Genomic DNA, 105,884 nt, shown 5'->3' on the forward strand with positions numbered 1-105,884 from the left:
TGAAAAAAACAAAAGGCTCCGGATGCAACTGTAAGCATGCCAGTTGCTGCCTTGGCGGAGGTCTTACCCGCGTCGTACAGCGCCCAGCTGGACATCTCGTTATCAGGGCCGCCCGGCGGGCCGACCGCCGCCGCGCATTCGGTCCCGATGGCGGCGATGAGGGAGAGCTCTGGCGGGTACATGGCGCACCAGGACTGAGGAGGCGTCACCTGGCAGCTGTCGGCCACGTGGTCGTCGCCATCGCTACAAAAGCACACGAGGAGTCACTCACGGACAGTGACAGGCATAATCAATACTTATCTGATAACATGACAAACATGTCATTGAACACAGCATCCTCACCAGAGATGTCAATTATTTCAATGTACTCGTGTTTGCAGATAGCACAGACGTTTTACTGTTCAAAAAGTTTTGCTATCGCCAACCAATCAGAGGATGATAAAACGCTGCTGTCATCGCCGTGACGACTAATTTCAAATGCGACTAGTTCAAGAAACATTCCCATAGCTAACCTAGTTGAAGTTACCTGCGCATGTGAAGGCCGTGCACAGATTAAGTTGACGTGACAACACAAAGAGGCTGAATTCCGACACGGACGACGTTCAAGATGGCGTCAGGCGAGGATTACCTGCAGTTGACGTTAAGGCGCAGCGGCCGCGTCGGCGCGGAAGCGCACGAGCAGTTGATGAGGACGTTGTAGTCGGTGGAGCAGGTGACGCCGCAGGTGGAGGAGCTGACTGCAGCCAGATAGGAACGTTACGTTTCAGGACATAAACCAGGGCTGGGCAAAGTATAGTTTGTGGGACATCAACTTTTACATTCTGACGGTAGAAAACCACCAGCAAAAATATCACCGTATTAAAATGTCTTTTTTTTGAATATTTTTTAATATACAGTGCTTCTCAGTTATTTTTTGTCACGGCCGTGTCTCGATCTTCCTGGCATCCGTTAAATAATTCAACTTAGAATTTACAATCTAGCAGTTGCCGTTTGTATAATATTGCCAGCATTAAACATTTAAGGACCGGAGAAAATGCGCTCAGAACTTTTCACTAATAATAATTGGCAGGTTGACTTTGCCTCGACCACCTCTACCAACAACACATTTTTTTTTTCAATTGTAGTAGAAGTCAAAATGTTGTGTATTTTTAATTTGAAAACGTTGTTTCAGAACCAACTAGCTTGTCTCACCTAATAGTTACTGGACTTTATTAGGTTAGTCGGAACAAAAACACCAGATTCAGTCCGTTTTTAATTCACAACGATGAAGCAATGTTCAGCATTATGCATTTCTGACGGTGGGAAATTGATGGCTTGACTTGGCGAGACACGGTGAGAAAAAAAAAGAGACACATACAGTAAATGATAAATGACGTACCGCCTTGGATAAGCATTGCGAGGTTCCACAGCATCAGCGATAGGACGGCAGCCATGACGGTGCTCGGAAAAGCAGGAAACACAACCACTGGAAGTAAATATAGCAAAAAAAAAAAGGTTAGCGTGCCACGCAAAAAAACACTGTTAAAAAAAAACACTATTTAAAATGACGAATATCTATTAAGAAGAGGAAGAAATCCATTTACGAGTACATTACTTTCAGTTTTCAAAAGCAGTCCTTAAAAGTCTTGAAAGCCATTTGTTCAACCTCAACACAAAAGGAAAAGCTTACCTTTTTAATTTTGGACGCTGCAGACATGAAAAAGCTGATGATGTGCGAGAACGCCCAAAATGGTCACCACGGTGGCGTCGGCCGCTGTGATGTCAAATGTGGTCACATCGCCTGTTGCAACGCGGCTTCCTCACCTCACCGCTGCAGACAAGAGTTAGCGAGCGCATCCTTTTCTTTTACTTGCTTTAGTTGTTCCTCCTTTTGAACGCCTGCAGAAGTCAACAGGTGCCACCAATATTTCACAAAAGAACCTTGCAGCACACAGACAGACTTGTGACAACGCTTTTCACACGACATGTAAATTTTACCCTATGACTCAATACAAAACCACTGCAGTTTCGGTACTGAGATGATCCAAACAATAATAATTGAAAAAAGACCCTTATGTCATGCGTGCCTGCAACAAGCACTTAATGAGGGGGTTTCAGTGTGTTTATGTGCGTAAAACCCCTCATTTCACTATTGACTTCAACCTTATAGCTTCAACACAGTTCAAAGACATCCATCCATCCATTTAACTTAGTTCAAAAATACTGGCCCACAAATGAAACATACGTGAGGGTGTCCTCAGTTATGAAGGTCGGCAATCTGCTCAAAATCTGGGGGGGTCGTGTGAAACGAATAGCAAATATCCGCACACATTTGACAACCATTATAAATGCATTGTAAAAAAGAAAAATGATTTCCCATGATTTTTTTTTCTTCAAAAAGTGAATCTGCGGGTAACAGCGAGTACACACAAACGGGTCCACTGTACATTTTTAAAAACCTTATGCATAATATCAAAGAAAATGTTGCATTTGATTTGCAGGTATTATTTTTTGTTTACTTGAGGTCACCATCCTGACGTTCTGCACTTCGGCATCTGTGACTTACAGACAGCGAATGAGTGTGGCTTTACAAGGCAGGGCTTGGCCGAGTGAGTGACGTGGGAGTCAAGGAACGAGTCGGCTTTGTAACATTGAGTTTGTGTGTTGAGGGTGTCAGTTGTGGCCGTGCAGCTAGTTGATTAATGCGTTTATTACGTACTGCTGGTTTACTTCAATATGTGTAAACACACCAAATTAAAAATGTCAAGTGATACAGGCCTTGTATTCCATTTCCCCCAAATTGAGGATCACAGTTCCTCTTGAGCAAAGAGCTGCCTCTGTAGGGTACATTTCTAAAAAGCAATAAAAACACGTTTGTTTATATACAGTAAGACTATTAAAAAATAAAAAAATCTTAATTGATGTATTTAGATTTTTGTTTTTTATTATCTGCAAAATGTTGTTTGCATTCTATATAAGTCACTGTGTAAGTTATCACTCTGAAAAGTGCTAAATAAGGAAAACTGTTTTTTACTTGATTGTTTGATATGTAGCCATCTCAATTGGAGGAACAGCCCAGTCCAGTATTGTTGTAGTTACACTCTTGCGCCACTAGGTGTCACTGCCTCAGCGTCGTTGGCTCCTCCACGCTTATCTGAGGCTGGTAAGTCTCCATTTAGTTTTGGCCAGAATTTGACCATTAAGTCATTTGGTACTCTGACTTCGTTTCTTCTCAGACTTACACTGAGACAGGAAAAACGTACAAAAGCCGCGACCGCCATTTTGCCGACTATTGCCTGGGTGCGTCAGGGACCAACGTAGTTTATCTATGTATTTTACATTAAATGAAATACATTACATGACATTGTACGCAATTAACAAGCACACGAAAGCAAATAAACATACCTGCTAGTTGTGACAGTCTGACAGGCAATGAGTCCTTTTATGGGGAAAGAAAATACATTTTACAAACTAGGACAAAAATATTATGTTGCATGACGACGTCCCGTAAAGTGACCGTAAGTGTTGTAAAAAAAAACAAAAAAAAAACGGACTAAAGTAACAAAAAGGTGAAAACAAAACCCTTCGGTATTTGAGGAAGAAGAAAATAAGTCACGTTGTTTAAATTGTAATTATTTTTACACGTCAAGACCCAACATTTTTTTTACATTGTTTATATTTATTCAAATTCGTATTTCTATATTAATTTTCATTTTGTATCCCTTGTCTAATGTATTATCAGACATCCGTATTGCACATGTGCAAAAATTGTTGTACAAACATTATTCAAATATTAATATTTATGATTATTATTCTGAAGATGAGAATGATGACGATACAGTATACCCAATAACCATGGCCAATCATTATTAATTCGTAATTATAAAAAAGCAAATGTTTACACGTTAACCATGGTCAATGCATGTTTACATATTGTGCATTTGTACAGATGATTACATTTGCATTTTTTATATTTTCAGTTTCCATTTATTTAATTTCATTTATTGTAGTAATTATAATCCCTCAAAGGGAAATTGAACCACTACTATCATTATGATTATTATTTTTTATACAGGAAGCTAAATTCAGTGGTTGATTATTTGAGGTGATGCCAGGAATCTACACCTTGTGGTGCACAGAACATGACAGGAAGAATTGCTATTGTGTGTGTGTGTGTGTGTGTGTGTGTGTGTGTGTGTGCGTGCGCGCGTACGCATGTGTGCATAAACATGTTTTGTCTGTGACCTTTTTGTCATTTCTCAGGAGGTGCCTCCACGGGTATGAGCATTGGCGAGCGTTGGGGGATGGGGGGGTTGTGTGAAGTGACCCGCACACGACCAAGCAAAGTGCTAGAGGTGTCTGTGCTGTGAGGCGGGTGAGCCCGGTACCGTTTACACACTCTAAGGTGGTGTTGAAGGTGTGTGTATGTGTGTATGTGTGTTGATGGCGAGTAACCACGTACAAACACTTATGTACTGTACTTAAGTAGATTTTCAGGTTTCTGTTATACCCACTAATGAAACTTTCATAAACAAATACAGTTTGTGTCCAAAAGCAATATATAAGCAAACGTTTACTTGCTCATGAAATGCTCTCACACATACGGCTGAAAATGTTTTCACAAATGCACATAACTGAAACCTTTTTAATGAAACGCGTGTGTGGTCAAAAGTGCTCTTTCAGAAAAAACATCTACTTCCGAAATGCTCTCAGGCCCACTACTGTTTAAATGTTTAAATTTTTTTGATCACACATACACGCACACAACTGAAACTCTCACACACTACTGAAAAGATGGTATCCACACGAGATAAAAAGTGCTGTATATGTAAAAGTTTACTTGCAGTACTGTAAGTACTTTTGTCATGCTCTTACATGTAGTACTGAAATATTTAGTTTCACTCACATACAACTGAAATGCTTACACACCCACGACTGAAACATGCAGTACTGATTATTTTGAGTGTTTTTGTGTGTGAGAGGAGGCCCAGAGTTTTTGTACATGAATGCGTTTCATAACATTATCTTTACCGAACTACTGTAATCAGTACTTACCAGCATTTTTTTTCCAGATACAAGTACCTGTACTATTACTTAAGTACAGAGTGAGTACTTTTGCTACCTGAGGATGATGGTGTGTGTATAGTACGTGTGTGTGTGTGTGTGTGTGTGTGTGTGTGTGTGTGTGTGTGTGTGTGTGTGTGTGTGTTGCAGCTGTGCGCGTGCTTGTGGATGTGTGGGTGTGCAAATAAGGGGTGCAAGGTCCAGGGTGCTAGTAGGGAGGCGGTAAATACAGGTTGGGAAGTGTTGAAGCGTAACATTTCTCTGCCTGTCCGTCCATCCGAGCACTTGGCCGCCCGTCTGTTGCCGGGCCAGACGCAGAAGCGACGGCAATTTGTGCGATTTCACAGCTCAGCGCATCCCGAAAACTCTTGACAGCCGTGCGGCCTCTGACGGGCGATGTCGCCATGCGGCGGGGCCAGTGGGCTTGTAGCGAGCTGGTGGTGAGCAAAGAGTGACTAGACGGGCATGTTGGAAACTGAAGAGGGAGCAACTTGTTGAGCCGCTTCCTTTTCTGAGCAAAAAAGCTTTTTCAAACACTTGTTATTCTCCAAGCATGAGTGATAGAGGCAATTCAACTCCAACAAAACTTTGTTAATTGTACAACAAGTGCTTCTCAATCATTTCTTTTATGCTCCGCCTTGGAAGAAGAAAACATATCGTTAATACAGTAATGGTAGAGATACAACAAATAATAACTTCAGTCTCTTAACTGCAACTGAGAGCTAATAGTCCCTACTCAGACTCTGACAATGAGAGCACCACTTCCACCTACTGTAGTAGATATGTAATTACACTTTATTCTAGCATGGCAAACAAAAAACATGTACCTTGGGGTCGCACAAGCCACCGATCAATTATCAAATTAATAGACAGCTATTTTGATAATGTTGTATAGAGATTTCGTTCAACTTTAAATGTTCCAAATTTCAGCCCCAATGAACGCAGACCGTTTGTCTTGTGTTTTTTTTTTTCTAAATAAGACATTTACAACCATCCGCGTAGGGTTTGGAAAGCCATGTTGAAAATCTTTGCCACTTTTCTGACGGATGTTACGGCACAAACCAGGGAGTCAGAATCCATTTGTCCGTTTGTGCATTTTCTGCACTGTCCATTTGAAACGGTGTCCTGTTTTTGTACTAAAGGATGGAAATGATCAGATTCATATACAAAACAATTGACAGATAAGTGGATTATCTACATTTTCATAAACCCTCAAATGCAAAGCATTCAAATGCGCAAAACGTAGAACCAATGAAATCAGACTTGCATAACTTGGAAAACGTGATGAGGTGTACAGGTGATGTCACATGACTTCCTGTGTATTTTCTTCTTCTTGACCCTTAGTTCAGGCTGTCCTTATTCCGGAAAAGTGTCAAAAGAAGAAGAAAAAATAAATCACATGCACAACTATTGTACTGGCAACTTGCTGGTAATGGGTGCTAAGAGCTTGTGTGTGGGTACCTAATAATGTGACCAGTGAGCGTACACATGCCACGGACAATCTTGACTCCTGCTCGCCTAATCTTACATTTTGGATTACTCTGTTGGCGGCGCTTTTGAAGCTTGGAGAATTTTTTTTTTTCCCGGGGGCTGTGCCCTTTAAATGGCTTAAATCCGTTCATTGTCCACTCAAACGCTGCCGATTGGGTGGCCATCATTATTTGGCGCGACGACACCACCGCTGACCTGCCGGGACTTCCTTGGAGGGCAGTTTTGTCCTATTTTAAGAAAGGACCAGCGACCAAGCGCTGGCGTGCGCAGGGTGCCCCCGAAGCAAAGATGCGCAACAAAGTGGCGGTGATAGCATTTATCGATACGCTGTGACTCAAGAGACACGATACAGACTCGACACGATTGCTGAAAATGGAGAAAAACTCAATGTAAACATTTTAGACCTTCCCGAGGCTTTAAAGAACAATGAAAACTTCTTAAGAATGACTTTGTTTCGGGCTCTATTTTCGTGACCGGTGCACCGCGCTTCGTAAATGTGCGCAGACATGTGTTGGATCAGGTGTTGATAATTCTGCACATGTGCAAGGTGGTCGGAGGGGCAGTAGGTCCACACCGGCAGCCACACTGTGGCGACGCTCATAGTTCACCGCCACCAGAGTGTGAACGTGTGAGCGCATGAATAATGTCTTCATTGTGAAGTGTCTTTGAGTGTCCTGAAAAGCGCTTTGCATACATAAAATACTCAGCATTATCTTTCGTCTACTTTGTGGGAACAACAACTGTTACTGTAGATTAGTTGGGGATCTACTCTGCCTCTTCTTGCTGTTAACTTATGCAAATTCAAAAACGTATAAATAATTATTTTTAATACCTTTGTCCTGCACTCCAAAAAATTTATTTATACGTAAAAAATAAATAAAAATAATATATATATATATGCTAGAGCATCCAGAAGGCTTTGATGCAGCTTCTGACACGAAGAGGTCACTTAAAGCAAGGGAAGCTGTTATAAAAAAAACGGCAAGCAGGTGGCAGCAGAGTATAAGAAATCTGCCAGGGCCATGTTGCAAAAAAGCTCTTTTCCTCAGCTGTTTGAAACAGTTTTGTTAATAATGTTAAAACTTAGCTATATTCTAACGCTCATTGCTGCAAAACGGAAACAGATACAAATATACTTTTTTTTGCTGATGAAAGAAGAGACTCTAATATTTCTTTTGGTGGGTTCCATGTTTTAATAGCAATAGAAAACAATATTCTGTGGATCTTGGAACTACAGTCAAAATCCAGTAAAACAGCCGGGAGAGAAGGGGGTTGCTTTAGTCAAAATGGCTGCCAGTGAATGAGTTATTACACTGCATGTATTCTAGTCGAGTTCAGTGCTGTCTTGCATGTTTTGGCACAATGTGGTAGTACACTGAAGCCATGCAAATCTAAAATCTGACCCGCCTGTATAGAAAACAACACTTACAAATCTGTGGGTGTGCAAACGTTGAGCAAGGAGGACTGACGGGAGGGTTGTGGGGCGTATTTGGTGATGCGCTACAAAGCGGCTGAGATAGTCCCCATTCAAGGGTTCCTGTGATAAGGAATGTCACCTGAGTGCTCTGTTTTGAGTGGAGGGTCAAGAGAGGGTTCGAGAGGAGTGGAGGCTTGTAAGTGTTGGCGGGATGAAGTGGGGGGGGGGGGGGGGGGGTTGGCGGAATCAGGACATCTGTTGGGGCTTTGGAGAGGTCAGCCACGGGACAGGAACCAGTCTTAATCCTCCCAGCTGGGCCCGCGGGAGAGGATTTGGACCCGTGCTCGCTCGCTGGCTCTCAAGCAGCCAAAGCCACAACACAAGCTAATTGAGCTGCGCCGCCCACGCTGCTCTCACGGCGCTTCCTTGTAAAGCCCTGCGCCGTGTCACCGCCGCAGCGGGGAACCTCTTTAATGTCTCAAAAAGAACGTCACGGATAACCTGGATTGGACGGGAGTCTTCGGACTGCGTCACTTCCTCAGGGAAGTCCAAACTTTTTGCATCGCAAACTGCCACAAATGCAAAATACACGCCGCAACGTTCACTTTTTTTTTTGCAAAGGTTGCAGGGTTAGGCTTATTTGAATTAGGATTTGTTGAGTTAAGGTCAATTGGAAATTGCAGTCATGTCTTGACTTAAGGCTGCAACTAACAATTATTTTGATAATCAATTTAAACGTTTTCCCCCCCCCAATTGATTGATGACTGATTCAAATAACATTTTCTTAATTTCCATCCATCCCAAATAATGCAGCAATCAAAGTTAGAATATATAAACTAAAATAAGTAAATACAAAACATTCTTTAATATATATATTAAAAAAATAAAATAACTTCTCAGATAATAGGGTTTGATTCTTTTTTTTAATTAAACAATAAAACACGCTTAATTTTCTCTCTAAAAAATACATTTTTAAATGTAAAATAAATAAATAAATGTATGTAGCCATGAGACTATGCCTTTTTTCTCAAGTAAATAAGACTTTGAAAATACACTTTTTCTAAAACGTATTTTTACTTTAAAAAGATGTCCTTTTACGAATAAATATTTTTGTCAATGCTGTCACTATTGCGGTAAATAAAAATGATTTCTTGGCAACATTTATTTTTCTTTAATATATAATTATGATATTTTTTTCCTTTGCCAGTATCGTGCATACATGTTGATGCCATTCTTATAAGCAGGAGGCACTTATTTTTGAAAGGTTATGCTTGTTCCATCTTGGCGAAGGTCCATTCTCATATTGATATGGGACCGCTCAGCTACCCGCTGTGCGTACGCGCGCGCGCGCACACACCCACGCACGCACACGCACACACCCACGCACGCACACGCCTAACGTTAGCATGCAGGTCTAAAGGGGGGGGGGGGTCAAGTGAAAGTTCTCTTTGCTGATCGGCCAACTGGAAAACTCCCAGGTTCGAAGGTCACAGATAAGCCGCCCTATTGGCCGACCGATCGGACGAGTCAAATTAGCCAGCAGCTCCCCCCCCCCCCCCCCCCCCACCCAGCAGCTGATTCGCTCTCAGTCGGCCACCCATGAAGCATCAGATGAGGCGCATGTCGTCGTTAGCGCGCGACATGAAGTCGGCTTGGCCGAGAGAGAGAAAAACCTTCCGTTTCGTTTCAGTCCGTCCGCCGCGACCTTGCGCTTCCATCAGCCTTTCGTAAGCGCTGATTTATGCGCCAAATAAATTTCTCTAGCGCCATCGGAATGCGCTCAAGGTGCGGGGTTGTCCGCTAGGTCAAAATGGCAGCTCATAAATTGAAAGCGCAAAAAAGGGAAAAAGAAAAAAGGAGTGGAGGGAGGATGACGACAACATTTAAGAAGTACAACCTATGTAAACGGTAATACTACTTTGACTTACAAGTTGAATCCATCCATGAGCAAGCTCCTATATCAAATGAATTTTCTCCATTAAAATGAGTTAAGGCAAAATGATGTAAACTTAACTCCATAGCTTCCGTTATGGCGAAATTGTAATTGTTGCGTTACAAAGTGACATTGCCCTCCACTGACTTGGCACATTGCGAGGTTTTCAATGTCCTTCCTATGCAAACGGTTTCAAAATGACCAAATCGAAAAAGTGGGTTGTTGCAATGCAAACGCAACCTCAGTTTCATCTTAAACTGTAAGTCCATAAACGACTTTTGTCGTAAAGTTGGTTTATGGCGTTAATGCGAGAACCTTACCAACCAGGCGACAGACTTTATTGTTTTGGAGTAATAACGAGCCCCGTTTGGCAGTGAAACGTGATTGAAATCATGTGAGTAATCCTCCAAGGAGGGCAAAGCAAGAGTAAAAACAGCCCGCCACCACATGCTACATCCGTTCAGAAAATTTTTCTTTCAGTCTAATCCTGCAAACAGACCAAACAACTCTTTGGTAGAATTATGGAATTAACAAATAGCGCTCCGAGTTATCGGCTTCGGACTTTGTGCTTTTATGATACTGAGATGGTGAGTGTGTGTGTGTGTGTGTGTGCGTGTGTGTGGGGGTGTGTGTGCGTGTGTGTGCAGCTCACAGTTCATGTTTCTCTCCATAAATTGCACCAGTGTGGCTCATTTATCTCCTTTTTAAAAAGGTTTTTGTAGCATGATGGGAGGCTCAGACTATTTTAAAGCAGGGCTTGGGTTACAAAAACACTTTTTCATGGGACAGTAAAAAAGATGAACGCTTACACGTTTTTATTTTAAACTCATTGGGTCGTGTTTTCCTAATGGGCAGCGAACCCGTTTTTTTTAATGCAATGGGTGAAAATGCAAAATATAGAGAGATCTTGAAATAAAATAAAAATATATATTATGCTACCCCCTCTACATGCTTGAAGTTGAAACTCAGACTTGCTAAAACACATTTAAGTTGTTCAACTTTAAAGTGCTCCTTGGCATCTGTCCGGACTCTTTTGCTCTTAAGAAATGAGTCTATCATATAACATCACTTTGAGGAGCCAAAAAGATTCTCACTCACAGAGTGGTCCAAATAAGAATTTGTCAATCCCGGTTAAAGCTTACTTATAAAAGGAATAAACGTTATTATTTAAACACTAAAATGTTTCATCAAACCATTCAATTTTGTCCAAGGAAAGTCTGCTAGCTTAATGCTGTGGAATCCAATAGACAGGCTAATGTTAAGAGATGTTACGGTAATTCTAAACTTTTAAACAACTGCTTCTTTAACACACAGCTATGGGACGGCAACACATGCAAACACCGCACAAACTGTGAACACCCATCAAAAAGGATCACAATATCGCGGGGCGCAAACAGTGAACCGCGATACAGCCGTGATTCCGTTGAACGGGATCAATACTTGATCTGATGAACGTCCACGCTTGCTTTGCTTTCATTTTTTAATGCTGCCTGCCTTGCAAATAACAATAACTTGCTAAGCTAAGCACACGGCCAGCATTTGATGCAGCGTGGCATCTTATATGTGGATGGAAATCAATAGTAACCCGTTTGTCTTAACGTTTTGGAAACACCCGAATTTCAGCATGCTAACATTTTCCCCTATTGGAAATCATTCACTCCAGAGTCAAACGATGGCCATAACCAAGCTGTGATTGACTGTACAGGCAACTAACGCAACGGTCTTCACTGTTGTACAAGTGTCAAAATAAACTCTTAAAATGTATAAACAAGCATTTCAAAATTCCATTGAAATAGTTTGCGTAGTAAGTAGCTAAACACAAATAGCTAACAAAGTATCTAGCTAAGTAGCTAACAGCCATTTGCATGCAAGAAAACTAACTAACTAACTGTTTATTTGGTCACATTTTGCTTATTTACTGACTAGTTAAATGACCACGTATTTGTCAATTTCATTTTGGGAATGATGTAACTAACGATTAAAATTATTTATTTTTTTTGACTTGTAACTAACTAAGCAACTACGGTTAATAGCAGCACTTTTCCCACCAGGATTGCGGACGGAGGAGCCTAATAAATGCGAGCGTCTGTAAGCCGACTGTTGCTCGTAACACGCTCAGTCACCAAAGAACTAAGTAAAAGCTTACTAGTGACATTTGGACAAACGCTTACGCAACGGCCGTTCAAAGCTTGGACGCCACATAAAAGGCTGACATGAGGCTTTTTTGGCCTCAGTCGGGCAAACCAATTAGCCTTTGTTTGCGCTAATTTGCCACCTGCAGTTTGGCACCGGCGGTGCGCCGGTACCAGGGGTCCCCGTCACGAAGCCGACCCTTGACCGGGACCCTCCAGATCAGTGAGAGCAGATGGGAGCCGGGAAGCTCACATTAAAGATGCCTAATCATGACAAGTGTGCGGAGTGAGATTGACTATATTTGTCCAGCAGCTCGAATCGCATTCAAATCATGATAATCGCACCCAAAAAGAAATGGACATCAACTTAAAGAAGGAATTTCAAAGCAACTAACACTACCCCATTGATTTCTTTACAAACTAAATATCCATCCATTTTCAGGACCGCTTATTCCTCACAAGGGTCGCGGGGATGCCGGAGCCTATCCCAGCTGTTTTTTTACGAAGTAGGTGGGGCAACACCCTCAACTGCTTGCCAGCCATTTCAGGCGTTACAAACTAAGTGCCGGTAGCTAAATAACTTCCTCACTCACCAACTAGCTAACTGACTAGTTAATAATTATCCTCTCATTCTAAATCCCGCTAATGTACATCCAACTAACTAACTAACTAGCCATCATTTTCATTTTGTGTAATCCTGCAAATCGCCAACCAACAAGCAAACCTCAGTAAATTTGAAAACCGCCATTTTCATTTTGCTGACTGACGATGAAGTAACTAACCATTTTGTTTTTAAGCGGTCCTGCTGACTAACTGACGGACAATAATTTTGCTTTTGCTTCATGGAAGGAAGCCCAACGGAGATGAATCAAAGCAAGGCTCCTCCATTGTTGTCTCTGGGTTGAGTCATGGGGGCTGTGGAGGAGGTTGAGTGGGGCGTGTGGGTGTTGTGGGGGGGTTTGGTCGGTCATACATGAACTGTACATGACCCGGAGGGGGTCAATCTGAGTGTTTGTTTGGGTTGGAGCGAGTTTGCCGGGGCTGATGCATTCAAGGAAATCAAGAGCGCGGAGAAAAAGAAGGAGGCGAACAGATGGGGGGGTTGGGGGGGGGGGGTGCAAGACGGATTGTGCCGGCTAACGGGCAGATGTTTATGAGCCATTATTTACAAGCTCTTTAATCTGGGCTATTTCCTTGCCCTTGGCAATGGCCGTCTCGCTGGCTTGCACTGCTTGAACCTCAACCCACCAACAACGCTGTCAACTCATTCATCTCCCCCCCAAGACGGGCGCGGATGAGGACGGAGGGAGGGACGCTTGTTATTAAAATGAAAGGATTGCCACTTTTTTCTCCATGTTTGAATGATGAAACGTCAACCTGCTGTCGGACGGGAGCAACAAACTTATTTTCTTCAACACAAGCACTCGTCTACATTTACTACCTAAATTGTAATATTTGTGCCATGGAATTATTTTCCCAAATCCCATCAGTCTGTGTTTGTCTTGGCTGTCCTGCTTCCAGTGCGTGGATGTGGATGCTACAGTTTTTTCTCTCTCTCCAATCAGTTTTCAGCCTCAATGTGTTGCCACGTCAACTAATCTGAAACTTTTCATTCGCTGGCCCTCAACGACATCAGCATTTTTGCGTCCACGGATTGTTTGACCAGAGCAAGCCAGCTACTAACTGGCAGTAAATCAGTCAGTTTAGTTATTTACGGTAGTTAGTTAGCGAGTAGGTGATAAGATGAATGCAGGATTACACACAATGAAAATGACAGTTGCCCTTAGTTAGACTAAACAAGTTGTTTAGCTACTTTGTTCATCTTAATCCTACTGATTAAACCAAGTAGCTAGCTAACCTGCTAATCATCAATTAATTCATTTTGATTTTGTCCAATCCTAACCACCAACAGTTTTGTTTGATTTTGTCAAATCGTAATCGTTTTCCTTTTTCTGTGATCCTGCTTCCTGCTTACTCGCTAACTGACTGATGATGGCAAACTTGTCGTTCTTTCCCTCAACGTATGAAGCGGCATGAGCACTTAACCCTGCTGAGAGGTCAGCCCAGAGGATGAGAAGTAATGCACACATGTGGAGATGAAGGCGTGATGAAGAGGCCACTACAGAGTTTGTCACATCTATTCTCCGTCTGCCTTTACCTCACAATTCCACTTTTTCTTTTTAATCCATCGCGCGCGCGCGCGCGGCGGCGGCGGCGGCACCTTCATGTCACTTGTAGGCGCACTTGAGCTTAATTCTCCCATCTGCTTGGTGAATATTAGCCCACTTGACGTGGGGATCGATCGGAGGTTAAAAGCTTGCGAGACCTTGGCTTGAGGGAGGGTTGCCAGGCAACTGCCGTATCCCCCCTCGCCACAGGCAAGTATAAAGATGTGTTCGCATGGAACAATCAGATAATTGCCTGTCAGCACAAAGTGCATTTTAAAAAAACGGCCAATATCAAAGTTATAAAATGTGCGTTCTCTAGTGAGTGAACTATTTTTTGATTCACTAAAATTCTGACAGAATCCTACGATTAACTCCCACAAATTGTATATTTCGGAGAGCCCCTCCCCCCTTTTTTTTTACTCAATAGAAAAATGTTATTTCATGACAAAAAAAAATCCACCGAACTACTGACTAACTGTAATTTTCATTTAACGTCATCCTGCTAATTACAACTTCTTAATTGGTCAATGATGCAACTGCCATTTTCATTTTCTGTAATCCCGCTACTTGCCTACTAGCTAATTTGCTAACCAACTAGTTAACTGCTACTTCCATTTTGCTTCATCCTGCTAATCACCATCTAGCTAACTTGCTAACTAATGAGATCATTTCCATTTTCATTTCTTCTATTCCTTCTAATCACCAACTGACTAACTAACTAGCTAACTGCTGTTTTTATTTCTTGTAATCCCACGTCCGTTCTCTCGTCTATTGCTGGTAAATTGCAGTGAGGTTGGAAGTGGTTGTGGGGCACACGGCCACCATCCCCAGCCTTGATTTCCATCCATCAGTGATTAAAACTCCCCCCACTGCCTTCACTCTTTCTCACTGACATGGTGACCTCAACCCCCGGACCTCCGCACGGCGGGGTCACTTAACCTTGAACCCAATTACAAGATAAGGTTACTTAAGTGTGACCCACCATTTAATGGCAAAGGCGGCGAGAGACGCGGGGGGGGGGGCGGAAGGGGGCCAAAGAAAAAAGCTGATACGCCTCTCAGTTAATTCACCTCGGTCATAAAGAACGCGGCAGCGGGCGCCGCCGCCACTTCGATTTCTCATGCAAAGTGCGACTCAGCAATACGTTGTCCTGATAAGATGGTCGCCAGACTGCCAGGTGCTTGAACCCGCATGAATTTGTTTTTATTAAATACCTGACTCATTATCAATACCGGCATGAAAACGTTGTGTTAAATTGAACTGATGTCATTCGTTGCTTACCGCCTGGATTTTCTTCTTCTACATGATCAGATCTGAAGCCAGCAACAAAAACTGGCAGGACTATGAAATAAGTCTCAAGGACTGACGTGAGAAATTGGTTTGTTTTTGGCCTAAGCTGTCTAATGTGGGCAGACCATGTTGATCAGAGTTTGGTGATCGTTTCGAGGATTCTTTGAAAATGAGATAAATAGCGAGATTCAACATGAAAATGAGCGGATCTGTGTAGCTTGACAGCACACATAAAAAGTCTCAAGGATCTTAGACCAAAATTGAGCAGGCAGCAGCCATTAGGAAGAATACAAAAAGCTAAATTGTGATTGATTGATTTTTTGCGTATGCCGCCTAATGTGGATGGCGCATGGCATCGGCATTCTCAAAAAGTATAAAACATACACGCCACATAGAAAACATGAAATTACAAAAATGTTACATATTTTTGACAATTTCTTGATTTTGTGTACAAACGATTTTTTTCCCATCCATCCATAGAAACATTTTCTCCACTCCCTTTTCACACACGGGCAATTTAAAGTCTTAAATCAAATGTTTTTTTCCCATTTATTTCCACGTCATCCTTCTCCTCTAGGTTCTTGTAAGAAGATTAGCCTAAGAGCTTTTGTTGTCAATATGTAATAAAATAAAGAAGAAGAATTTCAAAAAGTAATTTGAGGGGAAACAATGACATCCTTCATGTTAGCAGCCGGCTTCAAATAAAGCGCCGATTCTTGCCAAAAAACACAAGCGGAGAGTTTATTCTCTCCTCATTTTGGACCGCTGGCGTATCAAGCAGCTGCGTCCTGTCAGCTCGCTCCCAAGACACACACACAAAATCAAAAGTAAATATTTACTTGCATCTTAATCACTGATTTTCCATAGGCATTGCTTAACTCCATAGGAATGCAAATCCTTGGGGGGGGATTTTTATTGTATTTGTATTTATTTTTTTAAAGACATTTTGACAGACACTTACAAACTGAGCATACTACCATACTGACAGTCATACATTCTGTATATTCTCTCTATGGAACACCTGAATTGTAATGTAGGTGCTTAGTTGGGGACCTTCTCTGCATCTCATCTAGTAGACTGCAGTGCTAAAAAGAACGAACGATGGAGAGTTGAGGGCTTTATCGTACAGTTAATTTCACACGATCCATTTTGCGGTGATTGACTACTCTTCCCTGCTCCCCACTTTTTTGCCCTGCACCACAGACTTGGTTGGCTCACGCGGCGCCTCTTTGGTGGTTGCGCACAAACGGGACAGGTTACGCCGAACGACGGTGTCAGAATTCTGGACGGGGCAAGTTGCAACTTGTAGTTGAAAGTTGGGGCATGCGCAAGGGGACTGCAAACTGCTGCTTCAAAACAAAATGGCAGACTTCCTGTTCAGTTTTGGATTCAGTTGTGTCAAGTCCACCCGATTTCATGTTAACTTGTGAGAATCCTCAATACAATATTATCATCAGTTTGAATTTCCTCGTAAGTTACTGTGGAAGTACGAGTCCTGGAATTCAGCTGGATTGTTTCCTTCAAGTCAAAACCACTGACTTACTTTGAGACTTTTTTGTGCCTCTTGTCCACACAACTTCATGTTGATCAGTAAAACTGTTGCTGGGGGCTCATTTGCTCAAACTAACGGTTTATCAAGCCTTGATCTTATGATATAATGGAACCAGAAATGACTTGAACTGACCCCCAAATAAATCTATCAATGACTTGATTTCCACATCATTAATCTGCACATTTTCTGCTTCTGTCTACTCTTGACATTAAAAATGGAAGAGCAAGATGAAAGATTTAAGCAAACATACAGCGCTCCAACCACTGCGTTTCTATGCCATTGTCTTGACAACAGAACAAAACACCTACGAAAAAAAGAAAAACACTTGGGCTCAGAAAAGGCTAAAAATAAATGCTGGGTTTTAATACAGTCACCAGATTCCGCCGCAACCCGGGTCAAACCGGAGACAAAAAATCAGCTGAGTTCTAAAAAGGGGTGGGAGGCATGAGGGTGCAGTGAGTGTTTTGTTACATAGTGGGGCCAACGTTCTGGCATTTCACAGAGTTGTGGGGCCCACCTGTCCATGTGGGGCCATTTTGCTGGGCCCCACAAGTTTAGAGCTCTTTTTGAGGGTCAAGACTTGGTTTTAGAGTTTAGGTTTGAATTTGGGTTATGGTTGAGGTTAGGGTAAGGAATGGGGGGAGGCAATCATTTTTGATGGTTGGGGCTAGGAAATGCATTATGGCAATGAGATGGCCCCACAAAGATAGTAAAACAAACGTGTGTGTGTGTGTGTGTGTTGCGAGCAAGAGAATGAATCCGCTCCGGCCGTGGCCCGCTGACCGCCCGTTGAACCTCCCTCTGAACTCAAGATGAACCCTAAACTTCACCATCTCCCTGCGAGCCCTGAAACACTGTAGAAAACCTACAGAGTGACAAACGCACGCACGCACGCACGCACGCACGCACGCACGCACACACACACACACACACACACACACACACACACACACACACACACACACGTATTTAAGTGTCAATCTTAATATCAGACTTCATACGTGTCTGATTTTTGGAAGTCGATTTCAAAGAATCCGCCTTTTTCTAAGCGTGTCCCAAGACTTTTGCTCAGTACAGTGAATCCCCGTTTATCACATTGCAGACTGGCAATATGGGAAAATTTGCAATATTGACAGAGACTATAAAACTTTTGGAAATAATTTGACCACTCTCGTGCACTTTTAACATTTAAGCCATTTTAATGATTGATTAGTGCTCGTTGTCACTCTCATTTATTCTCCTGTTTATTTTTAACTCCGAGTTTGAGTTTAAACTGTAAAACTGCTGCATAAAACAAATCAAACATTGTATATGTTAATGACAACATTCTCAATTAAACCTTTTATCATTTCCTGTAACGCAAGTCTGCTAGCTTAATGCTAAAGATATCACAGCAAACTCCATAGTGGTACTAATGAAAATTAGCTTAGATGACGACATAGAGAAAATATAGCAATGTTGTCATGTTGCTCAATTGAATATTAAAATCTAATTCAGTCCTGTGGCCCATTTTTCCATTTAGAATTTCTGATCTGAGCTAAAAATATAACAATCAAACATTTGTCAGTTTTTTGTGTCACCTATTGTTTTTTTTCCTTCAAATAATCACCACTTAAAAAAATGGAAAGAATGACAGATGCACGTTGTGCCGAAGGATTTCCCTGCAGTGGCATCGAGTAACAGCAGAAACATGCGAGTCAAACTGCTGCAATTTGTAACCTCCCTCGTCAACCCCCCCCCCCCCCCACCCCGGTTTAATCCATCTATCTGTCAGCTCAACACCAGACAGAACCCGACCCATTGCACTCGGCGCTGACCTGTCCGTGACCCATCCCTGCACTCTGCCTTCCCTCTTCGCTCGCTGGGGGGGGGAGGGAGAGTTGATAAAACGCTAACGCAACTACTGTTGCTGCGGCAGAGGCGTGTGATTGTGGTGTGTGTGTGTGTGTGTGTGTATGCAGTGACTTTTTGACACGATTGTGGAAGCGAGAGAAGGCCGACCAAAGGGCGGCGCCGTATGTAGCCTGACTTGGACCACTTTAGAGTAAAGGCCAGTCCATTAGGGACGGCATGTCGACTCGTGGGGGGGACGGGACGCAGGTCGTGCAGCAAGCGGCAAAAAGCGCATTATTTGTGGATGGTTGCTTTGCACAGCGTTGGTTTTGTCCACAGAAGTCATTTTAGGGTTGATTTGGTCCTTCTCAGGGGCATATTGAAAGATATCATTGATTTTCTTCAGCCCCTGAAGCCACTTTCATCTCAATTTGCTCTGCATATCTATTATGAGTCGACCCCAAAAAGGTCTTAAGATGACACATGAAGTCAACTCTTTCCGCTTGAAGCCACCATTTTACAGTCGATGTGGCCGTTTCCAGGAGTCTTTCGAAGAATTAAGTTGTTGTACAGTATTTGGAAAATCCACCCCTGAAGCCAGTTCGATTTAGAACCATGACATTTGGTCAAAAAGCCTCAAGGACGAGCCTGAAAAGACACAGGAAGTCCGCTATCTTAAAATGGCCATTTTTGGGGGGGGGGGTCATTTTAGCCATTTTCAGGGTGCTTGAAAATATAGGAATGAAGTCTTGTCATTGAAAAAAAATTCAGCCCTTGAAGCTGGTTCGATGTAGCAACTTGAAACTCGGTAGGCCTGAGCAGATCCACAAAACCAGTCTCATGCTTGAAAAGACTCACTTGGAAATAGTGAATACGTCACGACTGTTGCCATCAAGTGCATTTGTGAGACGTGGCAAACCTAACCAAACAAACAGTAGAGAGAACCAATCAGCGAAGAGCGGAACTTACATATTTTGGGAACTTTTTACATATTTTGACCGAGTGGGAGTTGCCGTACTTGGCGAACAACTTGAGCGCACGCACATTCTTACAGATTAAATGTGCATGTAGCACTTTCTGCTCCGAGTCCTATCGGTGGCATTTCTGACGTCGAGACAGAAAGTAACATGACAACATCATGGAGAAATTCATGGATTCAAGTGAGAGAATGGCAACGTAAGATGGCCGCCGGTGGCTTTGTTTGTCCATTCAAGTCTGTAGTTGGGTTTCCATCCATCCATTTTTACTTGAATTTTCAAGAAATACGAAAATAAAACTGAATGGAAATGCTAGAAATTCGCAATAAAGTTTTTACTTCGAGGTGGCGGATTTTGACGCGCATCGAAAAAAGGGGAACGCGAATTTTGGCGATGGAATCGCTGGCAAGACAGGATACACGTTGCACGTTTTGACCGAATATTACGTCACACGTACGTTTGTAGTCACAAAGCAATAACAGACGATAAAGTAAGGTATGTTTGGGGGGGACGAATAAATTAAAGAAGCTAATATTAATGCAATTCAGATGGAAAACAGCAAAGAAAACATTAAGGTTTATCAAGAATTACAAAAGAAAACTCGTACATCGCAGGGCGCAGTCGCTTCCTGGTCTTCTTCGTCTTTTAAATTTTAAATGCATCTCTATGGTGTATAGCGCCACCTACAGCGGCGGAAGTCCCCTGTCTATTGGCAACAGAAAAACGGATGCAAATGGTCATAAGTCTTTTGCGCATTTTCAGTAAATTCACTTAAAAAATGTGAAACAATTGGATGTAAACTTGACTATTGCTCACGAAGGATACGTCGCAGCAAACAAACGAATTTGATTGTATGGTCTGTTCTGAACCGCTCGAACAGCGGCCAATGGCAGCCTTTCGTTCTTTCAAGTAATTGAGTCTGGCTTGCCAGGCTACGAAAAGACAAGGGAAGCCTAAATTTCTGTTTCACTCCATCAATTTGTCCATTTCTTCATGCCCTTCAAAGGATAGCAATCAAGTTATTATTATAATTATTTTAATTCAGACCCCATATGCAGTTTCCCTTAGCAACAAGAATGTGCTAGATTTTTCTAACATGAGTAGATTCATAAAAGAAAATTTCAAGAAACTACGCCGGGAGGGGGGGGAAAAAAACACAGGAAATCGACATGTTGGTTTAAAATGGCAATTTACAGGGGATCAAACTTTGCACACACATTGATTGGGCCCAGTGAAAAAATTGCTATTTTAAAGTTGCCATTGTAGCCACCTAATGTTTACTACTCCGATGTATCAGTAATCAGAAAAGGAATAGAAAAGCAGATCAGTCAATGGTTCGCAGATGCATCAACTATTCAAATCTATTCAATTTAGGGTTTATTTATTTTAAGATTACGAGGAGATTGGCGACAGCAACTCTGCTTAGTGTAAAGGGAAACCTCCAACGTAAATACGATAAACTGACAAGCAAACAGTTGGAAATGTATAACATGTATTAAGGCCCAAAAAAAAAAAAAACTTCAAAAAGTGTGCATAAAGTCCTTTAACAGGATTTTCTCAAACCAAATTATAAACAACAACAAAAATGGTCAAGTTCAATACCAGTTTACAATTAAATACAATCTGGGTAGGCATGTTCTTTCCTCTTTTTGTTTAATGTTTTTTTCTCTGTCTAATCTATTTGAAAATACTCTTAAAGTCCCTGTTTGTATTGCAAATGTTCAGTTCTTCCAGTATCTAAACGGATATGGGTTTGGTATCTGTTTAGTATTGGTTCGTGTATCGAGTAAATTCGTTTATCAGTTTGGTATCAGTTTAGTATCAGTTCGTGTATCGAGTAAGTTCGTTTATCAGTTTGGTATTAGGCCTGACCCACAAAAAAAAAAAGAAGAGATCTCAAGGAAACAAATATGTCCAATGGGCGAACAAAAATAGGAATCCTTTTGATTTGTCCTACCACCTTCCTGGGAAGTAGACGACCATGGAAATCTGAACGTCCCTAGTGGGACATCCACCACGTGGCATCCGGTCCATAGATGGCACACTTCAATCCTTTCGACAATTCTACCACTCCATAAAAAACAGCCTGCACAAAACATGCAGCGCCATTACTCAATGTGGAAAACATTGACACAAAAAATAAAAAATACAAGACAGCAGACAAAAAGTAATTTGTATATCTAACTCACATGGAGTCGACGACAAAATTCCAACCACGAGCCTGTTAGCTTAGCTCGCGTGCTAATATTAGCACCTGCTAGGCGCACGTGTCGTTCCTCTTTGACCTCGGCTGCTAACAGTAGCATTTCAATAGCAAACAATAACAATTCCAGTAGTCACAATCATCATGTCCTGACTGCTTTTACAGCTTAAACATTGAGCAATACATTGGTTGAAATAGGAAAGCTAACTTTGCACAATTCAATTAAAAAAACACTCACCAGGATTCGATTCTCCACAACATTCGAGATGTTACATTTCACTGTCTTTGGTAAAAGCATCACAGGATTTCGACTCCAACGCTTCCCAGTTTACAAAAGAAAGCTTTCCAATCATAAACTTCAGGGTTTTTTTTTCTTTCTTTTTTCGTTTAAATCAGAGCGGCTTTGCTTTTTTTTCGCTCTCTCTCTCTCTCTCTCTCTCTCTCTCTCTCTCTCTCTCTCTCTCTCTCTCTCTCTCTCTCTCTCTCTCTCTCTCTCTCTCTCTCTCTCTCTCTCTCTCTCTCTCTCTCTCTCTCTCTCTCTCTCTCTCTCTCTCTCTCTCTCTCTCTCTCTCTCTCTTCTAGAAAGTTCTTTTTCTTGAGTGAACGAAGGATGATGCAATCTAATGCGCGATGCGTTGACAGCAGATGGGAAAAAACAGAATCAATCGTAAAACATCACGTTAAATAAAAAATAAAAATACAAAAAAATAATAGTCATGTCAAACCCTCGGTTACACCAAGTACGTGTAACCACAAATACATAAGGCTTCTTTTTTTTTTTTTAATCTTACATCGAGTAAGTCCTTCTTGGCAGTAGTTAGTGCTTTACTACAAAAAGAAAGAAATGTCTTTGTTCACAATTGTTGGCAAATGTATTCAATGATTTTTGTATCCATCAATGATGTTTTGGTCCTTGAAGCTGAATGTTGAGTCGCATACCTTTAGGGCGGCCATCTTGTGTGTGAAGACGTTAAATTACATAAAGCAACAACCACAACAGACGCCACACATTGTTCATACTCAGCGTGAGCACAGAGTGCATGAACAACAATGGTGCACACACTGTACTGTACAAACACACACCTTCATCATCATCATCATCATCATCATCAGCGCCAATTAGCGCAGCTGTGACCTCACACGTCCGGGTCAGCGCTTCGCAGCAGAATGGAACAAAAAAGAAAAGTTGTCCCGGAATCTGCGCTCCCAATTAGCGAGGGCGCTGAGCGGCGCGGCGCACAATAGCGCAGGTGAGAAGTTGGACGGGTCCGGGCGTCGCGCTTGGGACCAGCACAATAAGAGGACAACGCATGGCCTGTGAGCCGCTTACACTTGACGTGTCAAGCGGCTCGCAGGCAATGCGACGTGGGACACTCGCCGCCTTTCAGGGCCTTCCAACGTGACGTAACAGCCGGCATTTATTCTTTATTTTTGCACATGCCATATTCATTCATTCATTCATTCATTTATCTTCAGGGGCCACGGGACCAATCTGTCAGTGAATCCCGAGTAGAACATTATTTTTGACGAATGACAAATATGTCTTTGTTCATCCGTCCAGTGACGTATCGTGACAGGCAGAACAATTAGACGGACTTCCACTAGATGGCAGTAGTGCCAATAGAGCTTCCCAACAAACGTCTTCATTTAAACCGAACCCAACCCACTAAAACCAACCCAAAACAAAAACGGGTTTGTCAGTTTTGTTTAACCTGACAGCAGTAAATTGGATTCGAGTAGATCTGAATGAAAATGAAAAATGAATGTAAGCGAAACTGCCGAAGTGCAAAAAAACAAACAAGAAAACCAAACAGTTATCTTCGTTTTAAAAGTGCCTGAGAAATCCCAACCTAACCCCTTAACCCAAATCTTATTTCAAGCTCTAAACTCGGGGGGGGGAAAAAACAACCTTCGACCTCACCCCGAAGGTAACTCAAGCTCTAACTCTCGAACCCTAACCCCAATCTTGCCATAACCCATCAACTCTTGCCCTGTACTCATTTTTTGTGACATTCTGTCACTGACGTTTGACGTTGAAAGATGCGCGCGTGTTAGCTTCTCATGCTAGCGAAGATTCTTCTTCATGTTCCCATCTGAAGGTTAATAATTGATCCCATGTGGCGCACGTTGCACGTTGAGGCGGCCACATTGATCGTTGGGGTCAAATAGCATCACGGGATCTGCCCCGCCCCCCCTCGGGCCGCCTTCCGATCAAACTGCAGCAATTACGCGGTTCTATTTGCGCGATGGCGGGCCGCGAGCGATCTAATGACATCCATTCTGCTGGCAAGATGGCCGTTCATGTCATTTAGCAACTTGATCAAGTGCAACAAATAATCACATTGTTGACAGGTAGTCTATGATGCCACAAACTGCTGCCAAAGCCATGTCTAAAATAGGAAAGTAGTACCATTCGATGAACTCCCCTTTTTCTCGTAGGGATTACGTTCCAGACACTCGCAATGGCTGAAAATCCACAATAATGGAGAAAACCAGATGAAAACTTGTATTACGCAAGATGTATTCTTAAGAGCAACTCGACGTTTGCTCGGCAACATTCGTCCAAATTGCGGCAAGACCGGCATGCCATCCTGTCAAACGGCAGAAAACCAAATCCTGCAAAAAACCAAGCTGCCTCCGCAGTCCGCATCGCTTGCGTCGAGCTTTTTATTCAGCACGCCTGCTTTGAAACGAGCCGACAAACAATACAGTTGGAACAACAATAATATGTCGTCCTCATCTTGTTTCTCAAACATCCGATAGCTTAATGCTAATCTAGCGCAGACAGGCTAATGGAAATGAGTTGAACTGTTACAATTGACTGTTCCCTCATTTTTCACCAGCTGAATTTCTCATTCATTTGATTTTATATAAGCTTAAAAATACTTCTGTCATTTAATGGTTTGCTAGTTGTTTGGCGAGCGAAACAACATGTCACACGAAAAAAAATCAAAAAGATAAAAAAAATATATATATCAAACTATACATTATGGGATGTTTGTTTTTTTGTTTTTTCCCGTGGATGTGGTGTAAGTTGTGATGATTGTTATTTGCTGGCCCGTTACGACACTTTGCTGCCAACGCAAAACGCTCAATAAAGCCCGGGGGCCGTGTGAACATGACTTAGTGGGTCAAACTCAGCCTGCGGACAACGCGGATGCATTAGTGCGAGTGTGTGCGTGTGCGCGTGCGCGCGTTGGTGTGTGTGTGTGTGCAGAAGCGGAAGGCACTAAAAATAAACCATCTGAAATATTTAACTTAGTGACCCAGAAAGGCGTCCCAGCGTAATCGTATGTTTGCACAAGCCGAGCGCGACAGCCATGATCTGATGAAGCCGCCGCCGCCGCCGCCATCATCGTCATCATCGTCATCGTCGTCGTCGTCTTGCCAACAAAATCTACCAGCAAAGCAAACATCCGTTTGCACTCAACAAAATACAAACTAAATCATCGCAATGTGCTCTGAAGTGTTATCTTAGTCCAGAGGTGTCCAAACTATGGCCCGGGAGCCATTTGTGGCCCCCCATCCCAACCTTCAGTGGCCCGCCGCATAAACATGACGTCTGCTACAAATACATTTCTTTTATACACGGCTTTTCGAAATATGCAAATGACCTATTTACTATTAAATGAAGAAACATTTCTCTTCATAAGACGGTGGTGAATGATTGTAATTACTTTTTTTTCAAACTCGCTCCTTAAAATGATTGCATGAAATTAATAACAAGTTTCTATTCTACTAATTTGTCATTCCTGATTGCAAAACGGCCACGAGAGGACGACCGGTACTGTGAATACCGACACCGGGAAATAATAGCAGGTACCGGCCCGATACCTGCGATTGGTATTTGTCCATCCCTCACTATTAGGTAGCCTAAATCTTTCTTCATAATCATTAATAAAATGTTTTTTTTCTTTTGATGGTGTTTACATTTCCAACGTTTGCAATGTTAATGTTTGAAAGTGAAACTGTAGAAATAAATGATATCGTCAGAAGCTGTCAACACTTTTTTTCATGTTCTCAGTCAATTGAGTCCATTTTGGCGTCGTGCTGCATTCGAGGAAGGTGTGAACTCGGGTTTCCTGACTTCCGACCAGGAAGCGCCCCCCCCTTTGAATTTGGAGGTCCGAGTGGCAAAGTCCGACATCGGCGAGTGGCTTCAATTGGACGTCAATCGTCGATGGCGAAACATATTTATCTCTTTGTTTACGATGACTTGAATTGAGTTATTCAAAGTAACCCAAACGTGATTTTGACTGACTGCGATCACCAGAACAACAAACAATTCATGCGAACGGTTTACATTGGCCTCAAACGCTTTGATGTCGGAAGTGGGAGAATTCAAATGCGATCAGTTGGACTTCCCGGCTTCCTCGAACGCAGCCTCAAAGTCCGCCGATACTTTCCCGCTTTTGAACGAGCCTTCTTCCAAAGTTCATTTGGAGTTCTGCGTTGATTTACTTGAGGACAAGTAAGAAGGCCTTTTGGCAAACGGGCTGCGCGCCGTCCAAAGCTAATATGCTAACGAGCGTGGAGTCGGGCGGTCCCAAGTGGTCCCAAAAGCAACAGCGGCGCTTCCAGCGTCAACAGGCGGCCATCCGTCATCCTATGAAACATTCATTTCTTACAACCGCCATCATCCTCACGCCGCCGACAAGGGAATGGGATCGGCCGGCGAACCCGCCGTTCCGCTCCGATCTCATTTGGCGCCCCGTGACTGAGCCCCCCCCCCCCCCCCCGACAGACCGACACCCCTCGCTGCTGTGGAAATTGCTGTGCAGAAAAAATGTACATTATAAATCCCTAAAGAGGTCCGGACTGCAATGTATGGCAATCGCATCAATATTCATGCGGGACAAAGTTCCCGCCAAGCCGCCTGGCTGGCCCGCCATCAATATTGATGCGTTCCTGAACCCCGAACGCTGCACGGCATCTGCTGCGGGGGGTTCACGCCCACTTTGCCTTGCTGAATTAGGACGTCGACGCTTAGCACGACAGGACAGGACAGGACAGGACAGGACAGGACAGGACAGGACAGGACAGGACAGGACAGGACAGAGGAAATTCACATTTGGAGTTGATCTTCACACCAGAAGAACAAACAAACAAAAACCCCGAAAGCTTTCAAGCTTCAAATCTCACTTTCAACTTAGATTTATTTATTATTTCTTTATCATGTTATGAGGACAAAACAAGCTTTTAAGCCGGAGTTCGGGTTTCAATGTAGAGCTTCAAACTTTCTGTCTCGATTTCAGCTTGTCCTGCCCATTAAAGGCAAAAAAAGTACAACAATAAATTAATTTAAAAAAACCAATACTTAAAAACCAAATAGGACTAGTAGGATTAGGTTTTCAAATTAGGGTCTCAAACCAAAATATTTCAAATGATGGTTTTCAAACATGTTTAGGCTTTCAAACTGTCAGGTTTCAACATAAGGTTTCAAATTATGGTTAGCATTTCAAATCGGGACTTCAAATGAAGTTCCAGCTTTTAAAACCGGCTCGAACAAGCACTGCGGTTTTAAGGTCGGCTTTTAAGGTCGGGGTTGGGGTTTCAAATTGAATTTCTAATGAGGGTTTCAAACACTCATCGTGTGTGTGTGCGCGCGCGCACGTGTGTCGAACCCCAAGCGACTTGCAGCTTTTCCTTTGCCAGCTGTCACCCGTGACCCCTCAACCTCCATTTTGGAGGCGTGCATTACATATTTGCACCCCCCCCCCCCTCCCCCATAAAGCATATGAATACAAAAAACACATGTGGCCCGAGAGCAGGCAGGGGGGGCGAACTCGGTCCTCTGGGGCCGGAGTCCAGCATGTTTTCGAGGTTTCCCACGTTCAACACAGCTGATTGATATTTAAGCTCATCAGCAAACGCTGCAGCAGCCTGACAATTATCCTGATCATTGAATCAGGTGCGTTGGAGAAGAAAAACCTCGAAAACCTGCAGGACCCGAAAACCTGCAGGACCCCGTCGTCCACACGAAAACCCGTTTCAATGAAGTTTCTTACCGTTTCGGCCGTCGGTCCGCACGATGGCGCACTTTTGAAACTCCTCCAGTGATGACGTCACGGTCGCAGCCTGATGACGTGGGCGCCAATTCTCGTCCCGTCAGTCTGTCAACAACAATGGCGGCTCGTCGTGGTTTTGCTCGGCCTCCTTAGCTTGCTTCTGCTATTTTGCTTCTTTATTCGAACGTTCAACAAGCGGTGTTTACTTGAATCAGCCGCCATTGTCACTTCTCTCTCCTGTGTTTGTCTTCCTGGCTCTTTCTTCTTCTACGCTTTCCGTTAACTCCCTGTGGCTGCGCTGCAGCGCCACTCCAGTCTTGGCATACACATTACAGCCGTGAAACGTCCTCAGCGTCTTCTTTTGGACACACGCAAGTCTTGAAACGCTGCGTGGACGAGATTTGTTTGAGGAACCGAGCCGGCTTTGCTTCCGTCGGGCCCTCAAAGACTGGACTTTGACTGTTTTAGATGCTTCCATACTCCAACACACCTGATTCCTATACTCAGCTCATCAGTAAGTTCTGCCGAAGCCTGAAAAGGATCCTGATATTTACAATCAGGTGTTTGAATGATATATTAATTAGAGAGATAGAAATAGTCTTCATGATAATCCTTTGGATCCCTTTTTTAAAACCCAAAACGTTTTTTTGAAACCCTAAACTTTCAAAGGCCACTTTGCAATCTTTGGGAATGAGCGACAACGAGGCACATTCAGTGTGAGCAACCAAATTTTATTTGAATCCTTTCCAACGTTTGCGTGACGCGACGGAGCAGCACAACCCACGACAACGGTGGCCCCGCCTCTCCGATGGGAGGCGGGGCCAACTTGAAAGGAGCGCGACGCCGTCTGACGTCACGGTGACAAACCGGGCCGGGTTTTTGCCAGATGAGCGCAACATTTCTCCACATTTTTTAAATCCCTGTTATAACAGGTAACGACAGATTATGGCACAGTCATAAGATAAATGTGACAAAGTCTTTTTTGTTCTAAGGCAAGTTCAGCTCGTTGCAGAAAACACCCCCACAATAAACAACCCCCCCCCCCTCAAAATAAAAAGTACAGGTTGAATGGTGGCATAGAAAAAGGATGGATTTGGAGAAGGCATGAGCGGGGAAGTGCTGCGCTTGACGAGTCAACTTTTTGGGGGACGGGCTTCGAGTTGCACTGAATACTTGGCGAGAGAAGTGGGGTACATGCTGGACTGGTCGCCGGCCAATCATATGTTATTGGAATGTGAACCCAAAATGTGAAAGTTGTGAGGCAGATGTCCTATCCACTAGGCCACCGTGCTCCACAAAAACGTTTCTATTTTTTCCTCTCCTGGTTTTAGATTCGTACCCACTTGTGAGCAGGCTTTCAAAAACCCATAATACTGTCACCAGTGATGACGTCTAAGCAGGGCTGCTTGCACGGCTGTAGTTAATTGCATCCAATTATGATTTTGTTGTTGTCCTTCTCTGCCAGAAGTTACGCGGGAGGGCGCAAGATGGCAGAAACGGCAAACGCATTGTCCGAAAAGAAAAACAAAGGAAATGGGATGCCGGTGGGTACTAGTTAACCCCAAGGACAACATGAGTAGTCCTCAGGTCTGCTGGCTAAACCAATTCAGGGTTTCCCCCAGTGCTTTAGAGGCCTTTTCTTAGCGTCACTCCCCCCTCCCACCATTGAGGGAAATATTTTTCCACACAGTTCTTCACTTGTAAAATATTGTGCACTCAAAATAGTATTCCAAAAATGCAATTGTCATTGACTCAAACATTTGAATCAAGGCCGTTTTCATACGGTGATAATATGGATACTTGCGAACCTGAGCTTGACCCACCTCAGCAGCAGAACCCCGCCAATGCGGCGGGTGCGTAGGAACGGACGCCACACCGGACACGAGCGTCACGTTTGTCTTCGTATAAACAACGCACAATCGAAGGTTTGCGAAAAGGTCCCAAAAAACCAGAAAGACGTTTTTGCCGTTTGTCCTTTTTCCTGTCATGGCGTGCGTGCGTGCGTGCGTGCGTGCGTGCGTGCGTGCGTCCAGTGTTTGTTTGTTTGTGTGCTTGTTTGTGTCCGGCCAGCCCCGGTCAGGGCCCGCCGTCGTTGTAGTGCAGCGAGACGGGCCTCTCGCGCTGCACGGCGGCGGGCACGTAGGGCCAGTTGTAGCCGGAGCCCGACAGCAGCATGTCGCGCAGCAGCGTCTCGATGGGCGTCTTCCCCACCAGCCGCACGAAGAAGAGCTGCTCGATGACGGGCGACGACACGATGCGCAGCGACGGCAGCCGCAGCAGCAGCCGGCCGAAGCGGTTGGGCTGGCTCGGGTACTGGTTGCGCACGTACTCCTCCAGGGCGCACTGCGACTTCTCCTGGATGCTCTCCACGTGGCCGGCGTCCGACAGGCCCATCGCGTCTAAACAACAACGGGACACCGACGTTAGCTCGCGCGCTCACAACACTGAAGAAGACGAAAAAAAGACACGAGGCACAAATTTGAAGAACATTTTTCAAGGAGAATTTTGAGTCCATTCCTTGTACCTGCAAGAGATCGGCCTTTTTGATCTCATTTTGGACACACCTGCAATGCAGTATGGTGGCAAACAACCAGAGTGGCATGGCTCAGGTGGTAGAGTGGCTGTCTCCAAAGCTCAAGGTCATGAGTGAGTTTGTTCCTCAATGCTTGAATAACTTTAAAAATAAATAAACTGGTCAAATGTGCTCAAAACTCTCCCTGTAAAAATGTACTTTGAACTTTGAACCTTTGCGTCATGAGCCAGCGATCGATTGATTCTCACAATCAGCGTGAATTTGAGTCATTGTTCATCATGACAGTCAAAATGCAGAAAAAAAAAAAAAAGCAACATTTGGAATTGTGAAGAATTGCGAGGTTTTTGTGTCATTGCGCAATTTCGATATGATTGGAATGAATGGGCAATCGATCATAGTATGCAAAATGGAAACTGGGAAAAATATTGAGGAAAAAAATCCATGAAAATGCGAATGCCTAATTTGGGCTGAAAATGACTAAACGTCATCCTGCTTTTTCTGCCTACAGAAAGCAACGGTTGACAATACACATCTTTGGGCCTGATTATTGATGGAGATCACTGGCATTTTTTGTTTGTTTGTTTGTTTTTAAAGCCACAAATTCCTCAAAAAATGATGATAAAAAAAATGGAGGAAATTATTCCATTAAAAATTAAGAGAGAAAAAGAAAATAACACAAATCTGCAGGGGTCAAGTGTAGTTTTTAAGTTGTAATATTATCAATCACCACTAGATGGCAGACATGGCGCCGTGAGTTGATTTTTGCGGGGAAAAATGCACAAAAGGAATTCTTGCACTTAATGTTCTCTTTTGTGCTGCCTTTGAATGCTACTTTTCACGCAAAGAAAAACAAAATCAAAGTATGTGGTTAAATGTATTGTCAAATATGAAATATTCAAAGTATCATTTTTGTCATCCATGTGGTTGTGAAATGTTTGGCCCCCACGTGTAATACTGACGAAATGCCCGAGGGCCGCCAGTTGCCCCTCCCTGGCTTTTCATGTTCGTGCGCATCCGGGTTTGTGTGAAGGTTAGCGCGTAGCGGTTGCGGGTTCTACTACATTCCTAATTGCGCTGCGGCCTCCACATGTGACTTGCAGCTCCCATCCGACCCCCCCCCCCCCCGTGCACCGCGCAGCTGAGCGAGACCGGGGTGGGGGTTAGGTTGCGCGCTACACTTTTCACACCCTCCGTGTCGGGGGGGAAAGCACGAGAGATTTGGCGCCGCGTGAAGTCCAAACATAGCCGCTTTTTTTTTTGGGTTGCCCGTGACCCCCGCATGAACTCTCGTGTTTCTTCCATCGCTTCGTTTTAACCTGTCAGCTTGCATCGGGGCTCCTTTTCGTCACAGCGGGCTTTGATGTAACCCCCCCCCAAAATATCGCGTGTCAAGCTGTGTGAATCGCTGCTTGACTTCGCCGCCGCCGCTCAGAGGACAGCTGGACTGATTTTTGGGGCCGTTCTGTGCGTGTGTGTCGGACGGCCGCGTTCGTGACAAAGCGGCGGAGATTAGTCAAGCTGTCCTCCGCCGGCCAAATAAGCCGCTTCGCTCTGCGGCCACTCGCGCTTTTCCGAGGCGGCCTTTCACCAAAATGGCGGCAGGAATTCCCATCACAGCAACACCTCAAATCTTCAGTCTCTTTTTTTTTTTTTTTTGCTGGCTGTCAACTGTTATTCAGTGAAAACTCACCCATTTGTTGTTTTGGGACGAAAGCCGTGATTACCAGAAATTATGTTGAAATAAGGGGAGGAGCTTCATTTCCTTTGGGGGTTTGTTTTCAGAAAAGGCGATCATCGTAATCAAGCAGCAGATTTCCTTGTTGCTGATAAACGGACAAAATCAAATGACAACCTCGTATCGTTCAACTCACTTGCTCCCAAAAACGTATTTATTTTAAGAAAGCTTAAATTGCAGCCTCTGTAATGATAGTTATTATAAAAGCGGTCAACAGGTGGCAGCAGAGTATAAGAGATCAGCCAGGGCCATGTTGCAAAAAAGCTCATTTACCCACAGTTCAAAGCAGATTTGTGAATAATGATAAAACTTGACTATATTTCAAGCATTTAAAAATTATTTTCTGCTTTTGAACACCTGTGGATAATCTCAAGTCTTCAATCCGCCTCACAGAGAAGCACGACTGGTCGTTAGCCAATGAGAGGAGGCGTTTCATTGTGTGTGTGTGTGTGTGTGTGTGTGTGTGTGTGTGTGTGTGTGTCACATGGTGAGCTGAGGGCTACGGGGGGTTAGCATGTAGGTCACGGGCGCGCTGTGGCCAATCCCACGCTATACATAATTTAACTTGCGAGATGAGGAGGGGCTGACTCAATAATAGATGCGATCACGGAGGAAGCAAAAGATCCACATTGGGGGGGGGGGGGCGAGAGGGGGCGGGGGTCTGTTCTGTTAACTTGTTCACATCATGATCTCCCAGCGAGGTGTCTGGGTTGTGACAGCACGTTGGAGGCAACGCCGGCAACGTGACGGACGCGATCAGCATCAAAAGCGCCGCACAACAAACGCAAACTCCAGAAATGTTTTTGCTGTTTTGTTCGTAGCTTGTTACGCAAAATCAAGTCACGGGAAAGCGATATGAAAAAGAACAAACGTGCCAAGAGCGCTCAAAAACAAACGCAACTCAAAGTCAACAGTGGATTCATAATCAAGTTATATATTATACATTTAATGTTAATGAATCATTGTATGAGAGTTGGAATTGCAATCAAGAACTCATTTCGTGCTTTCAACATTTTAATCAATGAAGCAGAACTTTTTTTTTGCTTCGAGCTTTTCTTTCTTGATTCAATTCATCTGAAGCATTTCCTACCTTGTGCGTAAAATCCTGCCAAATAAGCCACCAAAGGAAAGTCATTGAATTGAAGCTCAACGACATCATTTGGCAGAATTCTGATATCAAGTTTGAATTATTGATTGGTTTGCGTGCTCCCTTTAATTTGACGTCCGATCGATGCAGAAACTCAGCTAAGTGCGCGATCGTGCGATGTTTCGTCGCAGTGTCCGACCGCGCCACGTCGAGACCGAAAGACGTTTTTTTAGAGCGGCTTCCTCCCGATTGCCAACTTTGACGATGAAGCCGAAGCGCAAAAAAAAGCAAAGCGAGCGAGCGGACGGCGAGCGGACGGCGAGCGGGCGGCGAGCGGACGGCGAGCGGACGGCGAGCGGACGGCGAGCGGACGGCGAGCGGACGGCGAGCGGGCGGCGAGCGGGCGGCGAGCGGACGGCGAGCGGACGGCGAGCGGACGGCGAGCGGGCGGGCGGGCGCAACGATGCCGGCGCTCACCGGACGTGAAGAGCACGATGGACTTGAGGCAGGAGTACTCGGCCGTGTCCACCTGCAGCACTTTGAGCTTCTCCACCTGCTCCTGGAAGACGCGGATGTGGTCCATGAAGGCCACCACGCGCTCGGCCGACATGGGCGAGGCGTGCAGGCCGGCCGCCGCCAGCAGGGGCGCCACGTGCAGCGGCATGGAGCACTGCGCCGCGTTCAGCACAAACAGCTCGCTCCACGACATGCGCAGCAGCGCCACCTACACACAGGAAACGTCATTACAGTCACAGACATAACATACTGTGGTTTTTTTTTTGGGGGGGGGGCGTTTTTTAAATATGCATATTACATGCTGTACATATTATGTATTTGATCAATAAAGGTAAATGAATTTGAATTTGCTTTTGTCAATCAATTACTTTTCTGAATGAGAACAAGTGGCAGTAATTCAAATGACAAAATATGTTCTACAGAAAACAAATACTTTGAAGTCATATTTTCACCTTGAATGTCTTTTGCGTTATGTTTCCCAAATGAAGTGTCATGATTTGCAACATGTTTTCCGAGGATGCTCGTGACATATTTTTTTGGCTTTTAAGAATGAATGCCAGTGAGGAGAAGCTGACCACGTTGTTGCAATGCACCAGAGGGATCTGTGATGAGGCAGACATTTTGCATTTGCGCAACGTGAGACAGCAAAATAAAAGGGGGTCATTTCTGAGATTTGTCAAAATGTCCGAACTTTTCTTTTTTGCCGTAAAAAGCCAAGATTGTAACGAATTTTGGATCAATAATGCAACGTGATGACATCTTCAGCGTTTGAAGGCGCACTTTTGTCTTTGCCGTTTTTTGGACAAGTGTTGTGGCGTATTGTATTTCTTTAGACTCCGACGAGCATTCAAAGCAGGCAGATTTGATCCCATTTTCAAATTGGAGGAAATTGGATCCCACTCGGATTGCGTCGCTTCCCACCGCAAAGTTCGATTGCCAAGAAAATATTCATCACGATTCATTTGGTCATAATTGAAATCACGATTAGGACCATCATTTGTTTTTGGGTACAAAACATTTTAACATGTAAAAAATATGAAAACAATTACAATTATGAAAGTTTCTTTTGGACCAGACCAGATTCATTCAATTAGTTATTTTGAAATAAAATAAAAGGTCTAAATGTCTACATTCAAACAACTCAAGATTAGTTTTAACAATCTTGTATTTTTGTTCACGATTATGATAATGTTGTAAAATGTGGAGTGCAATAATTGAAATTGAATTTCAATTGATTGCACAACGCGACTGCAAAACACGACACATGTTGACGTGACGCGGCGTGATTTGGAACGACTGCGTTAACCACAACAACAAAATTCCGATCCATTAGAATCGGCCATCTTTGTTGTTTACATTTGCCTGAAACGCTTTGAGGGCGGAGCTTCAAGCCCTCCTGGAATGCAACATAAGGCCGCCATCTTGATTTGTGACGCAAGGTCGGAATTGTCACCAGGCGAAGGCGTGTCGGCGAGCGGCGTCCGCACCTGATCCATGAGCTGCAGGTCGGGGAAGAAGGGGATGTTCTTGGCCCACTCCACGGCGCTGAAGAGCAGACGGGCGGCCAGCTCGCAGATGTTCTCGATGCCCATCAGGTTGTTGCTCTGCATGCACTGCGCGCCGTAGCGCGAGGTGGGGTAGGGTTCGGCGCGCAGCAGTAGCGAGATGAAGCCCGACAGGTACGGCTGGCCGTTGTACGGGTCGGCGCCGTTGCTCAGGTACTGGCCCGGGCTGCTCTGAGAGTTGGACGTGCGTCCTCGTTGGACGGCTGGCGAGACACAAAAACACGCGCTGGTCAGATTTCAGCAACAACAAAAACAAAAGATTGCATTTTCATGTTATTTGCAATAACGGCTCGAAAATCAACTTCTGTGAAATGTTTGGATCAATAAATGTTTTTATTGATCGCGATGGGTGGCGCTGTTGTACTGGAAGTTGTTGCTCATGTCGCGGACACTTTCGTGCCAAAAGAGACGACTTTTTGGACACGACGACAAGTCGCCGGCTGAACTGCTCGTATGGCGCTCGACGGTACGTTTCTCGAAACTGAGAGTGTTCTTGACAAAGCACGCGGCGGAAGTTCTGCGACCGCCGCCACTAATGAAGGCGTCGATCTCCTTGAGCGACCATTCGCACAAAGTGGAACGTGAGCTGCTCGGAAATTCAACATCAACAAATTCTCAAATTTGGTGGAAGTTTCAGCGAGCGCTTGAAATTTGGCCAACTTCAGGTTGATGTCAAGTTGCACTGAAATTGGTCATGTGACGCGTCCTCGCCATCGGAAGCGTCTGCCGACTCCAGCTTTCGTTGATGCCGGGTTCCAGTTTGGCTTGCGGGTTCCACTTGCCCTGGCTTTGCGCCAACGCCTGCTCGAGAAGTTCGGAGGAGTCGCCGGACGGCGTCGATTGCAGCATGCGTTGCAACAGCGCCACGGTCAAATTGGCACTTAACTGCAGCCGGGGACAGACATTTTGGACGGATTGGTGTCAAACGTTGACGGGCTCGCGTCCGTCGTGGAGAACGAGAATATTTAAGGCCGTTTTCATTTTTACTCGCCTGCCAACAACCCCTGGCAAATGTTTGCACCCCCGCGGGCGAGCGTTCACGTTGATGCCGATGATGGCGAGTGTTTGGAACGCACCTGTTCACTGCTCTCGTGTTACACAAATGCACGCACGGGGGGACGTTGCGGGGGGACGTCGGTGGGTAAGCGCAGCTGCGCAAAGTGAGGGCAATGCGACGATGCTTTTAAACTTCTTGGAAGGAGAAATTTCCTCGCGGTGCCGCACCCGTGCCGGCCGGCCGCCGCCTTCCGCGAAGCCAAGGGCACCTGCGGTCCAAACGAGGACACGGCGCCCGGCGTGTTAAGGCGCCACTTTCAAGAACCCCGTGGAACTCTGGGACCTTGAATTCGCAACTTGAAAGTCATCACAACGCGAGCCTTGCTTGCAGGATCATCAACAACACGGGTGGCCTCAAAATGTCCTCAACTCCGCCATCCTGTCAGGTGACAACATTTTGATTGATTGATTGATTGCCGGACACGCCAGGACCCGACTCCCCCCCCCTTTAGCTTTGTGTTCCAAAGAGTGTGCAGTGCTGATAAAAGACGCTAAAGTGATCCAGAGATTAAAAAATACAAAATAAAGTTATTCCTGAGCTTTCTATAAAGGAAATCATGTCAAAGGACAATAAAAAATAAAAAATAAAAAATAAAAACTTTTAAAGCAATTCTATGTTTCCATCTTGATGCCAGCCTGACTTGGAATCAAATCTTTTTTGACCCGATTGTCGACTGTTGTCAGGAACGCACTCAAGTTGAGTTTTGACAATTAAAAATCCATTTTAAGCTCCTCCATGTAATTCTGTAGCATCATAGCAAGTTGAAAGTCACATGACCAGAACTGATTGGGAAAGGGGAGCAGCCAGGAAACCTTTTAACCTTTTAACATTTCTCTTCGGAGTCGTAAGAAATGGGAAGTCCTTACAGAAATAACAAAACAATTCCTGACTTTCTGGTCAAAGGGCAATAAAATTGCTTTTAAAGAAACTCTATGTAATCATTTGACACCGCAACAACAATAAAGGGATGTTGATGTTACCCAGTTTAGTTTGACAAGCCCTAATTTCCACTTTTGTGTTATTTTGGTGGAGCAGCCAGAACACCCGTTAGCATCTATGCTAAAGCTACCGCTACGACAGCGATGCGCGCGTAAAACCATTCGTGTCTGAAGAGCAATCACAACAATTTACTTAGGACTGATTTCGGGACGTGTTGTAAACAGCTGTTGTCACTTCACACACATGCAAAAAAAAAAGCAAATTAGATTCTGCGACCAGTCGCGCGGCTCACAATTGAGCGTAACGAATGGTCTCCGACGGATGAGTGGTTAATCGTGCGGATTGAGACGAATCCACTCAAATGCTGAAAATCGTCATTTTTGAGAGGGCTTGAACGACTTCATCATCGGCGCACAACAGACAAACGTTTGTCCTTTCCAGCGGTGAGTTCATGGAACCACCTGCCTGCTTCGTACCCGACCAACAGATTAAGACATCAGTATTGAAAAAAAAAAAACATATTCTGCTTTTATGTGTTGCTGCTCCACGTATGTTGAAGTAGTTACTTGAAGGTTTAGAATGACGTTACTAACTCTTTATGCTAACTTCCGTTAGCCTGGATGTTGCATTGTATGTTAGCATTAAGCTAATGGACCCAGAAGAGGAAATAAAAAGAAATATATTTTTAAAAAATGTACTCAATTCACAGAGTGTCAGTTTGGCAAAAAATAAATTGGGTTCACCAACTTCACCGCAGCACTTATTTTGTCCAATTTTTGTTGAAGCTTTACGGAGGTGTGCGCCGTTATGAGCTGACCAAAACGAGCCTCCCGCTACGATCGCGGCTCGCAAAAACAAAAAAACGAGGGCACGTTGCAGGAGGTGGCGCGGGGACGCTTTCAGCTGCCGCTTTCAGCAAACGGCAGCTGGCAGAGAGCACCGTCGCACGCCGGCCTGCACCGCCCGGATTAGCTTGCGTGCCAGACCAGCTGGCGGAATTACGGCTGCTAAACGCAATGAAGGCATCGACGCTTGCGCCCGTTTGCCTCGCCGGACGTTTCACGAGCAGCTTCTTCGCTTCTTCTGCTTCCAAACTTTCGCTGCTCGCCGCAAAATAAACAAAACCTCACGTGAGAACACGATGGAACCATGTGACCGTCTTACTGCTGTTACGGTGACTTGCAGAATCCCAAATCTGAGAACTGGCGGAGCAGGCGAGACACAGCAGTCGCAGGTACGACTTGTGGAACGACACGCAAGAGATTCCGGCAGGAGGAAGTGATGCTTCTGAAAGTTACTCGAAAGGTCGAGCGCCGTCAAGCAATCGTGACGTATTTGTTGCCTGCTCCACAGCCAGCACACACTTTAGCATCAGCGCTAAAGCTACTGCTAAACAAACATATTGGAGTGATTCAGGCAGGAGACCTGAAGAAAAAAATAATTATAATCTCAAGGGCAGCTTTAAGGATTCTCGAAAAGTAGTAATCATTTAAAGCAACAATTTGACTTTATTTGACTTATGTTGACGTTCACCCGACTTTAGCATTTCTGTTGTTGTGCAAACCCTTAATTGCTTCATTTGCGACATCAGCCATGACGCCGCTTAGTGTTAGAGTCCAGCGCCCCCCCCCCCCCCCCCCCTACTTTGTCTTGAATGTTTATCAGCGTTTTTAGGGTTTAATTGGGATTTTTCCCTCCCAAAGCATTTCACTTGTGTCAACTGTACACAAATTTGGACAGTAAATAAACAAGTTTGCGCCATCTTTTTGGTGTTATCTTTTTTTTTTTTTTTTTTTTACTCACAGATCGATCATCAGCTCCAAATTCCGGATTGTGTAAAGCCTAATTGATGGCTCTACATTACTCATTTATTTCTATTAAATAAACAAACAAACAAACAAATCAAAATGTGGGTCAGAAATGACGATTATTAGTGCAACAATTTGACCTTAAATGAAGACGGGCCATGAACGCATCTCGCTCGGGTCATGTGACACGCTTTCAGTCGAGCTTTGTGGAACCCAAACAAGAAGAAGAAGAAGAAATAGTCAGGGTGAGTTTCGAGTCAGGAGGGGGCGCTGTGACACGCGCAGACAGACAGACAGACGAGAAAGCATCGCGTGCGCAACTTTTGGTTGTTTTGCTGTTGCCGGCAACTGTCAGCCTTTGCTGAGGCGCTTCCTGAATTAATTAGTAAAGCGAGTGGCTGACTGTGATTCACGCCACGCTCACACACACACACACACACGCGCTGCGAGACATTTGACGGGAAACACACAAAACGCGTGCAGCTATTTTTAAACGCGCTCCACCACAACACACTCGTCAGCTTGCAGGAGTGCTGCCTGCCTGCCTGCCGGTCGGCCTGCCTGCCGGTCGGCCTGACTGCCGGTCGGTCGGTCGGTCGGCCTGCCTGCCTGCCGGTCGGTCGGCCTGCCTGCCGGTCGGTCGGTCGGCCTGCCTGCCGGTCGGTCGGTCGGTCGGTCGGCCTGCCTGCCTGCCGGTCGGTCGGCCTGCCGGTCGGTCGGTCGGCCTGCCGGTCGGTCGGTCGGCCTGCCGGCCGGTCACGTCGTTTGAATTTCCCAAACAAACGTCAGCGCGCAAACCAGGAAGTGCAAACTGCAAACACTCAAGCATAAAAACATGCAGATTTCCGAGAAAAAAACACAAAGATGGTCACAAATTGCTTCAAATGTGAAGACTGACAATCGCAAACTTTGAAATGATTTTCATATCGTGGACTCCACTGTCAAGTTGAGTGGAGGGCTGAAACGATTAATCGTCCAACATGAAGCTGACGGCGTCCAGCAAAATAACTGCCCGAGTCGGGAATCACTGACTTTTTCCAGACTGATCACTACAGATCGATATTGATCAAATCAATGATATTAGCGTATTTTACAAAATGAATACAAACTTTCTGTCCATCTGTGACGACCGTCGAAAAAGTGTCGTTCAGCCGGCGTGGCTTGAGTACAAACGTTTTGTTTTTTGACGGCGAAGGGAAGATTTTTCCGGCTTCTCTAAACTTCCACGCACAAACCAGGAAGTTGAAGCTAAAAGTCACTCAAAGGGTGAATTTGAAAAAGGCCGCGCGGGGTCAAGTGTCGTGATTTGTCACAGGCTAAATGAGCGAGCTAACGATTGTTAGCGCCCCCCCCCCCCCCAATTTGGACTTTGGACCTGGCTGTGTCTGCAATGAATGTTTTAGTTTTGCCTGACCTACATTCGGCAGCGCTGTTGGCTCAATATGGGTCACGCACGGGAGGCGACGGGCGCGTATCCCGCTGCGCGCACGCCGCCGCTTCAATTTGGGGGCAAACGCAATCCCACATTGATCGTCCGCAATCATTCCTTTCATTTGTTGGATTTCCTCACATCTGAAGTGAGCGTCCAAACGGCTAAAGATGAACTTCCTTCTTCAAACCATGGAGGGGGAAAAAAAAAAGAGCAGAAAGACGAAGCTCAGCAGAAGCGAAAAAAAAAAGAAGAAGAAGAAAAACGCCCGAGGCTCAGAGCTCAATCTCGTCACATTTAAATGTCAAGTGTGACCAAATAAAACAAAGGCCAGCCTGCTGACTCGCGTTGCAGGCGAGGGACAACCCGGATGTGAAAAGCACACAACATGCTAACGTTAGCATGCCGGGGAACCGCACTCCATCCTTTCTGAGCTCTCCAGTTCAGTCATTCCCGCCTTCCTTCTCAGATTGCGGAATTTGCAGATATTTGACGCGTGACGATCACTTGACAAGAACGCAAATCTTGCAATAAAACTAACATTTCCAAACCGGTTTTTGTTTATTACTTTGGCTTCCCGTTTAGTCGCCATATTTGCCTCACACGTTTGATGTAATTAATTAGCACTTTCTGGTAACTCAAACTTTACGAGAGGCCAACACTACGAATCGTGATGTTCTGAAATGTTGACTTCCCGTTTAGTCATCTGCTTGTTTCCTCGTCTTACGTGCGCGACGTCATTATTTAGAACAACACAATAATATTACAATGAGGTCAACATTTCAAATCTTGACAGTAGTATTCTAAAATGTGTTTGTTTTCACTTTTTGGCTTCCCATCTGGTCGTCACGTCATCTTTTGGCGCCGCAGCTTAGCATATGATCAGAACAGCACAGTAACACAAATGCTACATTTTCCATCCTGACATTTTAAAATGTTTTGTTGTTACCTCCACACCCCATCTAGTCATCACACCATTTTTTTTTTATCTTGTGGTTTATATAATTAATTTGCAAGGCATATTATCTCAAATACCAAACAAAAAAAATACTATATTACTAGATTTCAAAGCCTATCATGAGTGTTTTTCGTTACTTTGGCTTCCCGTCGAGTTGTCGCGCCGATTTGTTTTGTTTCCGAGCCTGCTGTGATTAGCACAGCAACTCAGATGTTAGCATAAAAAGCAACGTTTTGAAGGAAGCCTGGCATTAACGATTTTGTTTGTTACTTTGGCTTCCCGTCTTGTCGTCGCGGCAACTTTTTGTTTCCTATCCTGGACACTTTTTTCCAGTTCTTGCCGGCAAATACAAAACATTGGAAGACAACAAGCGGCGGTTGCGCGAGGTTAAACGAGGACTGCCGCCCGCCATCCCGCCCGCCGCAGACACGCTGCTGCTCCCGAGTCTCCATGTCATCCAACGATATGAAGAGGTCAGACATGCCCCTCGGGGCATGTGGGAAGCAACCGGAATCTTCTCCATGCGAAGAGGTCATTAAACTTTTAGCGTGTCGACTGCAAATGTCAAGCCGATATCAAACCAAACACTCGCACACGCTAATTATTTAACAGACAAAATCCGTCGCACTTTGCAGCTGACAAATGGCGTCTTTATCCGGCCGGCTGCCTTGGGGGAGGTTCCGGTCAACACGCGGCTTGGCGGCTTTCCGAACCAACAACACATTCCTGGAAGATCACTGCTGGAAAAAAACAGTACAAATACTCGCCTTTTGTACATTTTTCAGGAACTTTACGAGAGTACGTACTTCTTCAAATGTTACATTTCCTCCCAACATATGAAAGGGAATGTTCGATTCATCGTTTCAGCTCGCGGGTCGACGACATAAAAATGGCTTCAGAACGACCCTACAAATTCCAATCAAGTTGAGATCATTTTCAACCTGTATTCATGAGAAGACATTATAACGTTATTACGCTTGTTGAACATTATTACGATTATTAGTATTTATTTGTATTTTTTTTTTTTTGCAAATTTGAATTGGCAATATGTTTTTAAAAAAACAGCAAAGAGCTGAGGAATGGTGGGGGAAAAAAAACATGTGTTTGGAACCAACAATGTTTCTTTAAAAGACGTGGGAAAGTAGGAAAATGCGCTGTGGTCTGACGAGTCCACATTTCACATTGTTTGTGGAAATCATGGATGTTCCAGGCCTTCCTGACTGGCAAACTTGAATCTTTTTCAGGGACTTCTCAGCCTATTTCAGCGAGACAACACCAAGAAGGCGCATTCTGCGCGCAAAACTTTGAAAACATGTCGCGCAATATGAAGCGCAAAATACGACAACGGAGACTCCCGACCGACTGTTGAGACGTCGGAGCGAAGTGGATTACTGATGTCATCCAAATCGACTTGACTCCATTTTGGTCCCTCTTGAATTGTCTGGCGCCGTCAGCGCCTCCCGCTTCAATTTAGCGTGGATGTCGCCATGAAATGATGTCGCCGCGCTCAGATATTCACGCGGACGTTGTTTATTTTCCATGCAAGCCGTTTAAGAGGCCGCTTCCTGTTCAGCAACACATCCATTTGTCCCCGGGGCCGCCGCCCGACACAGCCAGTGTTGATAAACACCAGTCGGGACGGCAAAGAGGATTTGAGGACGCTCGTTAATCCCGATGACCTCAAACGCACCGGCAGGCGGAAAGAAAAAAAATAATGCTTCGGTCTTATTCAAATGAGGCGCTTTCGGTGTTACCATCGATTCAGACTTTTGGGTCGTTCATGTGCTTTTCGTTTCTTGGCGAGTGAGCAAAAAACGGTGACCTCAATTATACTCAACTTCATCTCTTTAAAGTAGATACATTTTGAATATTTGTGAAATGTATCATTGTCAATTATATGATATGAAATATGTTTCTGACATTACAATATGTGAAGCGAGCATCGAATTTGACAAGCGTCCCCGCCAAGAGCGCTCGTCACGTGTGTGAGGTCACAACACACGCCACCGCCACCAGGGGCAGCAGCTGCAATGAAAACAGCAGAGGCCCCAGCATTGAGCCCTGTGGAACATATTCGCCTGACCATTATTTCCTTTTTTTTCTTTTTCTGGACAAAGAATGAAAAAAAGAAATCACACGACGTACCATCACAATCGTCACAAATCAAATTCCCTGCAGCACAGGTCGGCCAAGCGATGTCGCGCGATCTCCGGCAGCCAATGATAGCCAAGTATCATCACCGATCATTTGCGTCTTGACCTTTGTCCGACCCCTGTGATTGACTCACCCAACCCAGGTTAAGAACCACTGGTTTGGCTGGGTTCTATAAAATGATTGTAAATGATTGGACATCTTTCAAACAATGTTTTGAATAATTTGGACTTTCTTTGAGTGCTTCCATTGATTTTTGGGGGATCACATGATCAGATTGTGTTGCAGATGCTTTTTATTTCTCTTTTTCTTGCTAGCAGTTAAGAAGAGCGCCGCTCATCAGGAGATTTCCTCGGGGACGGGCATGACCGAGTTCGTGTGGCTTGTGGGCGACAAACACGCACGCACGCACGCACGCACGAGGCGAGGCGAGCGCAACGCGTGACCTGGAAAGCAGGAGGGAGCATCTCAGGTGACGCCTCGCCCGCCTTGCAATGGAGAGAAAGGGAATAAAAAAAACAAGGCTGCTGTCCCTTTAAGAAAACTTCGGAGGTGTCCTTGAGTGACCCCCGTGAACCCTCGCTAGCAAACTGGCGGCCCTGGGGCCAATTTATGGCCCCTAAATGGCGAAAGGACTGATTTTGTGGCGCTCATGTGAAGGTGGGGCAAAGTGCACGTACCCGGGGCAAAGTGCACGTACCCGGGGCAAAGTGCACGTACCCGGAGCAAACGCACGCACACCGGCACGCACATTTTTTTGCGAGTACACCGTCCAACATGCAAGCGGGAAGCAAAGCGCACAACTTTATACAACTTTGAAAACAAGGAATTGGTGTCAAGGAAGTACGTTGAAGCGATACGTCAGGGAGGAGCAACGGTTAGCCTCAAGTGACGGAAGGTTTGACAGTGTCAATTGTTCCGCTTGCATGTATACTACGTTTACATAATACAGTAAAATAATGAGGCGATTATGAGTGTCAATAAAATCAGATTTTGCATGTCAGCCACCTTCACAAAAAAGAAGAAGAAAGAAAACAGTTCAAAAGAGTGTCAATTAATAATAATGACCAATTAAGGGGGGCAAATCCCCCTTTCACAAACCAACACGTTTGCTGCTACTCTGCTTTTGCCGCCAAGTGACCCGTTGTTAATGCAACACAACAGGAGCCATGTTGCACCAAAAGGATTGGACCACCATTTTGGGCAGAACGTAAGTGCCCCCCTAAAATATATACAATAAAATTGGCAATGGCTGGATGGCTTTTTGTTATTGTCATTTTTTTTTGTTTTGTTTTGTAAATAAAAAGCGTTGCTATTTATCGCTATGACAACCAGGTTAAAATACATTCATGATGAGTTGGGGAATGATTCCCTTTAAAAAGTTTCAAAGGTGAAATGAAGCCTTCAACAACGAATAAAAAAAAAGGTTGCCACTTGATATTAACTTATGACAGTTTGAACAAAAGTCAACACTATTATTTATTTATTTTATAGATAAATATGAGCCTTAATCTTAAATGGCTGAGCTGTCACTTGATGGTTGAAAATAAGAAAACGCATGTAATCCTAACAAGTTCAAAGGTCAGCTGCATGGTTCTGATTTCATTGCTCACCTTTGTCAACCCAAAGCATGCACACGTCATTTGGGTTCCGCAATACGAACGAGTTGAAGCGGGCGCTTACCTTCCCTCCTCATGCCGACTTTCAGGCACTTCTTGAGGCGGCAGTACTGGCACTGGTTGCGGTGGTGCTGGTCGATTGGGCAGTCGCGGTTGCCGCGGCAGCTGTACGACAAGTTCCGGCGCACGGAGCGCTTGAAGAAGCTCTTGCAGCCCTCGCACGTGAACTGGCCGTAGTGCTTGCCGCTCGACTTGTCCCCGCACACCATGCAGTCCACGTTGGGCAGCTTGTCCCCGGACAGCGCGTCGTTGCCCGGCGTGGAGCCGGCGGGCGTCCCGGGCGTCCCGGGCGCCCCCCCGCCGCCGTTACCGCCGTTACCGCCGCCGGTACCGACGCCGCCGACCACCACGACCGGATCCTGGCCGCAAAGCTGCAGCTGCGAGCCCGGGTCGGCGGAAATGCTCTCTGGCCACTGGTTTACTACCATTGCCATGCTCCCTGCACGGACACTTTTGGAAAGCTGCACGTGACGACGGCGCGTGAGGAAACGCGCACTCGAGCGGTTCTGTCCAAGGACTTTCCGGGGATCAAAGTTCACAAGTCAGTCATGACCGATGAGCGTCGGATGATGATGTCCCGGTGCTGCTGGCGGCCGCGCGCGCATCGATCCATAAACGCGTCCGAACCCGCGCCCCGGGTTCCCAAAACAAGGACCGGCAAATGTCAAAAATAAAAATACAACAAATATGCAAAGCAGCTTCACCGCGCCGATGAGAAAAGTCCAAAAGATTCCAGCACGTTTGTCGCCCAGTAGTCCGAGTCCGACCCACGTCCACGTCGCGCTGTGCACTCCTCGATGCTGGCTGACTGACTGGGTGCGAGTGCGAGTGCGGGTGCGAGTGTGAGCGAGTGGCTGTGCGCTCTCTAGCGTGCATTCAAATAAAACAGGCCCGAAAACACTCACAGCCGCGCTGAGCTCCCACAGCCAAAACGCACATTGGGAAGCAGGAGGGGGCGGGGCTGAGGGAGCCATATAAGGGCATGAGTGCCATATAAGGCCAGGCTTCAAGAGCCCCCCCCCCCCCCACCCCCCGGCCTGGGATTGGGGGGTCCCAGTGGAGCCCCGAGTCTATTTAGGAAGGAGGAGACACTTTGGATTCATTAAAAAAACAAACAAACAAAAAGTTATCAACTTTTTCTCTCTCATCATCATCATCATCATCATCATCATCATCATCATCATCATCATCGTACAGCTTTTAAAGTGGGCTGATGCTTTATCAATTTACATCTAAATGAAAATATCCCCTTAACCTTTTGAATGATTTTGTGCAGTTTTTGGAGCTTTCATCAAGAGAGTTAGTTTTACCTTTAATTGTAAAAGTTGAATTATGACAGAATTGAAAAGGGTTGTGCATATTTTCTTTGAAACGGTTTTAAAAATCGCTTAATTCATTTGGATTTTTTTATTTGGACGTTTTTTGTTTTCGCAACGTTTCAACCAATGCAAATCGAATTTACATGATTTGTTTGGAAAAGGTTTGTTATTTCAAATGACTTTTAAAAAAAAACTTGAAATCATTTTTAAAATAGGCTGAATTCAATATTTAAAATGTGTAATTCTCTCATGAAAGCAGAAAAAGGTTTTTGCTTTACAGTGACTTTCGAAAAAAAATCTTTGTTTTTCTCAGGATGTTTAATTAACTGAGAAAAAAGAGAAACATCGTATAACAACATTAGCAAATGCTTATGGTTTTGCTTTCTATTACTGCACTTTAAAAAAAAGGGTTTTGACCGTTTTTTGAAGGGGTTTTTATTTATTAGAATAATTTAACAAAATCATTGTCAAATAGAAAAGAAACACTGCACCGATAACGTTTCATGCAAAACAAAGAACTGAATGAAAAATGGACAAATTGTTATTTTGAATGACTATTTTTTCAACAACTTGTTTTCATCAGTTTTTTTTTAAATCATATAAGATGGATGACATTCTATACATTTTTAAAAGCTGTACATTTTAATTCCTATTTGAACGTCTTGAAACGGGGCCTTCAGGGTATTCGGATTCTCCTGCAAAGTTCTGCTTACTTGCTAATCATTTTCCACAGAACAACATTTGCCCAAAAAGAATCATAACTAAAAATCTTTCAAGTTGATTCAAATGTTTGTGCATGTTTTGTACGATTGCTCTCAACTTGAAGGCACATTTGCACGCAAATCCTGTTGGAACCTTAGGAAGCCATTTTGATTCAATACGATCATTCAAAAACACACGCAATCAGGCTGCACAGATACGAAAATGGAGGGGAAAAAAACACACAAGCATTTGTTCCATTTTTTGTGCGTGTTTTTTTTTCAAGTCGAAAGTCCTCGTTAACGAAGTCACTTTTGGACAAAAGAGACAACATATCGCAACAAAAAGTGCAGACGTGAGCAAACGACAAAAGGTCGCAAGACCAAATTGTCGGCCATTTGAGAACGCGTTGCTTTTAGGGGACTTTTTATTTGTCTGTAAATGTCATTAACAAGAAGCTGATCATTTTGGCAGACTCGTCATGTGGACTTGAGCATCTGCTGCTCAAGTCTTCAATTTTGCTCCCGTCTTCAAATCGCACCAAGAAGGAGAAAGTCTTCGCATGCGTTTTGCTTGAGTGACTTGGAACAGAAAGTTCTTTGGTTTCTACGCAATTAGGATCGTTAGCATGTTGGAAATGTCGGACATGTCTCAAGGTGGGCACAGGAAGCGGTGCACAACCTCAGGAAAACTCTTAGGCAAAGTCTAAAAACCATCAAAACCCTAAACGCTTCAATTGTGTAAAAAAGAAACATTTGAAATAATCCACAAAGGAGTGACTGGAAAACGGTTGTAAATAATCCAATTCAAAAACTCTGCTGAACATTTTCAAGTTGTTTTTTAGTTGGTTGACCAAATTGGATATGGACCAATCAAACAGCTGTGGGCAGCTAACTATTTTTAGCATCAACATGTCGAAGCGCAAGCCTTCGGAATTCGCTCAAAACTGTTCATGTGAGCCAAGACGACAAACTTCCTGTACAATCCCAAAAGGGTCTTTGAGACTTTTCATGCATCCTGTTTTAAGACACGTTCGCCCGTTTTTATGTCCATCGGCGAAATTGGCGTTGGGCAAGGCGGGCTTTTTTTTTTCTTTTTTTTTTGGTGGAAATATTAAAGTAAAGTAAAAGTCTTGGAATTCACCCCAAATGGCTGCTTTGAGGCCAAATGGCGGACTTCCTGTTGAATTTGGGGTACAGGTCCCTGAAATGTTTTTGTGCGTCCTATTCTGACAGATGCGTCCGTCCAATTTGGTTTGTCAAGGTGCAAGTGGTGTCAGGGGCTGATCTTCGAACCCCTTTTCTGCTCCACGTCTTCCACGTTCACAGATGATGCGGATGGACTGCAAGAGCGCGCATAACGATTCTGTTGCCGGAGCGCCTTCCTGAGGAAAAAAGGCCATAAAGGCCACTTTGGGGGTCCCCTCGTGAAGCTGCCCAGAGGCCATAAAGTTGGCCCCACGCTCGGCTTAATTGCTGTCACATGTAACCTTACCTGCCGCCCAATTAGCCCCCCGACTCACTATTAGGGGGATTCCAGCGTGGCCCGCTGACCAAGGGGGCCTCTTGAGGGCTTTGCAGGCCAATAATTAACGTGAAACTCAATACGCTGGAGGATTCTGATCAAGTCGGGCCGGATTGGGCCGAGAAGCAGCTTATTAAATCAGGATCAGCGTTCGTCCTCTCTGTGGACAAAACGTCAAGTCAGGCGTCATACTTGGACGTCCAAACGAACCCCAAGTCCAACACTTGGACCCTAAACCTAACCCTAACCACACACTCCATTAGCACTGACCCAAATCTTAACCCTAAGGCATAAAACTAATCTTAACGATCACTCGGTGTTCACTGAAAAAAACGATTTAAATAAAGTCCTAAAGAAGGCGTGGCATACGCGACCGTGCCGGATGGCCAAGAAAACACGGGGGGTAATTTACAGTGCTGCCTCCTGACAGCGGCACTAGAAGCGCCGTTAAGGGGCCGGGGGAAGGAGGGCCTGGATGGGGGTGTCCGCGGGTTCTGCCGGAGGTTAACGCCCCCCCCCCCCCCCCCCAGCCTACCTGGCTTTCAATATTCCTCATTGAAATGAATTCAAATGATGTGTCCACATGATAAACGCGTCCAACTGACATGTATGATTATACGTCCATTGACCACAAACATTTGTCCCATGCTCCTTGCCAGTGTTTTCATTTTGGCTGCTTGTGCCATTCAATCAACGTGTGAAAGCAACAGCGAGTGTGGCTCTTCTTCTTTTGGACTCGCAACCTATCTGAACCTGTGGCAATTGTGAAACGGAAACATCTACACAAAGTCCCCACCCTCACAAAAACCCCAAAGGAAACAAAACACTCACCACAAGAAGAAGCAAACGGGTGAGACGACGAGGCACACCTTGACAAGACGCGAGTGTCTGAAGGAAGGTGATTGGTTGACACAAGGAACAGGACTGATGCGAACAGGTGGAGACGAAAACCTAACAATTGAAGAGAAACAGGAAAACAATATTAAACTTAACAAAAACGAATGCTGGCGCAAACACAAATCTACAAAATCCACCAAGCGACGGCTCACGACTGGAAAAACTTTGGGGCACACATAAAAGACAGTCAGGCTGTTTTTTTTGTCCCAATCTTGTCCCTGCCAAGCAATGCTGTCAACATCCGACTGTCTCATGTCTTCTGAGATTGTCCAAGAAGACGAACTTTCTGTCTGAATTTGTTCAAAATGAATTGATCCCGATCATCGGGTCTAAAGGGGGTTTGGCCAACAATCGGAAATATTGAACGCGTTCAATATTTACGCCACAAAAAATCTTCATGTGTGTAGAGAGCGCTAACTTGACTCGGTGAAGTGTGACGTGAACGGAATGCAGCCAATCCAAAAAGCGCCGTGACGGACCAACAAGGAAGCGGCCATGAATAAAACAAAACATGTTGTCCCCGATGTGGTTTTTGTTCAAACGTGGGCTCCCCACGCAGCAAGAATTGTTTTCCGGAGCAAGTCCTCTCTTGGCAACTTTGCCATTCCCGCCGCAAGTCCTTCTCGGAAACGGGAGCGCATATCGCAGAAGGCCTGCTCGTCTTCGGCTTTGACGCAACACGTGAGATTTTGGCCCGCGGCCCAAAAAAAAAAAAATCTTCCTCGCCCAAGTCAAGGTGCCGCCGTCCGTGTGACCAAAAGTCCTCTTGGTCTTTATTTTTCTAAGTCGTTTGCTAATGATCTCGGTCCAGATGGCCGCGTTGATGTTGCGGCGTTTCCTCGGCACGTGCGGCGCCCCGTTTCGACGGCCCTCCGCGTTTCCTCACAGCCGATTGGGGTTGATTAAGAGGTTAGCGGCAGCGAAGATTTATCTGTTCCTGCTCTGACCCCCTCGCGATGGTGGTGGTTGGGGAGGGGTGGGGGGGGGGGGTTGCTTCCCCAGCCCAGTGTCCCCAAGATTTATTTGCTTATTTGTTTATCCGCCGCTGGCCGGTCCCATCTGCCGACTCAGCGCTGAGGACGCTGCCGAAGGCCCCGGCCAGTCTCCTGACCTGTGACACTTGGCAGCAGATTCCCCCGCTCCCCCCCCACCCCACCCCCACACACAATGCTTGTTTTCATATGACATCTTTTCGGGGGGGGTGGGGCCTCGTGTTGAGGAATGATGGTGTTTTTTCTAATTACTTGCTGACACTTTGGATTTATTACTGTACACGGCAAGAGCAGTCGTCCCTCGGTTTTCACGGGGTTACATTCCGGGCCATACCTGCAATAAGTGAAATCCGCGACATCCAATTGAAATACTGACTCGGCGTGTCTTGAAGCACACTTTTAAAATTGTACAGATACATAAAAAATAATAATATCATGAGAGAGCGCAAGTAAGCGTACCGATCTTTCTCTAGTTTTATCGTAAACAAATCACATTTTATTCCACACTAACAAACTACGCCAATAATTATGCCCAAAAACGTCAAATATAAAATAAAAACACAGCACTTTCTATAGCGGTCAAAATAAAGCAGGCCAGCAGTCGGCAAAAACGAGGCTGAGCTTGAAATACTTCCTGTTTTCTCTCTTCTTCTATCCAATTTACAGTGTGGCTATGTAGTGGCTGACAGTGGAATTGCACCCAAAATAGATGAGAGAAAACACAACAGAGTTATAAATAGCTAAAATTCAAATTAAAATAGTGGGACTGAAAACTGGAACATGCGATGGAGTTACAGTATATTTACTTTATGACTTATTTATATTTGAAAGATTTATGACCCCCCCCCCCCCCCCCACACTCTTATAGACATTTCCAATACTCTTACAAACTTTTGAAATTTATTTATTATTATTTATTTAATTTTGGAAATGTAACCCAAGCACAAGTTGTGATCCCTCCTGGCAAGCGGCGTTTACGGCCGTATCGGGTCCAGATCTGGCAACGGATGCGCCGTTTGGCATTTGCGCTTCTTTTTCCCGTCCACGTTTGATGACGCCAGCGCCGGTCCGCTGTTCGATTGAGCTGAAGGACAGCTCGCCGTCCGCAGGATCCATTTGGCTTCTTGGCCAGCGGGAGCGGTCCCATCTGCCGACTCAGCGCCGAGGACGCCGGGGAAGGCCCCGGCCAGTCTCCTGACCTGTGACACTTGGCAGCAGATACGCCGCCCAACACCAGCGCCCCCCCTCCCCGTCCCCGGCAAAAATGCTTGTTTTCATATGACAAGTCTTCTCTTGGGCCCCCGTTTGGAGGACTGATGGCGTTTGTCCTAATTGCTTCCTGACACTTTGGATTTATCGCTGTTTATTTCCTGGTTTTCCGCGAAGGCTTTGGGACCGCCTCCGTTAAATCATCCCACGTAGGAACTGGCTGATGTTTTCTTTCAGCCCATCGCTATCAATTTATTACGCCACCCGGTAGTCTATTTTGACTGGCACTGGCGCCATTGGAACATCCATCTTATTTGGCTCTATTTACTCGTCTAATTTGGGATTCTCCCGTCCGTCCTGGCTTGAGAATTCTTCTTGGGAGTTTTGCAGGCGTGTTCGTGCTGGTGGAAATTTGCGCTCGCTACCGCGTGGCGGCACTGCTTCTAAAACACAAGCCTCAAGAAGCAACGCCGGACGGAGTCTGGTTAGAAGCGGACATTTTAAAAAAATTAAAAATTCAAACTAAAACATCCACAAAAAAATGTTGGACATTAGGTTTGTCTCCAAGTTCGTTTTGGTCATTTCCAGGGTTCCGTCAAAAGCAAACTCATTCTAATGTTTTTGTCAGAATCTCTCTCCTAATTCCACAAAACTACACCGGACGTCCGCCATTGTGGTTTCAAGTTTGAAGGTCATTATTGGTTGTTCCCAGTGCGCCTCAAAGAGTGAAAAACGGCTAGCAAATTTGAAGCATGACGACTCGACAGGTGGAAAAGACCAAATTGTGAGAAATGTGGTCATTGCGTTTGTTTGGAGCACGTTAGCAAAGTTTGATGACTCAGCAAAACACAAAACTCGATCAAGTCAACATGCTGTGGAATGCTTTTGAGTCCCAAATTCCACGTGTCTTTAAAGGTGTGACATGCGCGCATGTTGGCCGGCCGACCGACCGGCTGGTCCGTCCGTCCGTCCGTCCGTCCGTGCGCGCGCGCGCTCGTGTGTGTGCGCGCGCGCTCGTGTGTGTGCGCGCGCGCTCGTGTGTGTGCGCGCTCTCACACCTCGTGTGGAAGACCAGTTTGTCAGCAGTGTGCATGAATGGGGACGGCTATACAGGGAAAGCTATGTGGCTTGCATGACCTGACATGTTTCTGAAGCTGGAGGAGGTCTCGACCTTTCACCCCGGGCTCCAAAACTAGGAAGATGAAAAAAGTGGGGGGTGGGAAGGGCGCCGGGGGGGTTCACCTTTAAACAAGGGCTTCTGTTTCCACCACTCCAGGAATGTCACTTCAATAAAAAAAGAAAAGAAAAGATCTTTCTATCTATCCATCTCGTGCCTGAGGACTTCAGAGAGTCCGAGAGTGTTAACCTCCTTTGCTTTGTGTTCCCGTTTTTTTTATTTATTTATTTTTTTTTATCCACATGAGCAGAGTTTGGACGTCCGCCCGACGCGAGCCGGCAGAAAGCCCGTAATCTGTCCCGGCCGCATGCAAGGACACTTTGGACTTGACGACTTGACGATAAACTCTCGACGCGCAAGTTAAAGGGATCCGTCGCCTCGTGGGAAATTGCGGATGACAGAAAATGCGCTCGTTGAAAGTTGTGGAAGGACGACACGCAGCGGGTTCGATCGCTTCGAAGTTGACATACCCACAGGGTTATAAGCATTAGGAAAACATACAATACTGTATTGGCATCATTACATAGAATTGAAAGAAGTTGAAGCATTTTTGTCACACTGCATCACTTGAATGCTGCTCTTTCTGATAACACGTCTTTGGCCACCAGGGGGTGTTAAAAGATGGATGTACCGTTCCTTGACACGTTCTTATGAATTCCACCTAAGCGATTGGCATTCCTTGCCTTACAGCAGCCAATCATATTGCAGTGAGATTCATAATGTCTGAACTCCTCCCCGAGTTCCTCAGTACGGCACTAATAGTAGTCGTTCTACGCAGAGGATAAAGACTATACGACTGTCAGTACTGCTATATTTTCTGTCAATATGTGCTAACCATTTGTGTTTAATCCGTTGCTTAAAGGTTAAGTCAAGCCAAAAACAATTCTTGACAATAATATGTAGCCCACTCGTCTAAATATGGTATTCTGGTTAACATTGCGTTCCAAAAATCCAGAAGGCGGCCATTTTGCCTCTTGCTGTCGAGTGAAAATGACATCACAGTTGCTCAGGTTTCAGGTAACAACCAATCACAGCTCAGTTTCAGAAAGCAGGCGAGCTGTGATTGGTCGTTGCCCGAGCCCTGAGCAACTGTGATGTCATCTTTAAGTGGCAAAATGGCCGCCCCCTGAGGTGGATCAAAAACGTCTGCATAACTCCACAATATAATATTGAGGTCACATACAACAATTTATTGTCAAGAAATGTTTAAGGTTGACTTCCCTTTAAAAGAGTTAAAGCCTGATAAGGTAGATGCTAATTAGCATTAAGGTAGCGAGGCCTCTTTTTTAGGCAGGTGTTTGTCCGTTTCAAGTCTCAACGGTGACGGTCTCTCTGTTGTACGTCTCCAAATGTATTGGAAGTTATCGTTAGGGTTTGGTCAGCAATGCGGTGATCCTGCCAACTATTGTGGCTACGGGTTCACGTTCCCGTTGACGGATGATTACTCATGCGCTCCATCACTTCGACTCCGTACATGATTTGTGAGTGAGGGTGAAACTTGCACCTCAAGCCAAGTGCGCTTCCGACCCGAGACCGCCCGTTAGCCCCCCCCCCCCTCCTTTATGTTAATGGTAAGGTCAGCCCGCTCTTACACGTCCTATTTGTGGAAATCCCGGATGACCGTGCCACTGACTAATCAGCGGCTCATTGAGGGTTATCGAACGGTGACGTCAGATTGGATCAGCGCTAATCTTGTCAGCCATGACGTCCGCCGGCGGAATTTCCAAGCGGGCTGCCGTGAGACGAAGATTACCCGCAGAGAGAGCAAAATAAAGCGGGCCGAGCGGGGACAGCTGAGGTCGTCTCGAGTGTCCATAATTGCAGATTGTCTTTTTGATTGTTTTGGCGATTCTGACCAAGAAGACGGTTTGACTGAGCAACATGGAATTTGGTAGGCATGTGTGTCATGAGAAGACACGCGAAAACATCTCAAGAAGACATGTCCGAAAGGACATGGGATGTCGGCCATTTTGGCTCAGTAGTAAACTCCGGATTTTTTTAATGTTTTTATTCCGACCCCAAAGACAGTGTTAGAGTTTACAATATTAAGTATTGTACTCTTTGCGTGTTCAATTAACTGAATGGTGAGATCCTGGTGAAGAAGTCCCTTTGCAAAGGTATTATAATTATCAGAAGCTTCTGATGACAAAAGCTGACGACACTGAAGCCGTGTTCCATCAGATTGTGTGTCGTCCACTCCGGCACATCATTATTTATTGAAAAGTCGGTGAATACGAAAAGTCTCCTCCCCCAGCAAGTTCCCAGGAATACAAATCAGATTAGAGAAAAACAACACATCAGCCCGTGCCTCCCCTCTTCCGACCGGCAGAGACCGGTCCCAGACAAAAACTCCCTAAAGATAGCAAATGTACAAACCCGTTGCCCTTCTTCTGAGAGTGAGACAGATAATACAATTCTATTCATTGAGCCATACTGCTATAACTAAATCCAAAACGGCTAAAATATAAATTGAAACTGAAAAACAATGTTAATAACTTAACAACAACGATTTTTGCGATTTTCAGGAGTCCTTAAAAAGGCAAACTTTTCATACAGGTTTATGAGACTTGGTGTCCAAGCTACATGAGGATGAGGTCTGCCTCATAGTTCTGCAGTTCAGGGTTGGAATCATGGCGTGGGCGTTCCAGTTTTTGCTTCATTGAAGACTCTAGATTGAACGACGTGCCTTGCGCGTGAACCAGGTCAGCAGGGCGCACCCACAACAGTTCTTTGGTGTCGTGAGACGATACCTGAAGCGCAAGTGAGCTTCAGATCCAAACTCTCCCTCACAATTTGAGACAGAACAAAATGGAGAATCGGGGTCCCGCTGGAGGGCTCCATAAAACCGCGTCTCCGAAAGCTTCCAGGATGCGAAGAATGTTGAAAAAGACACGGTACTAGTTAATTTTGTTAACGTTAAGTAAATACAAATATTTTCCTCAACACACACTTTTCATCGGACGAAAACTAGACTTGACGAGACTAAAACCTCCATTAATGAAGAATAATTGGGACTAAATCAGTACGCATTTTCGTCGACTAATAAAGACGAGATGAAAATTGAGCTCACTTAATGAACACATTTTAGTTCTTGAAGAAAAAGGAAAATTCTGATTTGGTAAAATCCTGTCTGCTGATCCGTCACTAACGCACAGCGACGCTTCCTCCTTTCGAATCTGAAGCTAGCGAGTGCAACAGCTAGAGGCTAACGTGCAAACAATGTCAATCTGGCTGCTAACTAATGCTAGCTAACTTGCTAGCTTGTAGCATGGAGTCCTAATAAGCACTTGTTGATATACTGAAGTATTTTATGTGAAGTAGTTTTAGATTAGGATAGAAATGTCTAATATCTGCTGACCCCAAAAATGTCAAAGGGTCAAATGATTGTGCTGACTAAAACAAGACAAAAAATTAGACGAATAAAATTAAGTTTTCTCGGACTAAAATGCTCAGACTAAAAGGTAAGTAAAAAACGGGTTGACTAACTATGATTAAAAACTAACAAGTGTGTTTGAAATTGGACTAAAACAGACTGAATTTAAAAATCAACACGAGTCGGAACATGCAACAAACGCACGAAGACAAACGATGTCGAAAGCTGAGCGAGCGAGCGGCTCGTTGCCCGAGGGGGGGGCGGCACTTCACTTAACTCCTCGCCACTTAAACATAGCGCCGCCGGCACCCAGGTTGACTCCTCGCACCGCTAAATGTGTGTCGGGGTGGAAAAAGGCCACATTCCCCTCCCCGCAGTTAAAAACTCAGGCGGTGGTCTTTAACACGTTGGCCCGCTTGGCTCTCCACCCGCCCAATAAAAACCTCTGACCAAGCGGTGACCTTTCTGCGCTGGCCTTCTTTGCGTCCGCCGCCGGCCGCGATGCGACGCGGCGATGGCGGCCGGCAGCTGTGGGCAGTTCGGCTGGAGGAGGTTGGGGGGGGCTTTGCGAGGGCTCGGATGGAGGCTCCAGGGTCAAAGGGGGTCAGAGTACTGGTAAAGTCATCGTAGTAGGGGCTGCGCAACGCTTCCCCCTTCAAAGGCCGTGCGGTGACGTCTGTACACCCTTTGGACACCCCCACCCCTCAGAGCCCCCCCCCCCCCTCCCTTTGGGCTCTGCAGTTCCCTGCCTCTCAGGGGTCAGAACAGGCGAGGGTTAATAAAGTGATACCAGGTGTTGGCCACAGAGAAATGCCCCCCACCCCCAAGCAAGCCAAAGCCTCCTCCTTCTCCTCCTCTTCTTCTCCTGGACGCCATTTCCCCCCTCCCACTCCAGATGGGACTTGCCCAAAAACAGGAATTGGCGTCAATGTAACGACAATTCTAACGTTTCAACTTCTACGTGACACACACGGCGCCGCCACATAAACGGAGCGCAGATATTCTCTCTTCTCTGGAGGAACTATTAAAGGGGTTTGATTGGGGACCTTCTCTGCCTCTTCTTCTCGAGTGGACTTTCAATATGGCAACCTTGAGTAATGCACATCTCAAAGCAGCACACACGCGCACACGCGCACACGCACGAGCAACGCAGCCCTTCCTTTGAGTGTGAGGCGCTAAATGAAGGGCTCCTAATTAACGCTAATTAACATCACTGACAAGTCGGGGGGGGGGGGGGGGGCATTAGTCCGGCTAATCCCCCGTTTACGCTTTCTCCATTTCGCCCGGAACCCCCGCTAGCAGTTTCTCGCCCGCCGCAGAAAGGCCGCATTGTTCGCCGGGGACTTGGCATCAAAGATACGAGCCCCCTCTTGGCAAATGAGTGGCCTCCATTATGCGCTGATCCCGACACTCCAAACAGTCCAAAAGAATTGGGGGGGGGGGGGGTTGAAGGGGTCAAGTCCCATGTTTTACACGGCTTCGGGCGATCCATCAATGACCCATTTGCACTCTCGTATGATCGGCGAACGGGATAACGAATGACTCGTTGTCGTTTGCGTACTCGCAGCATTCCGACGCGCGGCAATGAAATGAAAAACGAGATGAAATGAAAAGACGTGTTTTTATTTTCAACGGCAGCTGAAAGCGCATCGGTGAGTGTGACGCAGCAAATTGAAAACGGAACTCGAATTTTGGCTCCAAAAATGTGGTCCACCGAAACGGCGAAAAACATTTTGAGTTTATAGCTCAACAAATACGATACGAGAATCTGCAAATAGATGCCGCGAAATTGCATAGAATATTATTTTTTTTTTTGCTCAAATTTTTTTGCTAATAAGTCCTTTCTATAAAAAAGTTGGCTCTTTCTTTAATTATTGAAAAATATTTGAAAAAAGAATTCCCCAATTTCATCTTTTGATCAAAAGGGCCTTTTGTTTCTCTCTCCACAATCCTTTTGTGGGGAAAAAATGCTTGTGAAAGCAGTCAAAAGTGAAGAAATGTTTGCAATTTTCTCTCAAAAAGAAAAGAGCAAATCCATTTTGCATTTTCTGGGCCACATCGTCCGACTCGCTGGCCCGCGGGCCGCCAGTTTGCCGGCCTCCTCCTCCTCCATCTTGCGCGTCTGCGGCGGGGACAGGAAGCGGACTCGTGCGTCGGCAGCGGCGTGGACAACAAAAGCTTCTCTGAGGAGGTCAAAGAGGCGGCGGCGGCGCACAGAAGCCTTTTTGTGCGCCCGCCGTCGCCGTATGCAAATCGACGGCGGCCCACACGCAACGGATGCTGAACTACAAATGGATGCCATTTTCAACAGTGACATTTCAAACATCGCATATTTCGTTTGTATTTGACAATAATCAATTGTATGGCCTTCATTTCAACCTTAGAAGTAACATTTATTTGATTTCATCAAATGTTTTATTCCATTTAATGGCATTTGGACTAAATGCTATTCTTGTTACATTTGTTTACACTTTTAAATATCATTGTTCTTAAAACTAAGTCAAAAAGGACAATTAGTAACATTGCATTTATTTATTCATTTCTTTTGTCTTATATCTCTTTCTCTTTTGTATTGAAAAGACGCAGCAACATACGCGTCCGACCACCTGCTTTTTTTTTCTTTACACTTTGGAAGGTAAATACAATAAATTCCAGCACGTAGTCGCGGCCGGGGTCTTGTATTGTGTTTGGGGGGCAACGCAGACGCAGCTGCGGTCATCAGCCCGGGCTCCCCGGGAGCCGGCGGAGGCCCCGGCCGCCCCCCCCGCCCCCCCTCAGGGGCCCCGCAGCACATGTTGCTTAATGACGAGCCACAAAAGGCCCGCAATGTCACAGAGCGTCGTATCTGCCAGCATGCGAATGCGTGCGCCTTCTGCAAAATGTTTCAAAGCGATTGATTGATGACACGGACTCAGCAAAGACGTCTTTGTTGAGGCGGATCAATGCAAGCTGGCTTGGGTCCGCTTTCAAACTGGTTTGCCTGCCGCGGCGACTAAAAAGCGTGACAAAAGAACGGAACCCCCGCATCGTCACACATTTTTCACGCAAGCGTTGCCAACATACAAAAACTTCCCCAAGTCTTTAGTATGAAGTTTCTCATGAGCGCAACTTCTAAGCTCATTTCTGCTCGCCCATCAATGGCGCTACACATTACAACGTTAGCATTACGCTAGCAGACTTTGGTCAAAGTGGACTTTTTGGTGTTTAAATATAAAGTGCTGCCTTGAACTCTTGGTCTTGAAAAATAGGAGCTGTCAACCGATGCCTTGAGATACGCACCAAAAATTGAGATGCGAGTGCCTTGATTTTTGAGATCTGAGCGCTCAACCAATTTCTGCCAGAATCTGCAAATAATGGACGCCCATTCAACTGCACTTCAAAGGATTCTCTACTTATTGCGCCATTTCCAGCAGTACAAACGTCATATTTTGTCTCTATTTTTTTTCCATGTACAATTAATACCTTTAAAATCACATTTTGACTGAAAATGACATCGCACCTGTGCTCCGAGTTCAGGAAGTAACCAATCATGAATGATGTCATTTTTACTTGACAGCAAGTGGCAAAATGTGATTTAAAAGGTATTAATTGGACATGAAAAATAACGAAATTATCAAATTATTTACAAACAAAATATTAACTATTGACAACTGAAAAAAATGAGTAAAGTATCCTTTTAAAAAAAGAAAATTACTAAAGTATTGTACTTTTTTAGCCCCCCCCAAAAAAAAAAAATCTTGAATAATACGTCAAGGAATTCCCACCAAAAATGAGTCAATCCTTAACAAATGTATAATTTCCTAAATTGGTGTGAATAGTGAAGCTCTAACCACGCACTGGGACACGGGTTCCATTCAAATGAATGTGAGCGAGCTTCACCTTTCAATTTATCTTTCTATTATTTTCCCTTGATAGACGCAACATCTTTTTATGGATTCAAAACAATGAACGATGCGCTCCAACATGTTGCGTGAGGACCTTCAGAACGCGATCGAGGCGAGCAGGAAGTCCTGATGTTAAATATCCCAACATGTGCGCGGGTGCGAGGCCAACTGTCTTTTTTTTTTTGTCATGGTCACGTTCGGAAGCATCGAGCAACGTGCGCCGGCCTCGATGCCGATTACGAGGCAGGAAGAAAAAGTCGCCCGGCGTCGTACTTAACGCCGGGCGACCCAAAATGGATCTGAGGCATATTTGGAAGCCGCCGTGGGCGAACAATGCGACACGCCGCCGAGGTCACCGTGCCGAGGTGTCGCGCTTCCTAAAAAACATCAAGAGAAAGTTCCAAATGCGGCTGCCGAGAAAACACGCGCGCATGAAAGACAAGAAACGCACACACCCGCAAAACAAAAACGGCTGTCACATGTGCACGCACGCACGCACGCACGCACGCACGCACAGAGAGCACCTATCCCTCGGGGGGCCCTCAGGGGCCCTCCCCCACCCTTGAAACCTGATCCGTCGGCATGCAGCGCGGAATTCTCCCAATCGCCCTGACTTTTCACCTTTGACCTTTTTTGGCAGTGCAGAGGAGAAGATGAAGTGCCCGAGCTTCTCTCGGCCACCACACAAAAAAATCCCCTGTTCCACACTCACACACACACACACACACACACACACATTTATGCAGATTTGGGAAGAAAGAAAAAAAGTTGCAATGTTTGCTGGGAAAAAAAGAGAGCAGAAAAAAAAAAAGGTTGCGTTTTTTCACCATAAAGCCAAAATGTTCTATTTTTTTATGGTGCGATTTGCGGCAATGAAGTCACATTTATACCAGAAAATAGGATGTCAGGTAAATAGAGTTTGTTTTTTTTTATGAGAAAATGCTAACTTGTTGTATGTTTACAAGAAAAGATTGCATGAGTAAAATAAAGAGAAAATGTAAAAGTGTGAGCAGAACAAAGTTGTATTTTGACCAAACAAAGTTATTCTCGGGAAATAGTCGACATTTTGTTTTACGTTGGTGAAATCGCCGTTTTTCTTGTTTCTGAGAAATGTATTTATTCATTTATGTTTAAAATTTCTTGAAAAGTCTTTCAAAGTGTGCGGTAGGAAACCGTGGACCTCCAGAACCACTTGGATGAAGAACAAGATCCTTCTACAGAACTTGCTGATCATTTGGATCAGCTGTGTTGGAGGAGGGAGGGATGGCAAAGCGGCAGGACAGCGGCTCTCCAGGACCAGGGTTCCGTAACGCCAACGTCGTTGCGACAGTTCGCAACCTTGAACGAGCCCTGAAGAGCGCACGCCTTCGCCAGCCTTTCGCCGCTCAATGAGATCCGACCTTTACATAAAGCGAGGTTGGACGTGGTTGCAGCATCGCCCGAGGGCAAACGTAACTGGGCCGCGGCCCGCCGCGAACGCCAGACGTTTCCCAGCCTGCCGAAAAGTGTCGCTGTGCGGCGAGCGCACGTTTTTGTGAATTGTGTGTGTGCGGCAGCTCGAGTCATGCTCGGCCTTTGATTGGCCCGGGCACAATGTGTTCAGTGTTGCAGCAGTGTGAAAAGGCCCGTTATGCCGCGCCGCGGCCATGCCCGTCGGCCCGTCGGCCCGCCGCTTGTGTCCGTCCCTCCGTCCGCCCGCCGCTTTTGGGCTTCCATTCATGCGCGCTGACAAACGGCAGAGTGTCCGCGCGGCGAGCATGTGTCACGGCCTCTTGATGGACTTCTTTGTTGGGCTTGGCTGCGAACGTCACCTCCAGTCCTCGGTGGCCTCGCTGCACTTGCCAGCCCGTAATTGGCGTGGCCATAAGCTTGAAATTCTAATGTACAGACACGGCCGAAGAATGCCGGCAGTGTGTGCGCGCCGCGGCGGCAACAATAGGCCGCTTTATCCCAGCTTTTTGTTTGGGGAACAAGAAGGATGCTAATAGACTGAGCGATCCGTCCAATTCATCTCGCCGACTCGAGCGCGCAAAATCAACGCTGAGATTCAAGTGGCAAATACAAATTACTGACAACAAATCCAATATTTTCCCATGAATTTCTGCCTTCCAGGCTTCTTTCAGGTGAACTTGATTTCATCAAGACAAACCTGGATGGTGTCGTGGTCCGACAACACAAACGGAACTCATGAAAATGGAAAAGCAAAAATGTCATTGGTGCGCCAACAAATTCAAAGGTTTGTAGAAAAGCGGCGCAAGATTGACTTCTGTTATTTGTCCAACTCGGAATTTGACCCAAAACGTCAGGGAACATTTTATCCAAATGTTGAAGAATCGGAAACTGAAAATCCCGCAAATGTGAAAAGAAGAAATTGGATTGATGGATTGTTCTCAAAATTCTAAGAAAAATGGCCCAAATGTTGAAGACGAATCCAAAATGTGGAAAAGAGAAACAAGACAAGCCTACAAAGAATTTCACCCGAAATTTTGAAGGCAAATTCAAGCCATGGGCAAAGAAGAACCCAAACCTCAACTTGAGCTGTCCCGAAATGTTGCCGAAGAAGTTGAAAATGGAAATGAGGTGAAATGAGACAAGACAAAGTCAAACAATTCGGGCTTCAAGGAACATCCAAGAAAAACAAAACCGGCTGCGAGACAGGAAAATTGGGAAAAACGGCGTCATGATGACCAAAGAATCGAAACGTTTCATAGCTTTTCTGTGAACACCAGTTGCGCCGCACATCAATATTCATAACACTGAACGGAAATACATGTTAGCGTACAGAGTGACATTTGGAATTTTTGGTGAGGAGGGGGGTGGGGCCTGAGTGCCTTGGGTGGGTGGGGGGGTTTGGTGGGGGTGGGGGTTGTGGGGGGTGGGGGTTGTGGGGGGTCAGTGTCATGTGCTTCCAGTTATATTGTTAGCAGGCGACGTGCGAGGTCTAAAGAACCCCAAAGTGGAGCCAATCCATTACGGCAAAGCGCTCTTGATCCCGTCGCTTCAATGCTCAAGCGTGGCTAATCAAATGGAGCCCATTTTCACGCCCCGTGCCGAGCGGGCACGCCGGGAGGCCTGAACGGATCCGGCACGGTCCCGACAGAAACACATTCTCGGGAAGGCAACTATTTCATGGCAAGCAGCGTCTTGACTGTTTTGGTGATCGGTCGTCATCGTGAAAGTACAATATTTATATTGGAAAATATCGTAACTTGTCTGTTCCGATAAAGTAGCTGCTTCAATTTTTTTTTTTCAATTTCATCTCTTGGTCCACAAAGTATAATATTAAAAAAAGGATCGTCTTGACGCGAATGTGAATTGTTCGGCTTTTTCGTTAGCGCTGCTGAGAATATTCCGGCTTACGTCAACTCGTCGGAGATCATTTGTTGGCTTCTTCGCTTTGACGTTTGCAAAAGATTTTTGCTGCCGACTTTGCCCATCACCGTCATCACAAAGACGTCTTCCTGCGTGACTGTCGGCTTTGCGGATCGGGCCTGACGCGCTGCGGGCTCGCTCGGCACCGTCTTGTCTGGCTAAATAACTGCGGAGCCATGATGAAGTGCCGTGACATTTGCCGCTGCCCAGAAGGAAAGCATAACCCGGACTTTTGTGTTGCTCTCGCGTCATCAGAAGGTCAAATTGTCCAACATTGACTTCATGTCCAAACAGCCGTGTAAGACGGAAGACGACAAACCGGACCTTTTTGCCATTTATTTCTTACCCGTGCGCGTGCAGCGCCCCGGACGGACATTTTCTAGAGCGCGCGTCGTCGTCGTGCTCACGATGCATCTCGAAAAGTAGCAAACATGACGAGAAAAGCCATCTCATGTAAACACGCCCTCTGGCGAGGGTTCCGTTCCACCCCCCCCCCCCCCCCCGCGACAAGTGAAACACGCAATACTTTCTGAACACGCGTTCAATTGTAACACTTTTGCAACCAAATCTGAAATCATGGATCATTAAACGCAAATAACAAAATAAACTTGACGTGTTTTAAGGATACTGTACACGATAGATTTAGATGATGCTTTCCCCCCCACAATACAATGGACCCCCATATTGTCACGGATTTATATATTTGTGTATTTAAAAATGTGTATTTTTTGAATTTTTGGGAGGGAGGAGTTTTGTGTTTTTTAAAGAAAATGAGGGGTTTCTATATTTAAATATGGTCGTCAATTACATTTCTTATCACCCACAAATAACGGGGGTCCATAATGTATTACAATATATTCAAACCCATACCATCATCATCATCATCATCATCATCAACAAAATACAATATTGCAGATGTAATAATGTAGCAAACGGCCTTTTCTTTTCTTTTTGGCCATTTCAAAAGGGAATAACCTAATTACAGGCGAATCCAGTCAATTCCTTCCACCCGAATCGGTCCAAACAAAGCATTTCTTATGCATCACTTGACTGGCAATACGTGACCCCCGCTCGGACAACAAGCCCCCCCCCCCCCCCCCCGCCCGCAAACCCAGAGCCTCCTGGAGGGTGTTAAGACCTGTCGCTGCCCTCCCCGGGGAATGCTGGGAAAGGAAGGCCTCCACATCTGTCCTCCGCCTCGGGCCCCCCGGGGAGAGTGGCGGGAACGTGACATTCCGACGTGAGCGGACGCCGCCGAGCGAGACGATGAGGGAGTCGTCGTATAAAGAGCAAGACGGACAGACGGACAGACAGACAATACTGCCAAAAGCAAACAAAAACAAGAATCAAGTCATTGCGTGAGGAATTGCTGACTTCATTTAAGATCTTACAAGATTTCGTTTTGGGGGAAAAGAATATTCAAGGAAATATTCAAATGAGGAATAGATGACCTCATGAATGCAAAATCGTCTGCCAAATGAAGAGGAAAGTAAAAAAAAAAAAATGAAGATAGCCTGCCTAAAAACACAAAACTAAACACAAAAATAAATAAAAAAAATATTGAATAATCATCATCATTGTTTTTAATATGTAGGAAAACCTTTTGGTTCGATCGGAGATGATTTTGCTTAAATGACATAATATCTTTTACATGTTATGACTTTTTTTTTCTTTTGCAGTTGTTGCACTCAGTTGACTTTTTTTTTTTATCTTACCAAGTCATATTTTGTTGTTACATTAAAAGATGACTTTTTATTCACATATTTCTTATCTTATTAAATGCTCTTGTTTTAAGACCAGTTGTCAGTTACACTGTTTATTTATTTGTTTAGTTTTTTCCCAGTTCAATTATCAGTTGAAATTAATAAATTGAGTCATACGTACATTTGCTTATTTTCCTGACCTTTTTTTCTTTCTTTCTTTCTTTCTTTATCCCATCAAAAGTTCCTGTTGAAATGAAATGAAAGAATCTATTATTCAGAATTGCATTCCTCTTTCTTGTGAGCAATTGTTGCCCTCTGGTCAACATTTTTCCTGCAATATTAGGAGATAACGTTGCTTCCATATTCCTCTTTTTATTTGATCTTTTCCTTGTTTTTATTTTTGTTTTTCTGCAGTGCGAGTGATTTGATCTGTCATGAGCGGAGCTTGTTGCGATGGATGCGCTGATTTTCTTCTTCTTCTTCTTGTGACGTTATCCATCAGCCTTGAAAAGCCCCGAAGGAGGGAAGCAGGCACCCCTGGGCCCTCCATCAAAAGGGGAGGAGGAGGAGGAGGTGATGGCGGAGCTGTGATCTTAAGCGCGGCCCCCCCACCCCGATCGCTCAAACCCTCCCACCAGCCCCCCGCGAAGGCAGCAGGGAAAGTGATTAGAAGGAAGACCCTCCTCGCACCTCCGCCATTTTCACATCCACTTGTGACACTTTTTGCTTCTGGCTCAGCAAATACGACTTTTTGTTTGACACACTGGAAGCTCTTGAGTGGGGATTACCCAAACGCCGGGGTTTCCCCTTGGGGAGGGTTGCCTTTACTGCATGAAATTCAAAGTGTCTAACGGTTGCCTAGAGTGATAATTATGCATATTGGGGCGGGGGGTGGGGGGGGGGGGGGCGCCTAAAATTGATGTCAGCGTCTGCGTATATATCCTTTATCTGTTGGACAGCTGGAGAGTTTATGTGTGTCAACAAGCAGTGTCACACATTCACACGGTGCCGGGCAGTGGCCGGGTGCGAGGTGGTGACCCCTGTCTGTAAAGCGACCCCCCCCCCCCCCCACCACCACCCCAAGTGGCCCTGCTGTCCCCGCGCGTTTAAGATCTTTATTGGCCCTCTAAAGTCATCAGCGCTCTGCCGCCTCCTTCTAATGGAGTCGGTAATTGGTCCCGATGAGCTGTGGGAAAAGCCGCTAACCAAGTGGCAGTCATTAGCATGCTAATGCTAACCAAGTGGCAGTCATTAGCATGCTAATGCTAACGTGTGCCTCAATTGCACACCAATGAACAGAAACGGTCGTCGTTTGATGCAATGTTGACTTTGTGTCATGAAAAGATGTTCGATGAGATTAGATTTAGATGTAGATTTAGATGTATGTTAGATTAATATTAGATCTAGCGATAGATAATTCATTAGTTTGTGCCAATATCAAAAATGGCCATTTTCTTAAAAAAATGCAAGTGTGTGGGGATTCCGTTTGAAATGACGTATTGAAGATGATTTCGGGGTTTGCTGCGCAAGAGTAAAGAAAGCAAGCTCATGAAAATGACCAACTTGATGAGGCGTTGGCTAACTGCAGTTTTTGGATCGCCGTGGGTTCCGATCTGTGCGTGACGTCGAGTTGGACGTATTGCGCGCAAATTATAAATCAACTGCAAACTAATCAGAAATCCTTTAAGTGGCAAATGAGCGGATTGACGAACGCTGTCAATCATTTTTGCCTGAATCGAGCGAGGAAGCGATTGACAGGCGCTTGGCGGTGCGTTCATGAAACGCTGTAAAAATGGGAAGCTTATTTTCCTCTCAGCTGCGTGACCCGAAAGGTCCGAAAGGTCCTGACTGGACACGCCGCCATTGACGGAGGCCAACCCCCACGCGGTCTTTTCTTCTTCTTTTTTTTGGGGGGGGGGCAAGATGCTCTTGCTGGAGCAACTAGTGACCCTAACCTCCTTGTTCTGGATGAGAGGAGGACAACAACTGTATAAAAGCCCCCGCCCCCCAATTCTCCTTTCTCTCACTGACCACTACTCAAGAAGTGCCCCCCCCCCCCCCCCCCCCTCTGTCATCCCCCGTGACCCCCCGCCATTGGGCCCTTTCACTGGGCACACAATGGCCGCCGGGCGCCGTGTAAAGAGACGCCGGCCCCCGAGACAAAGCCCACCCCCGCCGAGAGCTCTCGAGCCTGCAACTCGGCTAATGACAGGTTTCATGCAACCCTCAGCGCCAACACAACACCGAGTGGGAGGGGCCACGAGCACAACACCGAGTGGGAGGGGGCACGAGCACAACATTGTGCTCACCTGCAAAGTTGCTTGCCACAAAATCATCAGCACACCTGGATACATTCTCACTAATACACACACACACACACACACACACACACACACACACACACACACACCCCCCCCCCACACACACACACACACACACACACACTACCTATACTTGATTGTTTTGATGTCATATTTAAACTAGTTAAATATGTCAACATAAGCGGCAACAGATTGTTCTCAAATGGAGAAGATAAAAAAAGACGTTTTGTCCACTTTGCCGCTGCTTTCAAACGTGACGATGACGTCGAGCCGCTTCCTTTTTCGACTGACAATTGCAAGCACAAATAGCTCAAACGAGAATAAGACGACATTTATGAGCAAATATGAGAGAATATTCGTCAGGTTGATTTTTATGAAGGATGAAAATATGTCAACTCGAGTAAAGAAATGTGTAAAAACATCCAAATGTTTAATACAGAAGCGGTAATAAAAAGATTGCATTAAATCGACCTTATCTGTCAAATATTGTGTTCAATATTTTCCACATTTAACATATTTCATTATGCAATTTGTATACAAGTTTCATTTGCTGGTTTTCAAAGACATGCTATATTTTCTATTTTTCTAAATAATACTTTTTTTAATCTTCTTAATTTCTCATTTCTAAATGATTTCCACTTTAGCCGCCACTATGGGGACCCGGTTCAAGAGCCCACGCACCCCCCTGGACCCGGCTAGGTAAGAACACGATTCCCTCAACTGCCCCCCAACCGCCCCGGTGGGGGCCACGAACGTCGAACATCTCGGCTCCAAGTCGCACCCTCGCCAGGCTACCAAAAAAAACCGGACGATTATGAGCTCGACTGCTTTTCGACAGCATCTTATTTTGGAACAACAGCAAAAAAGGCCATTTTTCGAACTAAATTCCGTGTCAAGTAGCTGCCGGAGATCACAAAATGTCCTCCGTGTACAAAAGAGCCTGGCCAGGAAAAGCTCTTTGTGTTCTTGTGTAATTGGGAGTTGTTGTGCGTGTGGCAAAGCGCAAAGTCATCACTTACTCCACTCTGAGGAAGACGAGGATGAGGAAGAGGAAGAGCAGCAGGTTTGCAGGTTGCTCGCTCGCCAGCCGCAGGCCACATGACAGGTTTTCGTCACCGCGACCATCTGGTCTTGTGTCAGTTGTGATGATGATGATGATGATGATGATGATGATGATGATGATGATGACGATGATGACGATGACGACGATCTGTCCAAGACAATGACAGAAGCAAGATCATCATCTCGACGTAAACAATCACCCGCTGACTCACTTTGTGAAACGTTTCTGCCACAGCATCGAACATTTCAAGTTATAATGTCGTCAATTCCACATTTTAGGATTAGTTTTTACTCGAGCTGGGCAATATATCGAAAATATATCGATATCGCAAAGACATGCAATAAGCTTCATATGGAATTGTAGGCTTTTTTTCTGAATTGGAACAGTCAGACGCAAACTTCGATGGGCGTCACCACCAAATAGTTCAACTTTATTTAGTAATTACAAGGAACTAATAATACATTGAGCTTGCTTACATGAAAACAAATGTCATTCTTTCATTAGACAATAAAAATTGAAATATTGCAACAATATTGATTTTGCAATATTACTATAAATGCATATCGAATGTTTTGCCCTAATTTTTTTTACATTATAAAGCGATGAATTTCGCATTATGAAATGATAAGTTCCACATTTTAATAAGTTGAATGTTTTAAACATGATACGTTTCATATAATAATGTGATCAATTTCACATTTTAATGTCATATTTCACATTATAAAATGATAAATAAATTTGCAAAGTTTCATTTATTAATGTGATAAGTTTCACACGATAACCCGACAACTTTTACATTACAACATTTGAATGTCATGCGTTTGCTTGCTTATGGATTCCTTTTCTTCTTTTTTCACCACCACAAGTGGTCATGATTGGAACCTCGGTTGCGAGACCTTCCATACTTCGCCCTAATGACATCCTCGCTGCTTTTGTTTTTTTCCAAAGGAACTGCTCGTTATATAAATGTGTGTGTGTGTGTGTGTGCGCAGATGCAAAAACACACGTCCCATCTCGGGAGATTTGGATTAAAGCAAAATAAAAAGAGGGATTTGAAGCGCACCCTGGCAACGGATGGCCCAGAATTCAATAAAAAGCAACAATCATCGTCGTTTTGTGGGCGGATTAAATCTCGAGCTGTGTGTTTTTGGAAGTTGGGGGGTGGATTGGGAATGGGGGGGGGGGGGGGCGACAGATGTGCCAGACAGATGTGGACGCACGCACGGAGGTTGGTATTATGGGAGCTCTTCTAAGTGGCTTGCTGCGAGATGACCAAGTAGGTCAAGAGACTCAAGGCAAAAGTGACGGCGCGCACAAAGCAAGCGAGGGGAAGGTCAAGCGTGAAGTACACACGACCGCCGACACACACACACACACACACACACAGCCGCCGTCATACAGAACACCCCCCCCCCCCAAAAGGGATGTGGACACGCAGTGAGGCATGCGTGAGTGTCGAGGTGGAGTGAAGGAAACAAACACAGACAGTTGTTGGGCAAAAACGCCGGCAAAACGCAATCCAGAAGCGTTTGCGGCTCCGCCGCTAGATTGACGTTTATTCCGTGCACGCAAGCCAGCGCGTCCGTTTTCAAGTCGTCTCGCTTTACGGGCGAGTCCCGTCTCGCACCTTCAGTGGAGAAACACGTTGTGCCGGCAACACTGCGCAATTAACAGCAAGGAGAAGAGGCAAAGAAGGTGCCCAACTAAGGCGCCCACATGTGCTGCTGCACCATTTACAAGTACCACAACTTCCGGCTAATTTCTATTTGACAACTACGCGTTGAACATTATATTATATTATATCTACTTTTTTTTTTTTTTTATTAAGTGTGAGCTTCACAGTTAGCTTCAATTGCTGCCATCTAGTGGTGAATGGTGATATACAACTTCAAAACTACTGTCGACACCTCCATAATGTCAGATTTATTTTGAATTTGTTTCCGGTTTGTCAGCGATTTAGTTTAAAATCGGTTGTAAATGTCCCGTAAATGGTCAAGCGTGAAGATTTCCTGAAGCGGCGAAGGATGACGACCAGTTGAGAGCCATTTTGTCCACAGATGAGCACAGACAAAAGCGAGGGAGGAGGAGGAGGAGGACGGCGGCATGTTTGGTAAACAGCGAGGAAGGCGAAAGGAAGAAGACACTCGAGAGGAAGTGGAGACGCAACTGGAGGAGTTTGTGTCAAGCACCTCAACAGAGGAAGGAAGAGCACGACAAGCGACGAGGCAACATTGGACAGATGGTTTGCTCGGGTTTCCCGCCGCATTCCGAAAACACATCCATAATCATGAACAAAAATCATACAATTATTAAATCAAGCTATACGGTCGTCACTTTCTGTAGGCGTAAAACACAGGATTGAAGAGCTAAAATGTTCAACCTTCTTTTGGTGTCAAACTAAACCCAGGGGCCCCCATCTAGTGCTTCACAGTGGAATTACATCCAAAATATTGTAAACAGGCGGCTGAAGAAAACAAGAGGTAGGAACTATACAAACGATGCTCGCGCAGATCCAACGTGGCCAAATGCAGTTATTGTTGGTGTGGTCACAAAGCGGTACTGCGCGTTCTGGAACAGCAGCACCGCAACGTGCACTTAAAAAGCGTGCCCGTGAAGATCCGAGTGTCACAAATAGAACGCTCCCTCGCTCCGAGTTGACCCGGCATGTCCCACCCGTGACCCTCGCCTTTTATTTGAGGCCTCGTAACTTTCACAATTAAGGCCTCTTTCTATTATTTGGGACGCCGTCCCCCCCCCGCAGAAGAAAATATGCTAATAAAGCAAACGGGAAGGGCTCGTTTCTTTGTGTGTGTGCGGATTTTAAGTTCAGAAAGCGGCTAAAAGAAACAAGGTCAGCCAAGACAAAGGGGCTCCGAGACCCCCAGGGTCAAAGCTCCTAGTGTCCGCAGTCGCCGGGGTCCGCCGTCGTGGCCCGGCTTGTATGGGATCACAATGGCCGCGTTTGGTGCAAATATTTCCCCGCGCTGCTGACACGTGAATAATACATCAGCTTTTTGTGCGAGCGGGGAATCCTACGGGGCACATCTGGAAGAGGAGAGATTAACCCCGGGTTTGAGGGGCCTGCCGTACGCTTGACCCTCCTCACCCCAAACTAAACGGCGTGCGGCTTATTAGAAGGGTCTGAAAGACGTCCCAGAGAGGAAGAATCGGAGAATTTATCGGCTTAGAGGACAAAGACAGACAATAGAGACAAAAAGCGGGCGACTTGTCAAGGCTGAGATGTTTGATCCCAGAAAATGCCCGAGCCTTTCTGTGACTCTTCCGGTCTCTCGGCTGCAATCTGATGACGACGATGTATCAAATGCGAACCTTCCCACTGCCCGTCGACTGTTCAGTGTCGTTTTGGTGTCAAAAAGATGAAGACCATCAAAAAAAAAGTGTCGGTCCATGAAAGGATCAAACGCATGTTGGGAATTTTTTTACCGTTCAGCTCCTTGTTAGAGAAAAGCAAGTTGGGTAAAAATGCAATCTATCGTTCACAAACACAACATTTTTTTTTTTTAAATAAATTATAATCCTTCATTTCTGTTCAACAAGTAAGACACCAAACGGATGTCGAGGAGCGCAAAAATGGCAAAAGGGCTTCAAAGTGTCCCGTTTTGAGTTTGTCGAGGTTTAGCAGCGAGTCTGCCTTGACTTGAAGGCTCCTCTGGTTTGCGTCCTGCGGGGCTCGAAGGCCTTGGCCCCCCAAAAAACAGCCCAACCAGGACACCACCAGACCCCAATACCAGAGGGAAAAACTCCCATGCCTTTTTTGGGGGGGGGGGGGGGGCATGGCAATCACGGGATGGACGCCGACCCGAAACGTCAGCTGATTTATCACGAACGTGGTCAGAGGTGCCGCATTCCTCTTTTGACAAAGGGTCGGCACGTCTCAGCGTTTGGGGGCGGTCCGAGCTGCGAGGACACAAACCGGCAGCGTGCGGCAGTGGCCGAGAATGAAGCCGAGACATCCAACAATCCAGCGTCTACATGAGGACGTTTACATTCAGTCCAATTTGTCTTTTTGTTGGATTGGAATTGTGCTTTCGACACAATTGATGGATCGCAAAATGTTATTGGAACGGCTTGCGACATCATCTGGCACGGCTCTTGATTGGTTTTGCTCGTACCTGCCCGTCAAAAAGAAACATTTGTCAGTTTAGGTACCGTAACGGTGTGTCGCAAATATTTGATAATGAATATGGTGTTCCGCAGGGAAGCCTTCTTGGTCCTGTGTGTTTTTCTTGACATGTGCTTCCTTTAGGCAACATAAACATAACGTTAATAAATATCAGTGATACGTGGACGCCATCACACAATTTGACGTTTCTCAACTAATAACCTCACTTTGTCGACAATCTTTTCAACAAGACCGCAAGATTATTGGAACGGCCTCCATCTGGATCTTGGCATCATTGAATCCCCGCTGGAATTTTTTCATTTCGCGTTCAAGATGGATTCATTCTCTATTGCACTTGAATGTATTTGTCTTTTAACCTGCTTTTTGTTAAGCGCTGGGTTGCATTTCTGATAGAAAAGAGCTGTGATGATGATTTTTACACAGCCAGATGTTCATTAATTCTATCTGACAAACTGCAGCTTGTTCAGCATCTCAACTCAAAGCAAAAAAAAAAAAACATCCAGATGACAGCTCGTATCTCAAGAAACTCGTAAATCGGGTCTTTCAAGGCAGCACCGTAATTCCAAAAATGTCCCACTAATGACATTTTGCGCTTTGCCGTCAAATTCCACCAAAATCGGAGAAGCTGACTTCAACATGTTGCTCTCCGATTATTACAGTTTGACATTTAGGAGACGCATTTTGCAGGCATCTTTGCGAGGTTCCGTGTGACTCGTGAGACGGTTTTTGCAGGCGTGTTGGGCACACCTGGCAGACGAGTCCTAATGAAGACCTGATGGGGGTCCGGCTCTTCATTCCGCCTATAAAAATGCTCTGACCCCTTCTTCTTTCCTGGGGGCCTCCCCGGCTGGTGTTCATCAAACGAGGTAACGTCCTGTCATGTGACCCCCCCTCACCACCACTCCCACCCCCGACCACCCAACCCACCTGTGTGGATTTGGCTCCTAATCCCTCTCTGTCCCCTCCCCCAACCGCCTCCTCTCTTGGCTTTGAATACTTGGACTAGTGAGTGTAACTAATTCTCCCACACAAGGATATTGTCTTCTCTCCATCTCCGCTTTTGTCCTTCTTTCATTAGCCGAGGTGTGGGCTTAGATGGTGGGTGGGGTGGGGGTGGGGGAAGTGGAGGGGGGGGGTGCTTCCCAATTAAAATACTATAATAGCCTATTAGCATCTGCCCAGTGTAACTCTGCCGGTTTAAAAGCGATGCAGCATTTGAGCACAATGTTTGCGGTTCTGCTCAAGCAAAAGCACTCAAATGTGTTTAGCAGGCTTGTCTATACGTATGTCCACACATGCCGCCCCCCCCCCCCGGGACCACCAGACCGACTGTCCCCATTTGTTGCCCAAGACGTTATCCCTGGTTGTAAATCACTCTCCGTGGCGGGAAGTGTCGCCTGCCCGAGCTCCCAGTCGCAGCCTGCCGCCGTGACGCAGGGACGACGCAGGGACGACGCGGGGACGACGCGGGGACGACGCGGGCAAGGTGGCTTCCCAGCGACCCGGGTGCGCCGTCCAGGATGACCGAGCCCGACCTGGGACCGCAGACGGATCGGTCGACATCGGGTCAGGCCCCGCTGACATGTTTTACGGCGAGTGCGTAACGACCGTGTCATATTTGCTGAACTCCAAATAAAAATGTAGTCAACCTGCATTTGTGGCTGGGATACGTTCGCAACCCCGTCGCGAAAATCCACAAGACGATATGAAAACGTGCTTTTGTTTTAGTTTACCTTCGTCCCCGTAGATTCCTCTTCTTTTGGGCCAAGTTTTGAAAGACGAGATGCTCCAGACCGCCAAAGCTTCCAACTGATTTGAGCCCTTCACAGCACTTTGCGTTCCCAGCTGCTCTCCCATCCAAGAAGCTACGAAACCGGGCCCGATCCTGCTCGGCTTCCAAGATCAGATGAGATCGGAAGGGCTGCCTTGAAAAAATACGGTCAACGTGAGACACTTTTGAAAGTATCCTTTAGTGTCTGTTGTCACTCTCGATCTAAAAGGAGGGGAAAAGTGAGACTATGAAATAAATTCCCTCTTTATAAATGAAAAGACATTTTTCTTGCTTTGTCCAAAAAAGTTTTTTCACTCCCAGTTGACGTTCAATCAAAAGCAAATTATAACATGAGCTACTCAAACACCACCAAAATGTTCAACAATCCATATTTCGTCTAACAAATCCACTAGCTTAATGCTAACAAATACTGCAAAATGCCGTAGACAGGTTAACAGAAATTAGCATTGAAGTTATGATCAATTGAAATACTTCAAACTGCTTAAAAACACACATGGAGCAGCAACACATACAAACAGACAATACTCACAGGCATAGAACAATTCCATGAAGGAATCTTTTGAACGGTTCTTTTTAATGAACTGATTCTAAAGATTCAGTTCACTTAAAAGAACTGTCATGCCCATCACTACTGCTGGGGACCTTCTCTGCCTCTTTTTCTTGCTGTTGCTTGTGCTGCATGTTTGTTGTACGACACTGAAAACTTGCCTGTACACTTTTTTCAAGGTCTAGGGGCCAAGCCTGACTATAAACAGCCAAAATACGATCATTGCTTCTTTTTCTTTTAAATCTGAAAACCATATCGAACACATGCGGCAATTTCGGCAAACAACAGGATAGGTTCCCCAAAAATGCACAAATTCTGAACTGTTGTGAGCATTTGCCGTCTACTCTAAAAACTAGAAAAATAAATAAATATCAAACATCTGCGATACGGGCGGTGTGCAAATGATGAACAACGATATCCGGGGGGGAAATAGACTTTCAAAAAATTATAACTTGGAAATGTTATTAAATATTTTGTTCACATAAAAGAAGTCCGTTCCAAATGTTGTGTTTGGTTTCCTTTAGAGATGAACAAATACTGATACCAAGTATCAGTATCAGTGTCGATACCAGCCTTAGTTTAAGGTCTCGGTCCTTGCGACGTGGCCGTCTTACTATCAGGAACTTGAAAACTGCTGTCCAATTCCTCGCCCGCCGAAAGACACCAAATCGCAATATCAAAGCAAAAAAGCGAAAGCGCCTGAAAAATGTCTGGCGGCTTGTGACATTCCGCCTCGGGCCTCGGGCTTGACCTCTCCCGCCTTTGCTATTTTGCCCAAAGTGCCGCTTGATGTAAAGCAGCTACAGACAAGCCTTCGCAACTCCAACCTTATCATCGCACTTTGAAGACGCCAACTTGACACCTGGAAGCCACGTCTGAATCTCCCGCCCGCCACAGGTGAGCAAAATCGTCACGCTTGAAGTGCACAGACAGCGCAAACTTGGCTTACGAGGCCAGCGGACGAACGACAACGAGTGAAGTCCGGATGGCCGGCAAGTTTGTCCGCAAGCATGCGTGTATTATAGTGTAGACTGCCCCAAGTGGACAAAAACAACACCTTCACCTCGCATGCATAGAATGTATTTGCATTATACATAAAGCTTTTAAATATACGCAACTAAAATAAATGTATGCTCACTACTTCATACTTCTTCAACTCTGGCGGAGGTGCGGAATATATGTGAGAGACGCCTACATGAAAAATCGACCAAGTATTTATACTTTGTTACTTCCCACCACAGGACAAAAAAAACAAACGCTGATGATATTTGACAAAGGCTTGAAGTCAATTTGAATTCCTTCCTACTTATGGAACCGGCACTGCAAGAGGTCACGGCGAGGGTCATGAAATGTTTGCGACGACGGTTGCGAGCGAGTTTGACCGTTTGACTTGTGTGATCGCAACATTTGTCAAAATGATCAAATGTGGAATAAACACACTCCCCGCCTGTTCTCACGCACGCTGACGCCGTCGCTCGTCATGTGGAAAGCACATCGTGACCTTTAAAGTCACACACACACACACAAATCCAAGTACAGCACAGTTTGTACTTTAGTACTGCAGTTAATACAAATAAGCCAAAGCATAAATATTATGAAATGACTTTGTGCAGTAAGACTATCAAGCTGATATATTACGCACGTATATATTTAATATTGATGTATAAAATGCTGCTATAGCTTCTCTTTCCGTTGGAATCATAATGATGAAGCCAGCAGGCCATTTACATTTCAGCACATGCCGCCCTCGTGTGGTAATGCAGTGGTACTGACCTTATTGAACCCCTCACAAATAAATGAAAACTTAAATTCTCTCTTCTCTGTTAGGGCTAAATCAAATATAAAAATATTGAATACAAACATATAGTGCAAATAAATACCGTAGCTTATATGATAACTGATTTTTTAAATGTTTTTTTTGTAAATATAAAATCTAAGTATGATACAGTCCCAGAACCACAATAATAGGCGATACTGTAGTTTACACTCTAAAATCAGTTGGGTCAAAAGATACCCAAATATGGATTTTAAAGATTTTCAACTTTCTGGGTTGTTCTATACAGAATGACCCAAATGTTTGACCCAAGTAAAGACTGACCAATATTTAGGAGTGGTTTTATGCTGAAAGATCCATTTCTTGAACCAAAGTTGGGTCAAATAGACCCAAGTAGAGGGTCGGTTCTTTTTTTGCTGTACCCATAGCTGGGCTATTTTTGACCCAACTGTGTATTATTTAAGTTGACTTTTTTAAGTTTCAAAGTGTAAAAAAAAAGAAAAGACAGTATTTTTGTGTGTTTACATTTTTATTAGGCTACAGTGCATGTATAAAGCCTGACAAATTCAAACTGAAAGTCAACATATACGGTGTCCGAGATGTCCAGCAGAAAGTGTCCCCCGCTAACGTTCTGTCTTCAGTTTGTCCTCCACAGAGCGATCCCCTCGCGACCCCCCCAAGCAGGGGGGGCTCTCGGCCAGGTCGGGATCTGCACCCCACTGTTCAGGCGTCTTGGCCTGGATGGCCAGCGCGTGAACACGAGTGCTCAGCTCCGCCTTCAGGGCCTCGTTGACCAGACGGTGGCGCTGTAGCAGCGACAGGCCCCGGAAGCGTTCGCTGACCACCAGCACGCGGAAGTGCGATTCCGAGCCGGGAGGCACGGCGTGCATGTGGCTTTCGTTGCGCACCTCCAGATGCTCCGGATGCAACGCGTCCGTCAGTTTGGCGGTGATGGCGCCCTCCACGGGCCGGGCGTGATCCATGCGGGAGGCCAAGCGGGCGAGAGGGGCGGACCGAGAGCCGCGGAGGATGGCGGGCAACATCCGACGATGTGCGCGGGAGACCACCTGATGATGGATGTGTAGTTCATACACATACTTCAGTGATCCCAAAGTGTACAACTATGCGTACTGGGCTCCGTCTAGTGTTATGCAAAAGTATTGCTATTCAGTTGTATTTAACGTTGAAGACCAACTCTTTGCATTTAATCGGTAAAAGCTGTTTGTTTGTTGCTGTTTTTTTTTTTTTTATGCTGCTTTTTCATCAATTCATTCCAATCACTTTTTAATACCCCCCCTCCACACACACACACACACACACACACACACACACACACACACACACACACACACACACACTATTTAAATAGAAATATTACTTAAATGAAATAAAATGAGAAAAATACATTTAAAATCAAAACTAAAGTGGAGCGTGCACAACAATAAAGTATAAATTATTTGTTTGTATAGTATGAATAGATCAAATAAGATAATTAGCAAATAAAGTCATGGGAATAAAGTGGAAGTTTTCAAAGAGAAGCGATATTTTATAAGAACTCATAGATTAAATGTGAACTAAAAAATAAAATCAATGAAAAGTAATTGTCACCTTTTCAGAATCAGAAATTGCCTCTATTGTCATTGTACACAATACAACGAAATTTGAGACTTTTTACAAGTAAATAGATAATATTACGAGAATAAATTCATAATTTTACACGAGAACATTTTCCGTGTCACACGGATAATGAATTATTATAAAAATGTATATCTATTTATATTTCAAAAGAATAAAGCAGTCAAATTGCAGCAGTGGAATCGTCGTTTTCTTCTTCCTTTTCGAAGAAGCTGAAGACAAAATAATGGCAAGCCGCATGCCTGCACTGCGTCAAGATTTGCTGCTGGCCTCAGCCAGACGCTTGTGAAAATGTCACTCACTCGTCAGCATTCTTCTCCAAACATGGACATAAACGCCCAAACTTTGTTTTGCGTTTTATTGCGTAACTCACCTTAAGCGAGCTAATACGCTAACCGGTCGCTTGTTTGGCTAGCATTAGTACGGGCTGCAACCATTCTCATAAGCATCACACGTTTGTTGTTGTTCGACCATATTGCACAATAAAGGTCCGCCGTATAATAAACGAAGCATAAAACCATTTGGCGACTCGAATAATATCTTTTAGAAGTGAAATTAAAGCTTGAAAAATGAACATCGTTATCTCACCAGTGATGCCAAATCCGTCGCTCGCTTGACGTCACACGCAAGGCGGAAGTGATGTATTTGTAGGTTTTTGTTTTTTTGTCTGATGCTTCGAAAACACTTGTCCGAGGTTTGTAGGGTTACTGTCGTGTACCGGTAGACTAAAAAGCTCAAAATAGTCAAGATAATATATCAAACGCAATATGAACTGAGGAGAAAAGACGAAGATGTTTTTTTGTTTTAGTTTTCCACACAGACAAAACATGGTCTCCCAGGCGGGGAAGCGAACCCGCGCAAACCTGCGTCGAAGGCAAAAGACGGAGATGTTCAAATTTGCATGGTTTCCTCCTCGGTGACGTAAGAACCGTGCCGGATGTGTCGACTGAGGGAGGAGTTGTAGTTTTCATGTGCTGCGAGAGTGAATTGAGGGTACGTTGCAGATTTTGATTTTGTACCCGACACTGATACCTGGGCTATAGAATCTAAAAATCTACATGTAAAAGAAAAATTAACTTGCCTTTATTATACGGTAAATAATTCTTACCTCTTATGTATAACAAATTTACCACAAAAAAATGGGGCTCGTTTGAATAAATTAATTTAAACTTGAAATGTATGGAACAAAAACACGAGGAATCCAAGTGTAGTCCATGCATTATGCATACAATGTTATCCTCGGGCTTCTGAAACGACTGAGAATATTTACTTAATCACCTTGGAAATAATTGAATAATGACAAGAAAGTTAAAACACTCAAAAAAATAGTCCTCACAACAACATAAAAACATGTAAAAAGTGAAGAGGAAGACAAAGTGCTCTTTTCATCCTAGCTTTTATTCTTGGTGGTTTCTCCATTGAGTTTCTAAAGGGTTGATTGCAAACCCCATGATGAGATTTTCAGAAAAATATCACACAGCTTTGAAAGAAAAGCAAAGTCTCACGCGAGGTTTACTGTGAGCCATAACATTGACAGATTTACTTAGATTCCAATCTCTTTAAGAAAACACACAAAATCAAAGACAACATACAGAATTTACATTTCTTTTTTTTTAAACTTTCATATTTATGATTGCACACACAGTTGGCTATGCTTACAATGAAACTACACACCCTACGGCACAGTACACAACGACAAAGATGATCAATTCTCTGTTACAATGAATGAATGGAGAGAAAAAAAAAGCCCTGGAGGGACTTGGGACTTTCAGTGTTTTTTTTTTTTTTTTTTAATGCTAGCAGACGGGAACAAATCCAGACAATTTATTGCTTTGTTAGCTTTTTGTGCTTGCCATGGACCCTTGTTGCCATGGCAACAGAATCTTTGTACAAAAATGAACCCTGAACACAAGTTAGGTAGTCAACGTTCCAGGAACGTTGAGTTCTTGGCACGTTCTCGGCAAGTTCCTTGAACTGAATGGATCCAATCCGATGTTGTTTTGAAAGTACTAGCGGGGTCTTCTTTTTACCCCAGAACTAAATTGAAATACAAACAGATGAGAGGCTAAGGTTCCAGTAACATTTAGCTCTTGGTACCTGTGGTGCCTGGAACTAGAAGCTTCCAACTTTGCTTCCAGGAAAGCACAAGCGGGGTCTTTTTAGCACCCCGCAACTAAATTGAAGTTGACATGAAGCGTTATGAAGCTTAAGTCCCAAGAACCTTTGGCTCTTTGTACAGTATAAGTAGTTCCTGGAACTAAAAGGTACAGTTGGTCCCTGGACTGCCTAAAAGTACGAGCAAGGTGCACTTCCCAGACTACATTTAAACAGACCAAATCTGAAGCTAAAGTTCCAGGGACTTGGAACCTGTGGTTCTTAGAGCTAAAGTGATCCAATCGGATACGTTGGTTAAAAGTTGGAAGTTCTGGGGTGAAAAAAAAAAAATGTGGGCAACATTTTTAATGTTGAACAAAACAAAACAAATGGTGGTTACCTCTAAATCCTGCCTGAATTTTGATGTTTTCCTTGTGCGTTTGACTTCTAATTTGTTGTTGTCATCAGAAAAGGGAATTCCACTTCCTGTTTGTAGAAGTCACATGACCGACGTGTGCAGACTAAAAAAGGTTTTTGATTGAGTTGCACTATAACGATCCTCGTTTGTATGTACATATGTTCATATGTATAGAGCACAGATGGCGCGTGACGTGTAAAACTCATTTGGCAAGAATTAATGAACCACGTGACAAATGGCACACGAAATAGAAATCAGTTTTCAAAATGAAGACAAAAATGCAACCGGCGGGTCAAGAGCTGCTTTTTAACGTTGTTCAATCGTCTGCTTGGGTGGAATTTGTGCTCTTTGATGTTGGCGCTTTCCTCAACGCGCACGTGCGTGTGCGTTTAGTGCAACGGGTCGTCTGGCTCCATTCAAAACTTTATTTCAAAAGCAGCCGCCATTTCTTCACACGCCTTCACCTCTTGCACATTTTCCACATGTTACCGCATTATTCCAGAAAGGATGCAATGCACTTTTTTCCCCTCACAATTCTGCACACAACTTATTATGTCATCATTCATGCTTTTTTTTCCTAATGTTTGGGTTTTTTTTTTTTTTTTGTTCCTCATAATTGCACACATAACACCTCGTTAACTTGTCACAAATGTGATTTCGTAGTTTCCGATGTTTTAAAACATTTGCAGAAGTTCTACTCAGTCACGAGATGTTCAAATGAACAAGAAATATGAAATTCAAGTTCCAGGAACTTTCTGCTTTTGGCATCTGTAGGCTACTTCTAAGGAATTGACAGATTACAATCAGATCTTTTTTTTTTTTTTTAAGTATTGCAGTAGAAGGGTCGTTAACGTTAAGATTAATTTGCAATAGGCAAAAGATAATAATATGGAGTTCCAGAAACTTTTTGTTCTGTACACCTGTAGTTCCTGGAACTAAGAAGTCTGCAGGTTCCAATCCCATACGCTTTTGTTTCTTTTTCTTTCAGCACGAGTGGTCTTTTTAGCTCAAAAACTCCATTGAAATAGATGAGACCAAATCTGAAGCTAAAGTTCCAGGATCTTTCAGTTCTTGGCATCTGTCGTTGCTTGAGCTTAAGATGGTTCCGGGACTGTTAAAAGTACTAACCGGATATTGTTTTTAACCTGGAACTCATATACATTGAAATAGACCAGAGCCAATCTGAAGCTCAACATGTGGGAACTTTTAGAAAAACAATAATAATCCATATTGTCGTTTTGGGGGGTTGAGTGCAGAATTTTGAGGTCCATTTTGGGATCAGGCAGTAACATATTCCCCCCCCCCCCCCCCCTTCCCCCCCAAATATGGAATTGCGGCTGCCCCATAGATAAAGTTGTGTCTATATGGCTGCTATCCTATAAAATGGCAGTTTGGACATAAAGGACGTGAACGTATACGTAAATGACGGTTGCCGTGTTTTTGTTGAATCTACCCTGTGCTGTTACACTCTCAGCCCTTGGCAGTGAATCTCATCCACACCCATTATTAGCGCCACCTATTGGTCAAGCCCTGCACGGTTTGTCTAGTTTGCTGCAGTCGTTTTACCCCCACTCACCACCGGGAAAAAAAAAAAAAATCAGGACTAACATTATGACGAGGGATATTGCACAGGAGGGTTCCATATTGCACGATAATCACGCTAACATTCACTTCACACATGTCCTTATCGTTATTATTATGAATATAATTTCATATGTTGTCATCTCTTACATATTTGTACAAGTATCTTGTTGCGCTACAACCATTCAGAAACTAAGAACAATGTCGCTTTTCCACTGCACCACCACGTTGCCGGCGTAGCAGGGACGATTTCTTGGGCCGAGAAACACAATAAATAAATGCTAATGTTAGCATAGCCTTAGCTGTACTCCACAGTCTCCACTTTGCTGCCCCTCAATCTCCTCTTGGATCAAGTTGGACGTCTTCATCCATTGCGAACTGGGAGGAAACAACACGCATGCTCAGTTGACCTTAACATTGCAGCAAAGTGGAGACTGTGGAGTCTGATGCTTTGTTATCTAATCTTGCTGCCCGCAGTCTCCTCTTGGATAAAATGAAGCAGCCTGCCTCGTTTGTTAGATATTCAACTTTGCTTGAGCTACAGTCGTCGGGTCTCCCACATCAAACTTCTCAAGTGAGACCCCGCCCCCTTTCCTGACTGGAAGGTTTGAACGCGCTCATCATTAAAGTCTGAAGATAAAAGCTGCAATTTCAGCGTCAACTGATCGTACGCCGAATACAAAACGGAACGTTTGGAACTTTGCGGTGCCTCCGTGAGCAACACGCTCCGCGTGACGCGCGTTCTCGCAGGCGGACTGTGGAAAAGCGACATTTTGAAAGCAGCCTGGCCTCACATCGCTTCCGCTTTGATAACTTTTCAGTTGCCAGTAGTCATACATACATTGACATACACGTACATACATACACTTGGACATGCATAAGACGAGGCGGCGTGGTGGGGGCGGGGCCAGGAGAAGTACTAAAAAGGCCTTTCTAATACAAGAGCACACACATTCACACTACGTTTGTGCTTTTAATGGATGACCTTCAACGTGTGACGTCAACGATGGTAAATCGTGTTTTTAAAGGGCAAGAGGGGCTTGCTTTATGCCCACCTCAACAAAACAAACCGTCATTGTCAACAAAATGACCACCAATGAAACGCCTCCTTTTTGAAACGAAAGGCATCAAATGGAAAGATTTGATGCCGGGTTATCGGATTTTGGATGGCTCACCTCCAAGAGCCTCCCAGTTCTCGGACCTCCGACTTCTGCCACTTTTTGGGGGGTGGGGTCAACTACAAATTGCGCCGTGATTCCATTCAAACCAATTGCGACTCCAATCTCACCTGCGCCAACTCCCCGATGGCCTTTTATTATTGCAGCACCTGACCCCTGGTCTCGGGCAGTTTGAGGGCCAGGAAGCTGCCGACCGCCAGCGCCCCCGAGGCGAAGAGGATGGGCACGGCCTTGGTGATGCCCACGAAGGACGTGAAGATGCTGATGCCCAGCACGGCCGCCAGCTTGCACAGCGCGTTGAGGAAGCCGAACGCCGTGGTCCTGAATGCAGGAACATCAATATTTACTCATTCAACAAAAAACATGGCGGGGGGTGCAGATTTTTTCAAAACAACCCAACTTGCAAGCCAGTCCAATTTTGTTCCATCTGTCTTTCCATTGTTCTATCAGTCAGTCTGTCTGGCATCCATCCATAATATCTGTTCAGTCAAAAATTGGACCGACAAACGACTTGGGCCAATTTAAGCTAACTTATTTGCTTGGGTTTCTTTGTACGAACAAATGGCTCGTCTGCAAAACAACTCCGAATGTCCAGGTCATGTTTGTAAACGAGAATTAGCTCTCAAACATTTCTACCTGGTTAAATAAAGGTTAAAGAAAACAAAATTGAAACAATTCAAGAAAGTAGCAGGTCAGCCCCATTTTTGACCAAAACGAGGTTACTTTTGACCCAGCAATTTTAAGAGTGTACTTCTTTCTGTCCATCCATCCATGTATTCACAATAACAATCTAACATATATATCACAATATTAGGTGATACAGAGTCAAGCCACTTGGTGGCAGCAGAACAGCCTAATGCCAAACAAACGACATCGGCGCCATCACGGGGCGGTCCACAACCACAATCGGCGCCGCCGCTCCAGCCGTCGCGCTTGTCAAAGACAATCGGCATTTGCGTACCTCTTTTTTTTTTTGTTTTCTTCTTAATAAAGAGCTCAGTATTGTTCATTCGGAAATGTCATCATCATTGCTCTTTATTTTTATTATTTTTTTTTATTTTAATTTTATTTATTTTTTTGTGTGCGTGTGGGTGAGTATGTGTATGTGCGTGCGTGCGTGTATTTGTTAGCTCACCAAAAAAACCTATTAGAAAAAATCTCATACCGTTCACCTAAACCGAACACCGCCGTCAGGAGACCCGAGGAAGGACCAAAGAAAACCAAGGAAGGTGAAATCCAGCACCGACCAGGCACCCCCCACCAGAACTCCTCCCCAACCCAAGAAACATCCAGACCCCAACAAATCCAAAAAACATAAAATCAGGGAGGCCTCAAGAGACCGAAGGAGAGACCGAGAAAAGGAAGACCTCGGCTCTCCTGACAGCGGTGTTCGGTTTAGGTGAACGGTATGAGATTTTTTTCTAATAGTTTTTTTTGGTGAGCTAACAAATAAACGCACGCACATACACATACTCACCCACACACACACAAAAAAATAATAATAATAAAAAAATAAAAAAGAAATAAAGAGCAATGATGATGACATTTCCGAATGAACAATACTGAGCTCTTTAAGAAAAAAGGGGAAAAAAAGAGAAAAAAAAAAAGGAAGGAAGGACAGACGAAGCCGCGTGAGATCCGCAGACACCAGCCAGCCTCCGCCGATTCAACGACCTGAGGAGGAAAGCGGCATTCGCGTACCTCTTGTCGGACGGGTAGAGCTCGACGGTCAGCACATCCAGGGCGTTCCAGGAGGCGATGCTGATGCCGCCAAACAGGCAGAGCAGCGCAATCATGGCCGACTCGCTGTTGCCGAACGACAGGAAGAAACAGCTGATGCAGGAAATCACGCTGGAACCCGCTGGAGACGCATAAAAAACGACAAACGTTGGATCGAGCGACACGTTCTCTGCTGGCCAAATACTGACCGACATTCACAACACACATTCCAATATTTGTTCCATGAAATGATATTAACTTACTCCCAAAAGTCTTTTCCTTTCACTTTTCTGCATTGCTCCCACTAAATGAATGTTGTAGTGAGATTTGACTGTCCAATCGCTTTTTAGTCTTTAGGTATGGAACTGCCAATATTTTTGACTGGCATACACATTTGCAAATATGTTTAAACGTAATGTACTTGTAGGCTAAATTCTAAAAAAACTTTTTTCTTAAAATGCCAGTGTATTGACTTGCGCATGTGCAAGTAAAGAAAATCCTATTTTTATTTCACATTTAGCCGAAATTATAACAAATATGTTGTCTATCACGTTCATACATTTCATAGGGTACGAATGGTACGTGTTTTTGTCAACCGCTTCAGATAAAGTGCGCCGTTGCATGTTGGTACATTGCGATTTACACCACGTGATAGTGGCAGTATGAAAAAGTATCGAACGCACGCCGCTGGCAAAGCGCGCCGGCAGAAAAACGCTTACCGAGCATCCTGAGCCGGCCGATCTTGTCCATCAGCAGCGCCGACACGATGTTGCCCGGCAACACGGCCAAGGTTCCCAGGAAGCTGACGAAGTAGACCATGTAGGCGTTGTTCTCGTCGCTCACGTCGCTCAGCAGGCAGCCCTCCTTGTTGTGCAGGAAGGTGCTGTTGATCAGCCGGCTGTTGACCAACCTGTACTTGAACAGGTCTTCGCGGGGGGGGGGGGGGGGGGGGGGGGGGGGGGGGAGGGGGGGGTCGGAGGACAAGGACTTCAGTCAGGTCAACAGCACTCGCTCCAAAACACATTTGGGACTTTTCAGACAACACAGTTTGGGTTTTACACTGGCAGAAAGTGCTAAATGTGGGTGCTCCCAATAACGTATAAAAACGTTGTTTTAAATATTGCCATGGTCACAAAGACGTATTTTGTTGTTGTTGTTTTTATGCTCGAGCATACAGAAGGCTTTGATGCAGCCTCCAAACTGAAGAGAATGCTTGAAGCAATGGAAGTAATTACAAAAATGGCCAGCAGGCGGCAGCAGAGTATAAGACAGTATAAGAGATCAACCAGGGCCATGTTGCAAAAAGGCTTTTTTCCCCCCACAGGTTTGTGAATAATTAAGAACCGTAACTATATTCTAATGCTAATTGCTGCAAAACAGAAACAGATAGGAACATATGTTTTTTTCTGATGAAGAAGACACTCTAATCTTTCTTTTGGTAGGTTCCATGTTTTGTTTTTTTTATAGCAAAAGAACACAATATTCTGTGGGCCTTGCGAAATCCAGTAAAACAGCCGGGAGCGAAGGAGGTTGCTTCAGTCAAAATGGCTGCAGTTAATCAGTCAAAGGGTGTATAAAAGAAAGATACATCTTTATTTTCAAATTTATGAGAGGAACTAACAGGTAATTGGACACCACTAATTAGCTAAATTGCTCGTTCAGCCGAATAGTGAAGCAGCATGGGGAGATTGGTGAAGAATTAAAGCACCACGAGAAGCGGAAACAGGGCGGCGTGGATCAGTGGTAGAGTGGTCGTCCATCCGTGAGGTTGTGGGTTCAACCCACACCCCTGGTGATCATGTCGAAGCGTCCTTGAGCAAGACACTGAACCCCGATTTGCACCCAGTAGACGTGTCAGCGCCGACCGCTGGTGTGGGAACGTGAGGCTTTGTAAAGCGCTTTGGGTCCACAAAACGGTTCCGGTTGAAGAGTGGACTTCAAAACGGGACTTCTCTTTGTCACATCCAAGAAGACGTGGTGGACGGTAAGTTTGGAGCCCGTAGAACTCAGAAGAGGAGCCAAACCCACACCAACATTCTGGTTTGGTTTGCTATGGCGCAATATTGTCAAGCTATTCACTCATAGACGTTTGTCGAATTAAAGTCACAACTCCACCAAAAAGACCGGCGGGTGGACTATGAGGTGCTTCGAGTCTATCAAGGAAGCAAACTGTAGAGCAGAGGAAAGAGGATCGAGGACGGGAAAAACAAAAAAGCGAGCAGTTGCCGTCGGTGCGCCAACAAAAACGTTTTCACCTGCGAGCCGTAGAAAAGCTGCAAAGCTCTCTGGAGGCAAAACGAAACGAGGGTGGAGACGCAAAGGAAGGCGATCCGAGGAGGCGTGGAGAACCTCGCAAACCAGTTGTTGAAACGGACGTAGGCGTGGCTGGTCCTCAGCTGCTCGCAGTAGCGGCCAGCGGTCCTCAAAGAGGTCACGGCAATCGGAGAAAGAACAGTTCTGACAATCTCCAAAGTCTTCCTGATAATCGGCACTTGCACGCGTGCTTGGGCCGATACCCGGCGTTTTCCCCAAAATAGCTCCTCGTCCCAGTTGGGTTCGCGCGGATCATCTGGGTTGGTCAGGCGTAGGAGCTTCCGCAAGTCGGGGTCCGGGTCCGCAGGGTGGGCCACAGACGAGAACGGGTCGAGGGAATCCTGACGGTTGTCTTTTGGAATCAGAAGATTTCCTTGACTGGGGATCTCGAACAGCGTCTCCAAAAGTGACGGGCAGTCCTTCGAAGCAGACGAGCCCAGGTACTGACCAGCGACTTTGGTCACTACCGACCCTACCAGGGCACCTAGAATCAACACTGGCATGGTGCGGTCCGATTCTTGTGTCGTCCGCTTCAGGGGAACTTGTGCAACTTCTCCAACAATCATTGCGGTTGCCATCGGACATCGTTGGCGGCTTTGGCCACTGGCGACACGAGAGCTCTGCCACGACATCATGGAGCGGCGCCATGATGTCATCAACGTGAGGTCAAGCTCTGATGACCCGAGACCAAGACTTTTGGCAGCAGCAAGAACTTTTTCAAACTCCCACAAATGGTTCGGCCGACTTCTTTAGCCGTGTCGGCCTTTTTAACGCCAACGGCTGACTGTTAAGACACTGGATCACCCTAAACCCAACCAAGATCGATGGCTCCCCTCTTTGGTGGAGGTTCTCGCGCATGCCAGATCCACCACACCAGCATCTATTGAAACTCAAAAAAAGAATTTGCTTCTCCCACTGGTCGCTGAATTAGTGGAGGTTGGCGTTTGTGGATCTCACTCTGCTTCATCTATCCTTCCTTCCTTTAGTCTTTCCTCTGGTCTCTTGATGTCTCCCTAATCCTGAATTCAGATGTATCTGAGGTTGGTGAAATATTCTGGATTTGTGGGTTGATTGTGGTGCCTGGTTGGTGTTGGATTTCACTTTTTGCTTCATCTTTCCTTCCTTTGATCCTTCCCTGCGCCCTCCTGACAACTTTACCGCGCTGGCGGGACTCTCAAGTATCCGCTTAAGGTGAAGGGTCTTGGATTTGAATGAAAAAGCACTTGCATGCACGCACGCACACACAAACAATAGCAATGATGATAACACGTTGACTCGGGAAGGCGGGAAAGAATATTTCTGGTTCACAATCTGCCAGCAACACGAACCACTAAACTACCTTACGAGTGGTCCCCACAACTACTAACTGGGCAAGACCAAAACTTGTGGGTCCCGTGCGTTTCTCCTGATCTGGTTTGGCTTTCGAGGCCGTCTGGAACCTCAAACTTTCCCCAGATGGGGCCACGTTTCCATTACCTGTGTTGTAGAAGAGGGTGGCGATGAAGGTGCAATTCTTGAAGAAGGTATTACTGGAGGTGATGTCCTCAAAGTAGCACTCCTCGAACAACGAGTCCTCGAACACCATGGACCTCATTTTCAGGTTCACGAACCTTGAAAGCAGAATAGCCGGGGCAGACGCATTCGCTCGTGTTTTTTCCGACTTAACCGAGGCGAGCGGTTGTGGACTCACTTGTCGTTGAAGTACTCGCCCTGGCGGTGCACCTGGTTCTCCAGCGTGAAGTTGAAGGTGACGTGTTCCACCTTCTCCTTGACAAAGACTTTGGTGCGCGAGGCGTATTCCTGCTTCTGAAGGTACTTGATCATGTCGGGGAACCACACGGTCAAACCGTAGTAGCTGCGCCGGCAAAACAGGTTACGTGGTTAGAATATCTCGTGAACCGGGTTTCCCGAGCAAGATGGTCCGCTATATTCCCAGACCATTGGACAGTTTGCATTCCTGAGGTAAGATTACCTAAAGGACATGGAGAACCAGACGGCCATCATCATGTAAGTGGTGCGGCGGTACTCGGGGGAGAAAACCGTCAGGAAATTACTCCACACCTGAAAGAACATACGAGCACGTTAATGGCGATTAGTGGTCCATCTGTCCGAGACGCCGGCTTCCGATCGGGGGTCATTTGAGTGAATTCCCTACAAGGAGTTTGTCAAAGTGCAAGCCCTCAAATTCTCCCAAAATGGCTGACTTTGCGTACTGAAGTCATTTCATGTAGGGGGGGGGTTCTTGGGAATTTTTCGTTTTTTTCTGTTATGACAGCGTACCTCCTCAATTTCATGCCACATTTGAACTTTCTCAAAACAATTATCTAATTTTGATGTCTCGCTCTTGTAGTAGGCTAAAAATGTTGGCAATTCAAAACCACCCGTCTTTCGAGGATGCCAGCTTCTGATTGGGGCTCATTTGGGTCAATAGAGATCCTGACGTTGACGTCACTTGTCCCAAAATGGCCGTTAGCGCAACCATTTTGGCAGCATAGAAAACGCGTCTGCCATTTTGAGTAAACGGCAAACGCCACACTTTTTGAATGATTGACAGCTGTTGTGCACCAACTGCCACAACGAGAAGAGGCAACAAAAAAAAAGGATCCAACATGCTCCAGGCTACCAAAAGAGGAACCAATGCGTGGCCAATGTTGCACTTGGTACATGGCGGCTAAATCAGCAAATGCTAACTGTTACTACACGCAAAAAGTGGGCGGAATGTGGAGTTCAATGTAATAACGGACCACCATAAAGAAGACGTTTTACGATATGAATGACGGCGGCCCCGACCGATTTAGCAGATGCTAAGTTGCTAACGTGCATGAATAACACATTTTGACCAATCATAAAGGAAATCTGGATTGTAGGAACTTGTAAAGTCTTCATTTGATCAGCAAGAGGAGGTCATTCCACGCAGCAGCGTCGCCAAGTTGAGGGGGAAAAAAAGCTTTCCTGACACTTCATCGGCAATCCAACATGTCCACCTTGCGCATGTATATCATCATATGCCTTTTTTTTTTATCAAAGTGACTGAATGCTCTTGGGCGGAACGTTGACAAGATAAACGCTAGTTTTCGCCCTCCGGCGTCATTGTAGACCAATAACGCTGCACAAACACTTTCCTGCCGGAGGGGGCGTGTACAGAGAAAGTCACGTGACATCGGGATCTCTGTTCCCTCCTCGAAGAGCATCAAGCCCTGCAATTGGCCCCAATGGCTGCTTCAAAGCAAATACAAGTTCTCTGTTCCCGAGCACATTCCTGAATTAGCGTTTGTGTACCTGATGGAAAAGCGAGGTGAGCTTCAGCCTCCACTTCTGATGCCAGGTGGCGCCGTCCCCCAGGTCCACCAGCTCGTCCATCTGCTTCACCGTTTTGATGGTGGTCACCTGAAATCACGTCCGTTTCATTCAGTTGAACGCGGTGAAAACAAGATGATGATGATGATGATGATGATGATGATGATGATATACACTGCGACAAAAAAGTCAGGGATAGCGTGCTTGTGAGTGGAATTTCAGGATGAAGTCAAAATGCACTTGAGCTCATATGCTCCCAAAATCGTATAAACACGTTCTATTTTAAATATTGCCATGGTCCCAAAGACGTATTTATGTTTTTTGTTTTTTTTTCATTTATGCTATAGCATACAGAAGGAGTTGATGCAGCCTCTGCACTGAAGAGAATGCTTCAAGCAATGGTAGTTATTACAAAAACAGCCAGCAGGTGGCAGCAGAGTATAAGAGATCAACCAGGGCCATGTTGCAAAAAGGCTCTTTTTTATATTATATTATATTATACAATATTGAATATTGCTGCGAAACGGAAACATATAAATATCCGTTTTGTTTCCTGATGAATGAATAATCTTTCTTTTGGTCGGTTTCATGTTTTCATAGCAATAGAAGACAATATTTTGTGGGCCTTGCAAAATCAGTCCAAATCCAGTAAAACAACCGGGAGCGAAGGGGGTTGCTTCAGTCAAAATGGTTGCGCGTGAATGAGTTAAGCTTTACAGGTGAACTCAACTTTGAATGCGCAGGTTCAATCTTTCAGTACGTTTTCAACAAGTTCAATCATAAAGAGCTGAATGTCATAATTGACATCAGGTGGTCGATCCACGAGTGGACCAATCGGCCGTCCAGGACGACATGACGACCGACAGGACGACCGACATGACGACCGACAGGACGACGCTTCAACCAAGAGTCACCAAACAGACACAAAAGTGGACGAGCTCGGAAATGTCAACACCCGTCGTGAATCCTGCCGTTCTTTGAGCGCAGTGTGGGAACCGTCGTAATGTGCCGCTTACGGAGAAAACCCTCTCCGGATATCCTTTGGCCCTCATGTTGGTGTCGTGCACCTGCTTGAGAATCATCCAAGCCTCGTCGTGTTTCCCGTTCTGCAAATTCACAAAACCGTTGTCACATCAAAAGCAGCCCACCCGCACGTCCCGACTGAGTCGCGAACACACGTCGGACTGACCTCCAGGTAGAAGCGCGGGCTCTCGGGCATCGTGGTGAGCGCCGAGATGGCCGCCACCGACGGGAAGGCGCACACCAGCACGAAGACGCGCCAGCTGTGGAACTGGTAGGCCGAGCCCATCTGGAAGCTCCAACCTGACGGTGGCCAATCATATTCCACGGTCACCGGATTTTCATTTACACCCCCCCCCCCCCCCGCCACACACACACAAAAAAAGAGGACACGGCCCAGATAGCAGTTTTTTAATTTTGAAACGCTTCTTAGTAAAAAAAAATGAATATTTGTTCCAAAATTGTGGAAATTGTCAAGAGACTTTGCGGGCAGCGTGAATTTGCGCAAGGTCGTGCAAATCTCACCGTAATGTGGGATGATGGCCCAAGCCATGGCGGAGGCGTAGATGCCGCCGATCATCCAGAACATGCAGAGCCAGCTGAGGTGCTCGCCTCGCTTCTCCTGCGCCAGGAACTCCGAGTAGTAGGAGAAGACGATGGGGATGGAGCCGCCGATGCTGACGCGGGAACCGGAAGGAGAACAAGTTGAGAGATGACGTCGCGGCTAGCGGCTAGCGGCGGCGCCGGCGCTCTTCCCTCACCCGACTCCGGAGGCCAGGCGGCAGAAGAGGAAGGAGCTGTAGCCTTGCATGAAGGACGAGAAGAAGGCAAACACGCTGTTGATGGACAGCGAGATGAGCAGCGTTTGCCGCCGCCCGATGCGGTCGGCCAGGCCGCCCCACACGAAGGCGCCCACCATCATGCCCAGGTAGACGATCAGGCCTGAAGACAAACAAATAGGGATGGAGGAGTTCAAAATCACGCCACTTTTACTGCACAATCGGAGAAAGGAAAGGAAAACCCCCGCCACAGGTTGGCTTTGGCCACAGGTGCTTCTGCTCAACTACTCGTTTACCTGCCGCTTGAGTCGAGCACCTGTGGCCAAAGCCAACCTGTGGCGGGGGTTTTCTGGACCTGGATTTGCCACCGCTGGTTCTCATGCGATTGCTCAAACTAGAAAAGCCGCCTCGAAACAGTAGAGATACTCTGGTATGCCCGGTGCCGATTATTCGTAGTCAAGGAGGCCGATAACCGATATTTCAAGCCGATATTCGTTGGGCGGGGAAATATTGGCGTCCAAGCTTTCAAAAAGTCGCCTTTGAGTCGCCCTTGCCGACGCCCGGCGTGCTCGCGATGGCCGAGCGACCTCCACGAGCCAAAGATCCTCGGCCGGGCAGAGAGGGAACACTCCATTACTATTTATAGTCACCCCTCTCCCCCCCGCCTCCGTGTGTGCGCGACACACAAGCCTGCAGTGAGACACATCGTTACACACACACGCGGACACACACACACACACACACACACACACACGCGGCCTGGAGCTTTTCAGCATCGTTGTCACAGACTCTCCATCGTCCTCCCCTTTCTCTTTTTTTCCCCTCCCCCAACTTCCTCTCCGAGCCTACAGAGATGCTCAGCTGCTCTGACTCCCCCCTCCCTTGCACCCCCCCCCCATCATCCCGCTCGTGTCATCGCTGCTTCTCTCGACTATTTGCTTTGCGTCTTTTCATCAGCGTGACAATAAAGTTATGTTTGTGCAGGTGGCCTTTTGTTGTACGAGATGATTTTTATGTCTTTGCAAACCCAAACGTGTGTGAATTCTGATGATTATGTATATATATATTAGGGGCCCTGAACACCATTCTGCAAAGTTTGAAAAAAAAAAAAAATCATCTTCAGACTCCTGCTTGACAGACGGACGTGAAATTGTGTGGACGTGTGCAACATAGCAGGATGTACCAACAAGTCTCGGACCCAAACCTGTAAAAAAACAGAAATTTAGGCGTGAAGCAGCCATTTTTGGCCAAGTCCAAGTTTCACATCTAATACTGGATGGACAAAACAGTCTCAAGGTCTCATGCCTGAAATTGAACACAAAGTCGGCCATTTTGACTCAAAGCAGCCATTTCGAGCAAATTCCAAGGGATGAATTTTGACGTTTTGATGCTAAAATCAATGAGTTTCATTGACAGACATGAAGTTGGGTGGACGCATCCGTCATGACCGGATTCACACACAAAAAAGTCTCAAGGACCCATCCCAGGAAGTCCACCATTTTGGCCTGAAGCAGCCATTTAGGGCGCATTTCGGGCTTTTGCTTTGACTCCGGTTCTAAAAAATAATGAGCCCCAAACACCAGTTTCACCGACGGACATGAAATTTGGTGGACGTGTCAAAGAAGATGCAAAAAAATAGTCTCCCAAACTGAACAGGAAGTTAGCCATTTTGAGCCAAACATCCATCATAGCCATACTAACGTAGTCTCGAGATGCTGACCCCCCACGCCACATCATGACCCCCCCCCCCCCCACGCCACATCATGACCCCCCCCCCCCCAATCCTCAGCTTGTCCAACGGCGTGCATCTGGTCAGCACGCTGCTGCATTGCGGCGACATCTCGCCACGTTTCTCTGCCATGCTGGAGTGAAGCACATGAGTCACGCGCGCACTCCTCCAGGCCGACACGCTAATACACACGCACAAGCTAGTATGCTAATATGCGCGGCCGTCGCCGTGGAAACACCAGCACAGATGCCCAGACGCCAATCCATGGAGGAGGAGAGCGAAAGTCACCTTCTTGTCGCTGCGTCAATCCGCTCGAGTGCTTTAAGCGCCTCGCACCTGTCTCGAGCAGGTGTAATTGTCTCAGCACAACCGTGCTCCAAAATGGCCGCACCTGATCATACCACCCTCAAATAAACACCTGGTGGCATTACACAGGCGCGCAATCCAAAAGGATGAAAAGGATCCCGTCTAAAATTGAACAGCCGGAAACGTGCAAGACCGCGGCTCACCAGGACCCAACTTGCCTACCCCTGGGTTAGGGTTAGGTTTTGGATGAGGGTCAGTGTTTTGGCTTGGGTCTGCAGGGATGGCGAGATCCGGTCTTCGGGGGCCGCAGTTCCCGCAGGTCTCGGACGGCTCCCTTCGTCATGATCAGCTCGTCGGCGAGCTCTGCTTAAGCCTGACAACGATAATCAGCTGCCGTTTGAGCAGCGAAACATCTCAAACCTGCAGGACTCCGACCCTCCAGGACGGCAGTTTGCCATCCCTGGTTTAGGGTTTGCGTTCAGGTGACTGAAATATAATGGGGGGGGTCAGTCAAAATGAACCCCGACCCCAGTTTCGGCGATCGAGAAGAAAGAGGATCTCCGTGTCTATCAAACCAGGACAGACACCAAAAAAAGTCTCAAGAATTCATGCAACTGAACAAACAGGAAGTCGGCCATTTTGGGGCCACTTCCAAGGCTCATACTGTGATGAAACTCATAAGGAACTTTGCCCAATCAAAGGCAGGCTTTCCAAACTGTCGGGCACTTCTTAATAGCTCATCTTTTTTTTTTTGCCGGCGACATCAGTTTTGTCAAAGTGGTGCATTTAACCTTTGCTCGGTTGTCATGGAAACTGCTGATTATTGTCATCGGGACAATCAAAAGAGCAGACAAAGTGTTGATTGGACACTTGACAGCCGGCAAAATGACAAACACTCGCTCACATGAGCTGACTGGAGCACGCGGGAGGCTACATTAGCGACAAGATTCTTGACAGCTTGTCGATAAGTGTGTGGGTGCGTGCGCGCGCGCGTGCGTGCGTGGGTGCGTGCGTGCGTGCGATGATAGATGGCGGCTGCGATGAAGCAGGTGTGATGTGAGTCACGTCAAGACTGCAGTTTGTTTTTATTAGCCTGACTTGTATAGCAAACGCACGCTGATATTTTTTTTATCAGCCTTGGTGGAGGTCCACGCTACACTGAGTAGGTTAGTACCAGGTGTTTAGAGTTAGGCCAATGTAGATTCGGACCTACATTCCATCAATAAGGTTGGGGGTTAAGGTTCAAGTTTATATTAGGGTCTAGGTTTAAAGTTTGGGGGAGTGTTAAGGTCATTTTAAGGCGGTTGGGGTTTAGAATAAGGGTTCGGCCAATGTGGATTCTTGACCAAATTCAGGGGTTCGTATTAAAGGGTGTTGTTTTGGGTAAGGTTCGAGTGAAGAAGGGGTCGGAGACAGTGTTCAGGTTTGAGGGGTTCAGGGTTTTGGATTAGGGTTTGAGTCAGGTTTTGGGTCAATTCAACGAATAGGGTTAAGGTGGCGTTGGGTGTTAGGGTTTTTTCAGGTTAGGTGTCAGAGATTATGGATTAAGATTAGAGTTAGGGTTAACGTTAGGTGTTAAGGTTTTAGGGAGATACGGGTTTTATGTGTGAGATCTGGAGTGACCTTGAGATTTGACTTTTAAGCAGAGTGAGAGCTCGGGGGCCGTTCTTGCCTAAATTTAATGTTTGCGAGATTACGGTTTTAGAGGTCAGGAGTCAGGGATGTCGGGGTTTATGGGGAATGTTAGGCTCGAGTTCAAATAAGGTTTTGGGTAGAAGAGGCTTTAAAAGTAAGAGTTGGGATTAAAATAAAATCAGGCTATTGGGTAGAGTTTTTGTCGGGTGTGGATTCTTAACTAAAAGGGTCGTGGAGTCTAAAGATTACAGAATGGAGTCAACATTTGGGATTAGGTCAAAGGGCCAGGATTGGGACGAGAGCCATTTAAAGTTAAGGTGACGGTTTTGTGTCGGGTTGAGATTCTTGCCTCCATTTATTGTGAACTTGCTTAGCATCAGCACCGGGAACGTCTTGAAGGTCAATCCAGGTAGATCGAGGTTTCTACAGGAATGATATGGGAAGGATTAGGATTCGTGCGGTTTGGGATGGGGTTAAGGGTTTGGGGGACGACGAGGTCCAGGGTTTGTGTTTAGAGTTCAGGGGTCTTGCTTAAATGGATTGTAAACGCCCTCGTAAAGGGTTAGCGTTTCCACCGGGAACCTCCAGGTAGAAACGTCGCCGAGAAACGTTCCTCTCGGCTCAGGTGGGCGGGACAAATTCTTACCCAGCATTCCCTTGTTGGGTTCCGACAGGCACATGTCCTTCTCGGCGCTGGGCAGCACGAACCCGACCACGAAGATCTCCACGCCGTCTGCCATGAGCGCCAAGCCCAGCACGAAGTAGAGCGTCCACTGGAACCTCCCGTGGCCGCATTCCTGCAGGATGCTCTCGTACTGCTGGGCCAGCTCCTCCTGGTCCTTCCTGCGCTCGCCCTCGTACGCCGACAGGTCCCGGAAGTGCTGCGCCTGAGCCTGCGCGTGCGCCGCCGCGCCGTCCGCCTTGGCCGAGTCCCGCCGCGGGATGCCCTGGTACTCGCCCTCGTAGATCTCGTCGTCCTCGTCGTGGCCCTCGGTGGAGTCGCTGTGGGCGTCGTCGTCGTTGGCGCGGCTGTCGTTGCGGTAGTAGCCGCCGCCTTCGCCGCCGTCGCCGGCGTCGCCGCCGGGCACCGCGGCATAGTCGTCGTCGTCGTCTTCCTCCTCGAAGCGCTTGTAGGAGCGGCGGGTGTACTCGTCGGCCATCTTGTCCACGCCGCGCCCCATTTTCTTGCCCACCTGCTTCTTGGCCACCTTGGCGATGTCTTTGGCGCCGCGGACGAAGTCGGAGCGGTTGTCCCCGTAACGGCCGTCGTCGTCCATCTCGGGATGCGGAGGTGCTGGCTGCTCGCTGCGTACGGGATCAGGAGCGGTCCGAGCGCATGAGGGAGTGACGTGGACTCCTGAAGGCCACACCCACAACACCTGATCGGCTGCGGCTGCACGCTCGCTCCTGCTCGTGCGTGCGCGACCCTGAACAAATAACAGCAACTTGAAACAACGGCAAAAAAACTTTGGACTGTAAAGATTTCAAAGTAGGTTTTCAAGCCATGGTTAAGATTTCCCATTCGTACTCCAAGATCAAGGTTCCAGTCATGCTTAGCTCAAGTCAGGGTGCAAAATCTGAAAGATGGGGTTTCAAATTTGGGTTTAAGCCCGGGTCAGGGTTTCAAAATAAGGTTATGGCAATAAATTAGGGTTAACGGAGGTTTGCAGCTTGGGTCGCATTTCAAATGAGCTTTTCAAGCCTGGGTGAGAGCTTCAGGGTGAGCGTTCAAGACCAGCTTGGGGCTTTGAAGTTCAGGTTTCAAGAGCAGGCAGGTTTTATTTTAGGATTTTTTGAAGTTTGAAGGTTGGGTTGCAAGCGCTTTCAAAATTGGCTTTCGAGTCTGGGTTGAGATTTCAAATGAGAAATGAAAGCCACGACCAAGGATGTGCCTTCAGTCGGGGAAAAGCCAGCTCGCACCTCAGCTCAGCTAGGTTAGCGCTTAGCTCAAGCATTACATGCGCACACTGATTAGCTTGCGTCGCTTTGCGCTGACATTTAGCGAGCACGTGAAGCGCGTCTGCGAAGTCCAAGTGGAAGTTGACCAAACATTTCTTGTTTGCATTTATGATGGCTTGTCTTGGCAGTATTGTGTCGTCGTGTCAATATTTTTTTCCTGTGGCTTCCTTTCAGCTCGCCACATCCAAATGTTGGCAGCGAATGGCCCAAGTTGAGCATTAAGGTTGCAAAGGCACACAAATGTGAGTGTTAAGGTGGCGGAAGGTGCGGTTAAGGGTTGTGGTTGTCCTAAAGACGGTCTTATGATAAATGTTGCCGTGGTTGTGGGATCGGAATGAAGCCGTTGTGGGGGCAGCCATTTTGTCCTATAGCACCCTCTGCTGTTGAGTGAAATTGACAAGAACGTGCGTCACCTGAGCAAACAATCCAGCAGAGGGCGCTATACATGGCATCAAATGGCAGGCATGGACGAAAACAGAGCATCTTTCGACGAATGGTGGCACGACCAACAAAATCTTGCAAAAGACATTTTGACCTTTGGCTCGTTAATATGGCAGCATGACAACCACTTCCAGGTGGCTTTCAAAGGCCATTTCTCCATTTTTTTTGGTCCTGTTCCATCTGAAAGTACGCAGAAACCAAGAACGCACGGATGTTGTTCATGCCTGCCATCTTAAACCAAGTGTGCAGTGCTGGGATGCTTGTAAAGGATTGGCTGGGAAAATATTGCATTTTTTCTCTCCCGGGGATAAAAAATGGGCTTGACCGATACATGGCGAGGCAGAGGAAATAATATCGAAATATACGTTATAATAGCAAATAAAAAGGAGGGGGGGGGCTGAACTGGGGATACACAGACTTCTGACGGGGGCAACAGCCCCCCCTTGCCCCAATATAGCGCCATCCCTGTCCAGAAGCATTAGGTTTTTACTGCCAAACATGCCTCGGGTGTGTGTGACGTCATAACAAGAGGGGGCGCGTGTGTGATGGTGATGATGATGATGACGGTGCTGGTGTGAAGATGAACACAAGCCCGGATGCAAATGAGCAACGACAGTGGCCTGTGGGGGGGGGGTTGTAAAATATCGACCGACCCCTTTTTCTATATATATATTTTTTTTTTAAAGGACAATATACATTTTCATGCATTTGATATCCAGGATTCTCCCAGCAAATATCCATATGTGAAGGGGGGGGGGGGGTGAAGGGGGGTTGGTTCTAAGGCAGCAGCAACGCTGCACAAGTGCACATGACAAGGTCATTTTGACGCACGACGCAGAGCGCCGGAGCCCCCCAGTCCCCACGAAGGCGCCCCTCCTCCCCCTTGCATGCGTGCAAGTCCCAATGATCGCGTGCACGTTTCGCCAAATTGAGCACAATCGTGCAATGCGGTGATGAATCATTAGGAGGAGAAGAGATCGATGGAAAAATGGCAACGTCGCCAATTTACACACAGCAATTGGAAACTTGCTCACGTGCGCGCCACGGTAACCTTCAAGTCTCTTTTTATTCCTTGGCGGAGGTCGCCACAAGCGCACAACGCCGTGCGTCTCTTATCGCTTCAATCCAATGGAGCCAATTGATGATAATTAGCCTCCTCCTCATCTCATTCTTCTTCCATCCATTAACCATCATTTTAATACATCACGTGCATAATCATCATCATCATCATCATCATCAAAACCAAATCATGATGTCCTACCTTCTTGTAATGATTTGATGTCTATTTTAGTGCAGGCAATGTGAAGCGGCTCCTCTCCTGTCTTCTTTCCCCTCTGATGGCTGATGACGTCGTCGGGGACGGCCACGCCCCCTCCTCACCATCCTTCATAATAAAAAAATAAAGAAGAACAAGTGTGTGTGTGTGTGTGTGTGTGTTCTGCTGCGCATGCGCACCGCCAGGCATGGCGCAGTGGCGCGTGCACGCCGCACGTGCGCCGGGCTCGTGCCCTCTGATTGGCCCATGAGGCCACCGGGAAGCCGCCCCCTGGTGGTCGTCAGGATGCACCACGTACACAGGTGAGGTGGGACAAATGAAAGGAAGCAAGGAGGAAAGATGCAAGGGAAGAAGGGATGAATGGGATGGAAGGAGGTATGGAAAGGAAAAGGAAAGGAAAAGGAAAGAAAGCGTAAGGAGGAGCCGTTGAAGGCGGCAAAATTGAAGTAAACATAAACATCGCGTAATGACCAGTGAAGGAAAAGGACTCATTTCATGGCTTGGCTGCAATATCAACTTTATACCAATAGAGGGCGCTAACAGACTGTGAAACAGTCCTGAGCGGCTGTTGAGTCCACGGTAAGCGTTTCACAAATATTCAAACTTGCTTGAAATTTTGCGCGTATGCAGTAAGATGTGCTGCCGGCTAAGTTTCGCGGCAACAACTTTGTGTCGACCAATTTATAAACACACACACACACAAAGGTGAGCGAGCAATGGCGTTCGTTGACACGATGAGGTCAGAGTTCAGTCAAGTTCATCCGCACCGGAGGCTGAATTTGCCTCGCGTTCCTTCCTGATCCCGAGTAGAGTTCCAGACCAAAATCCCGCTCCTAATCTCGCGACAAAATCGGACAGCATGAAACTCGCGACGCTCCCTTTTTCTTCCTCACTATGAAAATTGCAGTACCCAAAAGTAGTGCAAACGTGACTTACTGGCGTGATGACGACCCAAAAAGTCCAAACTCGTGGACTCGTCAGCACATTTGAACCCTTTCCAGCATTTGAAAAGAAAAGCACAACATTCCGAGGGAGCTACATTTGCATGTTGCTATGCAGGAACAACAAAGCGTCCACGTTTTGGGGGTGAAGGGCGGCGCGTCTGCGGGCCAGCGGCAAGTCCGGTTCCGCCGGCGCGCCGCTGGCCGGGATGGACAGAAACTTCTTGGCCAGCGGCGCCAGCACGCCCGAGCGCTCCTTCCAGAAGTCCAGCAGCGAGCGAGCCAGCGGGATCTTGTCGCTCATGTACTGTTGGACCACCTGGCGCCCCCAGCGCTGCTCCTGACCGCCCTCCTCCTTTTCGTCCTCCTTTTCGTCCTCCTTTTCGGCCTCCTCAATGCAGGCGGCAAAGAAGTCGTCGACCTCGGACGTCTCCGCCGAGCGCGCACCTGATGCAAACACAACAACGCGGGTTGCTTGCCGTCACATCAACACATGCAGGCCCACCTGGAGGTGTGTGTGTGTGTGTGTGTGTGTGTGCGTGGGTTCATAAGGCATCATGGGGACCCCTTTCTGGGTTTTTACTATCATTGTGGGGACCACGTGTCCCTTTAATGTCCAAACCTCTTTTTGAGGGTCAAAACTTGGTTTTAGAGTTTAGGTTTGAATTGGGTTAAGGGTGAGAGTCTAGGAAACGCATTATGTCAATGAGATGTCCCCACTATAAATGCAAACCCAACGGTGTGTGTGCGTGTGTGTCACTACTTATTTCGTAGCTCGCCACCACGGACCACTAGATAGTTTTGTTCTGTCTTATGGGTCACATGTCACATGACTAAAAGAGCGTCATTTGTATGAAATATTTTGGAAACATAATTACGGATTTATATGTGCTATCAAAAAATGATTCATATCATATAAAGTCTGCATCCAAGAAGATGGATAACATTTTGTAAATATTATTTAGTGATTCATGACAGACAAAGCGCTTATAGTGAGAAAAGTGTCTGTCTGCCTGTCTGTCTGTCTGCCTGTCTGTCTGCCTGCCTGTCTGCCTGTCTGTCTATCTGTCTGCCTGTCTGCCTGTCTGTCTGTCTGTCTGTCTGCCTGTCTGCCTGTCTGTCTGCCTGTCTGTCTGTCTGCCTGTCTGCCTGTCTGTCTATCTGTCTGCCTGTCTGCCTGTCTGTCTGCCTGTCTGTCTGCCTGTCTGTCTGCCTGTCTGCCTGTCTGCCTGTCTGTCTGCCTGTCTGCCTGCCTGTCTGTCTGCCTGCCTGCCTGTCTGTCTGTCTGCCTGCCTGCCTGCCTGTCTGTCTGCCTGCCTGTCTGTCTGCCTGTCTGCCTGCCTGCCTGTCTGTCTGCCTGTCTGTCGACTTGAGTGGAGCGTGTGACTGACCGCCCGTCAGGACCCCCGGCGCCTGCGACTTGTCGACGAGCTGCGCCAGGGTGCCGATGACCTCGTCATATTCCTGCGAGCTCACCGTCCTCCTCAAGAACGTCCTCAGGGACGGCGACAGAGCGGTGGCCACCTTGTGGTGCAAATCTATTTGGAACTCCGAGTCCACTGCCTGAGATAACTTCGCTTTGAGCTGCGGGACGAACATTTCAAGCATTAAAAAAAAGAAGAAAAGAATCACACAAGACGGGATGAGTGACGCCGAAGGAACGTCGTTTTCCGCGATCTTCCGAAATACAAAATTCCGTCGGGCGGGTTACCTCGGTCACCACCTGACTGTCGCCGTGACGACGGAGCAGAGCCTTGAGCAGCGTGACTTTCGCGGGGAGGACCAGGTGAAGCGTGGGCACCTGCGCCGAGAGGTGGCGCTTGGCCTCGTCGAACGGCGCCAGCAGCGCCGCCACCTGGTCCAGCAGCTCGCCGTCCACGGCTTCCAGGAAACGCAGCTCGTCGCGAGCCAGCAGGATTTCGCGGAGCTCGCCCGACTTCAGCGCGTCCTTGACGGACTTCAGCGAGCCAAGTTTGGAATGCCGGCCGCTCGCCGACGCGTCCTGCAAAGGTCGCGCCAGGGCCTCCTCCAGCCTAAAATTCAAGCGAGCCGTGCACATCAAACTGAAAGCCGTCTTCATTTTGGGAACAAAAAGTCAACAAAAAAATCATTAAAAACTACACTCGTGAATAAACGAGAACTGGGACTAAATCATGATGCATTTTGGTCGACTAATGAAGTTGAGACGAAAATGTTCCTCACTAAATAACTGGACTCAAATCGAAGGACATTTGAGTTCAAGAACAAAAACGAGACAAAAGTGAAATATAATTTTTTTTTTAGATTTTGTCAAATCTTGTCTGTGACACTGTCATGTGACCCACAGAGACACGCCCCCTTTCAAATGTGCCGCTGTATTCTTTTGCTTTCGGCTCACCGTGAGACTTAGCGTTGTTTTGGTGCTTTGTGATGCGTTACAAAATGGGTTTGCTTATTTTTTGTACTCATTCACTCATTTTACTTTCAAATATTTGTTTGGTTTTCTGGTTTTATTTACCTTTGCTGCAAAACCAATTTCTGTTCCATGTACAGCACTTTGTATACAGCAACGCTTGTTTTCAAGTGCTTTATAAATAAAGTTGAGTTGAGCGCAACATGCGCAAACACACGCGGCAGACAGGAAGTGGATTCACAGCGAAAGGTTAAAAAAGTATATTTACAATGTCAATTAAATTCAACGGCTGTTAGGCTCCAACAATGTTAATACGACCGCTAACTAATGCTGGCTAACTTGCTAGCATGTCGCCATAGTAGCCACTTGTTGATGTACTGTCAAGTTGTTTTTCATCAAAAATGACGAGAGGAAATTTCATGTGAAATAGTTTTAGATCCGAAATGTTCAACGTCATCTGCTGACAAAAAAAAAAACATACACTTGGGTGAGATGATTGTCCTAAAACTAGACTAAAACGTAGACAGTTTTTGTTGACTAAAACTTGGCGAGTAAAATGATGTTTTCTTGGGACTTAAATAAAGACTAAAATGGACTAAATAAAAACAAGAGGACGTTGACAAACTAATGATAAAAACGAACACGTGTGATTAAAACAATTGAAAAATAGCTGATAAAATGAAGACCAGCTAAAAGTCTTTTTGCAAATTGTTCTCCAAAATCGTCTGCCGGCTCGTACCGTTCTCTTTTCAAGTGGGTGACGAGCGCGTCGGTCCTGGCCATCAGCTCGACGACGGGTCCGTGCAGCGGGTTCTCCTCATCCAGGCGGTCGAAGACGTGTCGCAGGATGGAGTCCATTTTGTTGCTGGCGCACGACAGTCGCGTGTAATCGCGGAAGGCGGCGTCCAAACCGTCCTCCGTCACCACGACCACGTCCTCGCTCAGCACGCCAAATTCCTACGTTCACAGATAGAGGCTGTTCTTTTTTTTTCAAAAGATAGCAATTGTAAAAAAAGCAAATAAAACAAACAAAGGTACGAGGAAGACCCTCACCTGAAGAATTTCCTCGGCGGCCCTTTTGATGTCGTCGTCTTCCGCCACCTCTCGTGTGGCCAAGACCCGACGGTGCGACTTCCACTGGTGGATGTAGTGCGTCGTTACGGTCAGAAAGCGCGTCTTTGGCCGCTGCGCCGTCCAAAGATCCGCCGACACGGCGCGCGCTTGGCACTCGAAGCAGAAGAGCAAATATTGCGCGTCACAACTTCATGTTCTTAGATTAGAAATGCAAATGAGATAAAGAGGGCGGGAGGCAGGACTCAATCAGGGGACCTCAGAATGCAAAGCAAACATGGTGAAGAAGCATAAAAAGCTGCGAAGCTGCATGCGAATGGAATAAGAGGCTTTTCGATCCAGATTCAAAACGTGGCCTCGGATGAAGATCTTTTAAAGCAGTTTTGAAATCAATGTCTGCAAAAATAGCGAGCTCAACACTTTTTTGTCAAGTCGTTGGATGGGAAGCTGAAAAGTGCTCAAAAGGCGCCATCTTTCCGTCACAACTGCTGAGGAGCTTCCTGCTGCCTTTTGCTTTTCTTACGTATTCGGGTTTCGCTGGCAGGCGCCTCAACGTTTCCCGCCAACTGCGGCAGCAGCATACCTGTTGGACCTCGTCCTTGACACGCCCTTTTAATTGGCAGTAGGCTTGATCCACGTGACGCGCGATGGTGCTCGCGGACGGCAGAATTTCTTCCACCGGAAACTTGTATCCGAACCTGGATCCGATCTCGAGCAGCGTTTGCGCAACCCCCGCGAAGCCCCGCCCCTCCACCACAGACAGCGGCCGCAAATCCTGACTGCACATGCGCGCAATTTTGGCCGCC

At 45.8% G+C, this 105,884-nt stretch overlaps 4 protein-coding genes across 12 annotated transcripts in view; all 4 read right to left on the bottom strand.

The window, feature by feature from the left end:
* il21r.1 (interleukin 21 receptor, tandem duplicate 1) overlaps positions 1 to 22,463 on the bottom strand; it is a 27,949-nt gene extending 5,486 nt beyond the window's left edge. The window contains 7 exon segments of the mRNA XM_086079667.1: positions 68 to 243; positions 629 to 737; positions 1,379 to 1,465; positions 1,670 to 1,878; positions 3,385 to 3,418; positions 21,794 to 21,922; positions 22,278 to 22,463. Coding sequence (XP_085935793.1) covers positions 68 to 243; positions 629 to 737; positions 1,379 to 1,433 — 340 coding nt within the window. The 5' untranslated portion in view covers positions 1,434 to 1,465; positions 1,670 to 1,878; positions 3,385 to 3,418; positions 21,794 to 21,922; positions 22,278 to 22,463.
* Positions 22,464 to 28,757: 6,294 nt separating this feature from the next.
* Positions 28,758 to 79,587, bottom strand: nr2f5 (nuclear receptor subfamily 2, group F, member 5). 7 transcript variants are annotated; one of them, XM_086077913.1, is made up of 8 exons: positions 76,348 to 76,676; positions 74,915 to 75,106; positions 68,994 to 69,184; positions 65,835 to 65,897; positions 49,878 to 49,997; positions 35,406 to 35,686; positions 33,880 to 34,126; positions 28,758 to 30,446 (listed from the first exon to the last, which is right to left on the bottom strand). In XM_086077913.1, the coding sequence occupies exons 1-8, from the start codon at positions 76,353 to 76,355 to the stop codon at positions 30,124 to 30,126; spliced, it is 1,425 nt and encodes a 474-aa protein (XP_085934039.1). In that variant the 5' UTR covers positions 76,356 to 76,676; the 3' UTR covers positions 28,758 to 30,123. The 7 variants fall into 7 exon arrangements, with proteins under 7 accessions (XP_085934039.1, XP_085934040.1, XP_085934042.1 ...); XM_086077914.1 differs by lacking the exon at positions 65,835 to 65,897 and having other exon boundaries at positions 76,348 to 76,672; XM_086077916.1 differs by lacking the exons at positions 65,835 to 65,897; positions 68,994 to 69,184; positions 76,348 to 76,676 and adding an exon at positions 79,518 to 79,587 and having other exon boundaries at positions 74,915 to 75,174.
* bola1 (bolA family member 1) lies at positions 77,811 to 79,659 on the bottom strand. 3 transcript variants are annotated; one of them, XM_086077920.1, is made up of 2 exons: positions 79,518 to 79,659; positions 77,811 to 78,361 (listed from the first exon to the last, which is right to left on the bottom strand). In XM_086077920.1, the coding sequence occupies exon 2, from the start codon at positions 78,335 to 78,337 to the stop codon at positions 77,918 to 77,920; it is 420 nt and encodes a 139-aa protein (XP_085934046.1). In that variant the 5' UTR covers positions 78,338 to 78,361; positions 79,518 to 79,659; the 3' UTR covers positions 77,811 to 77,917. The 3 variants fall into 3 exon arrangements, with proteins under 3 accessions (XP_085934046.1, XP_085934047.1, XP_085934048.1); XM_086077921.1 differs by having other exon boundaries at positions 77,811 to 78,435; positions 79,518 to 79,655; XM_086077922.1 differs by lacking the exon at positions 79,518 to 79,659 and adding an exon at positions 79,303 to 79,511.
* Positions 79,660 to 82,746: 3,087 nt separating this feature from the next.
* On the bottom strand, positions 82,747 to 100,809 carry sv2a (synaptic vesicle glycoprotein 2A). Its single transcript, XM_086078172.1, has 13 exons — positions 100,660 to 100,809; positions 97,645 to 98,425; positions 93,311 to 93,491; positions 93,075 to 93,226; positions 92,719 to 92,852; positions 92,546 to 92,635; positions 91,512 to 91,619; positions 90,205 to 90,293; positions 89,923 to 90,087; positions 89,709 to 89,842; positions 86,639 to 86,845; positions 85,902 to 86,061; positions 82,747 to 84,521 (listed from the first exon to the last, which is right to left on the bottom strand). The coding sequence occupies exons 2-13, from the start codon at positions 98,273 to 98,275 to the stop codon at positions 84,338 to 84,340; spliced, it is 2,235 nt and encodes a 744-aa protein (XP_085934298.1). The 5' UTR covers positions 98,276 to 98,425; positions 100,660 to 100,809; the 3' UTR covers positions 82,747 to 84,337.
* Positions 100,810 to 105,884: the final 5,075 nt, after the last annotated feature.

The sequence above is a fragment of the Leptonotus elevatus genome, chromosome 6 (assembly GCF_054856555.1).
Source record: "Leptonotus elevatus isolate MCC_2025b chromosome 6, RoL_Lele_1.0, whole genome shotgun sequence".
In the NCBI taxonomy this organism is placed as follows: domain Eukaryota; kingdom Metazoa; phylum Chordata; class Actinopteri; order Syngnathiformes; family Syngnathidae; genus Leptonotus; species Leptonotus elevatus.

Excerpts from the sequence above, each read along its gene's own strand:
- nr2f5 (XM_086077913.1), bottom strand. Across the intron at positions 65,898-68,993 it reads CTCGTCTTCCTCAGAGTGGA|GAACTTTTGATGGGATAAAG; the intron begins GTAAGTGATGAC and ends TCATTTCAACAG. Across the intron at positions 35,687-49,877 it reads CCCGTTTGCTTCTTCTTGTG|CCGTCCAACGAGGACGCACG; the intron begins GTGAGTGTTTTG and ends GTGTCTCGCCAG.
- bola1 (XM_086077920.1), bottom strand. The coding sequence starts at position 78,337 with ATGTTGCCCGCCATCCTCCGCGGCTCTCGGTCCGCCCCTCTCGCCCGC.
- sv2a (XM_086078172.1), bottom strand. The coding sequence starts at position 98,275 with ATGGACGACGACGGCCGTTACGGGGACAACCGCTCCGACTTCGTCCGC. Across the intron at positions 91,620-92,545 it reads ATCCGGAGAGGGTTTTCTCC|GTGACCACCATCAAAACGGT; the intron begins GTAAGCGGCACA and ends ACGTGATTTCAG. Across the intron at positions 90,294-91,511 it reads TCACCTCGCTTTTCCATCAG|GTGTGGAGTAATTTCCTGAC; the intron begins GTACACAAACGC and ends ATGTTCTTTCAG.